Source organism: Ascidiella aspersa, chromosome 9, assembly GCF_963924565.1.
Source record: "Ascidiella aspersa chromosome 9, kaAscAspe10.2, whole genome shotgun sequence".
NCBI classification, from domain to species: Eukaryota; Metazoa; Chordata; class Ascidiacea; order Phlebobranchia; family Ascidiidae; genus Ascidiella; species Ascidiella aspersa.
Genome location: NC_139455.1, coordinates 23805493 through 23949671, shown reverse-complemented (window position 1 = coordinate 23949671; position 144179 = coordinate 23805493). Strand labels below are relative to the sequence as shown.

The window sequence follows — 144179 nt, the reverse complement described above, 5'->3', positions numbered from 1 at the left end:
GCGGACTTGAGAAACCTATTACACAGTTAGTTTCAACTAATTTAAATGTCCCTCATATATTTTTCTTCTCAAAGATTTGACTTCTGTTACCGCCAAACATTTAAAAAAGACTAAACTGATAAGTCTCTGTTGTTAGTCAGTTCTGCATAAGAAATATATTAGAATTAAGAAATTTTAACAAATACGCCCATTGACAGAGATTTGTTTTTTCAGTTGAAGACAACAAAGGTCTCGGCTCGGTTACGGTGTCTCGGTCCTGTTCACAACATGAAGAGAATGAAAACTGCAACAGCACATCCATCGTGGGCGTTACGACCAAAACATGCTACGGGACTTGCTCGAAAACTGGATGCAACCACGGTACGTTGTGCTCTATGGCAGTGTTTCTTCATCAGGTGAATGGATCACCTCAGGGTGAATAAATTTTTTGCAAGGGTGAACCAACCAAAAGGGGTGAATAAGGGTGAACCGTCAGAAATGGGTGATAACTTGCGAGCAGGGTGAATATTCCGGGTGTTCACTTTGTGCTGTTATATATAGACGAGATAGTTTCATCATATCATGAAACAAGGGTGAATGAAATCTGGAGATAGATGCTAAGGGTGAACAAAACTAAAAAAGTTTATGAAGCCCTGCGAACTTAAGTGTAAAAGTATGTCAGTGTGCTAGTTATAAAAGGTTTTGTCATTTATACTCATACCCTTGTAACTGGCGTGAAGTTATAAATAACATTTGTGGATTGCATTGGATTCCGTTAAGCAAATGCTTGTTAACCTGTAAGGCAACTGACATATTTTAGGTTATGGAGCGTGTAAAGTTTGGTGACCTATTGCAGTATGGGGCTTAGACTTTGGAAAACTGTTCCTTCTAATATAGCGCTTCCTGTGTGTCTGATTTCAATATGGCGTCAGTCAGTCGTTAAGCAATATTAATTACCTATGTCCGCTGTACTTTGTATTCTGTAATAAGAAACAATAGCATCGAAACGCTGACACCAATTTGAAAATGGAGAACGAACAAACACATATGTCGCTCCAGCAGGGGTGGGCAACCTTTTTAACACAAGGGCCAGTTAGGAAATGTAATGCTTACAGGAGGGCCGCACATCAAATAAACACTAATTCATATTTTCAACTTTTACTACAAAAACTAATGAGCTACTAGGCTGCAACTACGACAGTTTCGTCAGTGCTGTCAACTTGTGGATTCGGAAATAACTTTCCTACAATTCCAGTGACGCCTTTCTCGTACGGATCGGCTCTGTACAATTTAATTAACAGCCTTTAATTTAAAACCAGCTGTTAAACATTACATCTCAGTCAATATGCGTGTCAAAAGTCTGCTACACCTTGATTGTACTAGAGTCTAGAGTCTAGACAAATGTATTTGTTGCAAAACAATTCTTTATCGTAACCAGCCCTGCCTTAGAGTAACCAACGGAGGTTTATAAATCATCAAAGTGTGATCAGACCACTAAGTGTTGCTATAAGGTGCACACTTTGTTATAAAAAGCTTGAAAGTTTACAAAATTACAAACTCAAACTTTACGGACTTGGTAAAGTCATCTAAATATTTAAATTTAAAAAAGTTCTACTTTATTTTTCAGCATTGTAAGAAAGTTCCTTATTTGTAGATGCTATCCTGTAAGCCAGTATTGCTTCACGTTTTATCTTTTTAATAATATGAGGCGCCCAGACGCGAATTAGCTCGGTAACATCTATGTTGCGTTTTTGTTATTTTTCAGTCAAGTTATTGCTCATATTTTAATGTTTTTCTAATTTTAAAAGTTTAACGTTTTATTTTTATGTCTACTACCTCACTTGGAATTAACTTGGTCTATTTATGACTTATTGACTGGGACTTGACTTGGGCAACTGACGACTTGAACTAGGACTTTTCTTGTTATATATAAAGTTTTTCTTTGTTATATATTGAAAAGACTAGACTTGGAATTATTTGCAAATGACTTGACTGGGACTTAATTTCAAAGTGACTTGTTTAAAACACTGCTTGGTAGTGTCATTCAATGATTAAAAATCAACAGCAAAGCTAAAATTCTACACCGTCTTGCACGTAAAGTGTACACGGTGATTGCTTATTTCCAAAACGGAAATAAACTTCTGCTTATTTTGCAGGTTCCATGCCGAAAGCAGGTGTTGCTCTACTTTTGATGTCCTTCTTGGCCGCCATGTTCCTGTAAATCGTTCATACAGCGCCCAACTAGTACCAACTGTACAGTGCATCATTATCGGACTTTTGCCGTGTTTTGTGAAACCAAAAAATTCTGTATATATAACTAAAATATGTTGTTACATGTTAAAACTTAATAACCTAATATAATAAACTTTTACCGTTTTCAAAATGTTTAAAAAAAGATTTACTGAAAACGCGGTTTTAAATCACTCAATAATTAACTCTAAAAACTTTTTTTTTTTTGTGGTTCGTTTTATTATCAATATACTGTTTTGTCGTCCGAAATAAAGTCAAACAAATTTTAGGGGAAGACGCCAAAGAGTTTTTTGAGTTCAACTAAAGACCTTTCTTTGAATAATTCATTCCATTTTGGTAAATAATACACGGAGAATTAGGCATTATGAAGCCCCTGAAACTAGTCCTTGCACCCCAAGTGTTCAAAGGAACCAAGTTTAAGAAATCTCGCATTAACATTTACCAATCTATTAGTGATGTGCATTTACAAACTGCGAATGACAAACGAACGTTTGCATTGGATTTATATAAACGTCTCCTGTTCTGTGTAACATGTAAATTCTTGACCGCGAACTTTTAGAGTTCAGTTACTAGTCTACAATAGTTTAGATTAGGGGTGGGCAAACTGCAACTCGCGAGCCGCATGCGGCTCTCCGGCATGTTTTTTGTGGCTCTTCTAGTTGAATCGTAAAAATTAAAAAAAATTGAAAAGGTTACCAAGAGCACCGTTTATAAACGCTCCTCTCTTTTTCTTTTCTTTATTTAGGCCAGCATTTCGTTTTTGAGGTAACACTAGACATAGAGTCCGAAGAGTTAGTTAACAAAAGACTGATATTAATAAATATTGTGCGTGTTATTTTGCTATTACCGTTTTGTTATATTAAAATTCTGTTATTATGCTGCTGGCCTTGCATTATTAACAGTTTTTGTATAAAAATAATTTTGAGGCTCTTTGGTGCTTGTCTTTTTTGCAAATGACTTTTCAATTGAATGCATTTGCCCACCCCTGGTTCAGATATTTGTATTGATAGATGTCAAGTAGGCGTGGCTTTCACACATTTTCATTTCCTCCGCAACCATTTTTTTGTATAAGCGTGAAAAAAGTGTGTGACAAAAAAGGCAATATAAAGCAGTTTTTCCTGGTTGCTATATTTGATGTTTCGTAAGCCCAATCATTTAAACCAACGTTTGAATAAGTGCTTAGATGTTCGCTTGCTTGAATAAACAAAGGGAATCAAGGTTTCGAAAGCTTTGTGTCCTGTCCATTCTTCATATCGCGAAACTTCCCGAAATAATGTAAAAACCTTCTTAAAACCGCATATGTTCAATTCTGCTAACCTCAGCCTTTTTCGGTCCGGAAATTTCGCTTTTCACCGACAATTGTTCAAAGAAACAATAGAAAAACATGATTTACAGCTTCCGTGATTCGAAGCCTTTATTAGTTGCTGGCAGTGGTTTATTGAAACTGTTATTATTATTGCGTGGTCGGCAAGCGAGTCAAGGTTTTTACAGAGAGTTGAAACAACGAAATAAATTTATTTTACTTGTATCTAAATAATAAAGTATTTTATGTGGATAGAAAATGCACGTTTTTAGTTTAAATAAATTCGGCAACTTTAAAATCGCTTATGTAGTGCATTGCCCTAGAATAGTGCTTCCTAATGTGGTGATAGCGACTAGAGATGCACGAAACTTTACAGTTTACTTCGATACCGATATTCAATATTTTTGGAATAAAAGCTACATGATCTGATACATAGCGAAGTCATTACTGTGGACTGACAGGCAAAACTAGTGACAATAAAATTTCCAATTTAAGTTTTTTCAGGTTATTTTTCCCAAATCTCTATAGTGTTAAGAAGTTTAGTTACCTCCAGTTGAACCACATACTATTTTGTTTAGAACATACTTTATAGTTTAACTGTTTTGTTTAGATAAGCTTTACTTTATAGTTTAATTAAACAAAGTATTCATAGTGAAATAAAACAAAATCGCTTCATGGAATTCATCAGTTTACATAGCGTAACGTGCCGTTCTATGCATGAGCCCCTTAAAAAAACAAAAAAAAACATAGTAAAAATAGATGTACGCTCGCGCGAAGTTTTATGAAACTTTTTGGATTTACAAAAGTTAACAAAATATGTTTGGGGCATGATCTGACAGCAACACTAGTGAGCCCTCATAGGTTTGCGCCGCAAAGTACTATGTGTATAAAAAATTTACTTTTTGAAACCCGATGTAAAAAACTGATGCAAAACCCCACACCGTAGTCAGGGGCGGGTCAAAGATTTTTTTGGGGGAGGGGGAGAATGTATCATCTAGTACAGTGCTTCTCAACACGTGGGATGGTACGCACTTGTGTGGATAAAAAACATTTTAATGCGGATGACAAACGCGGTGCGGATGAATGTGCGGATGAAAATGGTGCATGTTCTTATTTTTCATATTGTTTAATACAATATTCTAATAAACTGGTGCGCCCACTTCGTTACAGGTACAGTAATAGTCTCTCAGTGGTTAATTGCAGTTTAAGCCATGGTTCATGATTTTTAATTCACATAACCTTTTATTGTTATTTCAAAAATTGGGAAAACCAAATGTTGCAAACTTGCTATTCTTATCTTGTGCGGATACAAATTTTCCGAAATAAAAAAAGTTTTTTTTAAAGCTTGAAAACCACTGATTTAGTATATTATAACCGTGGAGAAGCGAGCGCACTTTTTTGACGTAGCCGATCGCGTAGACCTACTCCAGTTTCCACAAAGTATAGTACTTTTTGAAAATTGTACTTTTTAAAATCCTATGTAAAAATCTAACAACTGATACAAAACCCCACACCCTAGTTAGGGGGAATGAAATATTTTTTTTTTTTGGGGGGGGGGGAGAGAATATATCATCTAGTATATTATAACCGTGGAGAAGCGACCGCACTTTTTTGACGTAGCCGCCCCTTTTGTCAGGCGAGGATTCACTTCTTAACTCGAGCGCAGTGTGAGGTCTCCGGTCCTTTTGTCAGGCGACGATGGCGTTGCTCTGCCAGCGACGGCCGGACGAACATATCGCGACGATCGTCCGTTCAGCCGACAAACATTTCCTTTTATTATAAGAGATATGTCCTTTTCCATACCTGTCCAACATCCTTTGTAACGATACCTGTAGAGTACACCCTCTTCCCCCAAATATTTAATTTTATATTATTGTTATGTTTTTTAAAGACGCAGCAAAAACTACACCGCACGAGTTCATATAAGAAAGTTGTGTCATTTTTCAATTTTTAACCACTATAAAACCTTTTCGTTTAATTCTCTTGTTTGCAGGACTAGTACAAGAGGTTGCCTAAATAAGTTTGGTAAAACTCTGAAGAAAAAAATGAAAGCGGCTTTTATTCTTCTGACTCTCTTGTGTCAACAATACCAAGCTCATGGTAAATTTATATTTATATTTTGTGTTTGGTAAACTTACCAGGTGGTAATCTGATAAAATATTAGTTTAAAATCCACTTTATAGATGCGTTTGGCGCTAAATATTTTTCAAATCGTGCTTTTCTTTTAACGATTATGTTGGCTGGTGAATTTAAGTCCTCAACTTCCATTTTAAAGTTATGTTTTATATTTTTGGCCTTATGTGCCGTTACAGCGATACTTAGAGATCCTGTATAACAGAGGTTCTTAAACTAAAAGGTCTAATTGATTTTACCTGTCTTTAAGTGCTTTTTTGGATGTACTTGCACTCCATTTTAGTTTCACTTTTGTCGGACCAAAAATAGTAGGTTTTATAGGTCTTTTTGTTTTATGACGTCAATTTATGACGTCATATTTGAAAAATCTTGCCGACCGTGGAATCTTTGACGACCTCCAGTGATGCAAATAAAACTTTTGCGGCCTACGTTAAAAAAAGATAGGAATTGATGGTTTGAAGTAAATAATTATCAAGCCGATAACTGTTGTTTACCGTTAATAGTAAACTTTAGCCTTAAACGTTCACATATCTCTCACGCCTGTAGCTGAAGCGAGACTATAAAAAATAATTATTTTGTAATTTTCGCCTTAATGGCTTTTCCCAATTTCGCGAAGACGAAATTGTAATTCTCTTAAAGAATGTAAATTTTTTTGACATTCCCAGCCATTTAAAAAAAATTTATTTCCAACATTAAAAAGTTTGGTTAAAATATTAGTCAAATTTTGAAAAAGCTTACAAATTTTGCAATTCAGGTTACATAAGATAATAATTAGGGCGATTATTTTTTGACCTAAAACTGAGAAATTTTGACCTAAAAAATTGAAATTATGACTTCAAAATATATTTTTTAAACAAAATTTTGACCTCATGAAAATGTTTAGTTCATATTTTCGTCATTTTATAAAGGCAATCAATTATAAAAAGGCCAAGGAAAAACAAGACGTTGGTTATTTTAGAAATATGTTATGTAAAGAGTTTAAATACAACATAATTATAATTACAGTATAGTCGGAGGCCTACAAAAGAAAGTGATGGCCTGTCGTTATATTTATAAGACTTGACGTTTCAGTTATTTCACAAATGATTTGGCTGTGACTTGAATCCATTCAAAAATAACTTGTTATCAACTGTTGTGTATTATTATTAATTGTTGTTTACCACGTACTTCACGCTTCCCTGATTACGTGTTATCGCGCCATTGATCTTGGTATTTCAATCGTGACGCTACTTACAAAACGTGCTCGCTTCAGGATTGCCTGTTAGGATTTTTAAAGCCAAATTTGAAAATTTAGGCTTTTTGTGAACCTGTTTGGATTTTTATTTCTTCAAAACAATTCAAATGAAATTTGGCTTTTTTAGGCTTTTTTTTGTTTTAGTCAAAAATGTCATGAGTGTTACATTAAGAAGAGATCAAACTAACACAAAAAGAGAAAAAATTTACAAAAAGAGAAATTTAATGTACCAGCATGACAATTTTTTGCATTTTTCATTTATTTGGAGAAAAACATAGGCTTGTTAGAGTTTGAAGTAGATTTGGCTTTTTTGGCTTCTTTTAAGGTAAGTTTGGCTTTTTTTATTTTTTTCATCTGGCGACCCTGGCTCGCTTCGGGTTGTTCCTTAGTACTAAGTAAACGCACTCAGTAAATCTGGGAACACAGCAAATTGGCGACGAGGATGGGATTCGAACCCACGCATGCAAAGCAGAACACAACACCAACACTGATATTACCTCACACAATATTTTTCATCATTCTTTCAGGATATCAGTGTTATTCTTGTTCGGCGTTTCGCTACTTTGGCGAACCAGCCAGACGCGAAGTGTGCTACGATGATGTCAAACAGGACAACAACACCTGCGATGTCCTGGGAACAGATAAAATGAAATCCTGCAGGACGCGGATCGAAATTAGTGAAGGTAATTCAAGCTCTTTCCAACAATACTTCTAAAAACTTCAATATTCCTGACGTGATAGACACTGTGCTTGGTTTGGTCGCTGTGGGGGGGGGGGTGTCTCTCCTTTGTGTAATTGCGCTGCTCAAAAATACTGTATTACTGCGCACAGACAAATAGTTAAAGGCGAGACTTAATAAGGAAACCGAGATTATGTAATATTTGTTTCAAGTAAAAATAGGTCTAGACCAGGGTTTCTCAACCGTGACCCTCGGCCCCCCTAGGGGGCACGGAGCGGTCATTGGGGGGTAACGGGCATAACTCTCCAGGTTGCAAAAACCAATGTGTCACTATTTTCAAAATTTACCAGTTGACTTGATTTTGTGTTTTTGTTATGACTGCAAACCTTTCTTGTAACTGTTTGTAACACATTTTTCTGACACCTGCTTTGACTAGTAAGTATGGATGTTTAAAGTAGAATATTGAATACCTTTTATTCGTTTTATCGCGGAAAGTTACGTCTAATTGTTCGTTCGCGAGTGACAGGTTTGGTTAGAGACCTGTCGCTGTGGCGAAACAATTAGCCTACTGTGCTGCCTTATTCGTAGCCATGCAGTTCGGCGTCAGCGTTTTTTCGGACGGCCAATTATTACTTGGCGATACCCTTGGCCTAATCCAGCGGTCGGCAACGTACGGCCCGTGCGCCGCCAATGAAAATTATCCGGCCGGCCGCCTCTTTGACAAACTAGACACGAGTCCATTTTAAATACTTTTTGACTATTTTAACCACTTAAGTGCTAAAAATTTTCGCGCTTCGCGCGAATGATCTGTGTGTATTTGGTTATTTTACGTTTGGATACTGTCTTTTGAACTAGATCAACACTTCTTTACGGTTGCGTCGTGGAAGGCTGCCAACTGCGTCGCGTACACGGCGGTATATCTTATTAACGTAAAGAAGTAAAACAAAAGAAAAGACTTTAAACACAATGCTTGGTATTTTTATAAGCAGGGGGGGCACCAGGATCGAGAGCCTTTCAAAGGGAGCTACGAAGCACGAAAGGTTGAGAACCACTGGTCTAGACAGTGAAAAAACTAATGTTAGGTTGCTTTAAGTAATGGTAAAAAACTAACCTGATTGTTTTCTTGTTTACTTCATATTACGCGACGAATTTCGAGCTGCATACTTCCCTTCGGTAAACCTGTATAGCGTAGTTCTAGCTTTATAGTTTTTAATCTAGGGCAACAAGCTGAAATGATCTAATTCTAATTCTTATCTAATTTTAAAAAGCTAAAATAAATCCAGTTGTCTAAGACTGGTGGCGTGTTCCATAAATATCAACTTTTTATCTACTTGTCGATGTAAACAGGTCTGCCAAAAGACATCCAGCGTCGTTGTGCGTCTTCTCCTTCTGACCTAGCCACGTGTAGCAGCACATCAGAACAAAACTTCACATGTATCTACGACTGTAACAAAGAAAAGTGCAACGAACAATCAACCAGTAAGTGCACGAGTGTGTTAATGATGCAACAGGGGAGACATGACCACCGTGCTATCTGAACTCCACTATATCGAAACTAAACAAACTGTCGTAGCATTTAAAAAGGCATACTGTCAGGTCCCTTATAGATTTATTGTACTTTCACATAATTCAACATAGTTCGCTTACAACGCAGTAACTACGCGTCTCGCAAGTAAGGCATGCATTTGTTGACTGTGGTTTTTAATCCAGCAGCAGCGTGACACTATACAGCACAATAGGGACTGCGTTGGGGATTAGCTAAGTCGAAATGCCGGCTGGATTTTCCAGAACGGCCAGGAAAGGAAACGAGTATCGAGGTGAAATATTTAACACTTTACCAGGCGAACACACTATAATTACAAGCACAAACAGGCATGCGTCGTTTCTCTGCAAGGACAAGATTAACTGGAATTTTTTTTAAGTTTTTTTTTTTATTTTTTTTTATTTTTTTTTTTTACAAATTTTTATTCAGTATTTTAAGTTAAAGGTTAATTAAATACGTTCTCTATCAGCAAGAAACCATCAGACGATTTTCAAATTAGGATTCGCACGAATGTTGATGACCAAAAGCTAAAAAAGTTACAGGAAACCTTTTTATGGTTAATCTCACTTCTTTTATTTTAGAATCTCTTAAAAAAAATAAACCCAACATTTTATGCTGATTTAATAGACAGGGGAATGTTAGTTTGTCAAGAAAAATATTATACCTAACTGGAAAACCCTTACAGATCTTCTAAATACTACATATTTTTTAAAATTTGGTTTCTAATGCCATTATTTTTTTCCATTATCTCTCGTTAAATATTTTTCCATCTCTCGTTATTTTTCCTTCTCTCATGAAAGCTCAAATTGTTTGCAGAGCTGGTGAAGGTTTGTCCCAACAACTGCAGTTACTCCGAAGGAGGTTACTGCGATTACTTGACCGGAAAATGCCATTGCAACTTCGGATACACTGGCACCGACTGTTCAGTCAGGATAGGTAAAAATAAACGTTTGTTTTGATGAAAATTAGGGAGATTTTATAAATTTATTTCACTTGAGTGTACTATGCATAGGTCTGCAATGCAGCTTAATAATAAATTTCAAAGCCAAAAATGTTACGTTTAACTAAAGGTGATACAAGTTTCTTTAGCATTATGATATCGATCTACTCAACCTGTTTAACTTTCTTTATTCTTTAGTTATTCGGTCGGTTTGGCTGATTAGCAAGAGTGCATTCGACAATTAACAACGCTAAGTCAAGGCTTCTTCCTTTTTTCTCGCTGAAAACCTGAGAAACCTGAGACTGTTTAAAGCAGGGGTAGGGGCACCAATAATATGAAATTTAGGGGGTGTCCCTGTAGGACTGTACCAATCATCTTCGTGGCGATTATTACGTCATTATTGGCAAACAATTATTTTGGAATTTTTTTTGGAAGTCGCGGAAAAACAAGCTTATTTTTGAAAAGTTTTTTTAATGTTGAAAAAGGTAGGAAATCCACACGTTTAGACCTGTGTCGAGTGAGCAACTAAAGTTGCGTCAATAAACTAAAGAAAGTGAATAAACCTGAATTGTCCGGTTTCTGTTGCTTCCAGCAATTTGCAAACCTTGTCTGGTAAAGTCGTTTAACTCGAGCTACTTTATATCTTGTTTAGACCTGTGTCGACCGTAAACGCAGGATCTTTCTTTAGTTATTCGCTCAGGTTGGCTGATTAGCAAGGGTGCATTCGACGATTAGCAACGCCAAGTCAGGCCTGCTTCCTTTTTTCTCACTAAGATTGAAGGGTTAGGCGCAGCTTATATTTTCGCCTTCGCTGTCTGCGCTAATATCCGGTGTTCATGTAACAATGGAATTTTTGTAACTGAAGCAGATTCTCTTACAAGGCGGTCTAACTGTGACTGTTCAAAGTCGCCATTTTTATGTAATAATTGTTACCGCAAAATTATTCTTTATAAGCATAACCTAAGACCACGTGTTCAGTGTGGAGTTGACACAACTTATTTCCCCTTAACCGCATCTTGTATTTTAGCTGACTTGGCACACTGCCCGGCGCAACTGTTTCGCTAATCGAACCATAATAACACGCGTGAAAAACGATCTTCGTTTAGAATGGCAGGTGGCGAAATGTGTGCTTGTAATTTAGTGTAGTCCCGGACATAGAACTTAGGAAACTGCGCTGCTGATAGTCAAAATACGATTCTACCAAAATTAGTCACACATATTTCACCATCTTGGCTTAGTGTTTCGCCTGAAGATAACGATGGCACATTAGCGGTTTCGACGCATGTGTTGGTTTGTGTCTTAATGGGTTAGGTTTTGCTAAACGTTAATCGAATGTGTCTAATATTTTTTATGACGTCATTACAATCATTGTTTTAAGACGTCATACCCGTCATTATTTTATGACGTCATTATTCATTAACGTCAGACAGAAAATAGGGGAATTCCCTAAGTTAAAAATTCGGAACACACCCCTGTCCTAAGGCAACGAACATAGATTCTTAAGCCTTTTGGACAAATGACTTGACTTGGACTTAAGTCATTGCGGTAAATTGTTAAGTGTTTTTATTTACCATTTTTATTCAAAAAACACGTAATTCAATTTAATTTTGCAGAGTAAAACAATTTGGTTTCTGTATGTTGGGTTTTTTTCATTTTTCGTTTAGGTATTGCTCATACTCGGACGAGCTTGCCAATTTTATTAGTTTAATGTTTAGTTTTATGCAAAGGACTTGATTCGAAGTTGTCCTTTTATGGAATTTGACTTGAATTGAGCTTAACATGGCAACAGGGGACGTAGCGTTGTTTTGACCAATGTGCAAAAAATAAATATTTTTTTGTTCAGAATTCGCGCACATAAAGTGCTTTTAAAAATTTGCGCAGATTTTTGAGTTAGAATTAGAATTAGAGTTAGGGTTAGAGTTAAAGTTAGAGTTGTGCTCCCATTACCTAGCTCAAAATTTGCACACATTTTCATTTACATTGTGCAAAAATGCGCACATTGTGCAAAAACGTTCGTATCCCCGTATCTAAATTGAACAACTGATGACTTGGACTGGGACTTGACTTTTTATTTTTCAAAAGACTAACTTGGACACCGAAAGCCATCGCAGACTCCGAGTCTGTCGATCAATGATGCAATCAGCGGCAGGCTAAAAACAAATAGCCTGTGGCGCGGTTCGAACTCACGATCTCGATCATACCGGGACCGTTGCTTTACCAACTGAGCTATACAGGCCCATAGAGGAGCGAGTCGAGAAACAACCGTACGCCAATGCTTGCCATATTCTGTTAGTACAAGCAACTTCATATTTAAGGAAATCTACAGTAAAAGATACGTAAACCGTAGTCGTTGGTCAAAAAGCAGCTTCAGAAGGGTTAGATCACAGTGGTTAAAACACATATTTGTGTGCAGGTTTCATTTAGGACTTTTTCGAAATTAATTGTTTACAACACTGCTTTTAGTGATTTCGTGCATCCAGTGCACGCAGGAAATGGAACAGAATTGCGGAAAGGCGGCGTCCGGACTTCCTCAGGGAATGAAATGCTCAAGTCCCACTCACAAATGTGTCAGCTCCAAGACGACCACCATTGCAGGTAAAGGGACAAATCTTAGGTTTAATCTCTTGCTAACCATAAGATGGCCGAAACCCGACGCTTTAAACCAGGGGTCGGCAAGCTTTTTCTAGTCGCGGGCCAAAACCAAACTCAGAAATATCTCTGCGGGCCGCACAAAATGATACCTAAGAATTGTGTTATTATCATAAAATTAGAACAACTGCAAATCAGCCGGGCCTCGGATCGTTTTTGCACTTAAAAACGTGTTACGTTTTTCCGTGACGCACTTGGCGGCCTTCCACGGCGTAACGGCAAAGAAGTGCTAAACTAGGAGAAAAAACGGCATCAGAACGTAAACAAACCGTAGGTAGAATAATGATTCGCGCGAAGCGCAAACATTTTTGGCACATGTTTGAAATGGACTCGTGTGCAATTTGTCAAAGAGGCGGCGGGCCGGATCCTGCCTGCGGGCCGTAGGTTGCCGACCCCTGCTTTAAACTATAGGTTTGGACGTACAACTGAAACGTTTTCATTTTTTTAAGTTAGATCGGAATTAAAAATGCAGAATTTGCGAAAACTGGAAATTAAATTAAAATTTGAACTAGGACCATCTTTATATTTGCAAACAACTTTGATAAAATTAAAATTTTTCTCAGTGTAGTGTGTAGCAAAATTTGGGTAATAAACGAAGATTGTCGCTATTCCAGGTAACTATTTGCCTTCAAGGCTAAAACTTGACTTTTGGGTTTCAGTTAAGATCTATATTATGGCATTTCTAAGACCAATATAAAAATATTCATTAATCTTTTTAACAACTTTTGTCTCTAGCGGAATGGTGTACAAAAATGAAGATAAATTGCGGTCTAATTGCGTGAAAAATAATTGCGTTTATTTAAGCGCAGATCTTTCCGACTACATAGCTTTTCCTAAAATGGACGAAAATATTGCAAAAGCAGATGAAATTGTTTTTTGATTTTTTTTTTGACCCGATATTTTATTTATTGTACAAAGATTAGGAAAAATAAGGCCTGGTTCCCCCTTCCCTATGAATCCGCCCCTAAAGACTAAGTTAAAGTTTTTTTTTGTTTTTCTATTTAAACATAGTGGGTGGAAAGATCATAAGAGAGGCTGTCACCCGTGGATGTACCAGTGAGGTGAGATTTGGATGTACGTTGAAGACCATAAGCCACAGACCTCCTTTGCCCAACTACGCCCAGTACACATGCGAAGAGACATGCGACACCGACAACTGTAATAACGGAATACGTAAGTAATAACTATTAGGGCGATTATTTTTTGACCTAAAAATTAAGAAATTTTGACCTGAAAAATTAAATTTTTGACAAATTTTGACCTGTTTATTTTATTTTGACCTGTTAGAAATGCATTGATTTAAATAACCTAGGCGTCGTTATTCACACGTTTTTTTATAACGGATATTGGTCTAATGAAAATATAATACAGTTGAAATGACTTTGAATATAAATCAAAACTAAATTTTTTGAATAAAATTGAACGATAAATTAAAAAAAAACTACGACCAATTTGAAAAAGCTGACCATAGTTTTTTTTTAATTTTGTAAACGGTTTATGTGCATTTTTATTCGATTTTTAATAAAAAGAAAATGTGACAAATTTTGACCTAACGTGTAAATTTTGACAAGTCAAAAAATATTCGCCCTGGTAATAACTGATTGCGACTGAAACAAACCTATTTTGCTTGCAATGGATTTCTGATACTACTACCCTAGTATCGGGCCAGTACCGATACTAGCACTTGGCATCGAGTATCGGCTCCGATCTGTTATGTTCAGACGTCCCTAATGTTGTGTGTTTGTTAAAAATCTTTTTTTTTTCCTAAAATTTGTTTAAATATGAACACACTTTGTAAGACTGAAATACAGAACTTATTGCAGTGTTGTAATAACTTAAATCATTGACTTGACTTAAGTGCACTTAAGTCACTGTTGTCAAATAACTTGACTTGACTTAAGTCCTTTGACCAAAATGACTTGACTTGACTTAAGTCCTTTGACTGAAATAACTGACTTAAGTGCAGCTAAGTCACTGTTTTCAAATAACTTGACTTGACTTAAGTCCTTTGACCAAAATGACTTGACTTGACTTAAGTCTTTTGAATAAATAACTTGACTTGACTTAAGTCATTTTGTAAAATAACTTGGGATTTAATTAGGTGTTTTTTAATAAAATTTATCCCATGTTTTGCACATTAAACACTTTTATTTTTGTATACCGGTATTGCGTTTGTGTTATTTTTTAGTTATATTCTTACTTACACAGACCTGCTTACCAATTTAAATAGTTTAACAATTTACTTTTATGTCAATGACATGACTTGAAATTGACTTGCTCTTATAATGACTTGACTGGGACTTGACTTGGGCAACAGATGACTGGGACTGGGACTTGACTTGTTATTTTGGCAAAATACGTGTCTTGGACTCTGACTGGGACAGAGTTTTTTCAAAATGACTTGTTTACAACACTAACTTATTGATCATGGGTAAAGGTATAACAACCAAATTACTTTAACCATTTTCTCTACTTTAAGGAATTTTCAGTATTCCTCTGGTCATTTAACTTCTAGAATTGTTGTTTCCAGCCACACTGTTCACTAAAACTGTTTATTTGGGCTTTTAACTAAAGTACGATAGCCAAGCAAAACCATTAAACTGTGTAACACAATTGTGCATATGAGTAAAAAGGTTTGGATCCATGATTTTTTGGGGGATGAGCATGAAAAAAAAACAAAAAACGTTCGAATAACTCTTTATTTATTTACAACATATTGAGAAGGCACTTATTCTAATAACCTTCTTACCATGCTGAAAATTAATAAAGATTTATTCCAAGCCTTCAAAATGATACATACTTTAGTATTGACTTTGATATTCTTACTACAACCTCCAGAGATTATGCTCCAAAGGTTCAATCTAATATTTACGTTGTGTTTGTTGCAGCAAGCGACAACTCTCCAATATACTGCCTGCAATGTAAGGGCGTGGACAACTGCAATGCGACGGAATCCAAAGCATGCTACGTTGGACAGAAGTACTGCTACTCCACCGTTGAGTACTTGGTTGGAAAAAACGGTAATAAACCGACCGAACACGGTATGGCAGAGGTCGTGAGTTCGAACCTCACCACAGGCTGGATATTTTTCTAGCATCAGGTTGTTCTAGCCTTAACTTTGGCTGGTATTTTAGGCCAAGTGATTTTAGTGATATCTTTTTCAAAGCATAAGGATTTTCTAGTCTTATGGATTAATGATGAATGCTTAGTGTATGTTGACGTAGATCTTTCTTCCATGCAATGGTATAAAAACGAGGTGATGGTGCACGTTATATTAAGTTCAGCAATTTGAACCATATTTATAGGGGTGTAGGGCATTTTATAGGAATTGCCGGTTGTACCGTTAGCTCGTTTAGTTTATTCCAACTGGAATAACGTTTGCCAGATAAAGTATGCGCAAGACAGATTACTGAGTCACTTGTCCTAAACCAGTTATGCCAGAATCATAAGGGCACAACTATTAGACGACTTCTAAATTACCTAAAATGCAGTCATAGTGGCATAATTGACTCATCACCAATCCGTTATAGCAGATTCTTAGGGCGTTATTTAATAATCCTACACCAGTTGTGCAGTTAATTATTCATCCATGCTTATTTTGCATATAAAATTGAGAAGTGCAATTCAGGTTAAACCACATTCAAAACGAAAACATAAAGTCACTTCAAGAAGACTTTTGGCATACAACACTTGTTGAATACAAACTTTCCACAGTTTTACTCTGCTAAACATTTACAATACAGGTAATATGCAGTGTGTCGCTAATCATTCGATCTTGTGTTCATTTCTGACTTTTTTTTCGCTATTATTATATGTCGACTCATTATTTGCCTCATGTGTGAATAGAATGAGGTCGCAGAAGGTCTTTAATTGTATTGACGCTTAAATATATCGAAAAACACTGATTAAGAAAGTAGCTGTGGCAAGATATTACGTTTAAAGGAAGTAGGGTCACTCGAAGGTAGTTTTAAATTCGTTTTTTTTCAACTGGTAAAGCTATAGCAGAAACGTTTTGTGTTTCATACCCTTAACGCAGTATGTCTATCCCATTTTAAATCCAGGAGTTGTAAGTGCAATAATATCTTACTGCTAATTACACCATTTTATTCTTTTCTCCAGCAACAACTCAGTCAGTATAAACTATTGAGGAGAGAGCACGGGTGTTCAGCGACCAAAATTTCTTCCACCGGATGCACCAGCGAGCCAGTCACGGGACTCCCCATCGACCGAATCACGTGCCACGAAAACTGCGAGACCGATGGATGCAACACTGGATGGCGTGAGTTGTCCCGACAGTTATATCCAGTTATAACTATACATTTGAAGCTAATATACACAGTAAACACATGTCTATATTATAATAATCTGGAAAAATTGAACCTTTCGATATTATCCCTTTGAACCTTTCGATATTATCTATCTTTCGCTCGGTTTACCACAGTAATGAGGTTATTCGGTATTGGATCGCAATACTTTTTGTTCAAAATATCGGAAAAAAAATATGAAATGCAATGACGAGTATCCCTAGTTAGTACCGAAGTCCAAGTGGGAGTATCGGTATTGGTCCGATTCAAGGGCAGTATCTGTGCTGATCCGACACCAAATTATTGTATGAATTTCAGGTAAAGTCATTAAAAAATAGTAGAGGTCAACACCTAAAGGTAACTAAACTGCTAACTCTAAAATAAATTTGGGCCTAATAACCTCAAAACTTATTCTTAAAGGTTCGAATCGGATCGCTTTTACGATTGTACATTTATCGTAAATACCAGAACTACCATGAGTTCTATTTTAATCGATGCCTAAGTTAAAAATATTATTTTTTATTTTAAATCTGCCAAAGTAAAAATATCTCAAAAATATCAAGAGACGTTACTAAAATTAATAATTATTATTGACAACAACGAGCTTGCGCATTGCACATTACAATATTTTACTTACACTATTCATTACAAAATAAACAACTAATTACAGACTTTTTCATAACACTTTCACTAATCGCATATGTACCTTAAAACGGGGGTTCTTACCCTTTTTTGTATGCTTTACCCTTTTAACAAAGATGAATATCAGATATAGACAATATACCCCATGCTCGAATATTTTAACCCATTGGGGCGCTGAGTGCAAACACTATTCTAAAGCTTACCCATTGGGGTGCTGGGCATAGGCGTAGCGAAGGGGGGTCGGGGGCATACACTGTTACCTCACAAACGATGTAGTTAATATTACGTTTCCTGTACTTAGTAATGTAGTTTTACTACTTTTAGTAGGTTTTTGATCTTTGAATGGTTTTTTAGTATTGTTTTAACACTCAGTCAGTTGCTGCTCGAAACGGTTTGCTAGCATATTTATTTGTGTTCGTTACGGCAGTTAATACAATGACAACACCTAAACAAAAAAGTTCAAACTTTTTGCCCCCCCCCCCAAAAAAAAAAAAAATTTTCGGCTGGCTACGCCACTGGTGCTAAGTGCAAACACTGTTCTAAAGCTTTCTTTCCTTAACCCAGCAACTCGTCCCAAGTGTGTCCAGTGCGAAGGAAATGTGAATGATTCAAGTTGCTACAAGAAAGTTGCTAAAGACGCCACACCGTGTCCATATCCTTACCAGGCCCATTGCCTCAAGCACACTGTAAGCGTTTCGGGTAAGAGTTCAAACACTTTACGATTGCTGACTGTACAAAAAATGAAGGAATAAAATTACTGTAAAAAGAAATGACTAGATAAAATAATTATTAAAGATAAGCTTTTTATATCCCATTTAATTTGAGTAAAAAAATAGATTTATGAGTTGAGATTTCAAATACTGTACGATTATTCACTGTATAAAAATAAAGCAATAAAAAAATGTAAAAAAAATGACTTGATAAATTATACCAAAGATTAGCTTTTTATATCCAATTTAATTCAAAAAAAAAGTCCATCTTCAGGAGGTCTTAATATTTTTTTTCTAATAAATATGGTTGCTTATTAGCTCCGTCTTTATAGTTCTATGTTTGAAGGCTAATAGCTACGACAACCGAAATGCTACTTAGCACAGTTGCCAAAGTCTTTCAAAAGATGTTATTCTTTTTTTCACAAGGAACAAGCAACACTGGAAGCAATACTGGAAGCAACGCTGTAAGCGACGCTGTAAGCAATGCTGGAAGCGGCACAATAGCCCTCTATTGCGCACAAAATCCGGTATACGAACGATGCAACACCACCACCAAGGCTGGCGAAAAAAACAAAGAATGCATAGGCTCTTGCACAAAAGATGGGTGCAACCACGGTACGCAAGTCACTTTTTTTCGTGCATAAAAATCGAACAAATTAATTCATGATATATATTTATATTGTTTTGGCTATTTGTGGAAAGCAATTTAGGCTTTGAAACATTAATACTACTTTAATTTTAGAAATCATGTTTATTTCAAATCAATTCGTGAAAGTTAATTTCAAGAAACCACATTTATTTCAACAGGTTAATAAGGTTTTCATTTTTTTTTGCCTTCAATAGGACCAAAATTAATGCAGATAATTCAAAAAAAGTCTCAAACAATTTTAAATAGGCTATAATATTCAAATCTGTTTGTAGTGATTTTAATGGAATTTTGATTTCCGGTCAGTCCGCTAGTTATTTGTCATGTTTCCGGCCCGCATTATATACTCTTACAGTTTTAGTTTTTTTCTGCTAGCCGAGTTACATTTTTAATTTTTTTAATTGGTCTTTTCACGTTCCATCTTAGTCACAGAAATTAAACTCAAACCTTAAACATTAGATTCCGCCAGTGTTATAAACAAGTCATTTTAAATTAGATCTCAGTGAAGCCATTTCTGAAATAACTTAAGTCCAAGTTAATTAAAACACAACAAGTCAAATTCGATTAAATTTTTGATCGCGTTACTGAGTTTTGTTTTGAAAGATATGTTTAACAAAAGGTAAAACGTTTGTTGTAATTAAAAATGTAAAATTTAATCAAGCAAGTCACTTCCTTAAACTAACAAAAATTTGTTAAAATGAATTGCTTACATAATATATACGAAGTATTACCTTTGCTTTTTTTACAGGATCCATGCCGAGTGCGAATCTCTTTCTTCTTCTTATATCTTACTTGGCAGTTATCTTCTGGTAAACCGTCCTGGAAATTTTCCGGATCCCATAAAAGTTTTCTGATAAATTTACCAACGATTATCCTGAAGCTAGTTTTGCTTTTCTCAAAAATCAATCCTTTGCAAATGAATTACTGTTTGTCTGCATTTAATCGAAAAACGTTGCGTTTATGAGGCTCAGTGCTGACTTTTGCTGCGTCACTCTATTTTGCTGAACTCTGTTTTGTGTGTCATTTCGAACATTCTTCGTACGGACAATATTGGGAGTTTGCAATAGGTTTTGTATCATTGCTTCAGTTTTTCACAGAAAATTATGTAATTCGTGTATTATAGTAATTATTTTACCGTGTGTATTTCCATTTTAAGTAACATAATATGGGCGAACTAAAACAAGCCATGCTGTCCGGTAATATATTTTGCCCCAAACATATGCGTCGATCTTTCAAAATTCCAAGGCGTTTTTTTAACCAGAACAAAATGCTTAATCACCAACGAAGCGTAACAGCTCTTGGAAAACCGATTTTGCGCTTCCTCACTTTTATCAATGGAACAATGCGTTGTATCTCCTGCAGTTTTGCCAGAACCAATTGTTCTTTACTAAGCGAAATCGGTCCTGTCATTTCAGTGCTTCACTTTATACATTTGAAGACGGTTTGACACTTAGCACAGGGGTTCTTAAACTTGTTTTACCGCGGACCCCTAAACTTTTTTTTGCTTCGCATGGACCAGTGTAGGCAAGAAATTTTTAGAGATGACGTCATACATTTACGTCATAATACAAACAGACTTCAGAAATTTGCTGTTTCCTGTCCTAAATATGTGAAATGAAATGAAGTCGAAATGCATTCAGTGCAAAAACGTTTTATTTTTATCATAGCCTACTTTTTTGTTGAAAAATTGATTGCCTAAATATACACTAATAGTTGAATTAGGCCTTCATGGACCCACTAAAACTAGTCGACGTAGCCCCAAGGGGTCCATGGACCCCAGTTTAAGAACCCCTGCTTTAGCAGACGTTACCTTCGCACGCCGTAATTCAGGAAAGAACCGCACAGTGTTAATGAACCTAGACTCCTAGAGTTTGTTACTGACGGCGTATTTTGGGTTATCTTGTTAGTTTGTTCGCATGTAACTCGGTCAAATTGCAAAAAAAAAATACGGGGCGTCAAAAAACGCTCTGCACACCCACGTTCGGCGCCTATAATCCCCATAGCAACGATCCAAACTTATAATAACTTACGTCATTTCTATGGTACAGTTAGCAAGATTTTTTGCGCTAGAAATCTTGGTTGTAAATGCTAGTTAAAGTTGTCTGAGCATGATTTAAATCAGGGGTTCTTAAACTGGGGTCCATGGACCCCTTGGGGGTCCCTGAACTAGTTTTAGGGGCTCTATGAAGGTATAATTGAAATATTAGTGTTATTTAAGAAGTAATCAGTTTATTAAAGAAAACAATCTAAATAAAAATAAAACTGATTTGCACCGAATGTACTTAGACTCCATTTCACTTCTACATTTTCGGACCAAAATCAGCAAAGTTATGAAGTCTATTTGTACTGTGACGTAAATTTATGACGTCATTTTTTAAATTTTTTTGCCTAAAGTGGTCCACGCGAGATGAAAGGAAATTTCAGGGGTCCGCGGTAAAAAAAAGTTTAAGAACCCCTCCTTTAAATGCTTGATTAAATTCTGTCTTAAATTTAGCGCCGGTACCACCACATTATCGGGCAAGGTGTGATACTTTCATCTGACATCGCCTTTCGTAGTTTTACTTATTCCCGAGAAAAAAGCATGGACGCTTTACAACAAACAAAAATTTTGTGATCCTCGAATAATTGTAATATATACAACATAACATGTTTCAGAGTCTTCTTCTTTTTGTAATAAGTGTATCTTGATATATAATTGCAGTTCTAGGTATTGGCGCGAATCCAGGATTTGTGTTTGATGAGACAAGATTTTTTTCTAGTGATAAAGTCACAGAATTACGTCATACCGTGACGTCATAAAATGCACCTAAATGTGGCACCAAACAAAGTAAACTAAAGAACGCTCAGCCGTTCGTTTATTTTAAAAATAGGTTGGAGAGGCGTTACTTTCAAAACAAAAACTACAATACAAAGATGTTATTGTTTCGGGCAAACCGTTGTAAGTCGACGACGTTGCTCTGCCAGCGACAGGCCGGGCGAACATGTTGCCTCATCTCACAAATCTTATCTTTAGTAGACTTTTGTTTACATATGTTAGGACTCGAGTAAGACCACGTAAGACTACCACTCGAATCCCGAATCCAACGTGCGCATGAGCAGTACAACATTTTGAAAGTGATAACTAACTGGAAATTGTAAAGGTTGAATAGCACATGGTGGAATATTTTCCAACCTAGTATTGTGTGTGGGTGAATTGCATCATACCCGCATGAGCGAATTGGTGAATATATACTTTAATTAGGTTACGTAAATGAGTGAGTGAAGTACACAGGCTGTCGGAGCCTGACTCGGGCTCGACCAAATCGCGCATTTGACCGGAGTCGGACTCGGGAGTCGGACTCCGGTTCATTTTTCGGCCGGAGTCGGACTCGAGAGTCAGCCACGGGTTATTTTTAACCGGCTCCAAAGCCTTGTAGTGAAGAGATAAATGGGTGAAGTAAACAATCAGTAAGGCTATAATTGTGTTGTAAGAGCGGCAACGAAACACCTCACCACTTTGCACTCTCAATTGAGTTCGGCAGTATTCGGTGTCCGAGCATGGTGTAGCCGTAAGTTCGGTGAGCCTGTCATAGCATTTAGTTTGTCTTGCAGGTTCGCCATACAAAAATCCAAGTGCTGAGCAGGTCCAACAAGAATAACCTATAGCAAAACATCAGCCGCCTTGGTTAAACAAAATTATAAAACGAGACTTTTAAGCAAGGTATTTGGAAGTCGCAAAGACAACATGAAAGAAGCGCGTAACAGTTTGGACAAAGCAAACCAAACAAAATTGACATTTTAAAGGGAACCAGAATTTTTCATAAACGGTTGATTTACTATTGCAGGGTTTCTTATGCAGGGGTGCTCGTACCCCTTGGGGTGTGAGAACTGTTCCAAGGGGGTGGCATTTTGGTATTGTGTTGCTGCGTCATCTGTTACTTGTATAAAAGTAAAATCCAATGGTTTAGTTATTTAAAATTCTAGAAAAGGGATGCGAGAATTCGTTGGTGATTAGAAAGGGGTGCAGCAAGGAAAAAGTTTAAGAACCACTGTTCTAAAGCATTTTGATATCTGAGAAGCGTAGCCTACTGTTGGTCAGTCGTTTTCAACCTTTAATGGAAGGAGTCCCCTCTCCACGGGTCCATACACATTTGAGTGACTGTTGTCTCATCCTTTACCTAGCTCATTCATTGTTGAACATTGCATTCGATCGTTTTCATTGACTACCATTGGTTTAACAAATGGAGATAAGACAGCTTTTGTTTTCAAAACCGTTTTTTTTTTTATACAATATTTTGATTTTTTAAACAGTAAAACCCAAAGAGATTATAACCATCTCTTTGGTAAAACCTAACAGATAGTCCCGGGATTTTGATTGTCAATTTGTTTAAGTATTCTATATTCCATAATATAAACACCGTGACGATGGTTTTATTGGGAATCCCCTAAACGAAAGAGACAGTCGCCTATTGGAAAGATGTTATTCTTTCTCAGGTTGCGCTTTCAGGGTGCACGTTTTTTAACAAAGGATATAATACACGTCGAAGATGTTTGTAACTATACTGCCTTGGTTTTCGGATTGTGAAATTACGTTTTGTTATACTGTTGTGTAATACTCAGTTAAAAGGCTAATACAGTTAAATTAATTGTTCCTAAAAATATGCCGAAAGTGTTGATCAATCAAGGGGGTTCAGACTGTGCTATTATGTCCTAGAATAGGTTTAGATAGGCTGTGTTTATGTATATGAACAATAAAAGCATATCCCAGTTGATATTAGAAGTAGGCAATGGCTCTTTTTGAAGAGTATATCTTGTAGTCTTATATATAATTTGGTGGTAATATGGATGAATATTAATGGTCATAAAAAATGAATTTTTATAGTTTTGTTCAAAATTGTTTGCCCAAATCTTACTACTATAATTCTATAGCAAATGGAAGAAATGTGTACATATTTCAGCTAATTAGCGTCACAACTTTAGAAGATATTAGAGTATTGGACTAAGAGAATCTCAGCGCGCCAAGTTGGTCGAGGTTGTGTCAGTCAGAGGCAATATAAAAACAATCCCAAATGTACTATAGATAAAGGGCACTGTGACCTGTTGCAAACTAAATGGCCTCTGGAGATTGTGAAAACGTGGTTTTAGTTAGCGGACTGCCGGAAGGCTACAGACCGATAGAGTTGGAAAAACTAGTAGGAAAATTGCTCCAAAATAGCAATGCCTTATCGATAAGGATAATCGAGTGTATGAATGAAAGCGATGGAACACAGAAAACGCAAAAAGCTGAGCTGCATTTACAAAATCAGCAAGGTAAGTCCATTATCGCTCGTAAAACCAATTTAGACTCTGAAAGCTGTGTTATGTTGGCTATGACAGAGTTTATCTTTAGTCAAGTGTTGTTTGACCAATAATATTAAGTCAAGTAAAATAAATTTGCCCAAAATGCGAAAGTCATGTCATTTGGAAACAGTGACTTAAATCAAACGATTGACTTACGTCATTACAACTCTGCACAGTTTAACGTTATGTTGTAAGTAAAAACATACACGTAATCATAACACTCGAAATACAAACAAATAGCTGTACAATAGGGTAATATAAACAGCAATCTTTTTTATTCCAACCACTAAAGACAAAAGCCGACTCCTGGGTGTGGAGCAAATCGCGATATTCTTCAATGAGGAAACCCATTTTATCGTGTTCGGCGATGGAAATGCGACCAATCAACAGGAAACAGCTGAAGATAACGATCGTGCGGATGGTAGGATTGTTTTTTCTATTATTCGACTTCAAAAAGCAAAATCACGGGACCATTTAAGTTTGGCAAGTTGCCAAAGATGCTACCATAAATTCAATACAATAACTTTGAACATAAATCGGACAAGTACGCAAAGTGATTTAAGGAAACCCGCCCCTCTAAAATTTAGATTACTTGTACCTGAGTGGGTCAGAATTTATCCCGTGAATCTATAGTCAGTGTGAAAAACAGTTTTTTGCACTGTTTCTGGCGGCTTTTGTAGCGGCGTGAGAAAGATCTGTCAGCATCGGGGGGAGGGGGGGGGATGAACTTGATCGATTAACAACCGATGTGTAAAAACACCATTCAAATACAATACATTGTGGTTTAACCTAGTGATTTCGGGGACAACCCGACGGTGCGTGTATTTGCGCATTTATCACAACTAATACAATCAGATCAAAATACTTTTACTGCAGGTATTTACGCAGACGGGAATATTTTCCAAGACTCCGCCTCGACAATGTCTTCTGGCTCGTCCAAAAAGCGTATGACGTCAAGCATAGATGACGTCACCGTCCAGCTGCAGCAGCGGCGAGTCTATTGCGGGGGAATGCCCAAATCGATGTTCAATTACGGAAAAGTGAAACTACACTTTGAAAGGTCAAATTTAGTACGAATGCTTTGAAAAACGTGTTACAAACAATTTGCGTTTGCGAAGTTCGCTTCTAGAAAACAGTTTTTCTGCAAACTTGCACAGATTGTTCGATAACAAAGCACAACGCGATTTTTCTCACGCACCATTGTTTGAGCGCGATAACGCATATCACGAGCCTTTCATGGAAAGCTTCGTGAAAGCGCTTTTATTACGTCACAGTCCGTTTGTTAAGCTAATTTTAAACAAAAACAATGTTAAACTGACACAGATATCAGAATCCTTTATAAATTACGCCCAAAATTGGTTTCTTTTTTAGATTTTAAAACATAACAATTGATGTTTTTTGATGAATTGTGCATTGTGCTGTGAAAATAGTCAAGTCAATTAACTTTCGTGAAATTGGGGACATAAGAGCGTTTCTTTTTAGCGATTTTATAAGTTCTAAAAATAACATTTTGACATTGACCTAGTTATTATACATTGAAACTAATTGATCTGTTGCTCTGTTGCTCTATGTTTTCACAGATTCGGCGAGATTACTCACATTTATCTTCCGCCAAGCCTGAAATCTCGTGTCTTACCGTTTGCAAAAGTTGAATTCAAAACCCATGTGAGTTTTTTTACATGCTGCAAATTTACTTAATTTATTTATCTGTAGCCGGACATCACTATTTTGCGTATTGTATACCTTCCAGTGTTTCAATCCAATCGTACAGCGTTTATATCTTAAGGCCATAGTAAGGTTTGTAATAACAAAATTTATCATTAGGCTTTTAAAAGAAGCTCTTTAATAAAATGAGGCATTTTAAAGATTAAAAAGTAGAGAATTAAATTATATTACAGAATAAAGTGTTTATCTTTAATATGTTTCATGAAATTAAGTTCGTTCGTGCACAATACCCGGCTAAGAATAACAAAGGACCAATGGACCCTTGTAATAATATTGTTTGTCATCGCTTTTGTTCATGTTTTAGGATATGGCGATAGCTGCAATCGAACACCACGGCGCCATCCAACACAATAAAACCTACAGAATGTTTGTGATATGGGACAAAGTGGAAGGTAAATAGATCTGGATTTCAAAACAGGCTTTCATTGTATACTTTCGTTTGTGATATTGTTATAAGAATGGCGAAGCGGCCAGGATTGGGCGACACAGGGGCCTATACACAACAAGCCCAACGTGCAAGTAAAAGTGAATAACATTGTTTCGCAAAAAAAAACTTCAAACATTTTAGGAATCGCAATATATATTCATTCCAAATTTGAAATGCGTTTTCAACCCAACAAGCGTGACTGTCCCAAAACTCGCCGTGTGAGTAACTGAGAGAAAAGACATAGTGGTAAAAAAGGCCCATTGTCCAAAAGGCAATATAATGTTACCCTACGCCGATTCCAGGTGCACCAAATCAAAAAGTACACACGGGAACCGGCACCAAAAAGGCAAGAGAAAAATAAGAAAAAGGCAAGCATAACGCTTCGATAAATCCGGGTCGGTGTAGTGTCGCAACAACCCAATCGTATTAAATTAGCATCTTGCTCACCGTTTGTTGTTATTAGCACACGACAAAGAAAAAACAAAATATTATCTATAGTCGAGCATCAAATATATTAACGCGATTAGTTCGACGGTTAATATGCCATAGAGCTCAACCGGTTAAAATGACTTCTTAGAGAAAAAGCCAGTTTGTTGTAATAATAAAAAGTAGGAACTTTCAAATGTAACAGTAGGCCTACAGTTAATTCGAGTTTTGATATTCTAGAAGTTGTTTTGGGAAACACTATGCAGTCTATAAGGTTGGCTTTTGGGAACAGCGTTTCGTGGAATCGTAACCGACCAAACTGTGCTTTAGGACGCTTCCTTTTTATCATTCCTAAATTATTTTGCAGTCCAGCAGATTCGCCAAAAACTGGCAAAACCCTCTGTGCACCAATATCGGAAAGACACAGTTAAGTCACGTGCTTCAACCTCGACCAATCAGAATCAGCGACCTTCGGGACTGCAATCAAAAACTGGGGTCAAAACGCAAAGGTCAAGCGGCTTCTCCGGTGAGTGTTTTCTGCTTACTTTTGAACAAAAAAAATCAAAATTTGTTCACTTCGACAACACTTTTACAAATTGGCAAAATAACAACATACCACTACAGATAAAAAGATGTAACAGTGAATATGATGAACAGTTGCTTTTATATAGTTTAATATGTTGTTAACACAAATCATCATGTCTTGAACCAATGACGTGTAAAACAGAAATTTCAAGATTAGCCATCAAATGCAGAGTTTTCTTCTTTGAATGGTCAATTTATTAAAAAATGCTTGGCCAACAACTGCAGGCCACTGAACTTCTTACAGCTGTGCAAAGTAATCTCACAACTGTGCAAAGTTTGCCCAAAATAGCGGGTATCGGCACCGGAATGAAATGTAAAGTATCAGACCCACCTATATTCGTAAATACGAGTATGGGATATTGTTGTCCAATGGAATTATCGGTTGATCGTTTACTTTTAGTGCTGATTTCTTTGGTAATTGGTGAAAAACAAGTCAATCGGCGAAACGAAATGCCGCTGCTGTTTCCTGATATCGACTATCAGCTGCGATCCAATAATATCTGACTCCCAGCATCATAAATGACTTGTATTTTAACTCAATTACCGTTTCATTAAAAGACAAAAAAGTTGAACCGATGGCCTTAACCTCGATATCAAGCTCTGATAAACTACACACCACTGAACCTCAGTACGATATACAACGAAACGATGACGATCGTAACAAACACGGTACGTATAACGTAATCTACCTAGAACGTTATTCACACAAAACTACGCAAATATTACCAGTATAGGCAGCTCAATGTAATGAAGTGACGAGCGCCATTTTGCTCTATATCAGCCTAGATTGGTCCAAGGCAAACGAAAATTTAGTTTCACTACCTTGCGACAGTCATATCCAAAATTAATGATTAAGTTTGACTGATAATTTTATTTTATTTACCGCATTTAATATAAGTCCAGGTAATTTGACTATGTGCTTGATTTAGAGGAACTTTCCTTCATTTTTACGTTGATGCTTTGATTTCGTCAGTTTTTCTTCAATTACAGTTTGCTTATGGCGTCTAAAATTTCTATCTAATTTGATTTTGTTGATACCACAGGCACAGGCCACCAACCTAGCAAATCCGGTGCCGCCCCTATACCGAAACCACGTCTTTCATTAGCTGCATCTTCGAAGCCAACTCTCAATCCACAAGATAAATCTTTATCCAGCACGTCAGGTAAAAGTTTAACAACAAAATCACTTAACGGATTTCCGATATTATCGAATAGTAACCGACAACCCTTCCGGGAGACTGGGATGCGAACATTATTTGCACAGTGTGCGCAAAAATGTGCAAAAAATGTACGCACATTTTAAAATAGCTTAAAAAATGCGCGCACTTTTTTTTCACAATGTGCGCACATTTTAAACTGCCTTCAAAAATCTAACTCCAACTCCAACTCCAACTCCAACTCCAACTCCAACTCCAACTTAAAAATGTATGCACATTTTTAAGGCATTTTAAAATGTGCGCACATTGCAAACGCACATTTTTGAAGGCAGTTCAAAATGTGCGCACATTTTTGCGCACATTGTGCAAAATAACGCCACATCCCCTGTTGCCTTCCGGAGCTCGTCCGATACTATAGGGTTCTACCGGTGGCGATTGTAAAAAAATAATGAGTGTATTTTAGCTATGATTAGGGCTTTTTATGATTTGACTTGGGTTACCTCAAATAAATTTTACTTTTTTCGTTCCTCTGATTGACAACACACTGGTTATGGTTGCGATATAATAACATCAATACTAGAGATGACTGAAAATATCGGACAGGGAACGATAGCCTGGCTTAGGTAATACTATCTGAACTCAATCCATAATGGAATGGTGTCGGTGCCGATCTGAAACCAAACTGAATTGTTCTGTTTTTAATTTTTTAACTCAGATCTAACTATTTTACTGATTAGCTCTTTTACTGGTTACTAACTATTTTACTGATTTATTAAAGGTGATTCTACTGAGGTAAAGTCCGTTGTTTCGATGCCGAGTTCACACAGACAAAACACCGCACTGCAATCGAACTATACACGACGAAATACCAACTATCGTGGTAAATCTTATACGTTTCTTGTGTCTTGCTCCTATTTATAAGAAAAGTAGTGTCCAAACTGTTGACCACGATCAAGCCAGTTGGCCACAAGTTCTATTTCACCGGCGACAGAACAGTATTCGAAGAGTATACAGTGTTGCCCAGTGGCCACATTTTATACTCAATTTGTCGAATTTTTATCTGTGAACACAGGGCAAAAGCTTAGTCACAACCGTTGCTTTGTGGCCAAGCCCTTACGTCATTATGTTGTTAAAAACCTCTACAAGTCGTTGAGCATTTGGATGTTTCGATACAATATTTTATGCCGTTACGGATAGCAATACACAATATAATTTGCACATAAAGTAGCCTATAGCCATCTGATCCTTTTATGTTTTTATATTTTTTTTTTTATGTTTTTAGTGTAGAGTTTTATTCAACTTTTCCTGTCATGGCATCTTTATTTTTTTATTTTTTATTTTTTTGTTGTGTTTTCAACTCACGCAGATCACCGAATGAACAGACCCGCTACAGCTCCTATCCCCAGACAACCATGTAAGTCTTGTATAAAATATAAACACATGGCACCAGGTAGCTTAAGCCAGCCCTTCTTAACTGTATTAGTTTTGTTCACCCCTAGCGTCCATCTCCAGATTTCATTCACCATTGTCTCGTGATATGATTTTGAAAATTCTCACCTGTCCACTAAACAGGTTAAGCACCCGAAATATCCGCCCTGCTCGCAAGTTATTATCCACTTCTGACAGTTCACCCTTTTCCACCCCTTTTGGTTGGTTCACCCCTGCAAAAATTTTATTCACCCTCGGGTGAACCATTCACCTGATTAAGAAACAGTGGCTTAATCAACTGCCCTAGGCTGAATATGGTTGATTAAGTGAGCGTATTATGGTTAAAAAGGGTTAATTAACGTTCATATGTTCTGCAAACAAAGCCGTTGAGCTCTATGTCAATCTATTCAGGCCCCCGTGTGACCACTTTCTCGTATACCAAGCGTTCCGTTTCTCCGCAGTATGGGTGAAAGTTATTTTCCTCACGGCAGGAGTTCCTAAACTGGGGTCATTCAACCCCTTGGGGGTACGTGAATTTTAGGGGGCCCACGAAGCACGAATTGAAATATTAGTTTATATTTAAAAATTTATTTTAAGAAAAGTGTTGAATTAACAATAAAACGTTTTTGCACTGAATTATATACTTAGACTTCATTGCGCTTTCACATTTTTTGTACCGGAAACAACAGATTTTTGAAGTTTTTTTTTGTTTGTGACACAAATTTATGACGTCATCTCTAGATTACCTTTCCTATACACTGGTCCACATGAAGCAAAAATATTTTTAGGGGTCAAAAAGTTTAAGAACCCCTGCCTTTCGGTTGGCCACCAACGTTTCGATATTGATGACACAATACAACAAATGTAGTCTACTAGCCACCCTTCGACACCAAAATATCCAAGTTTTACACCAGCCTTGTGAGACTTTGTTGTGTGTATTTGCAGCGCGACTGGTGACAGGGTTTAAGGACAGCCCCAAACTGGATACCGACGTAGTGCACTACATTCGCAAGTCTAGAAGACAATTCGATTCCTTGTGCCACGATCTTAAAGACTTAGCAGAACTAATGATAACCGATAAGATAACCAGCAGGGGTCCTGGCTTTGTTCTGAACTACAAACCAAAGTTTAAGGTATAGAAAACACCTCGACAGTATGGCTGATTCATAACACTTAGTGGTGCATGACTTGAAGTTCGTATAGTATTGTTTTTAATTCGCGTAAAGGCAAATAAACAAAGTATGTTAAATCGCGCAGTCGTACGCGGTGTTAACTGTTATTAATGGCATATTTATTACGTTTCGCAATTCTTTAAGTTCCGAACCACACGTATGACCCATGAACTTATCTTTTGGTGTTACTTCCTGCACCACATGACCTGCATAGCTCAGAACGTACTTCTGGTGCGGCAAAGGTTATGTGTTCGAATCTCACCGTAGGCCATTTTGTTTCCAACTATGCTGGCTCATAGCATTTCGTTGACCGGATGATTTCGGGTATAGCCTCTCGGAAAACTTCCGATGTATAACTTCCTAAGTTTACAAACACCCTGAAACAAATACAGTGACCCACTTTGAGGACTAACTAAATTCACCAAAGAAAAATATGCGCCAAACAGTGGAAAATCTTTACTACAAGGTTAGAATCTCCATGTTTGTGAGGTAAAAATTGCATAATATCCCTTTTTCAACCCTCCAAAAGGGAAATTTTACCAGAGCTAATCCATCACTTACAGTCATAATAATGTTTTAACATGTTTGAGTCACCCTTGGTCTTTCTTCTCATTATTCTGTTTATTCATCAATTCCCTTCATAATTTTCCATTGCTTTCGCAACTGCTCTGCAAACAATCGACTTTGTTGGTCTGTAAGAGGGTCATACTCATGACGTAATTAAGAGGGTCGTATTTATGACATAATTAAGCATGACGTCATTGAACGCACGTTGTCGCTGTATATTTCCGGGTACTATTCAATGGGGTACTTCTCCACTGTATCAACCAGTCTTTGTGCTGATTTGAAATCCTAGTTATCTCAGCTGACCTTAATTTGGTTTAGAAATTGCCGGACAACTTGAAGCAAAACCAGAAGTGTTTCGAGACAACTTGCCTGGAGATTTCGTCCAAGTTTTTCGGATCCTTTGTCGCGCTTTCGGACACATACGACAAGGTCAGCCTTGCCGCCGTGCGAAAGTCAAATCAGTGGATCAAGGACCACGACCTTCTCAAGGTCAAATTAGAGGACGAATCTTTTGCCGAGGCTTATGTGAGGTGTGACGAATAATCGAAATATTGTGTTTTCAGTTTGCTCATGTGCATATTAAGCAACGGTTTTCGGGAAATATGTTCCAACAAAGCAAACGATACAATTTTATTAAAGATACAATAAATGAAAAAAACGTGAACAAAACGCCTTTTAGTAAAATTACTTCTGAAACAAAGTAGTTGTTGCCCTACAAACGAATTGAAAAACAACAAACACTTGTAAACTACTAAAAAAGAATTTTTAAAACACGAATAGATTCATCCCACTTAATAGACAAAATATTCAGTAACATTCTTTTTTTTATTAAGTTAATGAAGCTTTCGCAACAGTTTTTAATTTATTTATCTATACTGCGGCACAGCGCAGCGAATAGGCCTATCTAACCGAAAAAAATCTGGTTTATAGTTCTGTTGCAAATTGAAATGATCTCGGTGTCCCAATACCGGGATAGTCAACATTTTCGGAAACCACGCCTAATGACTAGACTTGGTTCACATTATTCACTGTTTTCACATGACTTAACTTGAATTAGTCTTAGTCTTTTGACCAAAATGACCAGATTAGTCTTAAGTATTTTGGACAAACCAACTGACTTAACCTTAAGTCATTGTGTCAAATCACTTGTGTTTAAATTAATAGTTCTCAGCAAATATGTTTCAATAAAATTTTACCGTATTTAGTTGATCGTTATATTTTTATGTCAATGACGTAAAGTTGAATTGCTCTAATTACGAATGTACATGGACTTGGCTTAGGTAGCTTTGGGTAACTGGTGGCTTGGACTTAGTTGTTCTTTTTTGGGTGACTTGACTTGAACTTAAGTAGTTTTAAATGACTTTATTGGGACTTGAGTAATTTTAAAATGACTTGTTTACAACACTTAAAATGACTTGTTCACAACACTTCTACTAACTCGTATTCTATTAAAGGTGGAGTGTAAAGAATCCTGCCCTTGTGACAGTCACTGGCCCCCAGCATGACGTCACAGCTATGCTCACGTATATGAAAGACAGCTGTGACATCACAGAAGAAAGCATATCTTTATTGAAATGGCAGTATAGGTAAGTCAGTTTTGTAAGTGAAGAAGAGAATGCGAAAAAAAAATTCAAAACAACCTGTCAGACCTCATGGGATTTCAGTTCAAAAAACAAATTTGGACTTTACTATACCCTTGAAAAATTACTATATCTATGATAAATCTTTTAAAATCACTATATTGATAAATCTTTAAAAATCATTATACCATTGAAAAATATTTAAAAATCACTTTACCCATGATTAATCTTTAAAAAGTACTATATCCTTGATAAATCTTTTAAAATCACTATATTGATAAATCTTGAAAAACTACTATACCATTGAAAAATCTTTAAAAATCACTTTACCCATGATTAATCTTTAAAAATCACTATATCCTTGATAAATCTTTTAAAATCACTATATTGATAAATCTTGAAAAACTACTATACCATTGAAAAATCTTTAAAAATCACTTTACCCACGATTAATCTTTAAAAATCACTATATCCTTGATAAATCTTTTAAAATCACTATATTGATAAATCTTGAAAAACTACTATACCATTGAAAAATCTTTAAAAATCACTTTACCCATGATTAATCTTTAAAAATCACTATATCCTTGATAAATCTTTTAAAATCACTATATTGATAAATCTTGAAAAACTACTATACCATTGAAAAATCTTTAAAAATCACTTTACCCATGATTAATCTTTAAAAATCACTATATCCTTGATAAATCTTTTAAAATCACTATATTGATAAATCTTTAAAAACTACTATACCATTGAAAAATCTTTAAAAATCACTATATCCTTGATAAATCTTTTAAAATCACTATATTGATAAATCTTGAAAAACTACTATACCATTGAAAAATCTTTAAAAATCACTTTACCCATGATTAATCTTTAAAAATCACTATATCCTTGATAAATCTTTTAAAATCACTATATTGATAAATCTTGAAAAACTACTATACCATTGAAAAATCTTTAAAAATCACTTTACCCATGATTAATCTTTAAAAATCACTATATCCTTGATAAATCTTTTAAAATCACTATATTGATAAATCTTTAAAAACTACTATACCATTGAAAAATCTTTAAAAATCACTTTACCCATGATTAATCTTTAAAAATCACTGTACCCTTAAAAAATCATTTAAAAAAAATCATAGCGATTTTCGCTGATGGACATCTTTAATAACTTAAAGTTTTACGCTTGAGATAAGATGCACATATAGTCATTTAAAAAATGTGTATTTTCGATTACTCAGTCGAGCTATTACAGATTTTTTATTTTTTTCAGGACCGTCGTTGAATGTAATGTAATAAGTGAAATCACCGATGAGCTAAAAGGCAAGGTCAGCGTGAATCATTTGATAAAAGATGATACTGGGTTAATGACGTTTCGTGGACCAAGAATTTTCATGAAAGAAGCTCGAAAAATCCTAGACAACGCTCTTATGGTGAGTGTCATTTCCTTCGTTTCTCCTGGGCATTAAGAAGCCCATATGTTGTACAAAATATTGCGAACTCGTTGGCAGTAAGTACTGTATCTCATTTTGTTTAGTTTAGAACTAATTTTATTTGAAAAACTTACGTTTTTAAAGTTTTCTTTATGGAATCTGAAAACTATGGCAGCATTCTTTTTTGTAGATGCCGCTTTAGGATGTATATAAATATGGATCTTAACACTGTTTATTTATTAAAACAGATAAAACATAAAATCATTTCTTAAAATCTTACAGAAATATATATATTACGCCTATAAGGCATCATCAGTTTCTGTACAAAAAACAAACATGTAAAAATGCCAATATGGGTGGTTAAAAGGGATACGAAGACAAGAATCTTTCTTTTACATTTTATTGTCCGCGGGAGATCCTTACTTTCTAAAGTGTTTCAGCGTATATAAATATATTTATATATAATTATTTTAACCAAGTATGATCGTGTATTTCATTTTGGTATTTAACCTTAGAGTTTTTCTTGTTTTAACAGACCGTTTGTGTCCTTGGTTCTAGACCGTTTGTGCCCTTGGTAGGGTGTACATAGCCTATATACATGCAACAAGCATTTTCTCGCACATTTGACTATGGTTTATACCGTGGTAGTTTATGAAGATGTCGCTTATAGTGCGAGCCACATATGGATTTGACTTAAAAATAAGGGTATTGAGCAACTTCTTTCTTTCGAGATGACCAAAAAACGTGATCAAAGCACGAGAAAAAAGGCTGATCAATATATTGGTGTGAACGATAAAATAATTGTTCTGATTGTTCGAAGTATGTTACACCTTCCCCGCTGATAAACGACGAGGCTCGAACCAAGTTTCTACTTTCTTCTCTGAAGAGCGAGAATGAAGGATCGAATAAAGATAAGGTCAGCGTACGCCAGTGGGTCCAGGGAAAGTTTAAAAGCGACAAAGTTCATGGTGAGTACCGCTGTGCGCACATTTAGAGTTTGAAAATTCGGTGCACTGGTGAAAGACAAACTGTATACCAAAACTAACTTTAATTTCGCTTCACTACTTTCTTGGTATTTTTTATATTATACTCTGACCCAGGGATGGAACAAGACATTTTGTAGATCTGAGGTGATAAAAATAAAATCTCCAGAGAATACGTCACAAATTTACGTCCAAACGTGACGTCATCATATTACAAAGTTGTTTTACATATTATGCCAAAATCGCGAAGAATTTTTTTCATCTTGATAAATTCGGCGAAAATTGCATTTGGAATGAGCCGAATCGTTAAAGTTAGACTAAGGCTACACAGAAGTGTGCAGAAAAATACTTTCTAAAAGCGGGTAAATTTTATCGTTTATCGCGTTAAATATGGCAAAAGGTGTTGTATGAATATGCATGCTATTTTTATCTGAAAGGTTTGAATATGTATGCTATTTTTTATCTTAATAGGAAGACTTTGAAGAAACACGCCATATTTCGTTTAAGTTCCTAAAAACTTCATATTTATGTTCAAATTATCGAGTCTTACTTCTCAATACTTATCTATACTTCAGTGTACTTAATTGTCCGTAAACTGTTTGAATGAGAAGTGGTATGTCATCTATTTAAGGAAGCTTAACTTAACTTCTGTTGACCACGATCAAGCCAGTTGGCCACAAGTTCTATTTCACCGGCGACAGAACAGTATTCGAAGAGTATACAGTGTTGCCCAGTGGCCACATTTTATACTCAATTTGTCGAATTTTTATCTGTGAACACAGGGCAAAAGCTTAGTCACAACCGTTGCTTTGTGGCCAAGCCCTTACGTCATTATGTTGTTAAAAACCTCTACAAGTCGTTGAGCATTTGGATGTTTCGATACAATATTTTATGCCGTTACGGATAGCAATACACAATATAATTTGCACATAAAGTAGCCTATAGCCATCTGATCCTTTTATGTTTTTATATTTTTTTTTTTATGTTTTTAGTGTAGAGTTTTATTCAACTTTTCCTGTCATGGCATCTTTATTTTTTTATTTTTTATTTTTTTGTTGTGTTTTCAACTCACGCAGATCACCGAATGAACAGACCCGCTACAGCTCCTATCCCCAGACAACCATGTAAGTCTTGTATAAAATATAAACACATGGCACCAGGTAGCTTAAGCCAGCCCTTCTTAACTGTATTAGTTTTGTTCACCCCTAGCGTCCATCTCCAGATTTCATTCACCATTGTCTCGTGATATGATTTTGAAAATTCTCACCTGTCCACTAAACAGGTTAAGCACCCGAAATATCCGCCCTGCTCGCAAGTTATTATCCACTTCTGACAGTTCACCCTTTTCCACCCCTTTTGGTTGGTTCACCCCTGCAAAAATTTTATTCACCCTCGGGTGAACCATTCACCTGATTAAGAAACAGTGGCTTAATCAACTGCCCTAGGCTGAATATGGTTGATTAAGTGAGCGTATTATGGTTAAAAAGGGTTAATTAACGTTCATATGTTCTGCAAACAAAGCCGTTGAGCTCTATGTCAATCTATTCAGGCCCCCGTGTGACCACTTTCTCGTATACCAAGCGTTCCGTTTCTCCGCAGTATGGGTGAAAGTTATTTTCCTCACGGCAGGAGTTCCTAAACTGGGGTCATTCAACCCCTTGGGGGTACGTGAATTTTAGGGGGCCCACGAAGCACGAATTGAAATATTAGTTTATATTTAAAAATTTATTTTAAGAAAAGTGTTGAATTAACAATAAAACGTTTTTGCACTGAATTATATACTTAGACTTCATTGCGCTTTCACATTTTTTGTACCGGAAACAACAGATTTTTGAAGTTTTTTTTTGTTTGTGACACAAATTTATGACGTCATCTCTAGATTACCTTTCCTATACACTGGTCCACATGAAGCAAAAATATTTTTAGGGGTCAAAAAGTTTAAGAACCCCTGCCTTTCGGTTGGCCACCAACGTTTCGATATTGATGACACAATACAACAAATGTAGTCTACTAGCCACCCTTCGACACCAAAATATCCAAGTTTTACACCAGCCTTGTGAGACTTTGTTGTGTGTATTTGCAGCGCGACTGGTGACAGGGTTTAAGGACAGCCCCAAACTGGATACCGACGTAGTGCACTACATTCGCAAGTCTAGAAGACAATTCGATTCCTTGTGCCACGATCTTAAAGACTTAGCAGAACTAATGATAACCGATAAGATAACCAGCAGGGGTCCTGGCTTTGTTCTGAACTACAAACCAAAGTTTAAGGTATAGAAAACACCTCGACAGTATGGCTGATTCATAACACTTAGTGGTGCATGACTTGAAGTTCGTATAGTATTGTTTTTAATTCGCGTAAAGGCAAATAAACAAAGTATGTTAAATCGCGCAGTCGTACGCGGTGTTAACTGTTATTAATGGCATATTTATTGCGTTTTTTTTATTTGCGTTTCCACACGTATGACCCATGAACTTATCTTTTGGTGTTACTTCCTGCACCACATGACCTGCATAGCTCAGAGCGTACTTCTAGTGTGGCAAAGTTTATGTGTTTGAATCTCACCGTAGGCCATTTTGTTTTCAACTATGCTGGCTCATAGTATTTCGTCGACCGGATGATTTCGGTTATAGCCTCTCGGAAAACTTCCGATGTATAACTTCCTAAGTTTACAAACACCCTAAAACAAATACAGTGACCCACTTTGAGGACTAACTAAATTCATCAAAGAAAAATATGCGCCAAACAGTGGAAAATCTTTACTCCAAGGTTAGAATCTCCATGTTTGTGAGGTAAAAATTGCATAATATCCCTTTTTCAACCCTCCAAAAGGGGAATTTTACCAGAGCTAATCCATCACTTACAGTCATAATAATGTTTTAACATGTTTGAGTCACCCTTGGTCTTTCTTCTCATTATTCTGTTTATTCATTAATTCCCTTCATAATTTTCCATTGCTTTCGCAACTGCTCTGCAAACAATCGACTTTGTTGGTCTGTAAGAGGGTCATACTCATGACGTAATTAAGAGGGTCGTATTTATGACGTAATTAAGCATGACGTCATTGAACGCACGTTGTCGCTGTATATTTCCGGGTACTATTCAATGGGGTACTTCTCCACTGTATCAACCAGTCTTTGTGCTGATTTGAAATCCTAGTTATCTCAGCTGACCTTAATTTGGTTTAGAAATTGCCGGACAACTTGAAGCAAAACCAGAAGTGTTTCGAGACAACTTGCCTGGAGATTTCGTCCAAGTTTTTCGGATCCTTTGTCGCGCTTTCGGACACATACGACAAGGTCAGCCTTGCCGCCGTGCGAAAGTCAAATCAGTGGATCAAGGACCACGACCTTCTCAAGGTCAAATTAGAGGACGAATCTTTTGCCGAGGCTTATGTGAGGTGTGACGAATAATCGAAATATTGTGTTTTCAGTTTGCTCATGTGCATATTAAGCAACGGTTTTCGGGAAATATGTTCCAACAAAGCAAACGATACAATTTTATTAAAGATACAATAAATGAAAAAAACGTGAACAAAACGCCTTTTAGTAAAATTACTTCTGAAACAAAGTAGTTGTTGCCCTACAAACGAATTGAAAAACAACAAACACTTGTAAACTACTAAAAAAGAATTTTTAAAACACGAATAGATTCATCCCACTTAATAGACAAAATATTCAGTAACATTCTTTTTTTTATTAAGTTAATGAAGCTTTCGCAACAGCTTTCAATTTTTTATATACTGGCGGCACAGCGCAGCGAATAGGCCTATCTAACCGAAAAAAATCTGGTTTGTAGTTCTGTTGCAAATTGAAATGATCTCGGTGTCCCAATACCGGGATAGTCAACATTTTCGGAAACCACGCCTAATGACTAGACTTGGTTCACATTATTCACTGTTTTCACGTGACTTAACTTGAATTAGTCTTAGTCTTTTGACCAAAATGACCAGATTAGTCTTAAGTATTTTGGACAAACCAACTGACTTAACCTTAAGTCATTGTGTCAAATCACTCGTGTTTAAATTAATAGTTTTCAGCAAATATGTTTCAATAAAATCCTATTTAGTTTATCGTTATATTTTTATGTCAATGACATGACTTAAAGTTGATTTGCTCTAATTACGAATGTACATGGACTTGGCTTAGGTAGCTTTGGGTAACTGGTGGCTTGGACTTAGTTGTTCTTTTTTGGGTGACTTGACTTGAACTTAAGTAGTTTTAAATGACTTTATTTACAACACTTAAAATGACTTGTTTACAACACTTAAAATGACTTGTTTACAACACTTAAAATGACTTGTTTACAACACTTAAAATGACTTGTTTACAACACTTAAAATGACTTGTTTACAACACTTAAAATGACTTGTTTACAACACTTCCACTAACTCGTATTCTATTAAAGGTGGAGTGTAAAGAATCCTGCCCTTGTGACAGTCACTGGCCCCCAGCATGACGTCACAGCTATGCTCACTTATATGAAAGACAGCTGTGACATCACAGAAGAATGCGTATCTTTATTGAAATGGCAGTATAGGTAAGTCAGTTTTGTAAGTGAAGCAGAGAATGCGAAAAAAAAATTCAAAACAACCTGTCAGACCTCATGGGATTTCAGTTCAAAAAACAAATTTGAACTTTACTATACCCTTGAAAAATTACTATATCTTTGATAAATCTTTTAAAATCACTATATTGATAAATCTTTAAAAATCACTTTACCCATGATTAATCTTGAAAAATCACTATATCCTTGATAAATCTTTTAAAATCACTATATTGATAAATCTTTAAAAATCACTATAACATTGAAAAATCTTTTTAAAAAAATCATAACGATTTTCGCTGATGGACATCTTTAATAACTTAAAGTTTTACGCTTGAGATTAGATGCACATAGTCATCTAAAAAAATGTGTATTTTCGATTACTCAGTCGAGCTATTACAGATTTTTTATTTTTCAGGACCGTCGTTGAATGTAATGTAATAAGTGAAATCACCAATGAGCTAAAAGGCAAGGTCAGCGTGAATCATTTGATGAAAGATGATACTGGGTTAGTGACGTTTCGTGGACCAAGAATTTTCATGAAAGAAGCTCGTAAAATTCTAGACAACGCTCTTATGGTGAGTGTCATTTCCTTCGTTTTTTCTGGGCATTAAGAAGCCCATGTGTTGTACAAAATATTGCGATATCCTTGGCAGTAAGTACTGTATCTCATTTTGTTTATTTTAGAACTAATTTTGTTTGAAAAGCTTACGTTTTTAAAGTTTACTTTATGGAATCTGAAAACTATGGCAGCATTCTTTTTTGTAGATGCCGTTTTAGGATGTATATAAATATATTTATATATAATTATTTTAAGCAAGTATGATCGTGTATTTCACTTTGGTATTTAACCTTAGAGTTTTTCTTGTTTTAACAGACCGTTTGTGTCCTTGGTTCTAGACCGTTTGTGCCCTTGGTAGGGTGTACAATGCCTATATACATGCAACAAGCATTTTCTCGCCAAGACATTTGACTATGGTTTATACCGTGGTAGTTTATGAAGATGTCGCTTATAGTGCGCAATATTTCACATATGGATTTGGCTTAAAAATGAGAGTATTGAGCTTCTTTCTTTCGAGATGACCAAAAACCGTCATCAAAGTACTCTAAAACAAGCTGATCCACAAATTGGTGTGAACGGTAAAAATAATTGTTCTGATTTTTCAAAGCACGTTACACCTTCGCCGCTGACAAACGATAAGGCTCGAACAAAGTTCCTACTTTGTTCTCTGAAAAGCGAGAATGAAGGATTGAATAAAGATAAGGTCAGCGTACGTCAGTGGGTCCAGGGAAAGTTTAAAAGCGACAAAGTTCATGGTGAGTACTGCTGTGCGCACGTTTAGAGTTTGAAAATTCGGTGCACTGGTAAAAGACAAACTGTATACCAAAACTAACTTTAATTTTCCACGCTTACCCATTCGCTTCACTACTTTTTTGGTATTTTTTATGTTATACTTTGACCCAGGGATGGAACAAGACATTTTGTAGATCTGGGGTGATAAAAACAAAATCTCCAGAGAATACGTCACAAATTTACGTCCAAACGTGACGTCATCATATTACAAAGTTGTTTTACATATTATGCCAAAAGCGCGAAGAATTTTTTTCATCTTGATAAATTCGGCGAAAATTGCATTTGGAATGAGCCGAATCGTTATAGTTAGACTAAGGCTACACAGAAGTGTGCAGAAAAATACTTTCTAAAAGCGGGTAAATTTTATCGTTTATCGCGTTAAATATGGCAAAAGGTGTTGTATGAATATGCATGCTATTTTTATCTAAAAGGTTTGAATATGTATGCTATTTTTTATCTTAATAGGAAGACTTTGAAGAAACACGCCATATTTCGTTTAAGTTCCTAAAAACTTCATATTTATGTTCAAATTATCGAGTCTTACTTCTCAATACTTATCTATACTTCAGTGTACTTAATTGTCCGTAAACTGTTTGAATGAGAAGTGGTATGTCATCTATTTAAGGAAGCTTAACTTAACTTCTTTAGCTTCGAACTTTTGGAGCATAAGTTGTAGTTAGACATAGTAGAAGCAGACCACATGAAAGTTAGTAACATTTTAAAGGTTTCGAATATCTTTTCTGCTAAAATGACTAAAGAGACATTCGAAACGTTCACAAAGTGATACCTACTTCTGTATGGGCTTTGATATTCTTACATCATCCGTTGCAGCTTCGCTCCAACTACGAGGAGAAGAGATTTGTCTTTTTTACACGAATGGGGAGCAACATCGTCGGGCTCTTTCCTCTTTGCAAGATCTAGTGAAGATCGACTTGATGGAAGTGAGCGAAGGATTTGAAGGGGTGGTGGCATCCAAGGAGTGGAAACGACTCAGTCAGAACGTTTGTGCAACTGGGGACACTCATGTCTACCTCAACGTGAGTTGTGCGCAAGATTATTAATGTATTTTTACCAGGACTTCGGGCAATGGTTGTCAAACCGAGGTACCAGTTTTATAAACAAGATGCAGCAGGAAACGGTTCTATGTTTGTTTTTCGGCTTGATCCCCTCTGAACCTGCATAGCGATCTTTTGGGTACTTAATTTAAAAAGCTATGTTTTACAAGGCTATACCGCCTTTCAAAATGATGCGTGGTTTTAGTCGTAGTTAAAGAAACAATAACATTCGGACATACGCTGTAGAATTGTTTTTGCTTTCTGGTAAATCGGTTTGTTAATTTCAGCTGTGCTTCAACTAGGAGTTCGTTTAAAATAAGCGACATGAGGCTTTGGAAACACAAGTTCAAGTGCACCGAACATTAATTACCTTAACCTTTCTAAAGAAACAAGCTTCCACCATAGAAGTGGTCGGCCTCTGCTATAATTTCGACAAAAACCTGCGCCTCGTCAGAAGTCACGTGATCGATAACTCCATAGTGATGTCACGCCTCGAAAATGGCCACGTGGTGGTGAGGTACCTGCGCGAGTTCCGGGGGGTTTTCCGGGACGCCGCTCCCTATTTGGAGGAGGTGCAGATTGATTACGTCACCAAGGATAATCCATCCATCGTGCTCAAGGGAAAAACAAGGAATGTAGAAAAAGGTTGTGAAACGGCTTTATAAAAGTAAACCTTGTTTGAAGACAGCAACAACATAAAAGTTGTATTTTGCACCGAATAAAAACAAACAAGAAAAATCCTTTTTATGAAAAATCCCTTTTTGCTTTTAAATCAATCATTTTTTGTTCAAACAATTTCTATTTTTCTTTTTTTTAATACTTTTTTAGGTAATAAATACTTTTGTTTCAGGCGAGAAAGCAACGCTTGGCAATTTAATTAATCATCGCGTGAAATTGCTTAAAATTTATGTTTTTGAGCAGTGCTGCGTATTCACGGTCGTGCAAGCTCCATTTTTTCATAAATTTTTGACTAAAAACACAGTAGGACCCAATTCTCAAACTAGTTATAGCATCGGTCACTTATTTCCACGGAGTTCGATTCTTACACAAGAACTAGTCGTTTTGACTGGCTGCTTCAATGTTGGCGAAAGGTACATTAAGAAACTTATTTAAATCTTTTTTAGCCAAAAGTTGGTTCCTCAAACAATTTCGAGCCACCCAAGTGCGCAGTCACGTGATCCAAGAACCGGGGATTCCCCGCTACTTCCGGGATCAAAAAGGAAAAAATGAAGTGGAAGAGATCGCTAAAGGGCAGCAGAGCATTGTAATTGTCGATCCGTCGGAGCTGGAACTATCAAATGGTCGCATGAAAGTAGAGGTATTTAACACTTTACTTCAACAGGCCAGAAATATTGTGTAAAGCAGTGGTAGAATAAAACTCTACATGTTAAGCTCAGTTGTTATAGCGACAATCCCAGTATGACTGGAGGTCGTGAGTTCGAACCTCGCTGCAGGCTAGTTTTACGAACAGGATGCAGCAAGCATTGTCGTCAAGGTTGTTTCTCGACTCGCTCCTCTCTGAGCCTGTGTAGCTCAGTTGGTAGAGCGACGGTCCCGGCTTGACCGGAGGTCGTGAGTTCGAACCTCACTGCAGGCCAGTTGTTTTTCTGGCTTGCTCTGCTTGCATTATAGATCGACAGATTCGGCGAGTCTGCGATGGCTTTTCGGTGTACTATTGATACGGAAGCCGTAATCGTTGGTCATAAAGCAACTTCCGAGGGGCTAGATCACAGATGTTATTAAACATATATGTTTGCGTGCGTCTTTCAACCCACTTAAAGGGGTTAGATTCAGGTGACTCCAATGGACTGGGGTAAAATACGAAATACTATGGTATTAAACGCCAACTCTAGTCATGGGTCGTTTTAAAAAAATATACTGTCCTTTATCCCAGAAGGGAGAAGTATAACGTATTCAAATTTACCTCAGCACCACAGATAAGTCAAGTTGAATAATCAATGTAACTCTTTAGTTCCTGTATCCAGCCAGGTCAACTTAATGGGACTAGTGGCCAACAATTTATTCGAATGACTTTCGAACCTTATTTCTGGTATATTAACGACCTTTGTATCTCTTTTTTAACTCTTTTCTCCACGCAGTTAAATGGGGAAAATTTCGATGACGACTTTCCAGCTAATGTCAATCAACACTCGAATAAAACGTCTGGTTCCATCACAGTAAACGTCACACAAGGTGACATCACCGATTCTAAGTGTGACGTCATAGTGTCCACCACCATTGATTTGTCAGGTGAAGTTTTGCGAACTGTGAAGTTTAGACGGCGGAGGCATTATGCTTTTCGTCGATATGTTTTGATGAACCAAGTAACAAACAAAATGTCAAGCAAACGTGTGGTTGATTTTAGTTTGTTTTATCGATTAAACTTGTAATGCCTATATTTTTATGTTCTTTTAAAATGTTCCACGACGTAACCGTTACCATTGTTGTCACTGTTGCACTGAATATGTAAATAATAGAAACACTGAATATTGTTGTCACTATAATAATTCTGTGTTTTTTATGCATAAACTGTGCGTTACATTGGCAAGTAGACATTAAAGCAAACTTATTTTATGATTTTAAAATTTTAATGGGCGAGTAATCACTTTCAAATGTTCCAGGTGTTATTGGAAAAGCAATTGTAATAAAAGGTGGCCCAAGCATCGCTGCCGAACTGGTGAGTGGCAATGTGTCTCATCAGAGCCTCCCGTCTCGACAGTTTAAGTCCCAGACTTCAAACATGATCGTTACAAATGGAGGGAACCTCGCTTGCAAATACATTTTCCACATAAACCCTCCAAACTCTCAAAGTGTCACTCAAGTTTTGCTCGAGTTGTATAAGAATGCAGACGCACTGGGAATGACCTCGTTTGCAATGCCTGCTATTGGAACAGGTAAGTTGCCTGCTATCAACCAAGCGCGATTCATGTAAAACATTGGTTCTGTTTGGTATTTTTCGTAATTTAAATGCCTTTGGTGTTTATTGAGTCGTTCGAATTGCCAGGCAACTGAAGGTAAACTGATTTGTTTAACACGACCTAAATTTCTTTCTTGATTGTGGAAAATGAATACACTGTGTTCCAAAGGTTTGCAAGCTGTAATTGGGAAATTAGGTTTTAATGTGTATCAGGCAAATTTATAAACTAGTTTACTTTCGTGCTTTATAAATTATTTTAGGTTGGTCATTGTTTTTACAGATTACTGCATTCTAGAGTCACTTAAATGCGAAACCAAACAATAAATATAGCAAAACATATGACAAATATCTGTGTGTCTTTTGTAGGGACGATTTGGTTGTTTGATTTCAGGAAAGGCGGGTCTGCAGGCCCAACATGTTGCAAAGTGTTGTCGGGAGTCGATCGTCGTGTTTGCGAAAATTCATCCGAACTCATCACTGCGAAACATCGAAGTCGTAATCTTCCAGCAGAACTTGGTTCCCGTGTTTCAGCAAGAACTCGCGCTGCTTAACAGCCAGGGAGGTTTGATTAACATAATATACCACTTGATGAAACATGGCGACCTATTTTTTGTGCATTATAAAATATTTACAATATATAACACAAAAATCCACTAACAATACCCGATATTTTTAATAAAAATTATCGTGATCTGGTGCCAAATACTTCATTAATATTCCCATACAATTTTTTTTTTGCCTTCATGACGTATCGTGATTCACTCCGGATACAGCACCGGCGAATACGCCCAAGACAAGTCATTTGTAAAATAACTTAAGCTTTAGTCAGGTCATTTTAAATAAAGAACAAGTCGATTCCAATTCAAGTCCTTGTCATAAACATGACACGTTTCCGTCCGATTTTAAGCAATATCCCAGATAAAAATTACCAGAAGCGCAATATACAGCACGAAAATTGTTTTGTTTTGCAAAAATTAAAATAAATACCCAAAATTAATACACAATTCTTCACGAAAACATTTTTTTTCACCCAAGTTATTTGTCTACAAAACCTAAGTCAAACCAAATCATTTGTCCAAAAGAATTATCTCAAGCCAAGTCATTTGAAAACAGTTATCAATTTAAGAAATCTCTTGTATAAACTATTCACCCAATCTGTTTTATAGGTAAGTCGCAAGCACCAGTTAAGCAGCCGTCAATTTTGCCCAAACGAGGAAGTTCAGTTTACTTGGACTCTGTAAGCATCCTCATCTGCTCAAAAAACACAGAAAGTGTCAATAAGGTTTGTGCTCGTAAAAACGTAACACTTTATTTTGTGTGTTATTTTAAATACCTTTCATAAAAAAGAAAACTGAAGAATAGGTTACGTATTCAAACTGAAACATCTTGACTGGCGGATTTTACATTGGTTCCAAAAGATGTTTAAGTTTTTTTCTCAATTTTGTTTTCGTACAGTAAATATTGTGCGTCAATTTGTCAATATGTTTTTGTTTCCTCATTTAATCTTTAGAGCATCTTACATCAAAGTCAAGTTCATGTATTTCTATTAAATTTTGACGATACACGAATGTGAACCCTTGTCCATTAACGATACACCAATAAGAAAAACATTACTGAGGCAAACATAAGGACTACCATATGTCCTCGTTTAGAAGCATGTGACCTTCAAAATCCTCGATTTAGTTTTACAAGGATAGAATAAAAAAAGTAATGGTCCTCTGAGGACACTGAAAAATATCCTTCGTTTTCGTTTTGCTTGTTTTTGCTAATCTTTTTCGCGTGTCTTTTTTACCATGAGGCATACGTTAAGTCAAATGGCGGCAACAGCATAAGGTTCAATACATTTTTTTGTTATTGTTTTTGTATTTAAAAAACTCAAGGGAAACACTATTTCATGATCTTAAACTGGCATTTTAATTTACCTGGTTTTGTGTCATATGTGCAATTTTTTGCCACAATTTGATTTGTACTTGCTGTTAAGGTTAATCTTCTTTGAGCGATGAAAATAAGAAACACTCAGAAATCATCTCTGTATATTATTTGAAAGGTGTGGAAGGCAATACAAGAGAAAATCAAACTTCTCAGCGATTGTAGGACGATTGAAGACGAAGCGGTTGAGGAACTGGATCGATTAGAAGAAGAAGAGATCTTGAGAGTCACAAAGAAGAGAAATGTGAAAATCGAGAAAACAAACAGAAAGTGCGACACCAACCTTCCATTTGAAATATTTACTCTACGTCTACATAAATGCATATGGAATGCCAAAATGCCTCCCAAAATGTAACATTTCCTATTGTTAACAACCTATTTATTAACATCAACCGACCCGGCATCTATACTACAGATATTGTTTATTTAAATTGACACCAGGTTGGTTTCACAGTAAAATTAGATTTTTTTGCCGTTATACTTTGAACCGTCCTGACCATTTAGTAGTGGAGAACGAATGTTTTGGGATCCGATTAGAATACACTACTTTTTTTAACCCAGATTCATTTTAACATCAATATTTTAGGTTATTGTGTAGCAATATGCCATTTAACACCTAATTTTAAATCTTCAATTGTCCTAAGGCGTTCTAACGATCTCGGGACTTCACACAAACGTTTCAGACTCTGTTGAACACTGAATTTAACCCAGAAAAGTTATTTTAACATCAATATTTCAGCGTATTTTTTGCATATCGACATTTAATTTCCACTTTACATTTTGTTAAGCGTCCTGACTATCTCGGTATATGATATGAACGTTTTAGTACCTGTTCAAAATACACTGTAATTACCTTAAAATATTTCTTTTAATATCAGTATTTTATCTTATTTGGCAACTACAGTATATGCCATTCGACACCTAATTGTAACTCTACTGTACAATTGTCCTAAGGAAACCTGATTATTTCAACATCAGTATGTCAGATTGTTTAACGTTATGCAAACCGACACTTAATTTTCACTGTACATTTATTATTAAGCGTCCTGACAATCTCTGGACTTCACACGAACGTCCTGGAAACGTGCAACGACGTTCAGAGTCTCATCCACGAGTTTAAGCAGGCCCAAACATGCGCCCAGTTCATTCAGTGGAAGTACGTCGACCCGAACGACAACGTCGCCAAAGACTTTCCTCTGAGAACCAACCAACAACTGGAACTCGCTTTTAAGGTTTTTTTTTCTTTACCTTTCACATTTTAGCCTTCTGCAATTAAAACCTGTAAATTTTAATTTGCCCTAAACCTATTTATATATATTGAAAAAAAATTATATATATGATATATATATATATATATATATATGTATATATGTGTGTGTGTGTGTGAAAAATATATATAAAAATATATATTGTGTTTAGAAAAACGACAAAGGAACTATTGAACTTGATGTTTACATGAACGAAAGCTTAGTTCGATATTCTTTCGACTTCAATAAAAGGGAGCTGACCTGCCTCAACGACAACAACACGACCAAGATTAAGCGAACCAACCTCACTGGTGAAGGTACGTCCTCTCAAATGATCTGTAATGTAATATACTAATAATGTAAGATCACTTTAGGCGCCAATTTAAGAGCAAAAAGCCTGAACTTTAGGTTTAAGGATTTGTTGATTGCTATACAGATGCAGAATTCAACTTATTTACTTACACTTTTGGAGTAGTAGCCTAAATTCGGGTTTGAATGAATTTATAAGGGTTTCTATTTTTAAAGTGAATATGTTCTTCCTATGACCCTTTTGGAAAGTTGTTTTAACTAGCACACCCGGCTTTGTAAGTTTTAGAACTGGTATTTATATTTTTACTTATTTGTTTTGTTTTTTGGACGTTTGTAACCTAAATCAAAAAGCTACTGTGTTTTCGCAACGATCATTAAGAATGTACATTTATTCATAATCAGTTTGGTTTAAAGTGCAATATATTATCATAGGACGTATAGGGTATAAACCTTACTGGGTAAGCTAAATAATCTCCGGCATGCACATTTGATATGTTTTGTATGTGGGTGCTATGTGTCCGGGACGAGCTTTTGATAAAATCATTCTAAGCGATCACTTTGAGAATTTTATGTATGTTTGTTTTACTATATGCGCTAAACCACTTGTAAACAAACATGTTAACAAAGCTGTTTTATATGTTTACTGAACTGCGAATTAGGGTTGTTCAATACAAAATTTATTCAACCGATAAGTTTGGATTAAAAATATCGCGTTAGGGTATCAGTTCTGATCCGTTTGTCGGACTGTTTGTCGGGGCTAATATTTAAAATTATTTCGAAAAAAAAAACTAAAATGTTTGGAAAAAAAAGGAAAAAGTAAAAAGAGTTACTGTTCAGCCATGTGCAAGCACTACTATACCCTTTTAATGTCTAATTTTTACACACTTAACATACTTATCCAAATAATTTAATCTGACACTATAAAAACTCACGATAGATTCAAAATACACTTGTTTTTTGTTTTATTCTTTGTAATGCATTTTATTGTCCGCATTTAAAGAAATATTTGCATCCTATATAATTATAGGCAATTATACTTCAATAATCAAGGTTTAAAAAATCCTTTCAAATCTGAAGGTTTTGCTTCTTAATAGTATAGCGTAATCATAAATTATAAAATATATATCCACATAAACTATAAAAGCTACCTGATGCGTTTTTTAAGTGTTCTATTGTAGTTTGCCTACAAGTCGCAAGATTCGCGTTTTATTAATTTGTTCATTCTCAGAACCTGGATTTCCCCCATTGTGGGAAGACATTGGCAATGACGCTTGGAAGAAAATTACTTTGACCCAAGGTCGAGAGTATAATGCAATATTGCAAAAGTTTCAGGCAACTATGCCAAATATACGAGTGGTCCAGGTTTGTTATTTTAGTAATGATTTTAACAATATTACGCATGTTAACCTTAGTGTTTTATTTTATTTCAACACTGCTCCTAGTGGCGCGCTTTGCCTAGAGCATGTACGTGTCTCGTTTAAACGTGTACGTTTGTCCTTCATTTGAGACGCGCCTGTGTTAGTGGTAACATCTACTCTGTTGTGGTGTAAGTTAAGTTTTATATTTATTATGTGTTTATTGCTATTAGTGTTGATAACTTTGTGTGATTCTATTTGAATAAGGAACTAAGGTTTTGTAACCATCGTTGTGTTTATTGTTTGTAAACTGATAAAGACTTCAGTGGGACATCAACTTTCAACGCACATAGCGTACTTATAAATTAGACAAGAAAACGATTTAAAAGTTAAACAACAGAAAACTGAATTTTACGACATTTGGTAAGTTCAGTTATACCGCGTAAACAGCTGTATAAACGTATGGAAGAAAATTCCTCGATTTACGTTGATTGCAAACCTGATTGACAAATAGTTTTGCGCCGAGCCCTACGTTATATCAAGAACCTGCTGTAAAAAGGGTTTGGCCGACATTCTCGTAAAGACATTTAAAAATATAAATGTTCTTTTAACATCTGCTACTTTGTGGTAAAACTGGCCTTAATTGCGCAAACTTGCTGTCCAAAACGCTTTTGCAAATATTTTAGGGCAAATTCAAGTGCCCCAGACCATATCCCCTAAAACTATGATTTTTTTAGGTATTCTTTGTAAATGCATAACTGTTTGGCGCATCGCCTTAACTTCTTTTCGTTTTTACTGGGTTTTTGTACATTTCAAGTAAATGTGTTCCGAGCAATGGCGGTATGCTTACCGCAGCATGCTACGACGTGTGAAATCACAAATGAGCAAAGTGAAATTTTCAGTAACTTGGACTACAAAATCTACTATTTCGAGCAACATGAAAATACCTTTTATGTGCTTAGTTGTACTATTTAAAATAGGATATTGCCAATTTAGAACAAAAAAACGCAGTTTTGTGCTTCGCGCCACAGGTTGGTATTTTTTGGACTTGCATACTTATGCTGATTGCTCGAGGACAGCGCTAGATATTAAGATTATTTGTTAATGACGTCACGCTATGACGTAACGTTATGATATCATCCGTGATAATTTTCATAAACCCAGAAAAATCCTGGATTCTTTCCTGCTACTCGAGTAAGGTTTTTAGCAATGGTTGCGAGGTTTAAAACAACAGGGACAAGTAACTGGACACAAAGTGTTCTAAAACCAAGTGCACTTGGACTTTCGCTGTATCTTTTGTTTAGCTGGAGAGAATTCAGAACGAAGCAATGTACAAGCAGTTCCTGGCCCAAAAAGCAAAAGTGGAATTAAGGATGGGCGTCGGTTCAAAAGTGGTCCGCGAGCTCTTCCACGGAACAGCCGGCAATGTTTGTGACAGCATCTGCCATAACGGCTTCGACAGAAGTCACGCAGGAAAAAACGGTGGGAATTAGACGATAAGTATAACTTATTAAAACCCCTCCAGCTACAGCCTTTTGAACATTTATATGCCTTTTTATCACTTAAATTTAGTCGGTTATAAAAATATACTACTGTTTCTTTTTGTGATATATGGTGAGATTTTTTCCACAACTTTGCAAGATTTTGTTGATATGATGATTTTAGCGGAAACATTGTTTTGTTGCCACTCTTTTGATTGTATTCCCCGCTCAAGGATTATTGCCTACAAAAATTGTAATGCGGTACAATAACACTTGCTTGCAAATAACGCACAAACATAGTATACACCACATTTTTTATTAAGTTTTTCCAAAGCATAGAACTAAACTCGACTAATGTTTTTGCAACTGGGAAAGATTGCTTGGTCATTATTTTGTTGGTACACTCTTTAGACATCCTAATTATTCATTTATGTAGCAATAATGTACGGAAAGGGAGTTTATTTCGCTGTGGATGCGAGGTATTCGAACGGATATGCGACAAGAGATCAAAACAATCATCAGAGGATGTTCCTAGCTGATGTAGTAACTGGTCAATACTGCGCCGGAAACCAAAGCATGATCGTACCTCCAATGCAGGCCAATGGATCCCCATACGACAGTGTGACTGATAATAACCAAACTCCTGGCATTTACGTTGTCTTCAAAGATGCAAGTGTCTATCCAAGCTATCTTCTCACTTATCATCAGTGAATTACAAGCGGGGGTGGATCCAAGGGTGGGGGCCAACCGACTGTATTATTTGTCTATTTCAGGGGTGCCCAACCTTTTAGCTGTTGACGGCCACATTGACAGTCTTTATTGATCTTATGGGCGTCAGTAAATATTTTTTAGAGATTACGTCAGCAAATCAAATCATAACTTGACGTCATAGAACAATTATTTTTAAACATATACTTGTTGTTCTAAACTGATTTCGTGCAAAATATATAACTGAAATATAGTCTAATCGCGAGAAGCGCGAAAAAATGCGTTTATTGGGTTTAATTATTGGGTTTTTCAATGTGACACGTGACGCAGCTGAGCCAGGGTGGTACCAAGTTCGTTAACCTGGGACCCCGGGCCTACTGTCCGTGTTTAATACTTTTTGGGTTTTGGCCTATTAACAAAATAACGCCGTTCCTCTATTTTTACTGCCTAAATACTACATTTAAACCACAATTAGCTTTCTAGTATGTCATAGACCAGGAGTGGGCAACCTACAGCCGAGGGTCAAAACCGACCAGCCACCTCCTTTATGAAATGAGTAAGAAGCAATTACTCATGTTTTTTTTTACTCGTAATGTCTACGGTGAATTAAAACTGTCAACAACGTTAGTTTCGCCAACTCATTGCATCTGAATGCATAGCTGTCAGTTAAAATTAATTACGGCCTGCGGAGACCCTTATGAGGTGGGTTTTAGTCCGTGACTAGGAAAAGTTTGCCCACCCACCCCTGAGCTGAACGCACTATATCGTGGACTCTTCTTACGTTCATCAAGTTCCACCATTGCCTTTTTCCTTTTTCTTGCCTTACGTCATATCTTCCTTCTTCCCTTTTTTCTCTCGTGTACCTTGGATGATTTTATATTAGCTAACGAGCATTAGCCGGGGAACTGAACGCATCTGTAAATTTTTAATAAAACTGAACTGTGTTATGTAATTGTGTGGGATTGATGTTAAGGCACTTTCAATAGAAACCAAATATAATGGTATCGGGTAATTATGGTCCTAATCATAGACACCACCCTAACCCACTACAGCGTTATAACTATATTGAAATACGAAATATTATTATATTTGAAGTATGTTAATGTAATGTTTTTGTTAATAAGATAAAATATGATTTAGCCTTAGGATATTAGCTACACTCGATTGTTTAGAAACTATTTTCTGGGTGAGTTAAATACAAAGAATAACCTACAAACACTTAACTTGGTGGGAGACATCACTTGAAGTAGATATTTTCTAAAGAAATCACTGTTTCGATTTTTGCACAACCTATTTGTGTCAAATTAGAACACAAATGTTTATTGGGAAATTTTGAAAAATGGCAAAGCTACCTCTTGTCCTTTCTCTTTCTTACACATTTTTATCCGATTAAATTCAACATTATTTATTTTGCGGAAATGTAGGACAAGTAAGAGCAAACAATGTTTTGAGTGAAATTAAAAAATATATCAAGGTTGTGTAGTCTTGCATTGCTTTTTTTAATTCTTCTAAATATTTTTTTCAATAGGTTTTTACCGACATTATCAATTACAACTTATTGCAACACTTAATAACTAGTTTTAGCTAGGAAGGAAGGATGTGTGTGATGTGTGGTCTTGTAGATTTGTAATTTTAATTTTTTTCAAACAAAAACACTTTTCAAGTGAAATTAGCCGCAATTTTCAAAAGCAAATTGTTAGGCGTACTTTAAACTGGTTCTATCCAGGAGTAAATCGAAGAACAAACGTTTTCGAGTGAATTTTAAATTTTTAGAATAGTTTTACAATTTTTCTGATTTTTAATTTATTAAAAAACATAAATTTACGTGGAATTTGTTAACAGCCATTCATTAGGGCTATGCTAAACTGGATCAAGCCAGAATTTGTGGTAATTTGTATCGCAAATGTTTTTGATAGAAATTTGAAATTTTTCCAAGGTTGAGTGGTGTTGTGATATTAGGATTTTTTTTCTTTAAAAATCTAATTACTTAGTTTAAATTAAACAAGTTTACACAATAATTACTTATTACAAGTAACATAAATGCCAAAGTGTCGCAAATCGGACCTACTGGATTACTTGCATGGACACATTTAGATTTGCAATTTAACATGAAAAATATGTCGAATTTGCCTTTATTTATCCCAACGCCACATAACCACCACAACACTGGCCATTCTTATTTTATTAACTCACGCAGCAATTACGCCCCGAATTACAAATGATGCCATTTGGTGCACGTTAAACACTCAGAGGCCAGTTTTTCCATAGATCCAGTCGCGAACTGCGCTGATCTTTGCGTAACCGGACGGAGCGGTGTTGGAGCAGGATCCGCTTCCCCAGGAAACGGCCCCGATAAGCCGGAACCCGGAAGCGGCGGTTTGGTCAGGAACAATTAATGGACCGCCCGAGTCGCCCTATTAAGTGGAGCAAAAAATATCAAACGTTTATTTTTATTCTATAAGAAAAATGTATTTGAAAAAAAGAGGTCAATCAGTGTTGTTGATTGAAGACCTGTTCAGATTTCAAATAATAACCATTTGTAACATGGCACCATGGCGTTGTAATGCAGAAACTGTTCATTTTTTATTTTTGTAAAAAAATGCGATCTGAAGCTCAAGTGGAACAAATACTATAACATTTGTGTTTATTTTATTGCAACATACAATCCGAAAATAACACATTTGCCACTGTAAGTAATTAAAAAAAATAAAATCCAAATAACTCTTTTCTTCTGCCCCCCACAAAATATATCACTCGTACAATATTTACTACTGCGATACAGCAATAAATGTTTTACTAAAAGTAATTTTATTTTTATTCTGCATAATTGTAACAATGTAAGATGCTATCGAGGCATTCAAATGTCTTTATCTTAAAATGTCGAATTTAATTCATGTCTTTTTCCGCTAGCTAGAATACTAACCCAATAGTGTAATGATTTTAGGTACTTAAGTCGCCATTTTAAAATTACTTGACTTGACTTAAGTCATTCGAAGAACTAACTTGGGTTGAAAGAAATGTTTTTAGTGAGCAATATCATTTTTTTGTTTAGTTGAGTTATCGGACCAATTCACCTATTTACCAAAAGGACGAGTTTACTAAAAAAACTTGTCTAGCAATTGATTTTCTCTAATCCTGACTTGACTAGGACTTGACTTGGACTTGGACTTGACTTGTTATTTATTCAAAAACACTTAACTTGAAAGTTATTTTACGAATGACTTGACAACGTTACAATTAAAGGTTAATTCACAACCGGGATGCCGCGGCACACCGTGATGCCGTTTTTAACACTTAAGGGTGGCGAGAGATATTTAAATCATTTTGGAATCCATTTGTTGTTCTATTGGTAAGGTTCTTTACACAATTTTTTTATGTACGGTTGCGAGTGCAACAAATCCAAGATTTTTTTACTCTCTGTACAGTTTATGAGTACAGCGAAAATACTAATAAGGGTGCAGCGTGGCGTAACCAGAGTTCGATCAATTGTAATTTGTAATTGTAATTGAAGTAATTAATTACAGGTTTTAATGTAATTGTAATGTAATTGAAACATTTAAGGAAGTAATTGTAATTGAACTGAATTAATGTAATTGAGCCATCTCTGGTCGTAACTAGTAAGCTTAAATATGTTTGGAACCAGTGAGTTAAAGAAACAAAACAGGTCGGAACGGAAAGGTGGCTGAACTGATTTTTCCCCAAAGCATCTGTTATTAGGTTCGAAGGGAAATATCAAGAACAGGACATCGCTAATGTAATATTGTGTCGAAATTTCCAAAAACAAAAACTTCTCCAGTTTGGTTTCTTACCATGCAAGATGTAGCACCCCCATTCCCTGCTGCACACTGAATTCGGTTGGTGATAACGATTTGTGATCCCCAGTATTTTTGACAGTCTTCGACACTCACAAGAGGAATTGTGGCCTCTTGCAAATTATCAGGAATTGTGGCTGTAAAACAAGGAAGTTAAACATTTAAAAAGTGAGGACTGTAAATGTAAATTGACGCGTTTATTTTCACAGAAAAGGCAATAGCCAATTAGCGATGCCAGCCATTATGGCGCATGTTGATTTGTCTTTAAAAAAGCAATATGGAAGTACCGGTAAATATCATTTTAAACGTTTCTAATATCTCAAGGCTGAAAATAAAAAAGGGATTTCTGAAACGTTTAAAGTTCTACCTACTTCTGTATGGTATCTCACACTCTTACTACGTCCTACTACAATCTCCAAACGCTATAAAAGAACACGAGACTATAGCAATTTACAATTAAGTACTTTTTATATATCTATAATACTTGAATTCAAGAATATTGACAATTTTTTCATGTTTATAAAACTGTGAAACATTTTAACGTATTTATTTGTTATTTTATGTTCACCAGCATACGTAACAATATTGTCTAAATAAACGCTCTAACCGTGCGTGCCCTCAATTGTTTGAGGTCCAATACCTTTAAATCCACTTATTTGAGTTTAAGTTTCGATAGGTCTGAAGCCTTCAGTTTAACTGAATGAAATAAATGGATCAAAAAGGCCCAGGCTGAAAAAAAATAGCCTGCTGTGAGGTTCGAATTTACAGCCTCGGCCAAACTAAGGTCGAGAAACAACCATAGCATGATTGCTTGCTTTGTACTTTGATATGTGAGTGTTATCGTTGGTTAGTTTTAAAGAGCTAGATTGCAGTTGTACGTTGAGTGTATGAATGTTTCAGTCAAGAAATACCGATTAGCAATACTGAAAATGTTACCAGGAAAACGAATGATGTAACCCCATCCAGAAGTAATGGCTTGTGTTCCAACAGGATACTCAACGCCACTTTCGGCCAAATCAATGAGAGAAATCTGTAAATTGAATGTAAATGTTTTTATTTGCTCGAAAACACCATACATCAACTGTGTATTTGAGATGTTATAACTCTTAATGTTTCTTACGAACCCCGAAAGTCTGTGACAGTCTATTCGAATAAGCCGGTCAATTAGGCAAGCAAGATAGGCTAGAAAAACGACTAGCCTGTAGTGAGGTTCGAACTCACGACCTCCGATCAAGCCGGGACCATTGCTCTACCAGCTGAGCTGCAAAGGCTCGGAGAGGAGCGATGCAGCAGTTGGTCAAACTTACTTTATATTGAAGGGGATCTACGGTCCCACATTTATTGAATGAAAGATACATAAACATGCGTGTATATTTGTATAACAACTGTGGTCTGGCCCTCAGGAGTTATTTATCGAGTTCAGAAGGGCTAGATCGCAGTTTTTGCACAAGATCTTGAACAAAACATTGGATCTTCTGTCCGTCGCTTTACTCTTTACTTGTTGTTGTTTTTTACGCTGTTAGAAATTTTAGCACAATATATTATTTTATTGATTTTCATATGAAAATTGTTTTCATATAATTGAAAAAACGCCAATCGGCTTCCAATAGAATGTTCTTACATTATTACTTTGTATGTTAGCTCCGTATTCAAGTTTAACGATTCCGTAATCGTAATCAAATGTATTTCCATCGTAGTTTTCGTGTTGGATCTGAGCAGTGACGCCGATAGATTCTTCTGGAACGCGCCAATTGTGGGCCCCAAGGTTGGCCGTGACGCTAAAAAGTTAAAACTTCGTAAAAACAAAAGAAATCACACAACAAGTAGACAAAACAACAAACGGCTACAACTGTAAAGGGATTCTTTTTCTCAGGACGAAAACGCCTTTTTATTGGCCACAATTATTTCGTCAAATAAATTGGCGTAGTATATGCCAGTAAGTAACCATCAATTCTATCAGTCAACGACATATTGACCGAAAATGATTAATTACCAAAAAAAATTTTAAGTCTTTTTTAACTTTGAAACCTTATTGCCGGTAAAGACCGTTTAAAATGTTTGTTTGTTTTGTTGTGCATTTTTTGCATCATGAACACAATAAAGTTTGTACAAGTTAATTTACAAACAAAACGTAGGTTAATAGCCAAAAAATGAGGTTAATGACAAACGGAATTGGTAAAATGTATCTTTCAGTTACAGGGCTATAACTAAGCAAAAATTATTTTCGAGTTCAAAATTTTTCGCCGACCTTTGGTAAACGAGACAATGGGCAGCTGTCATGACGTAATTAGGGCTGATGAGGGATCCGCCGCAGAAGTGGCTTCCAAACCGCTGTAACGAGACCTGCGTGGAAGGTAGCACAGTGTGGCAGAAAAATTAAGTTGTGCTAAAGCTGCAACTTTTAAAGGGAAGGTCGCGAAGTTTTTTCAGGCGCACGTTTCATGAAAGTATTTAGTTTTGTTTTGGGCAGAAAAACATATATAAGCTATATACCCTTCGATAAAAGAATTCGTTTAATTCTATGTGATTCTGTGTTTTTTTTTTGTGAAAAACACAAATGAATATGTAATACATTTTTAGGCCTTTTTAGAAAGTAAAAGCTCAAATTATTTTTTTTAATGCCGACTCTTAAACATTTTGTGAACCAGAAACAGCACGAAATATTCCGCAAAAGACGTCACATACGTGCCTGATAGAAATTTTATTGACGAACTTTTTTAACGTGTCTTAGTTGACAGCCGTTTTTGCCTTATTCAAAAACTGAAAACAAGTGGAATTGTTAGAAAATTGTATTTTTTGGTTGACGAGCATTCGCACAGCCGGGCTCCATCGGGGAAGAGGAATAATTTATTGACGTGGTTATTATTAAACGAGGGAAATGTCATAAATCAATTTTTACCAAATAATATGTAATGACTGAGCTTTATGAACTGTCGTTAAAGTTTAAAATTTTACAAAAATGTATTTATTTAAATTATGCAACCCACAAACATTTAGATAAACGGCCAATACCCGTATTTAAGCTTGCATATAACTAGGCCGTAAGCCGAAAAAAATACCTTATCGGACGGTAGTACCGGATTAACCATTAAGCTGTATACTAAGGCTATAGCCTTAGACCTTCCCAATTTTTGAAGGTTAGATTTTGTAAGGCTGATATTGATACCGTACCAGTACAGTACCAGTACAGTACCAGTACAGTACCAGTACAGTACCAGTACAGTACCAGTACAGTACCAGTACAGTACCAGTACAGTACCAGTACAGTACCAGTACAGTACCAGTACAGTACCAGTACAGTACCAGTACAGTACCAGTACAGTACCAGTACAGTACCAGTACAGTACCAGTACAGTACCAGTACAGTACCAGTACAGTACCAGTACAGTACCAGTACAGTACCAGTACAGTACCAGTACAGTACCAGTACAGTACCAGTACAGTACCAGTACAGTACCAGTACAGTACCAGTACAGTACCAGTACAGTACCAGTACAGTACCAGTACAGTACCAGTACAGTAGAGTTTTTGCTTAAAAACGAATGACTGAGTCGAGTCAATATTTGCCTTGTGTTAAGTAGATAAATAAATCGTTTTAAATTATTCCCTTCTCTAGTAAAGAGCCTTAAGCCTATAGAACACGTAACCTGACCCTGCCCACGGGCCGTAGTTTTGTGATATAACCTGCCAAGGGTGGGAGTTAGGGGTTGCTTCTTGACCTCCGATGATACGTTTTTCCACTGGCATCAAAGGATAGTTTAAGGTTTAAGGGTTGTTGGTTGACGAGCATTCACACAGTCCGGCTCCATCGGGGAAGAGGAATAATTTATTGGCGTGATTATTATTAAACAAGGGAAATGTCATGAATCAATTTTCTGCCAAACATGTAATGAGGTTTATAAACCGTCGTAAAGTTATAAAATTTCATAAAAATATAGTTGTTACAGGTAACAGACAAACATTTCGGTAAACTACCAATCAGGTGTATATTAGCTTGAAATGATAATAGGTCTAAAGCCGGAACATTAACCCCATCGGACCCAGGGGCCGTATTTTTGGTGGTTTTACCTGCCATGGGTGAGAATGAGGTGTTGCTTCTTGACCTCCGATGATGCGTTCCTCTGCCGGCATGAAAGGGGCGTTTAAGGGATGAAAGGGGATGTCGGCTAAAAAAAATAGGTCTGTTAGTATCTTGCTATAACTTTCAAGATTTGTCATCTTGCTATTCCGCCTACGCCTTAAGGGGCTGAAAATCTTTGAATCCCGACTACATATTCCTTCTCTAAAGATCTTTTGCGTTGAATAGTTGCCCAACACCACATCAGTTACGTTATGTGACGTGAAATATTACCGATCTAGCTGATTTACCACGTGAATATTCTTTGTGGTCTATGTATAGTGCATACGTTTGGCGTAGGACTTAAAACAACATTTTGGCGCTTTGTGGGACAAAAATTCAGTTCGCAACAAAATTAATCGAGGTCGCAATTAGGTTCTAAGTTTAAATTTGAGTAATTTAATGTGAGTAAAATTTTACAGATATTCTGTTTAAACGGTGGCCTTTCTGTTTGAGGTTCTTGAATTATGTCACTTTACACAAGACGTTGCTCAAATAAACTTACATTAGCGGTGCCTTAACATTCTTTTTTTCGCATATATATAGGCGTCAAATCATATGATTTTTACATTTAAGTTATGAACAGAAGACATTTGCACGATGGCTTTCAGTGTGCCAATAACATGTTTTTAAACTACCGTATTTGACAGAGGTTTAATCAGACACTACCTGATTTACTGCTGGCAAAAAAGCTGAAATATTAAACCCTTTGGCCGACGATAACTTCCATTATATAAAAAATGTACACCGAGCCTGAAATGATTGTTATGAGAGATTTTTTTTGGAGATAATCGGATAACTTCTATGATAATTCTATAATTTTAAAATTTTTTTCAAAAAATGAAAAACTTTCAACGATAGTTTTAAAAACTTACCCGACACGGCGGCGATAAGAAAGAACACGAACAACATTTTTATTCTACTCTTCGTCAACCTTGAACGACGATAAATGATACCGACCTTTTCCGAACTGAACGTTTTAAGCATTTCCATAGGCGCTTTGGCGTTTTTCTTTACTTGCCTTGGCCAGCTATTTCTGGGCTCGTGTGAGTTGAGCCAGTTGCTATTTTGCTGACGCTATGAGAAGCACACATCTGTCCACAAACGATAAGACAAACTTGTCTGCAGGATAAGATCACGTTGACATTTGGCTTAACGTTTTGCGACAAATTTAACTTAGTTAAGGGCTAAGGAATCGCTTCAAATGGATTATGAAAATGGGGGCCGTCCAAGAAGCGTTCGCATCCGTTTAAATCTGAAATGCTGACTGCATTTAAAACTCATTCATTACTTTCGGTGGCTTGGGTGAGAATAAGGATGTTCGATAATATCGGATATTGTCCGATTCTCCTGTTTAACCCTAGACATCTCCAGGACTCTGGGCGACATTATTACACGTGAAAAAATGTACGAATTTAAAAAATATTTAGCAGAATCGATACGAAGACTTGTCTAATATTCCCTTAATTCGCACTGATTAATGCTAACTTTCTATTTTTTCGCTCACGAACGGTTCAGTGAAGAGAGTTGGTGTCGTCAAGGCTTCGATGTAATCCTTACGCTTAGTATTTGGCTCGACGGAAAAAAGGTTGAGAAACACTGCCCTAACCAACAAGCACTAAACCCAACATACCTGTGTCTTTTATTCCGCAGTTGTAAAGTTCTTTCCGGTGTTATGTGTGGTGGTGACATTTTGCTGTCTTAAATCATTGATTTAATAAAAAATAAAATGAAAATTATATATTCGTATAAGATCATTGAGCCTAGCCAAACATTTCAAACTAATACTTTTTAAGGCTAACTTTCTGCGCCTCATTGCGCATCGCTCACGGTTGAACTATAAAACTCGAGATGTTGACCTTGCGTTACGTGTGGTGTTGACAATGCAAGCAATAGCTCGTCCAGAATTAACTTGTTTAATCTCTCCTAGCCGCAGACAAGCCCGTGAGAACAAGGACTACTGTAGTTCATTTAAACAAGCTTCACGTCAGCTTCACGTCAAACAAGCTTCACGTCAGTGGTTCTCAACCGGGTGCCGCGGCATCCTGGGGTGCCATTTATAATACTCAAGGGTGCCGCGAAATATTTTGGAATCCTGGGGAGTTTGATTTTGCTGTTATTGGTAAGCCCTTTGATATTACTCTTTGTGCATGATTAGAGTACAATCCATCGGATATTTTTGAACTTGTATAGAGTTGATTGTGTTGTTCTAGTTGGGAACCACAGGGTTAAGCCTTAGTATGTTCAACACTCCCAAGAACTTTGATCGGTTATAGTTTTAAAAATACCAAATAAAACCTTTACTATTTTAGCACTCATATAGTCTCCTGTGTGTAGCTTGGTAAAACCTCTTGTATAATATGGTGGACCGTGATGAGATAAATTATTTATTCCGTCTTCATTCACCTCTTGCACAAATAAGTCCAATACAATAAAAATCTTGCTGTCTTTATAATGGTAATGCTTTGCGCGGGTACAACGAAAATCGTCACGACTCCAACCGACTACAAAAAACTAAAAACTAAAAAGTCACTGTATAGCGGGTTTATGTCATCAAAGTCTTTCGTAACAAAAATAAAGGTAAACGATAATCCCACATAGTAGAGGATGCTAAATGAAACAAGAATGCCTGACGAAGAGAATGTATATATTTCATAAGCATTTCAAAACCACCTATAGGTCAGTGGTTCTCAAAGGGAAGGAAGCCTAAGGGGGGGAAGTTTGTTCTAGAAAGGATTTGGGGAGAAAGAGTGGATGAAAGAAGACAGTTTTTTCTTTCACTTATACACAACAAAAAGATTATTTAACTCTAATGATTGATATTGTATATTAATTCGTTCTCGGCCGCCTTAAAGTTTTTAGTGTGTATGTAAGTGTGCCGCCAAAACGTTTAAACCTTGTCAGTTTGCCGCAAGTAAAAAGTGTTACGGAGTAATGCTTCAGAAGGCCCGACTTTAATTGTGCGGCTTTACAGTATTTCAGGAATACTCTAAAGCCCCACAATTATAGGAATTTTTTTATAAACATAAAATACGTGATTTTTGCTGGGGAGGAATTGATGGTGTAAGAGCAGTGGTCAGCAAACTGTGGGCCACGGCCCAAATGTGGGTCGCAGAGCCATTTTTCGTGGGCCTCAAGTTACTTTTGAATAGCTGAGTGTTATCATGTAGTTGTGGGCCGCGTGATAGCCCTACATTCATTGCACTTTGTTTTAAAAGTTCATGTGGTTTAGAACTTTTATATTGTCTCAGCGTGGTTCTGACCCACGTGCCAAATGTGGTCCTGAAGACCTGTCGAACTATATTTTTGACCAACTTTAACTATACGAAATAAATAAATAAATCCGTCTGGATAAGAGCTAAATGGTAAGAATCAGATCTAAACAACACTTTACCTAACCCCAAACCTCTAAGTATTTTTCAAACTCCCGTAATAATCTCAACCCTAAACCATTTTCTAACCCACTAATTAACCTACAATAACCCCAAACAGGACCAAAAATCCGTTGCCAAAACAACCGGCGCCAGAGGCGTTATTTTGGCCATTTAGGCCTTATTCGGGTACGATTTTGATCTTATTCTGTACTGGACAGTAATATGCGTGTTTGGCTTTATTATGTCGTTGGTTTTATTACTATGGTTTTATAAATTTTTCTGCTTTAGGTTTTGTTGCTTTGTCTTATTGTGTTTTCCCAAATATAAATACATTGTAGTAAAATACAATTAGAGCTTCATTGTGTTATTAATTTCCGGGTAATTTTCGTTGTTAACACCGTTATTAAAATCGTCGGCGGTATTTGTGAATAGCAATTATATAATAAAGTGTTGATTGAAATTACGATGTAAAAGTGATTAAACTTATAAAAACACAATGGTCTTGTCTTGTGAAAAAAGGGCGCTGGTCTAGAATCCTATTACTTTTATTTTACAGTAACAAAGCGAGCTGTCAAAATTGTACCACCTCCACCACAAACAAAAGGTTTGAACATTTAGATCTTATACCTACCTACTAAATAAACCTACCAGCGCATACAAATTGTGAAACTTTGTAGAATGACGAAACTTGGAATTACCGTCTAAACTATTTGAAGAAAACAGCTGACTGCCTGTTCATTTTTTAGTGTTTTTAACCTTTAATTTAAAAAAATCTAGACTGTCGTTATTGTATAGAGTTAACAAAAACGTGTTTTTCTACATTTTGATAACTTCTTGTTCGGTACCAGGTAGAATGCACCCCATCTCAGAAGTTAAGCAACGTCGGGATTGGTTAGTACTTGGATGGGTGACCGCCTAGGAATACCAATTGTCGTAGGCGAAGAAAACAAAATATATATCGATATTTGCGTATTACACTAAAAGTTGGCTACTTTTCCAAAAATTAAAATTATCGTGAAAAAAAATGCCCCACTCCGCTTCGCAACTCGGACCCTAAGAAAAAAAAAAGTTTACGTTCTTTAGTTATTTAAAAAAACGCACTTTGTTTTTCAACAAACTGCAGGTAACTATATGTTGAGATTTGTTTGTTATTATCTTGGCCTGAATTTTTCAAATGGTTTGCTTTAGTAAATTAATTACAATTTACCAAACTGATTAAAGCAAAACATTTTAGTTACTTTTGCTACACTTTCGACCAACAAACGAAAGTTTTTTCATACAGTTTATAACCTTAATTTAACATAGAGGTTTTGCATTACAACAAGCTAATAACACCCGACTTGTGGCTTTTGGGCGCAGCTAATTGCTCCCGTTAAGAGCTTCACTGGATGGGAATGTATTTTAAGTGCTTACTGTCAATTGGTAGCATCAAGTTTTGGCGGTAAAATAATCTGCACGCAGAAGAATATCTGACATTGTCAGAATGAACAATACATAAAATTAACAACTGATAAATATTGAAAAAAATTCCCGGTGATTTTTTTTCAAAAATTCGCAAAATTGAAAAAAAATCAAAAAAACTTTAAAGTCGTTTTTTGGCCTTATTTTAGGTGTTAGGGGGCTGAAACTTTACCATGTTGTTTCTACGCCCAAGGCGCGTCTACACACCAAGTTTCACCCAATCGGAGATGGTTGGTTTTTAAAAAATACCAAAAATCGCATTTTTTTGGATAATTTTTATAAAAAATGTCCATTTTCTCGTTAATTATAAAGAATTGGACTATATAAGTATCACCGTTGGATTCATATTGTCCTAATGCATCTTCTGTGAAAATTTCAGCAAAATCGGAGCAGGTCGAAAAAAATTTGAAAAAAATCGCTGGTATGTGAGCGTCGAAATTGGCCAATTTTGCCGATTTAGCCCTATGTTATAAAATAGGGAATACTGATGATGTGAAATGCGCTATAATAAATAGTCAAGCGTTATATCAAACAGAAAAACTCGTTCTAATAACTATTTGTAGGCTGCGATAAGCTTCATGTCGTCAATCTGTTATTTAGAAGTCGTTTTGGAAAATTGTTGATTATAAAATCCAACTTCAGAAGTATTTTAACCACCAATCTTTAGAATCCACAAACGCTACTGTTTTTGAGAAAATGACTTCAGAATGAATAAATGATAATTTGCGGTTTCTCCAAGTGCGTTTGGACAAACTGCGAATATTTCGGCTAAAAAAAATTTTTTTTTTTTTTTTTTTTTTTTTTTTTTTTTTTTTTTTTTTTTTTTTTTTGTATAAAACAAAATTTTAATTTTCTAATATATTTGTTGTAACTTTTTAAAATTAAGTTCGTTTTCGAGAAGATAGTCTTAAGTATTTTTAGCCGAGTTTTTTGGTGAGTTGTTATCTGTAGGCGCGATGTTTGTAACTTTAGTATAATAGTATTCTGCCACATTTAGAAAAAGACGTTGTCGATTATTTTCAGTGTAGGAGAAGTAGTAATTAACAACAATCAACTTGCAACCAACCAACTAGCTATAATGACACCTCACTTACAAGCAGTCTTCTTCCAACCGCCCATCGAAGTTCTTCTCAAACCAAGCTCGAAGTTGCTTAACTTCCTAAATGGGACAAGCTCACCCAAGGCTTAGGGCTCGACGATTTGGCTGGCGTAAACGTCAAGCAGCACTTCGCCAATCTTGAAGAAGACATCCTTAAAACTTAAATTTCGTTTCAAGTAATCCTCGATTAAACTTTCGTTTGTTGGTTGGCGACGTCAAACTGTGATAGCGGTTTCAGCAAAAATGTAAATGTGAAAAACAATAGAAACGAAAATAAACAATTTTGATTTTTCACTGTCTGGTTCTCACAAAGAAACTAAGCTATTTGTCGCCAACCAACAAACGAAAGTTTAATCGAGGATTACTTAAAACGAAATTTAAGTTTTGAGGATGTCTTCTTCAAGATTGGCGAAGTGCTGCTTGACGTTTACGCCAGCCAAATCGTCAAGCCCTAAGCCTTGGGTGAGCTTGTCCCATTTAAGAAGTTAAGCAACTTCGTGCTTGGTTTGAGAAGAACTTCGATGGGCGGTTGGAAGAAGACTGCTCGGAAGTCAGTTGTCATTATAGCTTGTTGGTTGCAAGTTGATTGTTGTTAATTACTACTTCTCCTACGTTGCCAATGAAAATAAACGACAACGTATTTTTCTAAATGTGGCAGAATACTATTATACTAAAGTTACAAACATCGCGCCTACAGATAACAACTCACCAAAAAACTCGGCTAAAAATACTTAAGACTATCTTCTCGAAAACGAACTTAATTTAAAAAAGTTACAACAAATATATTAGAAAAATAAAATTTTGTTATAAACAAAAAAAAAAAAAAAAAATTTTTAGCCGAAATATTCGCAGTTTGTCCAAACGCACTTGGAGAAACCGCAAATTATCATTTATTCATTTTCAAGTCATTTTCTCAAAAACAGTAGCGTTTGTGGATTCTAAAGATTGGTGGTTAAAATACTTCTGGTGAATATACACAGTTCATCTTAAGTTGGATTTTAAAATCAACAATTTTCCCAAAACGACTTCTAAATAACAGATTGACGACATGAAGCTTATCGCAGCCTACAAATATTTATAAGAACGAGTTTTTCTGTTTGATATAACGCTTGACTATTTATTATAGCGCATTTCACATTATCACTATTACCTATTTTATAACATAGGGCTAAATCGGCAAAATTGGCCAATTTCGACGTGCATATACCAGCGATTTTTTTCGAATTTTTTTCGACCTGCTCCGATTTTGCTGAAATTTTCACAGAAGATGCGTTAGGACAATATGAATCCAACGGTGATACTTATATAGTCCAATTCTTTATAATTAACGAGAAAATGGACATTTTTTATAAAAATTATCCAAAAAAACGCAATTTTTGGTATTTTTTAAAAACCGACCATCTCCGATTTGGGTGAAACTTGGTGTGTAGACGCGCCTTGGGCGTACAAACAACATGGTAAAGTTTCAGCCCCTTAACACCTAAAATAAGGCCAAAAAACGACTTTAAAGTTTTTCTATTTTTTTTTTTCATTTTTGAAAAAAAATCCCCGGGGATTTCCCCGAAAAAATCCCCGGGAATTTTTTTCAATATTTATCAGTTGTTAATTTTATTTATTGTTCATTCTGACAATGTCAGCTTTTCTTCTGCGTGCAGATTATTTCACCGCCAAAACTTGATGCTACAAATTGACAGTAAGCACTTAACCGTGTTGCCAAATACATTCCCGTTCAGTGAAGCTCTCAACGGGGGCAATTATCTGCGCCCAAATGCCACCAGTCGGGTGTTTTAGCTTGTTGTAATGCAAAACCTCTATGTTAAATTAAGGTTATAAACTGTATGAAAAAACTTTCGTTTGTTGGTCGAAAGTGTAGCAAAAATTAACTAAAATGTTTTGCTTTAATGAGTTTGGTAAATTGTGATTAATTTATTAAAGCAAACCATTTGAACAATTCAGGCCAAGATAATAACAAACAAATCTTAACATTCAGTTACCTGCAGTTTGTTGCAAAACAAAGTGCGTTTTTTTAACTAACTAAAGACCGTAAACTTACTTTTTTTTCTTCGCCTGCGGAACTTAGCTGATAGAATGTAAGTTGTAGTAATCGTTTTGGCTCGATTCATCCAACTGAAGAAAAGGGCCGGAAATACCACAACACGGTTAGTGATGGTCTGAGCCAAGCCCTTTATTAAACCTGTCTCCAACAGGGAACAGGTGCCACCACAAAGGTAGGGTCCGAGTTACAAAGCGGAGTAGGGGGATTTTTTTCACGATAATTTTTATTTTCGGAAAACTTTCCGCGTAATACGCAAATATAGATACATTTTGGTACCGAATAAGAAGTTGCCTAAATGTAAAAAACACGTTTTATTATCTCTATACAATAACGATAGTCTATATTTTTCACAAATTAAAGGTTAAAAAACACTAAAAAATGAACAGGCAGTCACAAACAGCCTCTTGTTTCCTGCAAATAGTTCAGACGGTAATTCCAACACAGATTTACAACTTGTATGTGCCGGTACATTTATTTAGTAGGTAGGTATAACAGGTAAATATTTAAACCTTTTGTTTGTGGTGGAGGTGGTACAATTTTGTCAGCTCGTTTTGTTGCTTTAAATAAAAGTGGTAGGATTCTTTTTTCACAAGACCATTGTTTCTTATAAGTTTAATCACTTTTACATCGTAATTTCAATCAACACTTTATTATATAATTGCTATTCACAAATACCGCCGACGATTTTAATAACGGTGTTAACTACGAAAATTACCCGGAAATTAATAACACAATGAAGCTCTAATTGTATTTTACTACAAGGTATTTATATTTGGGAAAACACAATAAGACAAAGCAACAAAACCTAAAGCAGAAAAATTTATAAAACCATAGTAATAAAACCAACGACATAATAAAGCCAAACACGCATATTACTGTCAGTACAGAATAAGATGAAAATCGTACCCGAATAAGGCCTAAATGGCCAAAATAACGCCTCTGGCGCCGCTTGTTTTGGCAACGGATTTTTGGTCCTGATTGGGGTTATTGTAGGTTAATTAGTGGGGCAGAAAATGGGTTAGGGTTGAAATTATTACGGGAGTTTCAAAAATATTTAGGGGTGGGGTTTGGGGTTAGGTAAAGTGTTGTTTAGGCCTGATTCTTACCATTTAGCTCTTATCCAGACGGATTTATTTATTTCGATTTAAACGTTTTTACGACTATTAAGTATTAGTCCTATTTTGATCTTATTCCGAACTGTGTTTTAATCTAAAGAAAATGTTGAAAATTTTTGCGTTTACGTATAGTTAAAGTTGGCCAAAAATATAGTTCGGCAGGTACTCGGGACCACTTCTTTGGCACGTGGGTCAGAACCACGCTGAGACGATATAAAAGTTCTAAACCACATGTAGTTTTAAAACAAAGTGCAATGAATGTAGGCCTATCACGCGGCCCACAACTACATGATAACACTAAGCTATTCAAAAGTAACTTGCGGCCCACGAAAAATGGCTCTGCGGCCCACATTTGGGCCGTGGCCCACAGTTTGCCGACCACTGTTCTAACTATTTGTAGGCTGCGATGAACTTCATGTCGTCAACCGGTTAGAAGTCGTTTTGGGAAAATTCTTGAATTTGAAATCCAACTTAAGATGAACTGTGTATATTCATCAGAAGTCTTTTTACCACCAATCTTTGGAACTAATCGCCCATCTAAGTACAAAACGAAGCTCGAAGTTTCTTAACTTCCTCGATCGGACAAGCTCACCTAAAGTATTTTTTTTTTTTTTTTTCTAGGCAATAAACTCAGATTAAAATTATTGGTATTAAAATCAACCAAAGGTTATACCCATGTTAATGCTTTAAGGTACCGTTTACTGTTTATCAGAGCGAGAATGTGAAAACTACCACCTCCGGACAACCGTTTCATCCAACAAGGTAGAGGTACGGAATCCATGTGGAGGGGAGGCACCGGGTTGAATGGGTACGGGCTTGTCAAGAAGCTCTTCGGCAATCTTGAAGAAGACATCTTTAAGCCTTAAATTTCGTTTTAAGTAATCCTCGATTAAACTTTAGTTTGTTGGTTGGTTCTCGTTTGAAATATGAATTAAAAATTATTATGAAAATTACAACGTTTCACGTAAGCGACAACGTTGTGTTTTTTGTTTTGTTATTTTTTGTTATTTTTTTATAACGCAAGTTAGGACAAGTATATATATACTTTTTTCATTATTATATACTGTTTTATAGGAAAAAAATAATTACACCCATATGTTTTTAAAAAAATAAGAAAGCTTTTCATTATTTTTGAAAAACATAAATGCGAAAGCTATAATTCTACAATAAATCAGTGTTCTTGCCTTGGTTATGGTTTTCTTATGGGTTTGTAAATAAGATTTCATTTTTATTGGTTTATAAATTTTTTTTTTTTTCGACTAAAGTCCAGCACTTTATTTTTATTTATTTATTTTTTTTTATTAATTTTAAACAGGCAAAATTTCTTTTTTAAGTAAGTAAATGGTTTAATTCGAATGGGTCGGCAAACTGTGGGTCGTAGAGCCAATTTTAGTGGCCCTGTATCACTTTTGTATTGCTTAGTTTTATAATGTATTTGTTGGTCGCGTGATAGTCGTGCATTCATTGCACTTCTTTTAAAAGTTGGTGTGGCATATAATTTTTAAATTGACTCAGCTTAGAAAGACTCGCGTGCCAAATGTGGGAGCCTGTCCAACTATACTTTTTGCCAACTTTAACTGAAAGTACCTGTAATTGAAAATATTTTTGCGCTTAGTGCGTATATTCTTCGTTTTATAGATGTTTTACATTATGATATGGCAGTGTTTTGGGCACCAAGGCGCCGTATTATATTTCACCTTAAAGTCAAATATCCCGAATCCGCCACTTTTTCGTAGTGGTTTTACGTGGGCCTTCAATAGCTCTGAAAAGGCTACTTTGGGCCGCGACAAAAAAAGTTTGCCGACCGCTGTGTTAGAGTTTGTAAGGGAGGAATAGGAAAAAACTTTGCATACCACTGGCCTAGGTTGTTTACGCCAAGAAAAAGCTATAGTTCTGTTATTCCTATTAAGAATGCAATGCAAATTTCAAGAGTTTACTCTGTCCTTTTACTAACGGAACATCATAATGAATAAATATTTTTATACCGAACAACCGAAGTTATTTCAATAAGTTGTTTTATCCACGAGGCGTCCAAATATCCGGTGGTCCACGATATATCATCAGTGTCCAACATCTTTCCAAAACAAAAGATAACCGGCTGTTTCTGAAAGCCTTGGACCAAGTAAACTGGATATTTAAGTTAAGCCGAGCACAACTGTTTCGTGATTAAGCTACTGTCAATGGGGGGGTTGTGACGACCTATTCAACCCTTCGCTTTTAAACAGCACATTGGTATATTTAGAGAAATTAAAGCAGTAGCGTTATGACTAAAAGTAATGTGAATTTAATTAGGTGCCCTTGAATCCGTGTTTTGAAATTATTTACCTAATTTTAGTAATTTGGGTAAAGTAATTCGAATTGATTCAAGTCATTTGGACAACTTATTTGACTTAATAATGGTTCTGGATGAATACATTGTTTGGCAACATGCAATACGGCTGGCTTTGTTTGTACTTCAAGCTTCAATTTCGGTGATTATTAGCAAAGTTTTGTTCAGAACTTAAGTTTAAGAATTGAAAAAGTTGACTTATTATTTACAAAACGTGCCTTGCTGTTGCAATGAATTAAACTACGAATTGTTATTTGTTGAAGAACACTTGGCTGGAACTTTATAAAAAAAAATTGACTAGGCCTTTGTATAGTGCGGAGTTGAGTAAAATCACATAATTTTTAAATTGCCCTAATGAGTAATTCCAATGATACCAAAAAAATGTATGGGGTGTCATTTATAATACTCAAGCGTGCCACGAAATATTTAGGAATCTTGAGGAATTTGATTTTTGCAGTTATGGTAAGCCTTCTGAATTTGTAACAACTCTTTGTGCATGATTAGGGAACAATACATCGAATATTTTAAACTTGTATAGAGTCGATTGTGTTGTTCCAGTTGGGAACCACAGGGTTAAGCCTTAGTATGTTCAACACTCCCAAGAACTTGAACTTGATTAACATACCAAATCAAATCTTTACTTTTTTTAGCACTCATATAGTCTCCTGTGTGTAGCTTGGTAAAACACTTGTATAATATGGAGGACCGCGATGAGATAATTTATTTATTTCGTGTTCACCTCTTGCACAAATCAAATCCAATAAAATAAAAATCTTGCTGTCTTGATAATGGTAATGCTTTGCGCGGGCACAACAAAAATCGTCACGACTCCAACCGATTACAACGAATATATATAGGGTTTTACTCATTTCTTTGCTTAGTTTAAAACTATCACCCAACACGGGTTTATGGCGGCAAAGCCTTTCTTAACAAAAATAAAAGTATATTTAAAACCCACACTGTAGTGTAGATGGTGCTAAACCAAACAAGAATGCCAGACCAATAGATCGTAAATATTTCATAGATTATATTATAGAGCAGTTAAGATAAGCATTTCAAAACCGCATAGAATGTATACGCCGAAAAAATGCTATAGTTCTGTTATTCCTATTAAGAATGAAATGCAAATGGCAAAGGGTTACTTTATCCTTTAATCAACCGAAGTTATTTTATTCAGTTATTTCAGCCACGAGGCGTCCAAATATCCGGTAGTCCACGATATACCATTATTGTCCAATATCTTGCCAAAACAAAAGAGAATCGACTGCTTTTAAAACCTTTTGTCCCAGTAAACTGACTATCTTTAGGTTGACCTGAGCAAAACTGTTTTATAATTAAGCTACTGTCAATAAGGGTATTGTTACGACTTCTTCAACACTTCGCTTTAAAACAGCGTATTGGGTTATTGAGAGAATTTAGAGCAGTAGGCCTACTGTTATGACTGAAAGTAATGTTACATGAAGTAGGTGCCCATGAATCAGTGTTTTGACATTTTTATCTGATTTTAGTGATTTGGGCAAATTAAGTCGACTTAACTAAAGTCATTTGGACAAGTTAATTGACTTGGAAAGTGTTTTGGTGAACACAATTTTTAAATTGGCTTTTTTATCTGACTTTTGCACATGTATAGTACAGCTGGCTTTTTTGCTTCAAGCATCAATTTTCGTTTTTTTTTTTAGCGAAGTTTTGTTCAGAATTTAAGTTTAACAATTGAAAAAGTTGACTTATTATTTACAGCGCGTGTCTTGCTGTTCCAATAAATAACCTGCGAATTGTTATAAGATTACTCGACTGGAACTTCTATTTGTAAACAAATTGACACGGCCTTTGTAGGATGCGGAGTTAAGAAAATCACATAATTTTAAATCGCCCTAAATAGTAATTTCAACGTGCCAAAAGACAGCTTAACATTTTAGGGCATATAACGATACTTCGACTAAATAAAAGTCAATACAATTGTTTAAAATATATTTGATTTGCAATCCAAATAATAGTGTAGGCTTAGAACACATCACAACTGTTAACACCCTTAATCCTTATGCTATCAACAAATGTCGTTTACTAACAGCTGGGTTTTAAAGACCTACTTTTTTAATTGGAACAAACTGGAAAAGGCTTTTCAGACGTTCCAGGATTAAATCTCCATAATAATTAAAAAAAAAAATAGCGGCTGAACTTTCCACATCAACTTTTCAAACATAAAACCTTCGAAAACCCGTAAAAAAACACGTGTTTTTTATCAAAAACATCTTTAGTCACGGTAAAAAGTAGTGCAAGCAGTCGTGACTGACTGCGTGCGTATGATTTGCGTCAAGTCTGGTCGGTGGAGACGCGACAACAAAAGAAGCAGCGTTACACTCCATTTGGTCTCGCTATTCTAAGACTGACAGTGCTATAAATAAATAATTCCAACTGTGGCAAGGTGGTTAGACAATTTCCCAAAAGATAGTTGAAGGGCACCTATTTGTTAGACATGCAATGGTTGCCATGTTCAGCCTTTTCATGTCCGTTAGCCATCTTTGGAAGCCGTTTTGAAGCAGCATAGTCAGGCTTAAGGAAAATCATCTTCGGGCAGTATACCATGCAATGTGGGCTATAGCCTGTTGTCAGCTGTTCAATAAACCTGTATGTAAGACGGAAATGGTAAAAACAGCTAAAGAATGGTTCTTTATGGCATTTCCTTGGGTAAACTTATTTGCTACGAATTGTGTGCCTATAGCGTGAAAGTAAGCCACGTGCACTGAGAAACCCTGCTTGAATAAGATATAACAGCTCGTTTATCTTAGTTAGACCTTGTTTTTTTGCATAATACACTTTTATGCTGATCCTACGATCATAGTTTATTAAAATTAGGTATGGTGTTGTTTTAAAACATTTTTATAGATACAGCTTAACATACTATAGCACCGTTATAAGTATTGAAATAAATCATTTTTTACTTGGTTAAAAGTATTTGTCAAACTGTTTAGAGCATAATAATGAATGATTAATTTTGATTTAACCTAGTCAACATGATTAAATATGAGTTAATCATTAATGGAATTTGTTCAATAAACCTGTATGTAAGGCGGAAATGGTCAAAACAGCTAAAGAATGGTTCGTTATGGCATTTCCTTGGGTAAACTTACTTGCTACGAATTATGTGCCTATACAGTAGTGCACTTACGCTACAAAAACTATTTGCTCATAAAAAGGTGTCAGAAAAGCTTTAGAAACTCAAGTGTCGATGTAACTTGATCCAAATAACAAGTCATTTGGGCATTTTGCTGAAGAGAAGTCTATTCAGTACCATCGCAGCCTTACTTAATTGTGTGAAGGCTGTGTGCGCTAATCGTTATGCGTTTTTTGACTGACTGTTTTTAAATCAAACAGTAATGATTACAGAATGAGTGAGCAAGCATATAATTAGACCTTAAGAAATATGGGAAAAGAATATCACAATTATAGAAGTCAATTAAGATTAAAAATAAAGCTACTAGCGTTTTAATTAAAGAGCTGGCTGCAAATATGTAAACCGGCCCAGTTGTGAATAAATTTCGCAAAACGTTGTGATACTTTTTTGATGGACAGGAAAAAGTGAACTGTGTGCATTTAAAAAGGGATGAAACCCAAGCAACGGGTTACTCTGAAAAGTGCAATTATTTTTCTGAAAGCTAAAGTAACAACTTTGCGTTTTTGCTCGTTTACTAAGTGTCCATACAGGCCTAGGTCAACCGTATACTACATTTCTAGTTCAAACTGTACATATAATTGATAGGTCAAATGTACATAGCTCGGTTAGCTGTATAGATTGGTCTGTAGGGGATCGTCTTATTATTTGTTGTTATCACAAATTAAGTTTTATTACCAACTTTATGACGTGACCCAAACGCAATCCTGTCGCCATTAATCATTGCTCGTAAAGCAACACGAAGATGTTATTTGTATTCCGTTAACACGCCTCTGCTAAACGATGGCCAGGCGATGTGTACAAAAGCCGTTTGCATTAAGCCAAACGAAACTTATAACGAAACTGGATCCCAACTTAACCAACTAAAATAATGTAACGGACAGAAGTTGTTATGCTGGACTGTTAGTACTGTGCATGGACATTAAGCTATTCCTGTAATTTGATTGCCGTTGTGATGTTATTCAATAAACACAGATACGTTTAATACCTTGCTGTGGCTAAACTGTTTGAACACGCAACCTTCGACATCAACCTTTTAACAAACGAAACTCTTTTTAACAAACGAACTATTTAATCATAGCAGAAAAACGCATCAGCTTCAAACTACTTCAGTTTAGCCCTGCAGGTCTATAGGTCAACTGTACATAGCTTGGTTAACTGTACATAGGTTGGTTAACTGTACATATAGCTTGATCAAATTGTACATAGAAAGTTATGTAAAGGATATCACGGGATGTAGCTTGGCTTCAGAAGCAGCAGACAACAAGACATGAATGTGGGTAAGCTGCATTATGGCGTGGCCTTGCTCCTTGCATTGATGGCCGCAAAAATGTTGGGGTGCTTTGTAGGTGAGTTCGTTGCTAATGTTTACCGATAAACTTGTTCACTTGCTTAACTTCTACTGATTAAACAGCCCGGAGAAAAACGGACAGTGGTTAATTGTAATATCGAACAGTTCAGGGCCATATTGGGAGAACTATCAAAGCCCAGGGAAGCTATATTACAAAAAAGCGTTTTTGAGATTTTCCGAAGTGGTATTTAACCCCCACACAGTTGTAAATGTCACGAATGTACTATCTTTCTCCGAGACAAATTCCAGACGGCAATTGTCGAGGGGGGGCAAAAAATTGACTTGCTCTCATAATGACTTGAGTAACCGAAGACTGGGACTGGGACTTGACTTTTAAAGGTTTATAAAAGATGCCTCTGGATTTTAATTGGCCCTAGTGAACATTGGATTTAATGCAGAGACATATTCGCAATATTTAAAAAACAAGTCTAAATGCCTTTGTTTTACAAAATCGTTAGAAAGAGATATGTTCGGATTTTCATTGACCCCAGTGTACATTTAGATTTATCGTCGTCATAGATTTGTCATACATAACAAAACAAGTTCAATTGTCGTTGCTTTATATTTGCAAAAGCTTTGGAAAAGACTTACGTCCGAATTTTAACCCGGTGCATATTTGTATTTAACCGATACAAACATATGTCATACTTTTTGTTCCCAGAAGGCGCTCGGAAAAGTTGATTGACAGACAGCAATGTTAAACACTGACTGGCTTTGGTTTATTTTTGCAGATGCTCCACAGAGTGATTGGTCGTCAACGGAAAAAATAGATCAAGTGGTTTCCCAATATTGCAACGCACCTGGACGAATGATGAACGGAACTGAAGGTAAAATACTGGATTTAAATGGCTCAAATGTATATTCTCATCGTGAAATCCAATCGCCTTATCGCAAGATTCCATAAGTTAAAAATTGTGATTAAATACAGATATGTATGTAGCTCAAACACGTAGTTCAAATGCATGTAATATATGACAATCAAAGCAACACAAAAGCCTTTTTTTCAAGCTTTATTTAAAATATTGCGCGTTTGTTTTCTTTTCAATTTCATTCAAATAATAATGGAATGAGATGCTACAAGGTTTTTAATTTATGCGGTACCGCCCAAGTTTGGCGGTTTAATTTAGGTCGTTTTTCCAACATCAAGGCTGTTTTATTCAAAATTTAGGTCGTTGTTTTGTATGTCGCCATAAGTTGGGACAAATCTTTATTTTATTAAATTAAAAAGTAAAAAGTTTACAATTTCGTTCCTTTTTAAGATAATGAGTAATGGTAATTTGGAAAATCATAGCGTCAAATATTTTGTTTAGGAGAAATACCACCCTTTAACTGTTAGATTTACTTTTAAGAATTTGCAAAATATGCGCAACCTCACCGAACCGTTGAACAGGGAGATTCAGATTGACAAATGCCTGGCTGTTTTGCCGAATTAGCTTATTGTAAATAACAGCTACTCATGTTATACTGCACAATTAAGGGCTTCAACAGTAGGAAATATAAGGCGTCTGCTAAGCGTAAATCAAAAGGGCTTTCAACACATCTTGTCAATATTTATTCTATTGACATTGCCGTGTAGATATAGATCATATCAGACATAATCAATTTCAGTTAACACCTCTAAAAACGAAAGTGGTGCCGATTTCGCAGTCCTTGAACCCAGGGCTTTAGCAAATATATAATATTGACGTATTTAATGGGATGGTTTCCACCACTAGAGGCGTTGCGTGAGTCAGATGAACAGTTGCGAGCGCCTATCTTTTACAATGGTAATCCGTGGTTTTCAATTACGTGTTTTCGCGCTTTGTTTTTGTAGAATCTATTATGAAGCTAATTATTCGTTTAAAGTTAACTTTAATTAATACCTATAATCAGTTTTTATTCGCAATTTCGTCAAATGCTGGTAGCGAGAAGTTGTTAAACATGTACTGTTACAACTTTAATTTTGTACTTAAAATAGGGTTTCGGTTAAAACCAGGAAGCATTTGCGTCAACTTTAAATTATAAATAAAATGTAATTAGAATATTTAAGGCCAGCTAGTTGCGAACAAAGCTGAAATAAGCATTTTTATGAGGGAATATTGTAGTTTTTTGTGGTACTGCTGTTTTTTAACCTTTGCATTTTGCAAGTTCATTCACACTTTTTAACAGTCATTTTTAATTCGAAAATATATCTTCTGTATAGTATTCTAAAGGATATTGTATTGCTTGTGAATTAACTTAAATTTTTCCCCAGATATTTCTTTTGTACTCAACATTAATTTAACACCTTTTCATACAAGATACCTCACATCTTAGGAAAATATTCGAGTGATCCACATCCTTTTAAAACAACTAACTATTTGTACTGTTTTGAAATGGGTGTAATTTTGTAAATGTTATCTTATTATAACCTTTCTTACAAGTGACCTCGTGTGGTTTTACCAAAATTGAATAAATATAGCCTGGAGCCCTAGAGCAGACACTATCAAGCAAGCTTGTGCATTTGGCTGAAAAATCAGGCACTTGCTGAATTCCGAAGAATATTTTAGCTACAGAACTGAAATCTTACATCTTGACAAAGAAACCGTATATTTGTCGAACAACGCCAGGACAATGAAAGAAGTTTGTCAGTTTCCAATGTTACAAACAAGTCACAACTACAATGAATCTTATCATTCTTCAAATAGTAGTCAAATCACTAGAATAATATTGTACTGATTTTAATATGAAATTTAGTAGAATGTTTTTTACTTGTGGTTTTTTGTGTACTTCAGGTTTGTAAAGCATCAATTTAATTCGCAGCGTTTAAAACAACTGTATAATTTTGTTTCACTTAGTATCATACAAAAAATAAATGCATATTATGAAGTTTAATAAAACAAGCAAAACTGTTGACTTTTTGTTAGGTGTGAACTGTAGTATATGACATCAAGAACATGATTAAAAGAGTTTTTTAATGCAGGCTTGTTTGAATCTTCCCTTGTAGAAATTATATTTCCAGATTTGTCTGTTTTGATTCCAAACCTATAAAAACGGTATAAATAATTTTTATAAGATAATGATTATTTGCTACAAATAAAACAGTATAGCAACTAAACAAGTGTATTTTTTGAATTATAGATTATTATTTATTTCAACTAAATCAAACACCGTTAAAGAATCCCATAACTTAAAAAAACTGCATATAACAAACTAATATAATCAGGGAGAACTAGAGGTAGAAAATAAACTTTTACCTGTTAGATCACTTGGAAAGCAGCATCTGCTTAAATTGTATTCCAGTACCAGTTTCTTTAGTTCCATAAATTGTTAACCCAGGAAGAGAATGCATAGCAGGTTTAATATTACCAAACAAGTATTTTCTAGAAGTTTACACAAAATTCTCACTAACTTCAGAAAATTATAAACAACATTATTAGTAAAAATTGACCAATATATCTAACTTCATTATGGTAAACCCTTTCACTTGGTAAATGCATGCTAGTTTAATGCACTTTCTGGACCAATAACTAGAAGCTTACCCCAAAACATACCACAGCCACCTTGCCAAACAAATTTCTCGTGAAAGATTTTCTGAGTGTGATAACAAGCTAAAATCGTAAACTAACTTAAATAACAATTCAGTCTTTGATTCGGGGAGTGGGAAAGGCGTAAATTACAACAATTTATTGCCAGGATAGTTTGATGACTGGAAAAAGCAATGTTCACATACTTCTTTGCGATAAAAATTGAAAAAAAATGGTCTGATAGTGACTACAGGGATAAACTTACCAGTTAAACCGGTCAAAATGTCGCAAACGGCCCTAATAACTGAATTATCGACCAAATAGTGCCAGTCTCAGACCTATCGCCATTGTAAAAAAATGCGACTTCATCTGAGTCGGTCCGCGCGACCCCTAGTGGTGGAAACCATCCCATTGTGCTGCGTTACGTAAATGTCAAGAGGCCATTACTGAACATAGTAAGATAACACTATTTTCTTCTGTTTTGCAAAGTGTGCAATCTTTCTTGAAAATGGCCTTATGACGAAAGCTTTAGTTTTCTTAAGCGAAAATCTACTCATTTATTTTGAAAATTAGGGGCGTGCAAGGTAAAGAACAACTCTACTGACGCGTCAAAGAACGTTTTAGAAAAATGTGTTACAAAAAAATTTTACAGTCATAATAAAAATCACAATATAAGGTTAAATGGCAAACAAGTGGTGACATTTTGGTTTTGCAACACCTAGCTAGAGAGATGTGCCCGTGGTCAGTGGCTTAGCCAGCCGAAATATGTGAGGGACGAAAATTTTGAACTGGAACTAGTAAGAGTATTTCATTTGAAACACCGCTTCTTTGAAGCAGAAAAATAGACATTTTTGAGTAGGCAAACTATCAACTTAAATAACTTGACACTAAAACTGTTACCTCACAACGATAAATCGACTTTATATAAAACATAAACAAATAACTATATTTACAACGAATCAGTAATGATACTACGATTAAAAGTCCATTAGTCGCTTCCCGCCAGCGAGGCTCGTTATAACTTGATTGCTTTAGCCATTGTATTAACAGCCGTATCGAACACAAACAAAAATGCTAGCAAACCGTTTCGCGCAGCAACTGACTGAGTTTTAACGCAATACTCAAAAGCCATTAAAAAAATGACTAAAAGTAGCAAAACTACATTAATGTATACCAGGGTGGTCCAAGGTTGACAACATCGCGGGCCACAATATTTCATGCATATTTTTGCGGGCCACAAACATAAGGTTACAGGAGCGGATCGACGATTTTTGTTTAACCAGGGCATAAAATGTTAAAAAATGACGTCACAAAGCATCGTCAAAGACTTATAAGCTCCAGAAAGTTGCTGCTATAGTCGAACTTGTTCGCAAATGAAAAGGAGTGTTATTGAGACTGGGAAACAAAACTTTCAATTTAAACGACTGCTTATTATAAGCTAGGAATGTTCGCGGAAACCGTATGTATCTTGGTAAATTTTCGATGTTGCATACTACGCAATCGCTAAATTACAAAGACGTTATCGTTTCGCGCAAAAATGTATCAACTAGATAAATTTGGGTAAAATTGCATCTTAGAAAGGGTCAGAGCGGTAGCCTAAAGTCAAAACGAAACCCTCTAAAACAGGGATGTCCAACCTTTTAGCAGAATGGGCCGCATTGCCACTTCAAAAATGTTGATGGGCCGCAAATCCCATTAAATTAAAGAGGTGACGTCATATCGTGACGTAATAAAACAACTTTACTTATAAACTACCGCTCTTCCAGATAAAACTCGTGCGCAAATACGCAAGAATTAACCCCGGGAAAGCGAAGTTCTAATCGCGCGAAACGCGAAAAATTGAGTTTACATGCCGTATCATGCCATGGTACGACACCATTTATTTCCTTAAAACGGTCCGCAAAAACACGCATTAAAAAAACACACACATGTTGCTTAACAATGATGCGTGCTCAAGTGTTCTATGGATGTTGAAATGCGACATTAGACTCGATTATAGTCTCAGAAATTCTTAAATTAGGTCTACATCAAATCTAGCGCTTTTTGCACATTTTAATATTAGTGTAAACAATTGTTTTAAATAAAGGCTACTGAAATTGAGAATAAGCGGTGGGCGGCACGTAAACATCAGGCGGGCCGCAGGTTGGACATCCAAGGCGAGGGCCACGGTTGAGAAACCCTGGGTTATAGGGTTTAGCTTAAAGTCATCACAAACATGCATACTTTTCAGTGCGTGTTATTTGGTTTTGTCAAGTTAATTCGTTTCAAAAAATACTAATTTTTTCTTGTCAGGCTTAAGTGACGGATCGGACCAACAGCTGTGTTCCGTCGTGGTTTTGGTGAGACACGGAGATCGTACTGCGGTATCAAGGCCGGGTAAGTACCGTGGTGATTTCCACAACAACTCAGCGCCTTCGCAGTTCAAGGAGATGTTGGCAGAATACAAGAATGCGGTAAGCTGGTGTTTTAAGGTAGAATAATGGGAAAATGAAGACTTACTGATTGATTCGCAATTATGAAAATTCAGTCATTTTACAACTAAACGGATCTTACAAAGATCCGATAGCTGTTTAACGATAAATATATCGACAGAATTTACAACTAATAGTTTACAAACAGGATGATATAAAGCATACTGGGACATCCAATACAACTAAGAACAAATGTAATAAACACGAAAAGACCGTTAAGAATAGCAACCTGTAAAGCAGGGTTTGTACAGAAATGATCGCGTAATTGTCGCATGACCAGAATCTATTTGCGGGATTTTAAGAAATTTTGCAGAGGCGATTTCGATCAATTTTGAAATATATCTTGTTGGTTATAATCACCATTGGCTGAAAAAAGCGGATGAACCGGCTGATCCGGCCAAAGTCAATATTAAAGTCGGACAATTTCTTAATCGCGGAACAAAGCTGAAAATATAGGGGACCAAGAATATCGACTTTGCTTTTAAACTTTTAAAAGGGTAAAGCAGTTTTTTTTTACTTTTTTTCGTGGCGACCTTATTATAAAGCTTATGTAGGCTTATTTTATTTTTTGCTTTACGTTTCACAGCTTGCTACATTAACTGACGAGGACAAGCGATCGTGGCACCCAGATCTTAGGGGTATAGACGTTTACCCCACCCCTGGTAGGGACTTCACCCTCACCGATGTGGGTATTGTACAGGCGATCGAAGTGGGGCAATACTTAAGGAAAAGATACTTGTCAGATTGCAGAGGTACGTTGTATTAGATTCACGGTAAAGTCTGGGGATCAGTTTATGATAATAGGTTTGTTTGATTTTGATAAAATTGGGACGAATGGGTAAAGTGTGTTATGTGGGTAATTACTGGTGGTTATCGTAAGTCTGTTAGTTGTGTCAATGTTTACCCTGTCACCGGTGTTATTTTTGCAAATGACTTGACTGGGACTTCAAAATGACTTGTTTACAACGCTGCCTTTCACTAATTATGGGAATCCTATAACTCAAACCAAGGTGGTTTAAACCCAGGTATGCCATTATCAGTAGCCGAAGTTTTGTACTGTGATCAAGTGAAAGATTAGCTATGCTTTGAAGTAGTTGTTTTAAACCGTTGTATCAAGCCTTTACATTTTTTTAGCGTTTAAATTCCTATTGCATGTGACCAGCATGTGACCAGCAAAAAATGCTCACTAATTATCTGGGATAATTAATACTGGTCATGTTGGACCAACCGAACCTAAACTACAGTATTTTTGGCAAATTAAAAACAGAAGTTAAGTTCACGTGGCTACTTTATGGTGTTTGACGCTTTTTTCGTGTTTACCTTTTAAAAGCTTTGCGAACAGATGGCTGTTTTTGAAGCTGTCGCATAAACTTACAAAGGTATGAAAATTAACGTAAAACTTTGCAAAATGCTTAGGCATTTCAAGCCTGCTAAATAAATCCCCACGTTTATTTGGCGTTTTTGTTCTGAACACCTTGTTACAGAAACGTGACATAGAACCTCAACCGGATGTTTAAAATCCACTTTATAATACCAGGTTGTAAAACTGTAGATGGCCAAATAAAAGCATTCCACAACGACTGGAAAAACAAATGAATAGGTTTAAAACACTTAACTTTAGCCGGGTAAAAACCACTAAAATGTTTTGGGAGATAATGGCAGAAATTTGTAACGATAGTGGTATAGCAAAATAATCTAGCAAAGCTAGCAATTCAGGTCAGACACATTAACCAGATCTTAAAAGATTGGATGTCACTACTATTTGTAAGCTTTTATATTTTAGTTATTTTACTCTGTCTTTTTAATCTTTATTGTTTCTGACTCTTTCTTATACTGTTGCGTTTGTTTTTATTCAGATATACTGACGATGCCTTAGTTGGCGAAATATATATATATCTTTTAAGATCTGGTTAATGTGTCTGACCTGAATTGCTAGCTTTGCTAGATTATTTTGCTGTTACTGATCAGGAATTAAGGTCGACATTTATCTTGCAAGGGTCAAGGTGATTTCTATTTTTCACATATTCAGTGCAACATATAGTGGTATAGTTCTTTTTTATGAGACAGGGTTTCGCACTGCATACATATAATGAGATTTAATAAATTTGACAGCCAGAAATATCTTTTTTAAGAATATAGATTAGATCCTATTTATACCCAAATATTAGCAAATGCTTACATCTGTTAAGCAACATTAAATGTTTGCCACTCTCTAATAAGCAAAAGCGTTAGTTAGTGAAACCGAATTCGCGTCACATATGCCTTACAAAACAAAAACTGATTTACCGACGGCTGCGATCATTTGGTAAGCTTAAAAGCGTGGCTCGGCACATCTGGGAATACTTTAGGATAAATTATTTATTTCGATCTGTTGCATCTATTTGGACATAGAACAGCCGTTACGTGTGTACGGCACCGCGCTGGCGAATTGATTAAATGTCTCCCACGCAATGAAACATGTAGTGAAGCAAAATGTATTGTACATAATTCAATCTGAGGTCTGAGACATTAAAACTTACGTTTAAGTAAGTTTTATATTTTACCTAATATATGTTTGCAGCCAACAGATTGACTCATGTTCCGGACCTCACATTGATTTAAAATCTGAGGTCTAAGACATATGGGAGTCCACTTGTGGTCCATGGAACATGAGTCAATTTGTAGGCTGTAAACATATATTACGTAAACTATAAAACTCACTTAAACGTTACGGACAACCCATGATATTCAACTAAATATAGGACGTCAAGTCAAATCGAAAATATTAGTTTAACTACTGGAGGTAACTCAACTTTTCAACGCAACATCTGTTTCACTTGTTTGAGCATCGTAATGACGTCACACTTTTTGTCAAGAATGTTGGGTATCGGTGTATCGGAATAAATGTCGGGTAATATTAGATTAATATATATAGCGCATAAACAGTGCCTTTTTCGGTGAATCATTACTGCCCCTTTGCAAACCTTTTTTTTTTACACACTCGAAGAAATCTCCTAGGTGTGTTATATCTATAGATCTGCCTTTGACAAGTGCGGTGTCCAGTGCGGTTTCAAAAAACAAAAGATTATTTAGCTCTTTCAAACTGATTGTACCTTTAGATTGCCAGGACATCATTGCCTCGTCAAGTCGAAACGGTCGGACTCTTCAAAGTATGCTGGCTTTCATCTACGGGATGGCACCCCTGCGCTTCAGGGAGATTGCGTCACGAGCGAGATCGACTGATGACGTGTACATCTGTGACGACAACGAGACAGCAACTGTGTCCTGCAGTTGCAGCGAGGTTGGAAATGGCTGTGTAAAAATATTTATCATTGGGGTGAAATGGTTTACCATAAAGATGTCCGATAGTATCGAAACTAAAGTTATTTAATCATGATCTGATTACAAACTGAAATTTTTCGTCAATTTTTTAATCGGTGACCTTGATCAAGATTTTGTTCGATTCAGGTTAAAAAGATCCGGCAGCTGCGAGCCTCGTTCCGCGACTGGAACCTGGAGGACAGGACCATGCGCTTCTTGTACGACTTCCTGGATGTGGGGGGTGGGGAGGGGGTTTCCCTCGGGGATGGGGCCACCTACCGGACAGCGACCCCAAGTCGAACGTGGGACTGGCTTGTGTCCAGGTAAGATAAAAAAAGGAGTTAGAATAACAAATATACGCTCAGATTTAATTGACTTAATTGGTAGAAATAATAGTTTTATAATTATTGGAAGATTTAATTGACTTAATTGGTAGAAAAAATAGTTTTATAGATTAAAAATGTATCTTTTGTTGCTAAAAAACTTGGATTTTGGCCTAATGTGCATAATTTGAAGGGGAACTTGTCTCGTTTTATGTTAAAAGTTATGTGTTTAAAATACCAAATTTTACGTGAAATAGTTCTGCCTTAAAACTACCAATTCAATTTACATTTGTCTTGTTTTAAACTTAAAATATACCTTATAATTAGGAAACATACAGTGTTTTTAAACCCGAGAAAACTGACAAACCTTGATTCAGCACAGTGCAAAATAAGGCCGACTTCGAATCAAAAAATTCTATTCTGGCGAAGTTATTATCTTTTTATAACCACTAACCTTTTATCAGGTATTTATGCCGCGGTGAAAGGCTCCCCTGTATTGACCAAACCTGCCTCAACACTTCGGTGCTTTCCCGGCTCCAGGCCGTGGTGGAAGGGAACCACCGGCGCATGGTCAGGGACCCACGGTACCTTCGGGCCACCAGCCTGGCCATGTTCCCCTTCCTTCAAACATTGCGACAGATCTTCACAGAAAAGCGAGGTTCTTCCTGTGGGAAATCCCCCGATGTGCGAGTATACTCGACGCATGACGTCACAATAGGACCATTGTTCAACGCCCTTGGAGCCCCGATCGCGTCCAAAGCGCCCTACGCTTCTCGACTGGCCTTCGAGCTCTGGCGTCAACGAGCGACCTACGTCATTAAGGTGATTTTTAACGGAAATGACATCACGAGTCGATTGGCGTTCTGTTCTGACGATTCGTCCGCCAGGTGGCGCCAATGTAGCGATTTTGCGGAAGAGTCCAATTCCGCGTTTTGTCCGTTGGAAAAGTTTGTGGACTTTTTAGAGGACGGATTCTTCGGGGACATGTCCGGCAAGGACTATGAGTCCGCATGTGGTCCATGACTCACGAGTCAATGTGAAGTCTGAGACATAGCAGTCCACTTGTGGTCCATGACTTACGAGTCAACGCGAAGTTTGTGACACAAGAGTCCACTTATGGTCCATGACTTACGAGTCAACGCGAAGTTTGTGACACAGGAGTCCACTTGTGGTCCATGACTTACGAGTCAGCGCGAAAGCCTAGCTTGCCTTTGTATTTTAATTTATATTTATATATTTTAATTTAAAGTCGAAAATTGTAGTTTTGCGCTTCGAATTTAAATTACCGTCATTATTGGTTCTTTTTTTACTTTATATTTTTGTATGCATTATTTTATAGACAAACGAAGCACAAATATTGAATTCTTTATTTTTTATTTGAAGGCTGTTTCCTGATGTGTTAAGTTTCAGTCATTACTTATGTCTCTTTTTCTGTAACGAATACGCGAAACTGTTTTATATCCTAAAGAGTGATAATGAAGTCAGTAACAAGATTTAAAACTTTAATTAAAATCTAACGCAATTGACAAAAATTATTCATCATTGTTGAGTTTTGAATGGATACTTGTTTTATTCGGACATTATAATGTATATGTTTTATATACCAATATTTTTGGTAAAGAACAAGATTGGAATTTGACCTCTAAAAATACAGAAGTATGTCTTGATGTCAATTGATAACAATTAACGTCAATTGAAACAATTGATTTTCCTTCGCGTTCGTTTGATTTGTTGAGCAAATTTTCCTGGTTACGGCGGTAAATGCACGCTCAGGTATTGCTTATCACAGGCGCATAACGTGTTTGCTTCATAGTTTAAAAAAGCCATAATTACTCGAAAATAACCTTTATGTATATCGAAATAACTTAGCGGTTTGTTTTATTTTAAACTTAATTGCACGTTTCCAAACTACAAAACAATTAGACTATTAACTGCAAAGTTAGACGCAAAACAACCGAACAACGCAGTTTTCATATTTTTTACAAACCAAGGGCCCTGGAATTTGAATACTCTTGAAACATGAGGGCTTCGTCTCCAGATAGTCCGTATAGGAAAAACAACATCACTGCATTAACTTGTAACGCTCTTATTAATATAAAATTCTCTTCGATACACTTGCGGTTATAGGTATTAGGTTTGTCCGATAATATCGAAAACATACTTCTTTCTCTCAGTTCTTTCAACACTGTTGCAGAACCTCACAAGTTTCATGATGCAGAACCGTTAACGTTTAGCGAGAGTTCCGAAGTAAATTCCATTAGTACACCAAATACCATCGGAGGTTCACCGATTCTGTCGATCAATGATAAAAGCAAGGCAGGCTAGGAAAACAACTGAGGTTCGAACTTACGACCTCCGGTCAAGCCGGGACCGTCGCTCTACCTACTGAACTACACAGGCTCAGAAAGGAACGAGTCGAGAAACAACCATACGCCAATGCTTGCTCAATCTGTTAGTACAAGCAACTTCACATTGAACGGGATCTGCAGTACCATTTCATCATTCAATGAAAGATACACACACATTTGTGTTCAACAGCTGTAATCTAGACCCCCCAAGCTGCTTTTTGACTCCATTTGAATCCATTAAAAGCGGAGTTTCAGCTAGTTCCGGCGACTTTCTTTCGTCGAACCAAGGTCACAACAGCAGGGTAGATGAGATCCTTCTTCATTTTTCTCTCGGCAACTTTCCACGAACCAACTTCGGGATCGTAAACCTCGATTGTCTTACCAGCGTCATTTTGACCGACTCTACAAAATAACAAATCAAAATCAGCACTGTTAACCCGATAGCAAACATAACATGGCTGGTCGATTTGTACTTAGATTACTTGTGTGGCCTTTGGAATATCAATTAAGAACCCTATTTCAGGCATTGGTAAAGGTCTGAAGAATCATTGTCTAGTCCAGGGTTTCTCAACCGCGGCCCTCGGACCCCTTGGGGGTCACGGAGCGGTCATTGGGGGGCCACGGGCATAACTCTCCAGCTAGATATTGCGAAAACCAAAGTGTCACTATTTTCAAATTTACCGGTTAACACTTAATTTTGTGTTTTTATTACGACTGTAAACCTTTCTTGTAACGTTTTATAACACCTTTTTCTGAAACCTGCTTTGATTAGTCCAGTGGGGATGTTTAAAGTAGAATATTGAATACTTTTTATTCGTTTAATCGCGGAAAGTTACGCCTGATTGGTCGTTCGTGAGTGGCAAGTATGGTCAGTGACCTGTCGCTGTGGCGAAACAATTACTGTGCTGCTTTGTAGATGGTGGTCATGTATCGTGCGGCGTCAGCGTTTTTTTTTTCGAGCGGCCAATTATTACTTGCCGATACCCTTTGCCTAATCTCATGAAGTGTCTGACAAATGCTGTTAGGCGCCCAACTAGTGTGTAATGTCAGGTACAACGGTTCGCATTTTCCTTTAACGGCGTTCAGTTGCAAAATAACCATTTCATCGTACAACGCATAAAGTACACTACCGGGTTATTCAAAAGGCCATTTTTAGGCCAACATTCAGCGGTTTATGCTCAGCTTATTTGTCAAGTAGGCTAATAGTAACGCATTAATAAAACGAAAATCGAGTAATCATCTCGACAAATGTAGCGAAATAGCGACATCGCTTGGCTCAGTACAAAACAGAGCCGAATATAAAAAAATACCTCGGCGGCGTCGAAGAACAAGGTTTGCAATGACTAATTAAGTTAGTTTAAATTAAAATGAAAGTACATTTATTCGTTGATTAATGGCTCTATTTTTTAATAACGTAAAAAAGTAAAACAAGGGAAAAGACTTTAAACACAATGCTTGGTATTTTTATAAGCAGGGGGGCCACCAGGGTCGATAGCCTTTCAAAGGGGGCCACGAAGCATAAAAGGTTGAGAACCACTGGTCTAGTCGAACTACGATGTCCGAAAGTATTAAACGGATCTTCAAGGTTTGCCTAATTGAAACAGCAAACTGGCTGAGATAAGGGTTAACATTAGCGGAAAAATCATGCTGCAAAAGAGGGAAAATAAACACCAAATGTGTAAGTAAGTTTAAAAAAATCATTAAGGCAGTCACGTTTTGATTACATGAACTCCTGTAGCCCAATAAGGATTTTTTCACACCTCATAAAAGTTAAAAAAGTGATTGAACAACGTTGGAGTAAAGGCATAACGTTTTGATTGCACTTTAAAGTTTACAATCTAGTTTTACATATTTTTTAACCATAGGGTAAAGGTAAAACAATCAAGCTGTTAAGTATCGGAGCCGCTACAAGGATTAAACTGACAGATAAGATACAACCAAACCAAGTGACGAAAAATGTTTTTTCAGAACAAAATAAGATTTTAAATCAGGGTCCGACTGGACACTGGAACTACTATAGCAATAAAAGTCTCGCAAAATTCATGGTATAATTTAAATCTGAACATAATATCGAGAGTTATAAAGAGAGTTAAAAGCCATATTCAAATTTCATCATAAACTAGATTCACCATTAACCACTTTATTTATCGCGCTTTCCTAAAGTATTTTTGTAACACCGTATCATTGTAATCGTAAATGACGCCATATGACCGACAAAAACCAAACAAATGCAATTTTTTCGCATACGCCTCAACTTTATTTTCCTAAATGTAGTTACACGTATTGTTAATTACAATACCTAAATTTATCTAGCCCTTGTGAGGCCCTTACATTACCAATAGAAATAATCGACTATATAAAAAATTTCGATGTATTTTCCATGCATTTTACTTACCCTCCCACCGCGTAAATCTTGCCCCCAGCAACGCAAGCGCCGCACACCTTAGTCGGTTTGTTCATCTTTGCTTTACACGTGATCCACGTGTCATTTGAAACACTGTATGCCTCCATGCTAGTTTTAGTTTTCCTGTCGTTGTCCTGGCCGCCTGAATGATTAAAGTTTGGGACAGCTCATGAAATGGATAAGCACGTAATAGTGCAATAGTGGATTAGACTACGAAAAATCATATAGGCGTCTAAACTGAAGACATGTAAGTCAAAAGATTTCTGAGCTAAAAAGAGTAACCCAGGTGACTTTGGAAATGTTTACCGACAAAAAGTTAGGAAAAAGGAATTATTTTTATTAAAATTGCTACAAAAAAGTGTTTTGGGTTTTAGGTGTTACCTTTTCAAAAGGTGTTCAAAAATAATATTAATGTTGTTTATATAAAAAAAAAATAAGTAATTTGCCTAAAAGTTTAAAAACCTAAAAGGAACTTAGCAAAAGAGTATTGTAAAAGAAAAATAATTAAAAAACGGCCTATTTAAATATTCAACACACCGAATACATAAATAGTCCCATCCAGAAAGGCCGCACCAGGCATGTTTCGCGCTTCGCTCATCCTACTTAGAAAGCTCGACTGGCTGCTGATGACGTCAAACTGTTCAACTGTGTCGAGTCGAAGTTCGTCATGGGACACACCGCCCATGCTGTATAAACGTCCTATGCGTTATAAAGCATAAATCGTTAGGAAGGGAAATCAGTGTAACAGGTATACCTAATGACAGGGCACAATATAGATATAGATAGTATACAAAAATGTTAGTTAAAGGTGTAATGATAGCTTGTTAAAGTGTATCAGACAGTGGTTACGTATTCCAATTGGCACAAGGTAAAATCTTAACTTTTTGAAAGCACTTTAAATCTCACGCGTCGCTTGATAGCTCACTCGTTTAAGGAGTGGTTGATTTTCCCAAGGTTGTGAATTCGAATCTCACCCAAACTCTACTGGGTACCTGAGTAGGTGAACGAATGGCTACACAGTAGGTGATAAATTGAAATATTGCCAAAAGTATATGATAGTTTAGTCAGTATGACAGTGAATGTGTATTTCAACGGACGTTAGTGCAAATCTCACAAAGTCACGGAAAATCTAAGTCAAACGTTTCTTCTTAAAACTAGGACCAAGTGGCCTAACAGCTCAGTTAGTAGAAAATTGGTCGCGTATTTCAACGGACGTGGGTTCAAATCCCCACAAAATTTCTTAAATTTCTTAAAAGTTCAATGGGGTTACAGTTAGTAAAGCTAGATTTTACTCACCAACAGCAACATAGGTAGACGAAAGTAGCTTAAACTTAGCAACAAAATTAGCACATTGCAAGATTTGTTTTGGGGTACCAAGGATATTCCTATGATTATGTTTTGCCTCGGAATAGCAAAATAGGAAGCTATTTTACGTTATCTTTGTTTGTACAACTAACTAAAAATATCAAAAGAAAACTAATTTATTGTGTTCACCAGCATAAGCTCATACAACGAAGTGTTACATCTTATTTCATACTACACTAACCTAAAATCGAATTGGTTTTTAAAGAAAATCCTTTCCAATTTAATTAAACATCCTTGGATTTAAGGTGGACATCGTACCAATTTACCAACCATTATATCCGACGGTTCCATGATTACCCCTAGGGGTTAACATTTGACCCACTCTACTCCATTTATCGGCGTCGGGGTCGTAACTATCAATGATGGTCGTCAAATCGTCATCACCTGGGTGGTCTGTGTTCAGCGTAAAACCTCCGGGAAGGTAGATTTTATCTGGTAACAAAAAATTTGGACGTGACTATTCTGTGGGAAAACTCAGTGGTTGGAACAAAGCTCCAGGTATTTTTAAGTTATAAACTTACCACCATAGCTAGTTTTACAAGCTGGATACAAAACACATCAAGGATTCTAAACTTACTTAAGCGCTGAGCATGTGTAGCTCAGTTGGTAGGGCTGCGGTCCCGGTTTAACAAAGGTCGTGAGTTCGAATCTCATCACAAGCTAGTTTTACAAAAAGGATGCAGTAGGCAACGGTGCTATAGTTGACAAAAAATAAATCTTACTTATAAGAGCGCACATGTGTAAATGCGTTCACAAGATTAAACTTCAATAGGAATTGTTTATCCACACAATGGCACCAATAGAAGAGAATGACAACATGCGTTCATGCCAGGCTATCGTTTGTATTATAATAACCCGACAACGAACTTAAAAGCGGGCAGTGTTTTAAGCAGCTACAAATCGATGTTTTGGTGGTTAATGCGTCTATAAACCATTTTCTGCTCCATCTAACTCAAATATTTAAGTTGTACTAAAAAAAAGTTGTCGTACTTAAAAAACAACAAATTACACACATTCTCTCAAACATCATCTTGGAAAACGAGCAATAATTTTGCCTAATGTTTCAACTGAATCGCAGTTGCAAAAAGCGCAAATAAACAACCTTTAACAAAAAACTCAACTAACAACACATACCTTGAAGCACAGCCGCAGCCGAGCCGTTTCTTGGCAATAAGAGTGGCTTTCCAAAGCTCCATTTCCCACCGTAAGAGCTTCGAACTGCAAGTTTTTCTACCGCAGTGCTTGGTCTACCGTTCACAGTTCCACCGATCACGTAAATGTTGCCGCGCAGTAGAACAGCAGTACAGCTCCAACGACCAACCTTCAGCTCCTGTATAACGGTATATCTTTTTTGTGCTGAATTGCAACATAATAATTTCCTTCAAGCGTAAATGATAAACGTTCCAGTAGTCTACAGACTTATTTTTACTCTTTTAAATTGAAACTGGAATTGGAATTGAAATTACCGATTTCATCAACACTAGAAATTAAAATTACGACTGAGAGACGGTAAAGCGCCTTTTCGGAAAAATAGGAAATCTAACACACAAGAAATTCAAAACAAGATTAAAAATAACGTATTTTTCCCTAATTCTTTAAATTAGTTGCATCTTAAACGTGAATGCGAAGCATTAGTTCTTTGGGAAAATAATATTTTTTTTCATGCTGTTTGTTGTCTATGAAGTACGTACTGTTCATCCAAAAAAAAAACTAAAAAAGGTATTACAAGAGTGCAAAAGAGTATACACAACACCAAAAGGTTATAACGAGAGTCGGGAGAAATTTGAGACCAGCCTGACGGCCACAAGCAAACTTCCTTGTTTTAAATAAAACAAAGCTTACCGGCAGAAAGCGAAGTGTGTTGTTTTGTGGGTTATATTCAGCCACAACAGTTGTAGTGTAGAGACCACCAACGATTAAAACTGTCTCAATAAGTACTTCTGCAATAAAACAAGGTAAGTTGTCAATATTCCAGTAGTTTTCATGAACAATGAATTAAAAAATTAGTTATGCAAAATATTTATCAAGAATGCACAAAAAACAAGTCATTTCAAGCTTGAAAATTAAATAGAACATAACCTTTCGCCGGTTGCAGGGTAACCATTGGTATCACATCTGCTTGTTGAAATGGGAAAGAAAACTGATTAAGGGAAACGAGATTGCTGTCGTTTGGGGCTTCCCATTGACTTTCCAGTAATTGCCAAATGTCACATTTCTCTTTTGCAAGATGTACTTTGCTACGTTTTAGCAATTCAGTGGATAGAATTAATGAAACTAAAAAAACAAACAAGATAATTATATTTACTAACCAAATCGAACTTTTTTATGTAAAAACACTTTTGTTTCATTTTTTTTTATATATTGTAACTAATAAGCTTTTTATTTTAAACAGTAAAAATTACTATCATTTATAACACTAAGTTTCCTATTTTTTTTTTTTGGTTCAATAATTGCCAAACGTCACATTTCAAGTTTGCATTTTGCTACGTTTCAGCAATTCAGCAGATAGAATTATTGAAACTAAAACAAAACAAGACATATACTTTCAAAAGATATTTAAACCTAATCAAAGCCACGGGTAACAATCAAAAGTTTTTATAAAAACACATTTTTTTAGAAATCAGCTATTTTTACAAATAGAATTATTATTTAAAATGTTGCCTGCAATATGTTACACCAGAATCAGTTTCCAGCATTTTTTTAAATCAACAATTTTGTTATCTTACTGTAACTCATGTTTTTTCGAAGCATTTCTTCTTCGGTTAAGCATCTCCCAATAATTTGCTCAAACAGTTTTACCAGGTGAATGTTGTCTCTTGCATTCCCCTTAACTTTTAAATCATTTTTAAGTTGGATAAATGTTTCGTGAACACATGAAGAGCTTGTATAGTTTTCGTAGGTTGTCAATTCAAAAACGATTTTGCCAAAACTGAAAACGAAAATAGCATAAAACTTATATAAAAATAAGACCAAAAATTGTTTCTGTTAGCATAAATACCCAAACTAAGTAAAACTTCAAAAACTTAGTTAATTTTTATAGACATCATTAATGGTTGTTCTAAGTAAATGTTTTGTTTTGGTAACGAATCTGCAGAAGGCAAATTTATGTTCGATTTTATTTGTCTGATAAATAAAAAATACATCATGGTTAAAGACTGCAGTTGCAATTAAATTAAAGAACATGGCATCTTTGTTAATATGATTTAGAAACCAAGGCACATATACAGATTAAAAGCTATGTATTTTAAAGTTCTGGTACCATGACCCTAAACCAGCGGTTTCAACCAGTTGGCCATGGCTCACTGGTGGGCCATAAAAACATTTGAGGTGGGCCACAGACCAATTTAAAAAAGCTAGATTTGAATAATCTGTTTTGAAATATGTTTTGCTGTGTTTTGTTCTAAACCTATTTACAGTTTTTTCTTTCATAAAAAATTTTATTGGGCCACAGAATTTTTTTTCAACGTAAATGGGCCACGAAAGAAAAAAGGTTGAGAACCACTGCCCTAAACAGTTTAAACGTATAATATCTAAGATACCATAAAACAAAGTTTCGATTTGGGTAAAAAAATAAAAAAAAAAAGGTAAAAAAATGAATATGTGTCTTGTACATTTATTTCAAGCCAAATGTATTCTTAAAAACACATACAACATCACATTGCTCTGAATAAATGAAAAAAATATTTCAATTTTGTTTAACTCTACTTACTCAAACACATCTTGTGATTTGGAACAAATTTTTCCAACACCAGACTCTACCTCATGTTGGTTTGCATAATAGAGAAGCTGTACTCTCAAGTCTCTAGTTAAAAAAATACTTTCCGTATCTAAAGACCCATGTGCAAGACCATTGGAGTCGAAATTGTGCAGGTAAGCTAAGGCGGAAGACAAATCAGTCAAAATTTGAAGTCGTAGACTCCAGCCTATGGGTTGTTGAACAGTTTTTTTGAACAGCCATTTTAGATTTGTAGTGGCAACTATGTCAGACACAATTCCAAGCCCTTTTGGCCACTGTACAAGTCCATGTATGTGTTGGATATGTTGGTGGTTCACTTCTTTTAAAATCGAACCAGCCACTTTAACCCTAAAATTGAATTTGTTTAAACCTATTGGAATTAGGTTATACTGGATTGTAGGTTTGATACTAGACAATTTAAAGTGGGTTGAGCCCAAGATGCCAATTATTGAGAACAAGAACAAATTCAATGACACAAAAATGTAAAAAAATAGAACACACGTATTTGGACTGTGTATAATGTATATAAACAGGTTGGGTGCCATAATTTGTTGCACAAAACCTCTTCAGAAATTAAATTTATCTAATAAATATCACTGTTACTTATAAAATAAAAAAAATCAAGATTTATTTACGGGAATAAAGCACATTTAGGGGGTTATTTTGATTCCATGAAGCACATGTACATAAAAATAAAGTTATTTATTTATGAGCTTGTATTTAATGACTCACTTGTCAACAATTTCACTTTCTTCAGTGGAAAATGGGTTAAATAACCTCACGGAAACTTCCCCGTATTTTTTGTGGGTACATCTCCGAAAAACGCCTATTTCTTTGAAATCGACCAAATCTTTAGAATCCCAGCTGGTTAGAAAGTGGTCTGGGTCCAAGAAATTCAGCATTTAATACCTTGGAAGTCCTAGCATCTGAAAATCGACAAAACAATAGCAATACAATAAAGATAACATAAAGCTATTGTGAATATTTAATAGATTTGAGTTGGAGAATTGTGTATAAACAATTACAGAAGATGCTTTCATTTAGTATTTTACTACCCAAATTAAACTGCAATATTTACTACAGAAAAGAACATATTACATTAACATATTTCATACCTAGTTTGTGGCTATACAAATATAATTCCTTAACATGAAACTTGAATTTGTGTATATCACAAACTTTTGTTTTAAATAAAATATGTGTAATTAAAGAAAAAGGAGAAAGATCATATTAAAACACCCAAAATAATTAAAAGGGGCTATATTTCAAGAAGAAAATTATACTTCTTACAAAATTCACATTGCTGCATAAAGAGCATCACATTTGATGTACATAATTATGCAAAAATTGGTAGTAATAAAATTAACAAAATTAACAGTAAATTACGTTAGCTAGCGAAAATTAAACGATACTTAAAAAAGTATCAATGAAAACTAAGGATTACGTTAAAAATACAAAGGTAATAAAGATTGAAAATGAAACAATAAGGTAAAACCAGGCAAATCGTTAAATTATTTTAAAAGCAATTAAAAATCTCGCGTTTAAATTTGACTAAAAACAAACAATTTATACACTTAAAAAAAACTTTTGTGTTACGTTGTATTTGTATCTGTCGATTGGATTGTTAGACAACTTTAATTAAACATACAAACAAAAGAGAGAAATACAGAGATAAACACGAGAAAAAAACAGTTATAAGCGTTTTTCAAAAACGCAATACTAACTGGAAAAGTCATTGCATAATTAGGCCAAAAAGTACAATTTGACACTAGAGTGTCTTCGTAGGTAACAATACAATGAAAACATAATTTAGACAGCCAAAAATAAAACTCAGACACATAAAATAAATATAAAAAAGGCATTTTGCAGATAAAAGAAATATGTGAGTTGAAATTTATTCAATTATTTAAACAGCAAAACTATTACAGAAAAATGTAATGTGTAAATAGGTCGCAATGTAGTGAAATTACATAAGCTATTGCTACCAGGCATAATATCAGGTTTGTAGAGCTCTTCTGGCAAATGTAATTTTTATTCCGACGTTTCGACGTCCTATACAGGTCGTCTTCATCAGGGTAAATAACACGGAATGCGACTAGTACAGTGCACGATAAACAAAGGAAAAAAGGAAAAAAGAATGGAACGCAAGCACGTTACAACGCAACAAAAACAAAACGCGATAACGAATGATTGGGCCTCTAATCTTTAAGCAGGTGCCTGTAGCACGCTGAAAGCATCACGTCCGTTTTGATGTTCATTGTGTTGCCCCGTTGGTGAATAATCCATGACTCAAGAAATAGTCTTTTTTTCCCCGTTCAACGGGATGTTTCCAACAGTGACGCGAAGAAGTCGGCCCTCTCCAATCACGCGGTGTCACAGGGCCACCGTATTGATTTTAATGCGGCGTCTGTTGTGGCCCGGGAATCTGACTACAGGAAAAGACTATTTCTTGAGTCATGGATTATTCACCAACGGGGCAACACAATGAACATCAAAACGGACGTGATGCTTTCAGCGTGCTACAGGCACCTGCTTAAAGATTAGAGGCCCAATCATTCGTTATCGCGTTTTGTTTTTGTTGCGTTGTAACGTGCTTGCGTTCCATTCTTTTTTCCTTTTTTCCTTTGTTTATCGTGCACTGTACTAGTCGCATTCCGTGTTATTTACCCTGATGAAGACGACCTGTATAGGACGTCGAAACGTCGGAATAAAAATTACATTTGCCAGAAGAGCTCTACAAACCTGGTAGTGAAATTACATTGACATTTCGTCTTAAATAAAACATATAATTTAAGAAGCCCACCACACAACAAAACCGACACGGCAAAGAGATAAAGAGAAAAAAATTACATAAAAATTCAAAACAGTTATGAGAGTTTTAAAAACGCAATAATTGCTGGAAAACTTATTACATAATATGGTCAAAAAGTGAAATTAGATAACACTACAGCATGGCTCCTCAAGTAAAAATTCGATAAAACATATAATTTAGACAGCCAAATAACTCAGACACGTTAGATGAACACATAAAAACATTTTGTAGGCAAAAGAAGACATAACAAATGTGTAAAGTTCAAGGTAACTAAATTAAATCAAAGCGCACAATTATTACTGAAAAATCTAGTGCATAATTAGTTCAAAGAGCGCTGTAATTAGATTGGAACTACTGCGTGCCTATACCACTGCTTCTCCATGTGAGCCACAATAGTCCAAGAATTACTATCTGTGTCAAAGAATTCAGTTGTCACCATCGAATCTGTATAGCTCTTTCTATAAAACAGAAACAGAAAATTCTCAGTTCACTTAATAAATTTTAAGTATACAAACTTGGGGAAATACAAATTAGTGTTAAACTGTAATCAACAGGATAATGAGTTACAATTTTTGGGAGTTTTTTTGTTTTATTTATTTTTAACTGCATATCAAGTAACAAAATATATTTTTTTGTTTTTTTTCTGTGTCAACAAAAAATATGTGTGAAAAAGAAAATACCATACCCAGGAATACCTAAATTTTGTAAAACTATAAACAAAAGGATTTAATAATATAAAAATGTTTTTTTGCAAATAAATATTTATTTCTCCCTTAAAAAAAGAAAATATGTAGTAAAATCCTGTTTGTACACGCTTTATGCTTACCCTCCAACAGCATATATTTTTCCAGCAACAGAACAAGCACCCAGAGATACTCTGTTTTCAATCATTCCTAAGACATCAGACCACTTATCTTCAGCAATGTTGTACTTGGAAACCTTCCTTAGGAAAGTAAGGTCGCCATCTAAACCACCTGGAAAGAAACAAACGATTGTTGATCATAAAAAGGTAAATATGGTGTGATCGACCAATATCACTTTTTTAGACCGATACGCATCACCAATATTATGTTTTGACAAATGACACGCTATAGCGATTTTATTTACATACCTGGAATATGCTAATAGCTGAAATTAATTTTAAAAAATGCAAATGAAATTAAGTTTATCTCCCTATTAATAATAAATTATTTTTTGTGTATTAGCTTTGCATGGTGCTGAACACTGTCAAATTTAAAAATCAAAAATATATTAAATTTGTTTGTTTAAAGGCAAAACTAGTTTTGATAATAAAATATAGGCAAAAAAATCGGCTTAAATTGCCAATACCTACATATAGTTAGAAGCAGAATATAGCGTTTACCGATATATCGGTCAATCTCTAATTGTTGTTATAATATTTATGGATATATGCTTCAATAATTTCACACATAGTATTCAGTAAAATTATAGAAAAACACTTCTGAGGTGTTTGCCCGTAAAACGTCCAGTGATGTCAGCTAAGTTAGTTAAGTACAAAAACTTAAAGAATTACTTACTTTACAAAATCGCACTGATTATTAACTGGTTTCGGGTAATAAACAATTAAATTTTTAATTAGTGTTCAAACAATGTTTTTTGCATTTAACTATTTTGAAACGCCAAAATTTGCTGGAAAATCAAAATTTCTCATTTAGGGTACATACCTACAATTAAGTTACAACTTAAGAGATGTCAACATTTGTTTAAAACCAGAAATATTAAAGCATTTAAATTTACCCATGATGTAAATGTTTCCATCGAGGTAAGCGGCTGAATGATGTGACCATACATCCGGGAGATTAGTCAGAAATGTTGACTGGCCAGTTGTTGGGTCAAACGACTCGAATGATGAGAGGCGATTGGTGCCATCGTAACCACCGGCAATAAACAGTTTGTCTAAATTAAATTAAAAGTTATTTTAAGGTGCACTTAGAACAAAGAGAAAAAAAACAGAGCTAATATAGATCTACATTACATTAACTTTTATAATTGGAAGTTTATAAACTAGGAATAGGAAAATTTCTGAAAACTTTTTTGCAGAAATACTCACTATAGTGTCACATCAAAATATAAAAGGTTATAATGTATTTTAAAGTGGCTGAAGATCGCCAAACAGTTGACAATTTTAATGCCGATGCCCTTGTTAGTATTTTAATTTGTTTGAATTGAAAGATTTTAAATTAATTGTAAAATGTCTAAAAATCATATATAAATTGATCAACATTTAACTAACGAGAATGTCAAATGTTTCTCAAAGATTTTTTTTTAAATAAAAAGTAGTAATAATTATTAATTAAATGATTTAAAATGTTGAATGCATTGGCCAGTAAATGGACGAAATTGATTGCAAACTGGGAGTTGGGAACAACTTTTCAAAATAACTTGCGATGTTTTACAAAACACTTGGCTATGACATCCAGGGCTGCAGAGTCGAAGTCGGTTGGTTTTGCCAGAGTCGGACTCGGGACTCGAGTAAGACCACCTAAAACTACCCGAGTCCCGAGTCCGACTTCACATGCGCAGTACCAAATTTTTTAGCTGATATAAATTCTAACTGGAAATTGTGCAGGTGGAATAGCATATGGTGGAATATTTTCCAACCATGTGCTGTGAGTAAATGAAATATACAACACCCCTATAAGTGGATTGCTGAATATCCATGTTATTTTAGTTACGTAAACTGGCGATATACAGGCTGTAGAGTCAGGGCCGGACTCAGGATTTGGCAAAATGGCACTTTTGACCGGAGTCGGACTCAGGACTCGGGTTATTATTTTTAACCGACTCTGCATCCCTGAAGGCAGCTTTACCTATTAAAGCTGGATATACTTATATTTTGAACGTCAAAATTTACCAAAAATCTCACCTTGTGTGGCAATGGTTGAGTGGCCTTCCCTTGAAGTTTTCATATTTCCAACAAACTTCCAGGAATCTTCGTAGATGTTGTACGACTCAATCGTAGATAAGCAAACTTTCATGTCGTTCCAACCTCCACAAACATAAGCTAAACCTGAAAGTAAATTCATCACTGTAACGCTGTATTGTTTGTAACGAAAATTAAAAGTTTTAGAAATAAAAGTGATTCAATATTTTAAAAGTTGTTCGTCATTGGCATTTCAACAAAGATTTGGTTGGAAAATTAAAAAAGTAGAATAATTTTGTATAGAAACAACATAAATGTTAATTTTTTTAAACACTGGATGAAGTTTCATTATAATAATGTATTTCTAACATATTTCAACACTATAGCTAAACTGGGTAAACTGTAATTATTTATGTGTGACTAAAAATATATGAATATAAGATAACTGTTTAAATACTATCTTGTTGACAAGATTAGCCCACTTTTATATTTATAAAATAAAAAAAAATATTACCATACATACAAATGTTGGCAAACTTAATTTTCTTTTATCCCTGTTTTAACACTTTAAAAAAAGTTAGCAAACTTATTTGAGTATTAATGTATATAAGACATAAACCAAAATTACTCATCAACCAATTTTGGACTGATACCACTACCTGAAGTTTGGCCAATCGATACCAATTTTTTACGTTTTTTCTTGCCAAGCGATACCCAATAACATACTTATTTTTTCATATATCTAGAGTCGAGATTCGATTTAATTAAATAGTAATTCCAAATAATATTATAGTTTATCTCTCCATATTTTTAAACTCTTATTTTACATGATAACTTGGCACGATGCTGAACAAATATTTATTGAGTAAAAAATGGGAAATTTGTTAGATAACAGGAAAAAATACCAAATTTTTGTACCAAAAAAAAATCAGCCTAAATTTACTAATACCAATATATCTGTAGAAGTCCAATATAGGCGAATATCATTGGAACACCAATATATCAGTCCATCTATATACCCTTAATAACAGCCGCACTGGCATGATATCGCTTTTCATTCATCGGAGATCGAACTTGCCACTGCGAAGCATTTCCGACCACATCAAGGCACTCCACCTCATTGGTTGGAATGTCACCTTTGACCTTTCCACCGAAGGCAAGAATTTTGCCGTTTACTTGAACTGCCGATAAAAGCCATCTTCCAATTACCAGGTTCTGCACAAGAAAAATTGGTTAAAAAAATGAGATAAGTCGCTAAAAAAGGTTACTACTCATAAATTTAATGGTGAAAATAACGACCCAAATAGACGTAAAAAGCGACATGCTATATTATTTAAACGTTTAGGCAAACAAGCGTCGCAAAAACGATCATTTCGCACCTTTTTACCATTCCTTTATGCGACTAAAGTGTATATAATCGGGTGTAACTGATGTGGCCTTCATATCACTGATGATGGCATGAGCATTTGTCGAAACGTTTGAACAATAAAGCATGTCGCTTTTTACGTCTATTTGGGCCTTAATTTTCACCATTAAACTTATGAACAGATCCGTATTATAGTGTTCCAAGGTTACTACTAGCTTAAGATCTTAACAATATAATATTCGGGAGTTGAGCTGTTTTTGTCTTATTCAAGAACTGAAACAAGTAGCACTGTGTACAAATTGTGTTTTTAAGTTTACAAGCTTTTGCACAACTGTTATTCATCAGCTTGGACTACCATGTATATAAATCATTAGTTAAAACCTACTTTTATATTTAGAATTAACACATCTATAAGATATATGTATAATTTTTTTGTATATGTGCATGTTCTCCGAAATTTATTTTATCGTTTTTAAACTGTAAATAAAATTAATTTTGCAACAGAAAAAATTGAAATCAGGTATAAAACACTTTACGAAAGATAGGGATACTTTTTAGTTTTTAATTAAATCGACTCATTTATTATTAACAACAAAACTAGATTAGGTAACGCCTTACTGGCAGATTTGAAAAAGTTTTGAGTTCTGTGGAAAACTTCAAAACATCATTAGGAGTGTCCCAACCGCCAAGTATAACGAACGTCTGCGCCTCTACAAAAAAACACAGTTTAATCACAAAGAGTAAAGTGTAGCACTACAACAAAAATAATTCATACCCTTTTCTTCAACACAAATTGGAGATGCAGTTAGCGTTACTGCACCAGGATGGTCAACTGAATCAAACGAGTTTGAAAATCGACCGATAGGGACTAAAGTTTCGACCGTGTGGGGTCTTTTAGTAGCTGCCAACTTGGCACCAATCCGTGCTGCACAAGACACTATCTCCCAGGGATTCTTGGTGTCAAGCAACTCTCTGAGAGAGGTTCTCACTATGAAACAAAAGCTTGTTAAACTAAAAATTACTAAAATAATAAAGTTGTATGTAACTTGGAGAATCATTCATGGTTTAAAGCGATACCTAACATTATACAAGCCATTTAACTTTTAACAGTTTGGGAGTTCATGGTCTCATGTGTTTATACATGGTAACCCAGAAAAGTTTTAAATCCTATTGGTGAAATAAAACTGTGCTACAGGAAATAAGTTGAAACACTAATCTCACATTTAACTGTCAAATTTGATGCCCTGTCGGAAATCTAGAGCGCCTAAAAACGCTCTTCACGTCATTTGGTGCACATTCGGGTTACATAAAAAAAACATTTTACCACTTTTCTTTTGACAAATAAAAGGTATGTATACAATATACATCTGTATATATAACAATGAAACTAATTAATACACACTGCTCAAAACAGAAACTATAAAACTTCTGTTTTAGAATATTGAGAAGTAAACACAATCTAAATTTTGTAAAAAAAAAAAAACAATTATAGACTAACCTTCATGCATTTCAGGTCTTTCCACTGCTTTATGAGACCAACAAGATTTCATTTTTTCTTCCAAGAGTTCAAGAATTTCCAGCTCCACATTTTGATTCGCTTGTGCCATTTCTTCCTTCACATTTTGTAGCACACTAACATCTGGCTTTTGACCGCGAGTTATGATTAAATTCATTAAAGTCAAAGGATGGATGATTACACCTTTAAATACTTGATGACGAGTGACGGTTTCATATATGAGCATGCCATAACTGGAAAGTGAAAATAAATATATCACTGCAAAATAATTGAATTCTTTAACAAAAAAAATATTCTGGTAGATCTTTTGATCTTTTTTTTCGAAATTTGTTACCAACAAGAACAAATTTAAAATACTACAAGTTACATTTCTTGTTCTATTTTAATAAATGTATTTACTTATTAAGATAAGTGTTGTAATTTAATCCGCATACACCAAGAACACTGGAATCTCTCAGTGTTCTCTGTAAGGGCTATTTACAGACCCTTAGAAAGGATTATATTAAATGTTTTTACTCAGACTGTTGGTAATATAAAAAAAGTATACAGCTGATAAATTAACATTGAGCTTCTAGTACAAATGTATAAAAGCATACAAGTACAGATAAACAAACTAAGTGGTTAAAACATTTAAATCACCAAAATTAATTTGAAAGAAAGCAAAACATACCTGTAGACATCCATGGCTGCAGTTCTCTTAATACTTGGGTTCTCTAAAAACTCAGGTGCAGTATAGTACCAAGTGTGCTGAGTATTGGTCTCCACATTAAGTGTAGGCATTTTTGAGGCATTTGTGGCCATCACAAGATTAGCTGAACCAAAGTCACCAAGTTTCACTCTCAAATCTAAAGTCAGCAGCACGTTTTCTGGCTTAAGATCGCCGTGGACAAAAACGTACGAGCTGTCGTAGTAATGCAAATAGCACAGTGCATCGGCTAGTTCACATAGAATGCGTAAGCGCAACGGCCATGGAATCTCCGCTAGATTTTCTGTCTGTTGCAGCAAGTCGTTTAAATTGCCGCCATCGATAACATCCATGATAATTCCGAAGCAGTTTGACCACTTCACGAGACCGTGGACTTGTACAATGCTCTTGTGCTTGATTTTCGATAAAATTTTGGCTTCGTGAGATTGCCTGAAAATGGGTTTTAACAGAAAAATGTATAAAAAGCAGGAAATTTCATAATATTTTTATTTAGGAATAATAAACATTTAGTAGCCTGAAAAAGCAAATCATTTTTCGTACTTCGTAGAGTAAGAGTAAAGCATACCTATGTTGGCCAAATTTTAATTATATATAAAATTTAAACTAGCATATTTTCGCTATAGAGATTTGCAGAATATATCTCCAGGGAAAATAATTCTGTAAAAAATAATGAAAGCTAGCATTTTTCATAAATTAATGGAATATTTTTTTTCTATGGTATTAAAAAATATATTTTTTTATATATTCATACTAAGTTTGTAAAAAAAATAAACTAAAATAGTGAATATCACAAATTCAAGTGTTTTACTTTTCAATGGATTCTTCGATGTTCTCCGTTGATCCAGAAGTCGAAAAGCACTTAACGGCCACCGAGCCGAGTTTTTTGTGTTGGCATTTTCTGACAGCTGCGAAGCCTCCGTGGCCCAAAAGGTCACGTTTGTTCCAACTCGTCAACAAGTCATTAGCCTTGTATTCATGAAGCCTTGCTGTTGTTGACATTTCAGCTTACATAGGTATTTAAAGGTAAACAACTTGTCTTATCAGTAACATAAAAATAAATCATTACATAGGTAGCAACCAGATACACAGCATTCTGTGGAAGGTGCAGGGCCGATTGTTTTTTAGAAAGCAATTTGTGTGAACACTCTAATTACTTGTACGACTAATTTTCAGAAAAAGATGAGTTGCGCTAGATTCCAGAAACTGCAGTGTTTATAAAAGCTTGACTGCAAAACTAAAAATTTTGCGCTGTACACAGATATCTCAGCATAATATGACATAAAATGCAGACTTATTTGTGTTGAACGTTGAGTCTAATACCATGAAATTATTACTAATCACTTAGACCACTATTTTTTTATTTAAATAATTTTGTCAAAATTATTTTAAATTAAAATAAAAAATGTATTTTATTTAAAACTCTACTCGGCGGGTCTACCATCCCACCACAATTATTGAATAAACGCACAATATTTGGGTTATGGTTAGCGTTTGGGTGTGGGTGGGTCAAGTATTATTATATTCATTATTAAAAAATAATATTTGACCCATCCTAATTCAAAACGTTAACCCGCACCCTAACCCAAATAATGTGCGTTGTGGTAGTATTCTAGAACACAGTGGCGTAGCCAGCCGAAAATTGGGGGGGGGGCAAAAAGTTGGAATGTTTTGTTTAGCTCTTAGCATTGTATCAACTGCCTTAACGAACACAAGTAACAATGCCAGCAAATCGTTTCGAGCAGCAACTGACTGAGCGTTAAACGCAATACTCAAAAAACAGTCAATGAGCAAAAACTGTCTGAAAGTAGTAAAAGTACATTAATGTATAGTAAATGTTATAACTACATCGTTTGTGACGTAACAATGCCTGACAATTGAAGGTGTGGCATGCCTGTGATCAAATGTTGTGGTACTGCTTATAAATGATACAAAACAAATTATTCAGACTAAAATATTTATAAATTTTGGGGGGGCTATGGCCCCTCAGCCCCCCCTGGATACGGCTATGCTAGAACAGGGCCCTTTACTTAAGTTATTCTATCGAGAAAGTCCGGCGATCTTTTACTTATGTGCGTGAAAATTAATAAAAAAAAAACTTTCTTTAAATGCCGCATACCACAACGCATATTGTTTGGGTTAGGGTGCGGGCTAGCGTTTGGTTGAGGGTGGGTCAAGTTATTATTAATAATAAACATAATATTACTTGACCCACCCTCACCCAAACGCTAACCCGCACCCTAACCCAAATAATATGCGTTGTGGTATGCGGTATTATTTTGTTTTGTTTTTTGCATAACTTTTCACGTACATAAGTGAAAGAGCGCCCCAAGTCCAGTTTCCAAAGCGTGACTTGAGTCATTTCAACACTTAATATTTAACAAAACTTCCTAAGCACAAGGCAAAAGAGCTGTATCCGTCAAAAAACAGCAGTTTTGTTTCTATATTAAGCGAGTAAATACGCAATTAAAAAGAGGAACTGTGCGATTCGAAACTTTGACAAAACGTAATTTTCCCCGCGCTTCCCTTCATAACAACAACAAAGTGTCACGCTCTGTCGATCGCACTTATCGAAATATAAATGTATAGCCATCCAACACACGGTAATATTGAAAAAATCATAGTTACAAATAACCCCAACTTAATTGCTTGTGGGCACAATATTGTATGCGCACTTAGGGTAAGCCTATAGTTCGATTATTTTATCCTGATTCTAATTTGAAATAGAGCAATGATTTCGTCAAACTTCATTCAATGCGTCAAATAACCTCTTTAGCGCTTCAGTGGTTGCTTTTCAACCATAATTTCCATCTACGACGGTCAATGGATGGTTTTGTCACTAAGGGACGCGCGGACCGACTCAGATGAAGTCGCAAATGTTTACCATGGCGAAGGTCCTGAGTCTAACCCTATTTGGTCGATAATTCTGTCAGTAGGACTGTTTGCAAAATTTTGACCAGTGTCTCATAATTTTCCCTCTGCAGTCACTAGCACAACATTTTGTAATGTTACCGGCATCGAGAAGACAAGTATTTGAATATTGACTTTTTCAAGTCATCAATCTCTCCCGGCAATAAATGTTTGTAATTTGCTCCGTATTCCATTCCCCAAACCGAAAATTTAATTGTAATTTAAGTTAATTCACGACTTTAGCTTGTCGCATTCAAACAATTAAAGATGAGAAATTTGGTTGAGGTAGCTGTGGCATGTTTTGCTAAGTGTTTTTGGGCAGGTTAAAATAGTAAGTGGTCTAGTAGTAGCCTACATTGAACTAACGTGCATTTACCAAGGTAAAATATTTTCCATGATTAAATTACATATATTTGTTAATTAGTCAAGCTATCTTTACTAGGCCAAGTCAGTGAGAACATTGTGCGAACTTCTATAAAATACTTCCTAATTTGCACTGTACTTTTCTCCACCTTTTAGGTGAACAAAAACATGGTAGGCTTATAACTGGGCGATCTTTTAATTTCTGTTATATAGGCTACTGCACTATTTTGCAAATATGCAACACGTACGCACGTTTACTTGGATATAATGACAAATTAACACGAAATTCTAGCGTTTAGCATAACCGCAAAATAATACCTGAGATAAACGCGATAGTCGTACGCACAATTTAAAGGAAATAACACAGGGGGTCGATATGATGATCATAACGAATTAAAGAAAACTTAGAAAACAGATAGTCTGCATGGTTGCAAATGTGTGGTGGTTAAATATTAAATATAATCCAACGACGAATTGTGGTTATACACATTAAATGGTGATATAAGTATTGCATTATCCCATACAAACATTTTAAACAGTATTTGATCTTTGTAGGCCACTTTACACATGTATAACATACGAATAGAGGCTTCTATAGGTTAAAAAAATACGGCAGACCGTTGCTTTATTTTGAACAAACCCGAATAAATGTGAAGAATGTAACACACACAATGATTTGTTCAGGCTTAGTTAGGTAACGGTATATTTAATAGTTTTTTACTAAAATTACCAAGTTTAGCAAACAATTATGTACAGCTTTAGTAAATTTACATTTTTTTTTATAACGCTAAATAGCTTTTGGAAAATAAAATTTGGTACTAAACATATCACATACTGACAACGATTAAATAGGCGTCTTTAAGATAAAATGTTTTCTTTAAAAGCCCAAGTCCAACCCTAAAAAAATTGATATTTTGAATACCATGGGAATTTTAAAAGATTTCGAAAAATCGGGTTTAGAGAATCTCGCAGCTTTTCGGTTTTTTGGTGCGGGCCTGTGGCTGGAGCACCGCGCGAATCGCCTCGTCGAAAACGGACTTCAGGCCCTTCTGGGTGAGAGCCGAACATTCCAGAAACCTTACAGCTTTGATTTCCTTCTGCATTTGCAGACCTTGGGCGTACGTGATCGGACACAGTTTCTTCTCTTTCAGTTTTATGATCGTTTCCTGCGTTTTGTCAAAAACAAAATCGATGTTGCTTTACAAGGTTTCGCTGTTATACTTAAGGTTTAGTTTTAAGGGCGCCGCGAAAAAGTGTTTAGAACAACTCGTTTTAAAAGTATTAATGCTATTTAACCGTATAAACTGGGATTTAGCACCAAATTAAACGGTTTGGGTGTAACTTAACATTTTTAAACAGCGTTTATAGCCTACATTCCCACAACAAACAAACAGTTTTCAATGTTTAATTGAAACAGACTTCAACAGCAATTTAAACAGTTATTATAATGATGCTTAACAATTTAAACAGACTTCAAAAGAAAAAAATTAAACGAATTTTTTCAAGTTAGCATTTTAAATATTTTACTTTTTCTCCGCTATGTGCGCCCCCAATCCACATATCGATAAAAGAAAAACTCATGGGCGAACTACACGGAGTTTTATAAAACAAGGTCTCTGATATAAATGTCCTTTAAAAACATGGACAGAATGAATACAACAAAGCTAAAAACCAGCTAATAAAAAATATAAAAGTATTTCTCACCTTTTTAAAACTCATTACTGCCCCCTAATTTAAAAGGTAAATACCCAAAAGGCAGTAGTTTTGTTGTTGTTATGTACGGTTGCGGTGGTACTACAGTTGTAACATTGCGCTGTGAAAAACTTCTAGCAATAAAATAGTTCGCGTTGCTAATTTTTACCAGTTGAAGGCGAACTTGCTCAAACAAATACTTATAGGATTTTAATAGAATAGAGACTGACAAATTTGATAAAACCTTAAGGTAGACAAAGTGAAATTAATAATTGAAGAACAAATAAGAACATTGAACCTTCCCAATTTATTTACTGGCAATACACGAGGATGATTTATAAATGACTTAGAATGCGATATCACTTAACTTAGCACGCCCTCCTACAATGTACAAAGTTAAGGTCTGTACAATTCAGTATAGCCTCATGCGATTTGCTTTACGATTGTTTGAGTAAGATTTTGAAATTTAATTTCTCAGAAAATAAGAATTTTGCGCTTAAAAAAGTCAAATGACATCATTTTAGACCAATTCCATGTTTTACCTTATCGCTTTTGAAACGATCTAAAATATGTTGCACCATGAAGCTAACATTTGGCAAGTTGTTATTTTTCAGCAAAAAGCTTCAAAGTAACTAAAAACCTAAAATGTTTATTGTTCAAATTAAGGATGCTTGATAATATCGGATTCCAACTGGTAGTATCGGAACTCGTCCGATACCAAATTATTAAAGCAGTGCTTTTCAACCTATGGGTCGCGACACAAAATTGGGTCGCTGTGTGATTTGGTTGGGTCGCCGACCGCAGTAGTTCACATGCTTATACTAATTGAGATTGGTTCTGAGAAAGATTTCTTTGTGGAAAATTAGGGAATTTGGAAAATTAAGGAAGCAATACAAATAAAGTCTTATAATAATTATGAAAATTCAAAATTCTTTATGCTAATGCTTAACTTTTCTTTGCTTACAAGAAAAAAACAATTGGGTCGCCAAAGCTTAGTCGTCATACTTACACTTAATATTTGTGCCGCCGCGAAAAAAGGTTGAGAAGCACTGCATTACAGGAACTCAGCCAAATTTCTTAACGCAGCGAGTTTACATTGAAAGGTAAATGTAAACAAAAAACAGCAGTTTTAAAACCGAGGCAAACGCTTTAGTGAATTTTGACTAAAATCATATTATTGACGTCAATCGGTATCGGATAGGATCGGAAAAGTTTGTCCGATATATCAGGTATCACTATCGGAATGTTACGTATCGCACGATCTCTAGGTTAAATTGCACTTTGGTCAAGTTGTGTCTTAAACTAACAACAAGCTCTATCAACTGACAAAAAATCACCATCACACCGAATTCGACATTCGCTAGATTAATTGAATTATTACTTTCCATATCGTAACGACAACGCAAAAGTCGGACAAGAGCGCGAAAGGATACCAGAAGCGTGGGTAAGGGGGTAGAAGTAAGTATAGCATGGCAAAAAGGAACATCGATCACGAATATATATACCAGGCGACTTACTCGAGACAATATATAGATAGAGGGTCAACGTTGGTGTGCGACATGCGGCTATACAACATACAACAACGCGTCATAGGTATGAACAGCTACAAAGGTATGATGAGGCCTTAAGGGGATTGGCGAACTTAGTTTAACATAGGACAAATTTTATTGTACAGTTGAAAAGCTTTCGCACATACGTGATTTCGATAGCGGGTTCAACTTTACAACAAAATTTGTCGTTTAGTTTCGCCTGATTTTCAGATTTACAATTATACAAATACGGCTTTTATCAACAAAATTTAATATAACATAGTGCACACGTATAGGGTTCATTCAAACTTTTTTGATGTGTTTGTCAAATTTTATGTTATGTACAAGTGGTTTTGACAACAAAAAAATAACGAAAAAAAGGCGGTGGGTTTCATCTAAAAGGGGTTACGCGTCCGAATTGATCCAAAAGTTATTAATTATTAATCGAAACTTTGGGAAAATCTAGAGCTGTACAATCGCTTGAACACACGCGCGGCATATACTTGGTGGGCTTTGTACAGTATGGCGGACTCGGACTCGCAAATCGAGCCTTCGCGATGGATAGTAACGATAATAACATTTGAGGCAACACTACACGGTTGACTGTGACGTCAGACACGCAACTGTTACGTCACTGTTGTGTTTGTGACGCGTCATCACTTAGAAAATTTACGTTTTCTGAGTCTAACAAATTGGAATAGCTTCTCGAAAAAAACAGATTAGTAAAAATAAACAAAATTGAAAAATTTGTCAATAAAATTTTCCAGTTAAGGCGTAGTTATATTTATATCCTGGGGTAACAACTTTAAAATATATAGCTTACGACATAAACATCAGTTTCCTGTATGAAAAGCTGGATTTTATTTATGTAAGCAGGAAGTAATTGAAAATGCAAATGTTGTTCTGCTGGCATATTCTAACTGAACATACTTTGAAAATTAGCATGAAATGTAAATACACAGCATAATGGTGATATATAAAAATTAGCGTTCATGATGCGACGGGCAAAAAATAGAATCACCAACATAATTTAAAAGAAAATATAAGCAAATAAAAGTTGTGGGTTTAAGCGGGGCCAATTGGAAGGTTCAGTCAAAACACTGAAACATACCAAATATAATGCAGAGCATTGTGGTTATTGCTGAAAATACGTTAAGGCGGTTAGTAGTGGTTTGCCAAAAAAATAAAAAAGCTTGGTGGCCCCTTAGTTCCTATGTACATCGCGAACGTTACAAACAAAATAATTATTGACATAAATACTGAACTGGGGTGTCTAGGAAAATTTGCTGTTAATGTTAAGTTAAAAAAACTGGCGAAATACTGTTTGAGACTGGGTAAGTTGCGCCTATAAGCGCCAGGCATTTTTTTAAGGTTATAGTTCATGCTGTTATGTTGTATTCCACATTGAAGTTCATCAGAACAAAACAAAAAAGCGGTTTGCGATGAAGTTGTCCAGGAATTTGAGGTTCAGCTTTTTCCTACTTTGTACATATGCGGAACATTGACTATAGCCGGTTCAAAATCGCCGCCCAAAAAACTAAGAGTAGAAGGAAAAAGATAGATCCAGGCCTTACAAAGAAAAAAAGGGTTGTTTTCTGCTTTCGCTCTGGTTCAACTATTTGAAGGAAGCAAATTGAGCAGCTGCGATTCCAGAAAAGTCTTTCTTTCGACAGGGGGCGACTTTAAACGACCGCACAATGCTTCTTTGGTTTTTGTTTCGGCTCAGGACACAGAACAGCTCGAATGGCCTCGTCAAAAACGGTTTTGAGGCCCTTTTGGGTGAGGGCCGAGCACTCCAGGTACTTTACAGCACGAATATCCTTTGACATCTGCAGACCTTGGGGATAGGTGATCGGGGCCAGTTTCTTCTCCTTTAGCTTCGAGATCGTGTCCTGGTTTTTGGGATTAAATTAAAATTTACAAGAAATAAAAAAAAGTAGCGATATGTTATGAGCGACTGTTTTCTGGCTTTGGGAATTTAAACTAAAAATTACTAGAAAATAATTAAAAAAGCGGCGATATGTTTTGTGCGACCTGTTGGCGGTTTTAGTAAAATTTTATTAGAAAACTAACAGTTTTTTGTCATTGGCCGAGGCAACACTGATTATTATGCCATTAAATAAAATATTCCTATGTCTATTACTCAATGACAAGGTCTGAGAACAAGAAAAATATATTACAAATTATTTGGTAATACACAATGGATTTTTTAAAAACAGATAAATAGTGAACAGCAGTGGAAAAAGAAGTATGGAGCAGAAGTATGAGAAGAAAGTTTTGATTGTAGAAACAGATATTGACATTTTTCGCATCCCAGCAAATAACAGCAATATGTATTGAAATCAAATTGATGAACAATCACAGATCTGAAATATTTTTTTAATTTAGATTATAAGATGAGTATACGAAACCACACTTATATTAAAACCAGAATTTGAGTGTTTTTACGACTTAAGACAACACAAAATTTTAAATTTTTTTTGGCAAAAAATACAAATTTAAATGTGATGCAAATCGATTTAAACCAAGTACAATATTTCATTTCATCAACATTGTAAATATCTTTTTACAGGCATTGGTTTTAAATTTTACCAGGAAGATATAATAGTACCTTGAGTGATTTAAACGAAAATCAAACAAATTGTCTGGCTACTTCTAGGTACGATACCGATGATTAATCACCGTAACTGTAAGATCCGATTAGACGACAGGTAATCATCAGATTTAAAAAAGTGCAAAATTAATTACAGTTTAGCAAATGGTTCGGAATATTGTGTTATAGCAGTGGCTCTTTTTCAGCTCGCCTCGCACTTATTTCATATCCATGAATAAAACAAAATTCCCCATATTTAGGTTAGAACTGGAAGAATAGTTGTCTAAAGTTCGTCGACATCACCCAGCAAGTTTATTACCGTGTAAAAGCTTTCCTTTTTGTCTGTCTTTTTTAGTTCTTAGGGGTTTGTTTAAGCACGTTTTGAGACCACTTGTTTTCAATGTGTTTTCAACTGTTATGCTATTATGCGTCGCTGGAAGATATTTTACAACTATGTCAAAAAGTTAACATTGTTTATGTTTTTTTTTGTACATACATAGTTTGAATGGATTTTGTGGTTTAGTTTTGCATTAAAGCATTTTTTGCTTAGCGGTTTGGAACATATTTTTGAAGCGAGTTAGTAAAATTAAACTTTCAGCAAAAATTTACAGCAAGGGTATGGTTGTTAGTAAGAAAATGAATAAAAGAAACAGAAAAATAACAGAGAAATGAGAAAAGAAAGCCTTAAAGAATCCACCAGATTTTATTAAAAAAACATATCTATTTTTTATCAAAAAAACTATTTGTATACTTCTACAAAGGAATGAACAGATAAAATATATTCTAATATTGGCATAAATATATTACCGGGTCATCGCGAAGATCAAGTTTTGTGCCGACCAGTATGATGGGAGTGTTAGGGCAATGGTGGGACACCTCGGGGAACCACTTGGCCCTCACGTTCTCGTATGAAGCAGGGGACACAAGCGAAAAGCAGATGAGAAAGACATCGGTCTGCGGGTACGACAATGGACGCAGTCTGTGGGGAAAATCACAGGGTTAAGACTTATATCAAACTGTTCAAGGGGCAACATGCATGGATGCGGAGGGTTTTTGGGTGTTTGGGGTGCTCCTAGCCTTGCTCAGCTAGATTTATGATAGATGTTTGTTGTACACTAACAATAATTCGTTTAAGTCATTTTGTTTATTTTTCTTTTAACAGGAATAGGATCAGGGCAGGATCAGATCCAATCAGATATTAAACTAATATAGGGATTTCTTCCATGAATTGTCGCAATGTTTCTAGTTAGTGTTTGGGGTGCTCCCAGCAAAAACCTGGAATGCTTGTCCCCTCCAAAAAAACAAAAACAAGTCTTTTGTAAAGTATGTTATATTTATCTTGCACTTGGGTCCCCTATTGTGGGTGTTATCGCTTGATTTACATACGGCTTTTATGCAGTTCAACAGTACAACTGCCATGCTGAAGTTTTTCTAGCCAGTAATTTTTCTTCGCTTAATATTAATATGCACTCACCAACAACTCTCACAGTTAAGCCAAAATTTACATGGTTGGCAACTCAAGTATTGAATATTAAAAGTTAAATGCATTTTACTCCTTATATAAAATAACCATATGAGTCGGTTTTTGTGACGTCATATTTAGTTAAAAATTTGGAGCAACCCTGTGAAAAACAAAAGTTGGCCTCTATGGGTAACAGGCTTGGGAACTAATGCTGAAAGAATCCTAAAGATACAAAGCTTGGTAAAAGTTGTGTGTTTTTGAAAATAAATCTCCTGTGTATAGTAAATTAGTAATATTAAAGAAATCTTAATGATACCAAGGAAACTTGAGTGTTTGAAAGGTTAACTGGCAAAAATTTAAAAAATTTTAGTTATACAAGGTTTGGACAAAGTTGTATACTATTGAAATAAAATCTCCTATAGATTGTGGTATTTAAGAACCACTGATACCAGAGGTAAAAATTGGACATTTAAATAAACTATCTGAATGGTGTTGTGGCTGGCAATGCTGTATTGTATGTCTAAAAACATTTCTCTCTAGATAGTATTAAGCAGTGTGCAACTAAAGTAGAGACATCTTGCTATTTTAAGATCGTTTATGGTGTTTTATTTAAACAAAAACTAACAAAACTGCAATATTTCAAAAAGTAAAAACAAAACTAGACATGATGAAAAGTGTGAACAAGAAATTGAAAATGTTTTTATACTGAGTTACCATTAGGATACAAATCCCTAAGGATGTAACAAATACATTTTCACCTGTTATGGCCTTACAACATTTCAACAGATATCTAAGACTAGAACAATCAATTTCACAATTCCCAAAGGCAGTCTTGAAGAAAGAAATTGATTCTGGAAAGGGGTCGATATACATGCCTAAATAATTCTTTGGAAACTATCGAAACCGTGCAGACATCAATTATTGTCTGAACAACACAACTATTTTGACCGTATATATATTATTGATTGATAAATTGTTAAACATATTGTGTTAAATTTAAACTATTCTGAATAAAATATTGCAGATATTTTTTAGAAATATCCTGAATGAAATATTTGCAGATATAATTGAATTTGAGGATTTGCAGTTGTTCAATGTAAAATCCACACATTACATTTACTGTAGGCTTTACACCGCAAAAATTTTGGGAAAATTTTATAGCAATATAAGCATGGTTACATAAATGTTACTTATCTAGAACAGATACCAGGCATTTGGAACTTTTATGTTTCTTATTAATTTTTAAATTATATTACTATAATAAAACTAAACTTTGGCAATTTTCCTAAAATGTATAAGTTACAAATTAGTACTAACAGAATAGAAAGGCCCAGATTAAAACGCAACGAGTGCAAATCACTCATTGAATGACACTTACATCCCATATCGTCTGTGTTTGTATTTACATTAGGCAGTTTAAACACATCTTCAGTCAAATGATTCAACATGATTTAAATGACAAATCTGCCACAGTTGGTTCTCTATTCTAAGTACTTTATGGTACACATGATTACTCTTTTCCAATACTACAAAAGAGTACATGAGAACTTTCAAAAAGGACTGCTAACTTTAAATTATTGAGTTTAAAATCTATTTGAAGTAAAGTCACAATGGCAATTGAAATGAGAAAGCCAAACAATTCTACTAGAAATAAACAATGTAAGGGAAATTTAAATTAAAAAAAATAGAAATGCTATTCTAAGTTTATTTACAGGGCAAGTAATATTAAGAACTTTAGCTAATTCTGTTTTCCAAAAATCTACATTGACTGTTTTTTAGTGAAATATTTCGTTTATTTTAAGAAAGGATTTGCTATATTTAACCTATTTATAAAAAAATGTCCGATTATTCATCTGGTTAGAAGCAAGGGAACATGCAAAGGTGTTTAAATGTGTTAAGGAAATATGGACTTTAAAGGTTTCAACTGACATTGCAAAATAACAACCTGCATTGGCATGAATATAAAGTAATATATATGCAAGTAACAACAAGCTGCTGTGGTGCATAAACACACTGTATACAGCACATGAGTCAAATCATTCCTTCTTTCATGCGTCACACATTTGTATGGGTGGTGGGAAGTAAGCCATGGTGCACAGCGCTTGGGCGTAGGTGCAATCTTTCAAGTTTTTGCACAAAAACAAAGCGCTTCACCTTTCACATTTCTACTTCCTTGATTTTAAAATGACATCAAGGTTTAGCTTAACTGATTGAATTTTCACAAACTGTTTCAACTTTTACATCTTTTACTGCGTTTCTTCAAAATTACATTACGGTTTAGTATATATAACTCAATAAATGTTTCCCAACATTTATACATTCTACTTTCTTAATTTTAAAATGACATCAAGGTTCAACTTGACTCAATGAATTTTCACACAATGTTTTAACTTTTATATCTTTTACTCCGTTAGTTTAAAATCATTTTACGGTTCAGCTTAACTTAATGAATGTTTTTAACAGTTATACATTACTACTATCTTAATTTGAAAGATGGAAAAAAGGTTTAGTTTAACACAAAGATAGGAATAAGCTTTATCTGATAACAATAGTTACACAAAAAGTTGGCATTAACCTGTCATAATCTTCCTGTCCTGCTGTATCCCACAGTCCAAGGTTGACCGGTCTCCCATCCACCATAACATTGGCCGAGTAGTTGTCGAAAACAGTCGGAATGTACTCGCCAGGGAAAGCATTTGTTGTGTAGCTGATGAGAAGGCAAGTTTTACCAACGGCCCCATCCCCCACCACTACACACTTGATTGCCTATAAGAACAAAAAGGTGAAACGGTTAAAGTTAAAAGAAAAAAATCAACATATACATTTTTTTTAAATCTATATGTTTTTAATTCAGAAGTTTTAAAGTTGGAATTTGTGATTATGCATCTATGCCAAAAAACACTATTACAGTAATGCTAATTTTAATAAAAAAAAAATAAATCACCTAACTATTTATGAATCTAATTTACAAACAAAACAGTATAAATGCTTATATGATTAACACAACAACAAACAGTTTAAAAAATGTGTTTTACAACGGCACTTTCTGAGCACATAACTTAAACTGCATTTAAATTTTTTTGAAGATTATGTAAAATCCAATGTTTTTTGTGGCAACCCAGAAATATTAGATCTTTTTTTAAAAAAAAATCAGGATACACTAGAAGTTTCGTACTAACCATCCCATCTGTATTATACAGCGTTAACTAATGACTATAAAATCTTGGCAAAAAAAGCATATCTACTACACAAATTTCACATATTCAAGACAAGTTTTTACATTGAACCACCCTAGTTTAAACATAAGCTAGACTTAAGTCAGTAATTTAACTATAGAAATGGTTTCCTCATAAAGAGTAAACCTACTGGGTAAACTCAACACTATGATAACATGTTTGTAAAAATATTTAAATAAGTTTATCAGGAATTTTAAAGATTTAAGCGAACACCTAAAAACATGAATAGCAAAAAAGTGTTTCGTTGTAACTCACAGCACCATTAGCATGAAAAACATAGCCAGTTACAACAGTAGAAAAAGGTGAATAATTACCAACTGCAACAGTTTGTATTCAATACCACAAACATTTTCCAAAAACATTTCTATAAATACATGACCTACTGAAATGGTACCACTATATTTAACATATTCTTTAAACAAACACTTATTGGCACTATCATGATTATAAAAAATGATTTAATATTGATAAGAGAAACAATTGTAAACAGCAAAAAGTGTTCGTTTAGTTCAGGGATGTCCAACATTTTATTATTATATAGTGGGCCGCATTGACACTTGAAATAATTTAATGGGCCGCAGAACCAATTAAGTTTCAAGAAGTATTGCTCTTTAGAGTTATAACGGGCCTTTAGAGTTACATATATATATTTTTTACCTATATTATACTATTAGTGCGCCCCTAAAAGCTGACTGGTACATTTTAATTAGGCCAATATTGAACGTTTAAAATACTACTTGGGAGCGAAAATGACTAGCGGGCCGCACAAAAATTTCAGGCGGGCCGCAGGTTGTACATCCCTGGTTTAGTTAGTTGGAGTTGTTGCTTTATTGTTACGATATACCACGAAGTAGGAAAGTCAGGCAAAAAATAACAGCTTAATTTCATTAGGTTTATTGTTTAAAGCACGCGATTGTGTATTATTTATAGATGTAAGTATAAATATAGCCCATTGAGATACAAATCTGTAGTAGTAGACTGTGGAATATAGTCATAAAGGAATTAGTTCTAAATGGTAGTATTTATTCATGGAAGACCAATTTCACTTTCTCTTTAGTGAATAAATAATGCTGGCAAAGTTAGGAAAGAGACATCTATTGCATATAGTGTACCTATCCTATGAGTCTCTATTTAGTAGCTTTCTTAAAATAGCTAAGAATGGTAATAAACCAATAAGATCCACAACCAACAGTATTATAATGTGTTTTAAAGTTGTCGACATAGATGTTTGAAGTTACATTCAATAAATTGCAACATTTTGATTCCCATTATACAAATCAGTTTTACTTTCATTTGTTAAGTAAACTATACTGAAGTAACAAATGCAATAAGTTGGCAATAGTGTATATAATTCATACATGGACTGTTATCTGTCGCCAATTAAGATATTAAAATAAACGTTGAAAAACTACCAATATAATAGAAAAATAACAATGACCTTAAAGCTCTTTCAAAAAACCGAAAAAAACCTGAAAACATAGTTCATACTATGAAGCGTCCATTGCTACTTTTTTTTAAAGTTGGGAAAAGGAGCAAAAAATCCACAATTAACAATGAAAACTTAAGCTACCTGCATGTTTTCTTTATTTCCAGCGGCTAGGTGCTGCGGTGAATTTCCTGGGCTTGAAGATTGGTCTACAATGTATGTCGGGTGTTCAGCACGTAGAGACTTCGTGGTTTATCTGGATTTAACAACCAGAAGAAAAACAAAACACAAAAGTATTTAATAAAGATAACTAACTTCGCATATGCAAAAAAGTTCCAGAACATTAAAAAATATCTGTTTGTGGTTTACAAATAAAATATATACAACACAACAAACAATTCGTTGAAATAAACATCAATTAAAAATATTCTTTTTAATTAGTTTTTCACAGTACATTTGCATTTAAAAAAAATATATTTACACACTAGCACTCCCAAAACTAATCTGGACTGATTCTAGGTAGTAAGACCTAAATTCACATAAATCAAATCTCAAAGGTACAGTCGGGCAGGCGGATACAAAGACCTTGTTCTACACTGAGCTGCCATCTAGCAAGATTGAAAGCTAGAGTGTTGCATATAGCGTGGAGCAAGTAGCGCACTTAACCTGGCTGCTGGAAGGAAACACTGTTTTAGACAAGCACAGAAAGAGAGAGAACAGCGTGTGTTTGCAACAGGAAGTATCAGTTAGAGCATCCTCAATCGCTGTGCGAGAGATATACAAGTAACAAATGGCTGAATCAAGCCCTGAAATCGTCAGCATTGGAACTTTGTCCCATGCGTCGCATACTTAACTGCCTATATCTTAAAATACAAAAAGTTGCATTTAACTGTTGCTGCCAGGCTTTACATCACTTAAAACAGCTCTTCTGTCTAATTTGTTTATAGTCCAACATTTTAACGACCTATCCAAGTCGCCTTCATATGGGTTAATATTAATGCATTTGAATACAATAAGTCAGTGCTGTAATCAACCCACAGTGCTTGCCATTCTAAAACATGAACATACTTGTTTCAGATTATATATCTTCCTGTGTAACAACTGCTACATATGTAATTAAAACATTCTTCTTTATACATTTAGCTGCAGTGTTCCTAAAGTAAAACCTTCTTCTTTTATAAAGCATTTATTCTGGTCCCTCAGTTTGTACCTAAAGGGGAATTTACTGATTTAAATATTAGACATGATCAATTTTCTAACTCTAGATTTTCTGCATCATGTCGCAATATTAAGAAGTTGGTTACTAGAGGATTAAGTACTGAAGGCAAAATGACACAGAAAAATAAAGACTGTTACTCAGTTGAAGGTAGTTTCCTGTTTCTGCCACAGCACCACAGCCACCCAGCTCTTAATGACGCAAGCAATGTAGAGCAATGGCGCTGGATGCATTACGTGATGGGCAATTCTTAGGCCCTATATAACCACTGGAAAAGCTGTGAATGAGCGTCAGATATGCTCTTTCAACTGCCGCTTGCAGATTAAATGATTTCTGTCGTGGAATGTTGCAACATTTCTCAGATTTTGTGTGCATACAAATATTACATCGAAAAATTGCAATGCAATGTTAAAATTAAATTTATTTAAAGTTCAATAAAATTTATATCTTAAACTGACCTTGTTTTTTACTGTTGTGAAAGTATTTAGTTGGTTTTGGGAGAGCTGGGGACAGTCAAAGCAAGTTGCAAAATCAACAATTTACATAAGTTCAAATCTACTTAAAACTTAAACATAAGAAAAAAATAAGGCTGACTAAATATCAGACCAAAATTTATAATTTTAGAAAATTAAACAGGATTTTTTTTTGATTTTTTTTTCATATGACAATAAGTTCATGTTATTGAACCTTTTGTGGTTTTACAAAAGGGTGAGAATTACTGTACACCAGGTTAATGTGGAGGTTTAATTAAAAATCAGAAATAGAACAATTTTAGAAATTACATTTGACCCACAGAAAAATTGTAAAAGCAGCACCAAAAAAAATGCTTTTGTTATTCTGTTTAACACAATCAACATTTTGAACCTTTGATATTTTTCTAGGCCTACCAGATCACCGCATTGTATTGAGCTACATAATAAATTTAAGCATAATAAAGGCTGGAGGTTGCAGTTCGGTATAAAATGAATATTAAAGCCCATAGGACGGGCTAGTGTAAAATTTGCAATGCGTTCAAATAAGAAAAAGGTTGGGGGGCAGGTTAGTGTTTGGGTTCATATAGTTCTAGTACTATTAAATTTATTTTTAAGTTTGCAATTTAATTTTGGCAAACTGATTCCTTACTGTAACTAAAAAATTGGTAGGTTTCAAGACCAGCGCCAAAGGTAGTATTTTGTTTAATTTCTAAGATCAAATATACAACAAAATAGTAAAGTTAAATAAGCAATAAATGCTATTTTTCATTGTAACGCAAAATGACGCTTTGGGCAACAATTCCAGGCAGAAGATATTTTCCGAAAAGCACTACAATTCAATCAGATTTAAGAGGTATGACAAAACGTCTGCACTCTTAAATATTTCATAATAAATGTGGCCATAAAATATATAGAACAACAAATTTAAAAAAAATTGTCATTGGTCTAGAAACCTATACACTTATTTTTTACAGGAACGAAACAAGTTGCTAGAAATAATATAACAAGAAATAAATTTGTCTGTTTGTTAGGGTAAAGATAGGTAATTATAGCAATGTGTTTGATAAGCAAGTCCAAAATGTCAGTTTACTTTTAACCTTTACTTAACCAGGTTTTAATAACATCAATAATAAAATGCTAAAGTTATGGAAGAACACTTGTTTTTAATCAACATAACATTTTCATAAGTTCAGTTCAATCAACAAAATGGTTTTAATCAGTGGTAACTAACATAGAAGCCCTAATTGGTAATAATGAATAAAATACTTTAATTAGTTTAAGTTTATCCACAATATAAAGGATGTTAATAAAAATACAAATAGTTAAAATATACATTAAAAGTTAAATAAAACAGCAGCAGTACACATATTAGCTCACGGTGTTACATTGATTAGCACATCAGTCGAAATATATTTAAAACTAAACAGGTACTACAAAATGCCACAAAAATTGTCACCTAAAACTCATATAAGTAAACCAAAAAGATTCGAAATATGCCAGTCTATGTATTCGACCTCGCACAATTACCGGCGAAACAACGTACACACCTTTTTGTAAGTTAGAGCCGTTTATAACAACTGCAAGAAAAATAAGAAAGGGGTGTATAAAATGTTACAAATGCCGCAAGGATGTAATTGTTTTAATACGAATTAAAAATTACCACGATAAAAATCTCGAAACTTTAGATCTCTTCATAAGATCGATAAAATATTCGCCAAATCCGACACCAATCGTTGTACAATCCGCCAAAGCAAATGGTAACATAGAAACAACATCAACGTTTGGGTCAAAGGTCACCAAAGCAGGGCGTTTCCAGAATTATTCTAAATTGGGCATTTTCGTATTAAACATTTATTAGTTGAAACATTTTACATTAGTAGGAAAAAAATTACAAAAATCTGTAAAATATGCTGTTATTCGCATAAATACCTTGGCTATCGCGACGACAAGGAATAAAAACTTTGTAATTTTAAATACTGCTTCAGAGTTCAATGTATACAATTAACCGACTCGGTCAACTCCTGATAACAGGCTTTCGTCTGCCCTTTACAATTTCGAGCTATGCGCTGGACTGAATAAGATAATTTACAAATCCATTAAGTGAATACATATTTTCATTATAAGCGGCGGTTGGTAATCCCTTCGCATAAACTCATGGATAAGCGTGTTTTAAAAGGATTTGGCAAAAACCTATTCACTAAACAAGTATTCGCAAAGTAAAATTCTTAAACGTCTTATAATCAACCGTAGTACCGGTAAATAACCGTACCAACAGCATTAATTTACTAAGTCATTCGTTTGATGTTCAAAATCTGTTAGTTTAAATATCATAGACAACCGTTGTTCAACTTACATTGGTCACTTTGGCAAACAAATATTATTTAAAAACACCATTTGTATAAGGCCTTCTATTTTAACGACTCCATACAGAGAACATCAAATTATTTGCAAACTAATAAAACGATGTGTTCCAACACTTTAATTTACCTACACTAAAAACTAAACCACAGAAAAATAGGTTGCATTTTAATAGGATATATATCGGTGACTAAAGCAATTTAAAACGTAGGCCTATATAGAGCGAACCGGAATGGGTATACCACGGACAGCTTCCTGGCTTCCCACAGCTGAACAATACGACATTAAGTACTGTATGGTAAAATCAAGAGCGCACCAAATACGTTAGCGAATGTGTTTTTCAAGCCTTGCCTTAATTAGTTGCACAAATGACCCATTTCGCTTGTATTCCCGCTGGCCCGGTGTTCTATTACAAAGTCTAATGTTTCAAAAACACTTCCAAAGTGTCAAATTACAGCTGTGAATATAATTATACGGGCTAGCTGAACCGAAACGGTTGATGTAAATACAATTAGCCTTTCTATTAAACAGGTAAACCATCAGTATGGTTTGATTAGACACAATATACCTCAACTGCAATGGTTAACCTTACCACAAAACACGACGCAATTTTGACACTAGACAACGAATTATATTTGTTAACCAACGAAACCATGCATTCAGCCGAAAGAATGAAGATGATGAAATTCACCAAGTGTAGCCATTTGGTACAACGCAATTAGAAGCAGGCCCTAAATTCTAGGTTTATGTAATTGAGCGAAACGACGGTACGCAAATGGGTCCACCGTTCATGAATAAGGCTAGTTGTTAGGCAATTAACACAAGCAGTTAGAAACAAGATATTTAGTGAAAATATTTGCAATATGAATTTTTTTGTTTGCAGTTCTATTTTAAACATCAGTATCAGATTTTACCTGTCGATTGCGTAACTTAAACACAATATACGCTTGTTTTTCTAGCGTACAGCATCATGACCAACATGCATAAATGTTAACTTTGGGGCGAAAAATTGTACCAAGCAGAAAATTCTACGCAGGGGTCAAGGATTTGGCAAACAAACAACTAAAAAAGTAGGTTAAAAAATGAATTTGTTAGATGTAACTTATATAGTTAAGGTGCGCCAGAAAAAAAAAACTTCCTCAAAAATGCAAGAAGTGTTGTAAGAAGTAAACAAGCATAATAATTATAACGTTTTAGCCGTTGGCGGTAAATAACGCAAAAGGAATAAGCGACATAATACTGCTAAGACTCTTCACAGTTACAACGAAAAAAGCGGAAGTTACACGGGAGAAAAACACGCAAAAATAGGTTACATGAAATCCGAGGTACATTCAATGCGGAAAGGAAATTGCTTTTTAAATGGGTCCAGGCCTTAAATAAATGAACAATATAACGATAAACCGCTTTTGCCTATAAAACCCGTTTAAACTTTTAGAGAATTGACAGTCGAACCCAAGCTAAATTTGATAAATGAAGGATAACTTATTTCGTTGAACTTACAAGATATGGTAACTTCGACAATATGGCTGTTTTTATATTTTAATAAAAAAACAAATAGTTAGTTTATAATATTAGGCGTTGTGCACTTAATAGATTAACATATGACAAATCTTTTAGTTATACAACGAACGTAACACTGGAGCTAAGCAGCATTAGTAAATAAACTAAAAAACAGACTTACTACACCTAAAGCTAACTAAACCAAGAAGGCGTTACATAAAATAAATACATCAGCAAAACGAAGAAAAAATGTGTTTTGTTCTGTTACTTAAAGTAATAAAATAAAAATGTTTGCGAAAGCAACCAAATGTGCAGTACCTTTCGGGCCTAAGATAGTTCAGGCATTTAATCTATGTGTCGGAAAATAAAAGTTATGTTTAATGCAATGAAAATTTATCTTTTAAACACATTTTTGGACAGAAAATCTGTAAAACACTGGATATTAAAGTGTGTCATGTTTGCTCTTGTTGTTGGTTAGCTGATACATAAAAATTAAGTTATCGGTATTTTAAAATAATAATTAGTAATTAAAACAGTTCAAAAAAACAGGAAACATGTTTTTCTCGACTGCAATCCTTTAAATTCGACAAATTTTTGTGAATTACTAGTTTGTAACGTTTTCTTTACAGTTAACTTTATCAGATTTTAAACAGATATTTGTACTTTAATACAAAATATAAAAAAAATCCTGTTTTTTAATACTTTTAGCCAAGCCTTTTTTCAAGCAGGCCTAACATACTCGTTTTTAGTAAACATAAAGTTACAAAGCCTAGATTTAAAAATCGTCATCATTTTCCTCCTCCTCCTCCTCCTCTTCCTGTGTGACGTCATCGTCTCCCTCTTTCTCTTTTTGCTCTTGCTCCTCTTTGCCAGCGAAGGATTCCGGCTCAGGCTGCATGGAGGCTAAAAGTTGCTCGTTCCGGTCCAATGACGTCAGCTGTTTGTGGATAAAACGTCAAAGGTGTAGGTCGTTAGAATCGAATTTATTTTTTTGACTTTATTTTTATCAGAAAATATACACGGGACCCAAATTAACTGGTGATCTAAATTAGCAAAAAAATAATTTTAAAATAAATAAAAAATTAGCAAACAAAAAAATGGCCTAGAAATAAAAAAAAACATGCGAAAATAATTTAAATTAAATTAACAAGAAAAATTTACCCAGCGAAAAAAAGTAAACATCATATATTACACAGAGGTGCAAAATTACCCAAATATCTAAATTACTAGAAAAAACACTAAAAAAATACAAACTAGCAAAAAAATAAATAAATTGGCTTTGCAATAAATTAAATCAGCAAAAAAAATAATAAGCAACAAAAAAAACTAACCCATAAATAATCTATCAAATAAAATATTTACTTGAAAGTAAAAACAAATTAACTGATTAATACAAAAATATTTGGCCAATAAAAATTTAATAACAAAAAAACATAAAAAAGTTCCATTTTAAATAAAAATAAAAAGTATAACAAGTTAAAATAAGAAATTAAAAAAAATCCAACGGTATTAAAAGCCAACGGTTCGATCCAACTTATAGCATTTCGCAAGCAAAAAAACATCAACGGCTTCTAAAAGCTGATAAAAGCAGAATACAAATAGCACATGAATGAAACATATAGAACTACAGCATGCTAGACATAGATGCACAGGCTTTAGACTGGAACTACTGCAAATTCAAAGCGTTAAACAAAAAGTGCATTTACTCGCACAAAATTGTATTAACGAAAGAATAATAACGATAATTTGACTTTACTGCTTTTCTTTTACGGTAGAATGAAAAAGAATTTCTAAATCGCGGTATTTTAATTGAATGGTTGAAAAAACAGAAACTAAAAACAAGAAATAAATTTCTGTTAACGACATAACCAATTTATGATTTGGAAACTTTTCAACTTTACTTTTTTTTCAGTTGAACTTTTAGTTGCGGATTTTTTAGTAAGATTAAAAAAAATTGTTTAAAACAGCCGATGTATTATAAAAATAGTGCTACTTCTTTCAATCTGTTATTGAAAAACTCGTTTTGCACAAAAATACAGCCATTTGTATATAATGCATCGTCTCTTAGCATTATATTTACTTGGAAACTAGGCCTAGGAGTACCTTATTGGCGAGGGAAAGCCCCCGTTTTGCTGATGACGTCACCTGGAAGAGTAATCCTGAAACGAAAGCAAGTCACTAGATGGAGCTAGACTATAGAGCTGCTAGAAACGTCAAATTTGTTAAATATGTTGATAAGCGTTAACTCCGGCAAAAGCTGCTTTTTAGCAAGGTTAAAAGAAGTAGCTATAATGACGTCACGAGTTATGATATCACGTGAAAAGTGCGTAAGCGATGACGAGACAGTCAAAATCACTAATATTCCTATTTTTTTAATTATTAGAAAAATAATCTTTTTAAGCCTTAATGCAAACAACAAACTTGATTTTGCCAGAGGTTTTTAATTATTGTCATAAGCATTCGTTAGTAATAATTTTTTAATTATTATCTTGGTTAAATAGGGTTTGTTGTTTGGATTAAGACTTTAAAAGATTCTTTTTGTTCCAGCCCTTTAAACGGAAGCGAAAAATCAATTTCTTATCAAGCATCATTAATTGCTATTGAGTTTAAAGTATATAATTTAGGCCACGGTGTGCATTTTTGCAATTTTTTAGAAATTATATTTTAGAATTTTTTAGTAAACAGTTAGTTAACCATTGAGAGTAACTAAGCATCGAAACGTTTCAGAAATTTCGTTTTATGCACATTTCGATTCAAGAAGGCAATTTAAAAAATAATAATCATGTCTTTGGAGCATAATGGTTGGAGGTTGTAGTAAGACGTAATAAGAAAATATCAAAGCCCATACAGTAGTGTAGCATTTTGAACGTTTCGAATAACTCTTTATTCATTTTCTATGTTGAAAATCAATAAAGACTTATTTTAAACGTTCAAGATGATACCTACTTCTGTATGGGCTTTGATATTCTAATAATCATGTCATTTATTGTTTTTTTTTTGCCCTGAAAGAGTAAAACCAGGGAGACTTTAAAATGAGATCCATTGACGACATATGTCAGTAAATATGCAGTTGTTACCAGGCATAGTATATATTGAAAAAAGTTCTTCTGGTACTTGCTTGTCCGACGCTTAGGCTACCTACGCAGTGTGTTAGTAACCGAAACGTCGGTTAAACAAATAAGTGCCGGCAGAACTTATTTTCAATATTTTTGCCCCTGAAAGAGTGTTGGATTAAATGCGAAATATCGGCCATCCCCACTCACAAAAGCGGGGTCCAATATTTAATGTCATACAATTTAAAACGAAAGCCTTTACGAACAACTACAGCATGCAATAACAATACTAAAGTATATATAAGCCCATTGACCACCTAACATCGACCACATTGAAATATCTACCGGCGTACGTCACAACAACGTCACAGAACGACGGTATGACGTCACAAACGACTGCTACGTACCGCGAGAATGCGCGCGCCGGCGTTGACGCGCTTGCGTCGATTTCGGGTCGGGCTTGGCGGACCACGTGACCAGCTCGGCATGGTTGAGCAGAGCTTGTTGGACACGCATCGCTTCATGTCACGGTCGAGTGCGGCATCCGACTGAAAAGGGAATATTGGTTAAGTACTTCATAAACTGTTGCCACCAGGAATTATAATATTAATGAAAAACAGCTCCTCTGGTAATTGTAATTGTTAACGATTTGGTTAAGGAGGAGTATTTTTTTTAGTTTTAGCGCCTTCTTTTCTACTTTTTTTTGCGTTATTTTTTCTCTGCTTTTTGCTTTTACGTAAGTAATTTTTCTCTGTTATGCATGTTTTAAAAAAGTTAGCTCTAAATAAACATTAGAGCAATAATTTATTTCGTATTTCATCGCTCTTAGTCCAGTTTACATTGTATTTTATAGGTTGTTTGACCAAGTTCACCGCTTTTTGTTTTTCGATAGTTTTAAGTTGGCAAAAAAATCCTTCTTTAATCAATGGCGCTGCGTAGTAGACCATTTAGCATGTGGTATCTGATACAATCCAAAATTATCGGACATTCCGCAAAATATAAGAATACAGTATAAAAAAGTCCCTAAAATACAGAAAAAACAGGTAACTTAAAACAAACGTAATACAAATTTGACGTTAATTTAAAAGTAATTAAAAGAACTAAACAACGCCAAGGCCCACAAACAAAAAAGACGAAAAGACTCCTCCACTTACCGCCACCCATGGATGTTGGAGCATGTCCTGCGCGCTCATCCGCATCTTAACGTTCACGCACAGCGCTCCTCGGATGAAATCCCGCGCAGAGTCGGAGATGTGATCCCAATGTTCCGGAGGAAACTGGAGATCTCCAGCCAGGATGGAGTCGAAGAGCTCCTCCTGTGATCCGCTCTCGGATCGAAATGGAGGAAAACCACAGAGGAGGATGTATGCGATCACTCCGGATGCCCAAACGTCAACCTTTACTCCATATCTGGATAGAAGGAATTACACTGATTGACATGATGTGTATATTACACTTTTCGACCAACGACTACGGCTTACGTATAATTAGTACACCGAAAGCCATTGCAGACTCACCGAATCTGTCGATCTATGATGCAAGCAGGGCAGTCTAGAAAAACAACTAGCCTGCAGTGAGGTTCGAACTCACGACCTCCGGTCAAGCCGGGACCGTTGCTCTACCAACTGAGTTATGCAGGCTCAGAGAGGAGCGAGTCGAGAAACAACCATACGCCAATGCTTGCTCAATCTGTTAGTGCAAGCAACTTCATATTGAAGAGGATTCACAGTACCATATCATTTATTCAATAAAACATGCACAGTTGCACACATATGTGTGTTAACATCTGGAGTCTAGCCCTTCTGAAGCTGCTTTATGACCAACGATTACGGCTTACGTGTGTACATTGCGATATAAAGTAGTGTTCACAGACTGGTTTAACGTCACAAACGTGGAAAAGAAAAAAAAAACATGGAAAGAAAGGAATTTTTTTTTTGTCTTCTTTTATTTATAACCCTGCCCGGAGAAATCAAAAAGTTTCTGACAGTTGGAATTCATGGTCAATAAATTATTTTAGTGCAAATAAACATTCTGTCTACTTTTTTTGATAAAATATATTCGGGTCCCATGCCGTCATTGCCGACTCATTATTATTACCCCATTACAGCATTACATTATTACCCGGTCTGTGCGATGATCTCAGGCGCCACATAAGTAGGAGTTCCACAAACAGTGTAGAGTGGACCAGTGACCGTGGTGGCGAGCCCGAAGTCGGCGAGCTTAAGAGCCTTACTGCTGTCGTTGTACTCGCAAACCTGCAGCACAAGAAAAAGAAATAAAGCAGAGTCAACTTTAAATAACGCTGACTTAAGGCGAGAAAATGGGTTTTCGTGAAAGTTTCGGCGAACACTGATCACTTTTTTCAAGCTTTTTGTTTTATTATTTTCCGTAAAATTTTCAAATTATTTTATTTAATATTTGTTAGTGGATTAATTAAAAAGCGTAGAGTTTTGTGGAACCGAAGCCCTATTGTAAAATCTCAAAAGTGGACATTTAATTTCAAATTTACTGTTTAGTTTTGATTGACAAAACAATAAGAATGGGATCGGAAAAAAATTAGAATGCTTCCACTAATGGCTGTAAGAAGTGAATGCCTGATCCGTTAATGAATTTAAGTAAGCCAAAAATATATGGCAAATTTACTAAGTAAAATAAAAACGTTATTTCGTTTAAATTGCATTGTTACAAACATTGGGTATCGGGCACTGGCTTCGATCCGATAATTTCGGACAATCCAAAAAGTCCATGCACATTACTATAGCCGTTTTTTTCCAGGACCTTAACACATCGGCGACTCACCAGCAGATTCTCAGGCTTGATGTCCCTGTGTACGACCCTTAGTTTGTGCAGATGGGCGAGAGCACTTGCCAGGTTGTGAATCATTCCACTCGCATCACGCTCAGTGTAACGAGAAGCCGATGAAATTGCGTCGAAAAGATCACCGCCCTTGGATGGAAAGAATAACGAGGTTTTAAAGACCGCAGGCAGATTATTATTAAGTGTATTTTTAGAGTATATTATACTTGATTTACAGCATAAAATATCACTTTCAATAAAATATACATAGATTTTAATTAAGATGCATACACATAAGTGCACAACGATTGTGATCTATAGCTTTTCTGAAGTCTCTTTTTGACCAACGATAACAGCAGCTTACGTATCAATACTACACCGGAAGCCTTTGACAAAATAACTGAATTGTCAGTTAATTTTAAATTTTCTTCACTTTGATGATTACTTATTAGTTTTGGTGGTAAATTTTAATGCTTATCGCATGGAATCAACTAAAATTATCCAATTTTGATGTCTAACTTACATTTTAATTTAAAACCATAATAATAAAATAAATACAATGACCGGGCCTGTACTTTACTCTTTGAGTGAAAACCGCGTGACCAGTAGTAATTTATAGCAAGAAAGTTGATAAATTAATCGCCTGAAATCATCAGTGAATTAAAATTGCAGGTCTCACGCTAACAAGTTACATACATTCTTGCATTTTGTACAGTTAACAGGTAAAACCAGCATTTACAGTAATCTGTGATTTATTTTTTGGTGTGAATTGCTTCTTTGGGAGTTTACGGCCATTAGCAATTTTTGCAAGGAAATCATCACTAAAATAAAATAGTTAGTACACCGAAGGCAATCGCACACCCACCGAATCTGTCGATCGATTAATGAAAGCAAGCCAGGCTAGAAAAGCAACAAGCCTGCAGTGAGGTTCGAACTCACGACCTCCGGACATACAGGGACCGTCGCTTTACAAACTAAGCTACACATGCTCATAGGTGTGTATCTTTTACTGTGATTTGGTAAGTCTGCAATGGCCTTCGGTGTACTAATGATACGTAAGCCGTAATCGTTGGCCAAAAAGCAGCTTCAGACGGGCTAGATCACAGTTAAAGAACACAAAAAGTGTGTGTATCTTTCAGTGAATTCAATCTGTAGTCGTCTTACGTTTACAAGTTCCATGACAAGGAATATCTCGTTCTTTGTGTCGAACTCCTGCAAAAGTTGAACCACGTTGGGATGCTTCACTCGACGCAATATCGACACCTCGCTCATTATCATGTGCTCCTGGACGAATGAAAAAACATTGCGTCATCGTGACGTCATACAAGAAAAAAAACTAGTATTTAGGTGGCCGCGAAAGAAGATTGAAAAACACTGCTTTAACCGCTTGTGATGACCAGTCTTAATTAGCACAAAAATTAGTAAATTGTTTTGTTAATTTTTTTAGTTGTGTGTGTACTATTGCACCGCCAAGGCGAAAGAATATTAAAAAGGCCAAAAAAACGCGTTTGTCCTTTAATAAAAGTTTTATGTTAGAAGTTGTAAAATACTGCAGAACGTTTTTTTATAAAAATTAAAGCTTATAGCAGATAGTTGGACCTCTTTTTGCAAAAATATAATTTTAAACATTAGGATTTGTGAATGTATTAGCGCATTAAATAGACCTTGAGAATATTCCGAGACACATGTTGACAAATGTATAAGGCTTGCCGCACTAATTTTAAAATTTCTTTTTTAATTTTAGGAATATGAAATTAAGAAAATTGTTTATATTTAGTATTGCCTCTCAATTAATATGGTTTGCTACGCTTCTGTTGAAAATCACTTTTTAAATCATGGTTCTGACCTGACAAACCTGCATCATTCAAACTCGGTAAACAAAGCGTCATAAACGCTACATCGTAAAACAATGCGCTTCCGCTGTTGCGTCACAATTCAAATCAGCCCTTTGTTTTATGAGAATAACCTATCTACAACAATTAACAAAGCACGTTTCTTTAAAGGGCCTATTTCTCTACACCAGTGGTTCTCAACCTTTTTTCTTTCGTTGCCCATTTACGTTGCAAAAGAATCTGTGGCCCAATAGTTCTATGAAAGAGAAAACTATAAAATAGGTTTAGAACAAAATACAGAAAAACATATTTCAAAACAGATTTATCCTGTAAAATTAATTATAGTGACACAAATAAAACTAAATTTAGCTTTTTTAAATTGGTCTGTGGCCCACCTCAAATGTTATTATGGCCCACCAGTGAGCCATGGCCCACTGGTTGAGAACCGCTGCTCTACACAGAACAAGCTTACATAGTAACTTCTTGCTGCACGGAAAATTGAACTACTAAATTGCGTAGCATGAGATATCCAACTCATATTATCTTCAAACTATGGATTTAACAAATAGTTACATTGCAGTCATTGCTATCATATATTCAGTACGAATCAACTTTTGGTATGCTTTTAAGTGTGAAGCGTCAAATTACGAAACGAAATCGATCGAAAATGATACCAGTAACCCTGACTGCGATTCAACAGTCTTCTATTTCCTATACATACTATATAAAGAATACATTTTAATAGTTTTGACGGGCATGTTTTCGCCATTTAACATTCTACCAAGTTTTATGGTAATATTATCATACTAGTTCAAGTTTAAATTAATCAATGTTCGGATTTAACAATTATGAGCGATGTCTTCGTAACTGCCTCGGAAATTTTCCCAAATTTTCGAGAAATCTTGCTTAGAATTAATCTCAGAGAATTTAGTCATATGACTACAGCGGTCAGCGATCCAATATATTCAAACGGCGACTCATGGGTTGAGAAAAACTGGATTAAAGTAACAATAATTTGGCCACACGAGTTTAGTCAGCTGTCCGGAAATTAAACGCATTTCCTTAATCTACACGTGATACATTAACCACAAGGTTCAAAATTTGTAACGACGTATAAGCTCGCTGTATTGAATTGTTTGTTCAGATTAATGAGCATTATAGTGCAATTAAAAGTCACAAGTTACGGAAAGTTTAAACTGTTAATAAATGTATTATTTATTAGGTAATATTGGATCCCGCTATTAATTACGTTAAGTGGGAAATCGTGAATGGCATTAATGAAGTACTTAACAATTTCCATTTTCAAGATTATCTATTTCGCAGTATACTAATCAGGTTTGATAAGTCAATAATTTAAGGTCAATAACATTACTTGATATTTCCTTTCTTTAATAACTTTACATAATCCGGCGTTAAGAAAGTAATTGGAAAAAACAAACCATGGTGTATAAGTCAGAAATCTTTTAAATGCTGTTTCCAGATTCTTTGTAAGACTTAAATTAAAAAATATAAACAAGGCATTTGGCGCGTGCAGAATTAATTTCACCAATTTTTGCACCGCAAAAAATAGTCAAGAAGTTACAAAGTTTCTAAATCATTATGTACACTTCAAAAACAATCCTATTAAACATGTAAACCAAAGCTTTTCTTTCTTGAAATAATGGCGCAAAAAAATATTTTTTTAACAATAAAAATTTGTGAAGATTTTTTATCTTTTTTTGCTAAAAACCTATGAAGGTTGTGTTCAGGATAACAAACTCATCAAATCTTAACTTCTATATAAGAAATGCGAGACAGTAGCTATACGAAAACCTATAACTGATACTGCTTGTTTGTAATTAATTTCAAGAAAACTTATAAAAAATAAAAAATAAAATTAGGACAGGAATATTTACCATTAAGAATCTTTAAAATTGCGATTTAAATTAAATTAATAGTGGATCATCAAATGTAATTCTAGTTTATATTCTGGTATTCAACAATTCAGTAATTCTAATTCAATCAAATTTGAGAAACCGTAAATGATCTCATATTAATTTTAACTAATCAAAAAAAGAAGAAAAATAGATCTAGCTGTTGTCTTAAAAAAAATTACACTATTTTTCAAAAAAGCTTTCAAAACACAAAAGGAAAAATATTTCACCTTGCCGACGCATTTCGTCTTGTCGATGACCTTGAGCGCGTACTTGACCCCGCTTGACCTCTCGACGCACTCACGCACGACGGCGAAGTTCCCGTCACCGATGACGTCACCGACCTCATAGCGCTCGACCACCTGGCGCGGCCACACGGTGTCGTCAAAGAGCGCGGTTGTGGCCGGGCTGCTGGACGCCTGGGAGGGGAAACACCGCTGGTGAGAATTTTTAATGTTGATGAGATTTTTTTTTTAATTTTTTTTAATTTGCAAAAGAACGTGAAAGAAACTAAATTATGTGGGAAATACACTTGCTATTTAAAGTTTTAGACTGCCGGGAAATCAACATGAAATCATGGAATACGAAAAGTTAACAAGAAACTAACCAGGTAAAACTGGTGGCCGAGAGGTGAATATCGACTTTATTAAATATTTGCCTAGCGATTCCCGATACTTGACATTTAATTCTGATACCGATACCCGATATTTCGGACCTTATCGCGATCCGATCCGATACCAAATGACGACATTTTTATGCTCGAACGAGCAAAATAGACAAAATTACAACGTTTAAGGTTTTTTTTTTCTCAGGTTATAACTTGGTCAAAATTTGCTTACGTTAGAAATTGAATATAACCTACGGTTGTTAACCTACGGTTGTTAACCTACAACGACTTTGACAAGTTTATCTTTTAAGCTCGAAACCGCTGCATTGCGTGGCAAATCACAGCTAAAATTAATAAAAAGCCAATAATACTTCTGTTATTGGATCGGCACCGATACTATCCTAGTATCAAACGAGTATCGATACTACTACTTGTTATCGGGTATCGGCTCCGATCCGATATTATCGAACACACAGAACCCAGTTTAAAGCGAATTATATTAAACTACATGGAAACCCACAAAACAGCAGATTCAACTTACGGCCACAGTTAGTGGTTTCTTGTACAATGGACTCCTCAGTGAGTGCGCCCTCCTGTGGCCGGACTGCTGTTGAGGGCTGCTATCTGCACTGCGGTTCATGCGGGCCGACCCCTTGCGTTCCAGGGTGACCCTAGGGGCCCGGGGTGTCGAAGTGTAGGGGCGGATAAACTTGGCTTCTGTGAAATAGGAAGAAAAAAGGCCAACTTTATTTGTTGTATAAAATAATATAAGGTAAAGCCAGATTATCATTTGAGGCTCATGGTGTGTTGTTTGATTGGCTAACGCCAAAAACTAACAAACTTATGTAAAAGCAATATTATATTTAATAAAAACAAAAGGTCACAGTCAATCGTCTGGCACACATTCAAAAAGTGCTGAAGACTGGATGTCAGCAATGGTAGACCCCTAAGCTTTTTACCATCCGTACCGACGTGTTGGTTTAGCTTCTAAATAAAATCAAGCGCCTCGGCCGTAATTGGTCCTAGCACTTTGGCTGAGCAGATCAGCCAAACAAAAGCACTCCTAGGGCCTATACAAGTATACAAGGCGCCAAATAGCCAAGCAGCAATCGATGCGAAATTTGTCAGATTAAATTTTGCTCGACGCATTAACGATCTATGCAAGGCCTAAAGGAGACATTTTCAGCTGCACAAACACAGCACACCGAGCATTAAAGGAAAGAAGAGGCCAATAGGTTGTCGTGCTTGATAAATTATTCAGCACCTTTGGAAGGCGGATTGCAGAATCGACGATGCGAACGAGCAAATAAAATCGTGCTGCTTCTTCGGTTTCATTTGCGCTCGTTTAACTTTTACAAGTATGAAGACTAAGGTAGACGGAATATCAAAGCTCATATAGAAGTAGGTAACGATTTTAAACGTTGTACATATCTCTTTATTAATTTTCAATAAATTTTTGTTCTTTTGAATATTACTCTATTCATTTTTCAATTTTCATCCTATCTCTCTTAGAATATTCTAAACAATCACAATAAAAAGTTATTCGAAACGTTCAAAATGTTACCTATACCTCTACATTGACCTTGATGTACTTTATACATTTAACTATAAAACCTCCAACCATTACGCTAAACTGACCGTTTCAAAGAGTTTATGTATCATTTTTGAAAGTTATGCAGTTTAATTTCGTTGCATTAAAAATCCCTGTTTTAGGTTAATTTGATGTTGCCAGATTTGCGCAGGGTAAAACTATACGTTTAGTGTATAGCGGCATTTTGAAACGCTTTTCCAAAACGCGTGGACGAATCATTTCCGATCGAATTGTGGTAATGACTATTGGCATTAGGACATTTTAATCCCAACGTTTAAATTGATCTTTCGTCGCGCATAATTGATTAACACAGTTTGATTTGTCCTTTCAATAAACGAAACATATAATATAGACGGCTATTTAACTATTTCTAAGAGCAATGGTTGGTAGAATATATTCTAGGTAAAAAATCAAGATAATAGTAAAAAAGTTTAACATCACATTACCAACATCGTGTTTCCCATTGAGTTTAACAAGATGTTTACAACTGAGTTTAAAACGTTGCGTCTTAGCTAGCACAAAAAACAGTTGGACAAAAAAGTTTTGCAGATTTGAATATAGTAGGATAATCATTGGTGTGTTAAAGGGAAAAAAATACGTTTAACAAAATATAAAAATATATTTCACCCAAACGCGTGCCTAATCCAACTACAATCTCCGCCATAATTATGCACCCTTCAAAATGCCACGTCTGCATAATTTGCGTTGACAAAATCACAACATATGCCTTGAATTCTCCAGGTAATAATACGGCGATAGAGATTTACAGACGTTGGGTGGCATATGGCAGACGGGAGAGAACGCGTCTCGAGGGTATAATGAGACAGAAGGAATAACTGGGAATTGGACCCATCGAATTCCAATGACAGACAAGGGAAAAGTTTTAATTTAAATTATAACTAGGGGACTTTTTAGAGGGTAATTAAAGTCAAATTAAGTGACAGAAACAAAAACTAAAAAATTGGATTTTGAATGGTGAAATGGTGCATAGAATGCCTGCCTTAAAGAAATGTAAATTGTGAAACACAATTGTGAAGTTCTAAAGTTGGGTATGCCGATTATTTGTTAAAATAAATATTCGCATAAAATAAAAGGCATACATGTTTTTTTAGAAACGTACATTAACAAATGTTCATTAAAAAGTTTAACAGCCGCTCAAAATACAATAATCCAATCAAAGAAAATATTTTATCAAAAAAATTGTAAGAGAGTAGTGAAAGGTTTGGAGCACAAAAGTTGGAGGTTGTAGCAAGACATAGTAAGAATATGAAAGCCTAAACAGAAGTTGGCAGCATTTTGAAAGAAAAACCCATGAGTTATTTTCAACTAAAAGTTTAATGTTTCAAAACTATTAAAAAGCCAAGTTATAGCGTCTTACCGTCAGTGTCAATTTCGAAGTCATCGTGGGATAATCGCTCGTGACCGTATGCAATAAAAATATCCTCGTCACCAAAGAAATCTTGCAGACTCAGCACCTAAGTACAAAGAAATTAAAAGTGAACCGGCACTAAAATTTCACGGGTAGGTTAACATAGTATTGTAATATTCTATAGCACAATTTTTAATATTAAAACAAAAAGTTAAATTAGTGAAACAACAAACAATTGCATTATTACTTTTTGTAGTAGTTTTACAATGAACATGAACGTCATTTATTTTTTATTCTTCCACTTAGAAGGTAATTAATATATTTAGTTTAAAATATAGAATATAGAAATTAAAAAAAAATTACTTTTTTACAAAATACCTGTTTTCCCTGCACCGTGTACATTTTGCGAACAGCGCCCGTGTCAAGCTTGATTGCCTTTGTGACGTCATTCATGACTTGCTCCAGCGAGTGAGCGGTCTTTTTATTGAGAAGCATCCGAACCTTAAACGCATAGAACAAATTATTGGCAAATTGCATTTAAAAAACGTTTCTTTCTACCATTGAATAGGGGGAAATTATCATTGTTTACGAAGCAGTGAATTGGTATTAGTTCATAATTTTTGCAGCAGTTAATTACAGCAAACATTTATTCGCCTAATTGTATTTAACAGAAACTATTTTAGATCTGACAAATACCGCATAAATTATTTGTAATTTGTTTTTAGAAATCAACCATTTTATCATCACAAAATAAAAAAAACCCCACCTATTTTAGAAATGCCTATTTGCTTCGTTTGTGACAGTTTAAGTGGCTATTATAATATTAAACAAAAAAATTGGGGTGGACCCTCAATTCCAGAAAAAGAATCTGTGGGCCTTAATTCCTGTAAGAAATAGAACCAAGTATGCTAGTATTCCAGACATTTTTAATACAACATAAGGTGGAATGATGACTCAAAGCATGTCATCACATAGTAAGGAGTGATGACAGAAATGACTCATAACACAGTGCCACAGATTAGTGCACTCGTAGTAGTTTTTACCTAAAGTATTAAACCCAACATTCATACACTTATTTCCTTAACAAAGTTCTTTTGAAAAGCCATTGAACAAATCACGCATTGCAAATCAATTCTTGATTAGAAACAAGATCAATTCCTAAATAATTTATTACTTTTTGGTGTATTTTTTCCTTAATACAAGACAGAAGTGTCCAATAGTTTGATTTTAACACAAAACCCTATATTTTGTATGGTTGAATAGCACTTAATCCTTAGTTTAACTTAAAAAGTACAAGAAAGTGATACACTGAATCCCCAAAACTGTTAATCATAAAATTAAAAGCTAAATTTAGTCTATTTCAAGTAACCCTTTTATTTTAAAATATATTTTTATTCAACATCTTGAATCGACTTTTTTTACAAGAACATTATTTTGGCAGACACATAATTTTTACTACTTACCGCTTTTCTTGGTTTGACCCCACTCCTAACAATGGTGACTAGTTTCGGGTGAATGTAGTCACGTGTGTCTTTTTCGAAATTACTGCGGCAGAGCGTTTCTTGGCTCACACAATTTCTCAAGTCATCGCCAACCCAACTGCCATTGCGTTCCTGAAATGTAAAAACAATTAACATTAATAATAAATTGACATACATGTTTTTAAGGTTTATTAAATGCATGTCAATCTATTTTAAATCACAGGGTGACAACTAATGTATGATGGCGCAGCATAAAATCCATTTGGTGTTAAGTACAACAACATGATATTATAATAAGGTTAATCAAAGATTAAAGTAAGGTTTTGTTTAAAAAAGTAATTGCCAACTATATGAGAGGCATCTACTTTAATTAATGGATTTAATGTAGGTATAATCCATCTGTTGGTGGAAACAACTTGTGACTTAAATCAAAGTAGACAAGGTCTGCTATAAATTGTCGCTTCATAAATTATTAATTCAAGCATCCAGGACACACATAATTGCCTAGTTAACATAAGCACTCGCCAAAACAATTGGCTTGTTCTGAAAAAAACTATTTATAAAACGAATTTTGTACAACTTTAAACACAACAATTGGTAGATATATGAAGTTCTAAAAAATGAAAAAAAATACAAACATTTACACGATTGCAGTAGGTAATAGCTTTAACAAGATTGGTTGTTTATCACGAACTTTAGTTTTGTACAACTTTGAACAACATATGGTAAATATATTAAATTCTACAAAAAACTAAAACATTTAAAAAAAACTTAATGTATTGCCTGCTGTCGAAGTCTCAGGGACATGGAGCTACATGTGCGAACGTTGTGGCACCAGTTAGGGTTTGTGTTCCGAGTGTAGTCAATCTTCTTAAATGTGTCGCTCGAGGCGCAAACATAACTTTCGCCTTTGAAAGAAAAGAAAATCCTTAACAAAATTATTTTTTTTAAATAAAAAAAAATCTGTTTACTAAACGAAAAAAGAATAAAATGCTTAACTTTTTGTAAAAACAATTGTTTAAATCTTAGCAATAAAATCCTTTACAAAATCTTTGCACAAAATTGTTTTAACTTTTATTTATTTTTCAAGTTAGGCTGAATATAATGCAGGCACCTACATATTTTAAAATCAATACGAAATTTTAAAAAAAATATGATAATTTTACAAAACAGAAATAGTAATAAGCTAACATACCTTGTTCCAATTCCATTATAGAGTTTATTTTGCGAGCTCCATCCATAGAAAACACGACCCTGACTCCTTGCGGTAAATTAGCTTTGTCGGCCAGCCTGTGTGTTAAATCGGCCAGGAGTACGTCGAATGTCCTAAACCGTGCCGGTGATATAGCGTACACAAGTCCTTGGTGAAAGCGGTCGCCATTGCGATAAAAACGAACCTGAAAGACAAGATTTACATGCATTCTTACAGTTTTGATGTTAAATAACTCAAAAAATGTGGGCTAAACCTAATGTATTAACTTTAAATTTAAACAAATATACTTTTGCAACCAGGAATATATATACTGAAAATAAGTTCTTTTGGTATTTATTTCTTTATTTCTAAATTTCGGCTACATACCAGGATGCCTTCGTCCGATTAAACTAATAAGTATCAAAAACTTATTTTCAGTATTCATATTTGAACAATACCTCCATCACTAAACATAAGAATAAACCTGAAAAGTTGGAAACCGAAAAAATAACGTTTTAATACTTTTAGCAGAGTTATAAACATTACATAGAAAGCTTTTTTAAACATTCTTAAGTTAACTACTGATATAGATTTACCATGATTTGACTGATGAAAATTGCTGTTATTCAAATCCCTTGCGAGTTAACTACTTACACTGGACACATACTCAGACAAATTGCCGGGACAAACACAACTTTCTACCAACTGTTGCTACAAGTAGGTCAGTAAACATTCTCTAAGCTATGACTTCAGCAAATTAACCTTGAAGTAGCGCGGTTGTACAATACACAGTGTACATACGGCTTTGCTAATTAAGGCTGGGTTACCAAGGGTCAGATTTTTTTATGTAGTAGCACATGTCAGACAATGTTATAGGGAGATTTAAGGGTTCTTGAGTTTTGTGATGGATGGTTTTTTTCAAGAAACAAAGCTTTCTCGAATTTTAAAACACTTAACTCATTTGTACAATTGCTTCTTGTAAAATGAGTGCTACATTACTTGAAGCACTTAACAGAGGGGACAATTCATGTTGACTTATTGTTATGTAAAGTGGTGTACAAGAAAAAGTTTTAGGGTTTTGGGGAGTGTCAGAAGAGTTTAAGTCGTCATTTTTTTTATAGTTTTATTGAAATTTAACACCCTAAGTAATAGAGAGTTGCCACCTAGTTTTACGAAAAAATTAAAAAACATTGAAAAAAAGAGCTCATTTTTATTTTTAACAAAAAATAAGGTTATTAGTACCCCGTCAAGTTACTGTTACCAGTTAAAATTTATAACATACATATAACTACCTTTTTAGCCTTTTTTTCTTCAGACAACCTTTGAAGAGATCTTGTTCGATAGAGGCTGGTATGTGCACTGTGGGCCTGGCTTCTAACAGAACCAGACCTAATCGTAAATAAAAATATTTAAACTTTTTAATATATCTAGCAGGAAATGATTGGAAAATCACATAGTTGCTTTTCCAGAAATAAATATCTACTGTATGAAGTGGTAAAAAACAAAGTTTGGAAGCATTGTTAAGTGTAGCATTATTGTTCCTTAGTAGGGAAAAGATAGGTCATATATTCACATATCTAGTTATGGTTATAAACTGTGCTGTGGAAATTAAATAATTGCTGTTGATATTTTGCGAGGTAAACAATGCGCCACTTACCTTTTTCTCATTTTTCCATCCTCGTCAAAATGATGCGAGGCAGCGGCGGAGGCGTGCAACATAATTCACAGACAAAAAAAAGAAACAAAAGAACTACAAAAGCATTAATCAAAATTTACAACAATTGCTCAAACAACTGCTGCAAGAATTAAATAATGAAATTTATTTTTAATTTACTTTCAGTAAATAGCCAGTTTTATTTAAAGTGATGGTTTGAAACCATTTAAATTTATTGCAATGTTTCTTTGTCAGGACTATTCCATTTAGAAATAACTCTTTGTGCAAAGCGCAAGTTTCTTCAATTAGCTTTCACTGAAAGCCTAAAGATTTTATAAGGATGACTTTAAGTTGCATTGCTTTCAAGTAGTTTATACATCATTTAAAATATCACCTAATTACAATTTTTTTAAAAAAGTAGTAAAGTGGCTTTAGTTTAAACCTATTATAAAATAAAAGCAAAACTGTTTTTTTTAGCATTGTATGTCAAATGTCATTATTTTTTACAAAAAGTTATTGCTTTGTTTGTTTAATTTAAGAGAACAGTAATATCTGCCGGTATTCCACTCCCACTAACATCACTATCAATAAATTTCAGCCAATAATTTCACAA

The 144179-nt window shown here is 35.2% G+C and overlaps 7 protein-coding genes across 7 annotated transcripts in view; 3 read left to right on the top strand and 4 right to left on the bottom strand.

Moving 5' to 3' along the window:
• Nucleotides 1-3277, top strand: part of LOC146133732 (uncharacterized) — a 14605-nt gene extending 11328 nt beyond the window's left edge. The window contains exons 10-11 of the mRNA XM_083397450.1: nt 214-360; nt 2136-3277. Coding sequence (XP_083253576.1) covers nt 214-360; nt 2136-2200 — 212 coding nt within the window. The 3' untranslated portion in view covers nt 2201-3277. The remainder of the gene's footprint in view (nt 1-213; nt 361-2135) is intronic.
• A 20825-nt stretch (nt 3278-24102) lies between these two features.
• LOC146133731 (uncharacterized) lies at nt 24103-53632 on the top strand. The gene is made up of 34 exons (XM_083397836.1): nt 24103-24301; nt 24624-24752; nt 25208-25391; nt 25912-25996; nt 26361-26448; nt 27277-27435; nt 28053-28163; nt 28538-28657; nt 29430-29531; nt 30018-30065; nt 31025-31212; nt 32137-32348; nt 33273-33404; nt 34681-34840; nt 35661-35808; nt 36900-36947; nt 37907-38094; nt 39013-39224; nt 40232-40363; nt 40788-40947; nt 41539-41686; nt 42555-42760; nt 43165-43423; nt 43903-44096; nt 44878-45028; nt 45400-45672; nt 46087-46332; nt 46862-46977; nt 47743-47894; nt 48667-48856; nt 49044-49188; nt 50409-50542; nt 51840-52017; nt 52453-53632. Exons 1-34 carry the CDS (start codon nt 24103-24105, stop codon nt 52725-52727), a joined length of 5472 nt encoding a protein of 1823 aa, XP_083253962.1. The 3' UTR covers nt 52728-53632.
• A 1338-nt stretch (nt 53633-54970) lies between these two features.
• On the bottom strand, nt 54971-70611 carry LOC146133730 (chymotrypsin B-like). Its single transcript, XM_083397835.1, has 7 exons — nt 70461-70611; nt 60605-60702; nt 58785-58879; nt 58158-58314; nt 57473-57566; nt 56534-56673; nt 54971-55138 (listed from the first exon to the last, which is right to left on the bottom strand). Exons 1-7 carry the CDS (start codon nt 70609-70611, stop codon nt 54971-54973), a joined length of 903 nt encoding a protein of 300 aa, XP_083253961.1.
• A 4824-nt stretch (nt 70612-75435) lies between these two features.
• Nucleotides 75436-87559, top strand: LOC146133729 (2-phosphoxylose phosphatase 1-like). The gene is made up of 7 exons (XM_083397834.1): nt 75436-76605; nt 77339-77434; nt 82385-82545; nt 83150-83315; nt 85662-85843; nt 86011-86186; nt 86651-87559. The coding sequence occupies exons 1-7, from the start codon at nt 76527-76529 to the stop codon at nt 87207-87209; spliced, it is 1419 nt and encodes a 472-aa protein (XP_083253960.1). The 5' UTR covers nt 75436-76526; the 3' UTR covers nt 87210-87559.
• Nucleotides 87560-88059: 500 nt separating this feature from the next.
• LOC146133728 (uncharacterized) lies at nt 88060-106352 on the bottom strand. Its single transcript, XM_083397833.1, has 20 exons — nt 106132-106352; nt 105288-105752; nt 104600-104850; nt 103877-104089; nt 103720-103811; nt 102755-102950; nt 101739-101900; nt 100610-100768; nt 99678-99825; nt 99220-99309; nt 96772-96903; nt 96013-96387; nt 95030-95232; nt 94383-94577; nt 94146-94243; nt 93438-93633; nt 92574-92735; nt 91476-91637; nt 90930-91080; nt 88060-88936 (listed from the first exon to the last, which is right to left on the bottom strand). Exons 1-20 carry the CDS (start codon nt 106320-106322, stop codon nt 88786-88788), a joined length of 3792 nt encoding a protein of 1263 aa, XP_083253959.1. The 5' UTR covers nt 106323-106352; the 3' UTR covers nt 88060-88785.
• Nucleotides 106353-111634: 5282 nt separating this feature from the next.
• Nucleotides 111635-122341, bottom strand: LOC146133727 (ras-related C3 botulinum toxin substrate 2). Its single transcript, XM_083397488.1, has 5 exons — nt 122206-122341; nt 120676-120787; nt 118445-118635; nt 115215-115386; nt 111635-113706 (listed from the first exon to the last, which is right to left on the bottom strand). The coding sequence occupies exons 2-5, from the start codon at nt 120679-120681 to the stop codon at nt 113497-113499; spliced, it is 579 nt and encodes a 192-aa protein (XP_083253614.1). The 5' UTR covers nt 120682-120787; nt 122206-122341; the 3' UTR covers nt 111635-113496.
• Nucleotides 122342-126934: 4593 nt separating this feature from the next.
• On the bottom strand, nt 126935-143710 carry LOC146133726 (serine/threonine-protein kinase DCLK2-like). Its single transcript, XM_083397553.1, has 16 exons — nt 143570-143710; nt 143205-143301; nt 141916-142117; nt 141504-141628; nt 140703-140852; nt 139618-139740; nt 139249-139345; nt 136821-136996; nt 135903-136091; nt 133092-133211; nt 131931-132077; nt 131253-131386; nt 130286-130541; nt 129539-129679; nt 128182-128237; nt 126935-127015 (listed from the first exon to the last, which is right to left on the bottom strand). The coding sequence occupies exons 1-15, from the start codon at nt 143629-143631 to the stop codon at nt 128220-128222; spliced, it is 2037 nt and encodes a 678-aa protein (XP_083253679.1). The 5' UTR covers nt 143632-143710; the 3' UTR covers nt 126935-127015; nt 128182-128219.
• Nucleotides 143711-144179: the final 469 nt, after the last annotated feature.

Coding starts and splice junctions, on each gene's coding strand:
- LOC146133727 (XM_083397488.1), bottom strand. Junction 115,387..118,444: donor GGACAGGAAGATTATGACAG/GTTAATGCCAAC, acceptor TTTTCCCCACAG/ACTGCGTCCATTGTCGTACC. Junction 113,707..115,214: donor TTGATCTTCGCGATGACCCG/GTAATATATTTA, acceptor CCCAAAAACCAG/GACACGATCTCGAAGCTAAA.
- LOC146133729 (XM_083397834.1), top strand. CDS start 76,527: ATGAATGTGGGTAAGCTGCATTATGGCGTGGCCTTGCTCCTTGCATTG. Junction 83,316..85,661: donor ATACTTGTCAGATTGCAGAG/GTACGTTGTATT, acceptor TTGTACCTTTAG/ATTGCCAGGACATCATTGCC. Junction 85,844..86,010: donor TGTCCTGCAGTTGCAGCGAG/GTTGGAAATGGC, acceptor TGTTCGATTCAG/GTTAAAAAGATCCGGCAGCT.
- LOC146133726 (XM_083397553.1), bottom strand. CDS start 143,631: ATGTTGCACGCCTCCGCCGCTGCCTCGCATCATTTTGACGAGGATGGA. Junction 139,741..140,702: donor GGGTCAAACCAAGAAAAGCG/GTAAGTAGTAAA, acceptor TATGCGTTTAAG/GTTCGGATGCTTCTCAATAA. Junction 130,542..131,252: donor GAGATCATCGCACAGACCGG/GTAATAATGTAA, acceptor CCTTCTATCCAG/ATATGGAGTAAAGGTTGACG.
- LOC146133728 (XM_083397833.1), bottom strand. CDS start 106,322: ATGTCAACAACAGCAAGGCTTCATGAATACAAGGCTAATGACTTGTTG. Junction 104,851..105,287: donor GCAGCCATGGATGTCTACAG/GTATGTTTTGCT, acceptor TTCACTTTCCAG/TTATGGCATGCTCATATATG. Junction 94,244..94,382: donor TACCCTGCAACCGGCGAAAG/GTTATGTTCTAT, acceptor GTTTTATTGCAG/AAGTACTTATTGAGACAGTT.
- LOC146133730 (XM_083397835.1), bottom strand. CDS start 70,611: ATGTCTTCTTCAAGATTGCCGAAGAGCTTCTTGACAAGCCCGTACCCA. Junction 58,315..58,784: donor CATTGTCTCGTTTACCAAAG/GTCGGCGAAAAA, acceptor TTAACTTTTTAG/CGTCACGGCCAACCTTGGGG. Junction 55,139..56,533: donor GGGGTGCTACATCTTGCATG/GTAAGAAACCAA, acceptor TCCACTTAATAG/GGCGACTCGGGCGGTCCATT.
- LOC146133731 (XM_083397836.1), top strand. CDS start 24,103: ATGGCCTCTGGAGATTGTGAAAACGTGGTTTTAGTTAGCGGACTGCCG. Junction 24,753..25,207: donor AGATAACGATCGTGCGGATG/GTAGGATTGTTT, acceptor CTTTTACTGCAG/GTATTTACGCAGACGGGAAT. Junction 49,189..50,408: donor AACCAACCTCACTGGTGAAG/GTACGTCCTCTC, acceptor GTTCATTCTCAG/AACCTGGATTTCCCCCATTG.